Here is a 127,855-nt window from a genome sequence, read left to right as displayed (position 1 = left end):
AGGCAACAGTAACTCAAATAACCACTTGTTAAACTCGAGGTATGCAGAAGAGCATCTCTGAACGCACAACATGTCAGCTAAGAACAGGAAACTGAGGGTACTGTTCGCACAAGCTCACCCAAATTGGACAATAGAAGATTGGAAAAATGTTGCCTGGTCTGATGAGTCTCAATTTCTGCTGCAACATTCGGAGGGTAGGGTCAGAATTTGGCGTCAACAACATGAAAGCATGGATCCATTCTGCCTTGTATAATTTAGGCTGATGGTGTGGGGGATATGTTTATGGCACACTTTGGGCTCATTAGTACCAATCTGGTATCACTCTTAAGTATTTTAAAACCTGTGTCTATAGGCTGATACGATCTGTGGCAGATCAGTCTGACCATTCCTAACTTTCATTATATTTTTTCTTATAGAAGTTAATGGGAACCAACAATACATGATTGTTCCACAGTCTTCAAACTATCTTAGTTTATATTCAACATAAGAGAGTAAATAATGATAGAATTTACATTTTTGGCTAAACCATCTCTTTAACACAAACCAAGAAATGTATATATGTTGAAAATTAAAGGCTGTGTAGGATAGACTTTTATAAAATATATGTCCATGCTGTAGATTTTTTCAGCTTTATTAAATGGGCGGCACATCTTACCCCACTCTCCCCATCAAAACCAATGGTGATTCACAGGGGAGTTTATAACCAGGGTAGTTTTGAAGCACATTGTAATTATCATTCAAAGAAAACAGCAGTAAACAACTGTTTTCCGCACTGACAGCTTCAGGAAAAAAAAAACCTCCTTAAACAAAGCATCGTTGAGCACACAGTTCAGATGGTGTTGCCTGTAATTACAAGTAATGATATCCCACAATATGTAGGCACGTTAAGCATGCGCAGATCAGGATCAGTGTGCTGAAAGCATTACTGCCTGGCCATTGAAAATGTATTACAGCGTCTTCCCTACAAGCTCGAAATACCCAGAGAGACTCCAAGTGGAGAAACCAAGTCTCTTAAATTCTTCATTATATGCATGAACCCCGATGTAATCATTTGCATGCTTACACACGTGCATAAACAATACGCATTGCATTGCTTTGCAGCTGGCCTAAATACAGCTGTTTACAAAGTCTGCATATTTCACGTGGATGTTTCTTCATCAGATTTTCTAATGTGTGGCCTTTTATTTTTTTTTTCAATGCCTGATTAATTTCATGTTGGATTGAGAAATCCAGAGTACTTTTTGCACATGCTTATAGCACATCTCAAAGGAAGCCAGGTTTCACCGCACGATTAAAAAATTGTAATAATAAATAAAAAAGGGTAATTGTGACTTTTTATCGCACAATTGAGTTATTCGATAGTGAGATTTCAATTCTAAGAAAAAGTCTAAGAAAAAAGTCAGAATTAGAAGAAAATCTGAGTTTCTGTCTTGTAATTGTCAGTTTGTCTACTTTTTCTGAGAATTACTTCCTTTCTCACATTTGCAAATTTATCAAAAATTGTTCCCTTTTTTCTTCGAAACATTTAGAAATTGTTGTTGCCATTAATTTTTAAGTTGGATCAAGTTAACTTTACAAGTCATATCAACTTACATTAATTAAGCTGACTTGAAACATCAAGGTTAAAATTTGAATAACTTAAAAAGTTCAAACCTGATGCTCTCATAAGGTTGCTTTCACACCTGGGGATCGATTCTTTTGTTCCGAAACAGGGATTAAAATTGTTACAATGTTGCTTGGTGTGGTTCGCTTTCACACGGCAAAGTTTCTAAATGGACCAAAAGAGCTAAAACACGTCACGTGCGAATAAACTCTCCTCACATTTCATGGTTTATTTTGCAGAGTCCTGCCCAGCTCTCATGCGTCTTTATTTTAATTTATGACGATGAGCAATAAGACATTATAAGTGAAAAGCTGCGCCTTTATTTTGAATGGTGACACCTACAGACATCATCACAAGATATAATCAGAAGTAAGACTTTCTCATACATAGCAGTTGGCTTATGCATTATAGGCTTTACATTATAGAGAGAAATAACAGATAAACCGAGACTGCTGTTTGGTCAATTTTGCTAATGGATAAACATCTCTCGTTAATAATTAATTTAAGCTGCGGTCACACTGGGCTTTTCCTCCCATAGACTTCCATTCATACGCATGTGAATGCGTCAGACCGGAAACGCAAGGTCATGCATCAAGTTTCGCAGGTTGCTGCGGTGCAAAGTTCAAGCTTGGTGAACGCTGACCTGCGAAATCGCATCACTTGACTGCGTGAGACCAATCGAGGATCAAAACGTGACTTCTCTAGACAGAAATTTAAAACATGGAGCAATCACTCGCTTTTTTAAATGTTTAATCGTCTTGTTTAATCCCGCCCCTTTTCGCAGCGCAGTACGACAGAATTTCCCGCCCTACTCATAATTCTCTCTTCATATAGCCATACATTACATATCCATAATAGACTGTGATATAGCCTGGTTCGGATCATTTTGCTTTCTCACTACAATCATTCCGCTCCAGAGTTCGTTTTAATCGAGCCGAGACCACCTCATTCAGGCAATCTCGGACTGATTGTTTTGGCGTGGACCCGAGCACGATTGCTGGATTCATATATGCCAAACGAACTGCTCTTACTGGGGAAATGCACCAGGTTTACAAAATAAAAGTCAACGTGTGAAAGCACCCTAAAATAAGTGACATAAGTATGTTGTGAGTTTTTAATTATAAAAATTTCCATTGAAAGCAAATTTTATTCTAAGAATTGTTATTGTATTTTTTAAAGAATTTATAGACTTTTAGACATTTTTCCAATTTTTTATCAGATAGTCTTTATTTCAGTCTTTATTTCTTACAATTCTGATTCTACATCCTGCAAGTTTGATTCAGGAATTTCAAAACGGCATGAATAAAGTTTAGATTTTAATTTATAAACTTACTAAAGATATAAATATCTGAGAAATCTGAGAATCCAAGTATCAATTTTATCTCAAAGTTTAGAGTAACAGTTTATATCACAGCTTTTTTTTTTCTTGGATTTGCAACTTTTTACTTATTTTTACCCATATTATAGGCTTGAAATTCTGAGCTTAACATGCTTTTCTTGGTGTATAACTAGAAATTAAAAGATGTTTTGCAATTCTGAGAAGGAAAAAAAGTCAAAATTGCAATATAGTCACAACTGTATTCAGAAGTAAGAATTGAGAGTTTTTAACCTTTGCAATTGTGATGATTTCTCTGTGATCTTCTTGTTTACGTCTCACAATTTTTACTTTTTTCCTCAGAATTGTGACCTTTATTTTTACTTATTCATGAATCTATAGACTTTCTCACAATTTTAGTTTCATGTCTCACAATTCTCAATTTATAAATTAAAGGTGCATTAGGTGATCTGCCTAAATGCTAACCGGTTAGCATAATATGTTTGAAACACATTTTCTCCCCTGCTATCCAAAGCTACATCTCCTGAAATCATGAACGCACTCATTAAAGATGACAGAGACCCACTAGATCATGTCATTCGCCAGTTATAAAACTTTATAGTAGTTTATGATACTACAATTCTGAACGAAAAAGTGTATGATATCTAGCACATTTTCAGTTGTGAAGTAAGCAAAACCTGTCACAATGTGCAATATATTTCATGCATGCAAGGACTACTGGTCTCACTCTTTCACGCGCTTTGTCCTAAAGCAACTGCTGTATGCTCAGTGGTTGGCCCGCGGGGTGCAGAAATTACTCTTATTACTAAGCCATACTTAGTTACATGCTATTTCAGAGCGAATATTCAAAGTAGCATGGTAAACAATATAGGGAGCACGTCACAGGTTGTCATTGTTCAAAAATGAACCATTGTGAATATAGAACCAACTTCACCTCAGTAAAGCAGGCTAGGTGGAATAGCGATATTTAATTATGTTTTGTTGTTAAACTAAACAAAAATCTACATTATTGATGCTGTGAAAGGTACCTTATGAAAGTGAAAATAGTGACAATAATCTTTCGGCGGAAGATTTCAGTAGCTGAACAACACTTCTGTGCATATAGCACATGCGGATCTGCGTGAGCAGGGGTGCGCAGATGTACAAATCTACATTTGCTGACAGACAGTTTGGGCTACTTATCAGAATTATGGGAATTGTCGGCCCGACAATATTTAATTGGATGAACAAATTTTTAGTTTTAAGCCTTACCCAGAATATATAAATACATTTAGATCATTTATTTAATCATTACTCTTGGAATGTGAAGAGACTTTCAACCAGCACAACAAAAAAATGTTTCTGAAGACAATCACCTACTGCACCTACAATTGTGAGAAACAAATGTTGATTCCTAAGAAAACGACTGAATAATGCTAAATAAACTCTGATAAAAAGTCACTTACCTTAATTTTATATTCCATGTCTTAAACCAGCTTCCATTCGCCACAGATTAAGATGCCAGTGTAGATTAGGTGCTAAAGAACCAGCCTTTGTATAAATACCATTGCAGGGAGTTTGCGGTCACTGTGCAGATCTCATCAAACCATTAAAAAAATGTATCTCATTAACACAATGGATATTATATGTACCTTTATTCACATGGCATCTGAATTGTTTCAAAGCATGTGCTTTGTTACATTTGATTTTGAGCTGACTGTGCAATATTGTTGTATTAGAAAAACTGCTTGCAAAATAAGGTTCTTTTACAGGACACTGACTCTACTTTCAACAGTGCATCTTATTTTATTATTATTATTTTCAACAATAATGCACATCATGATTAGGACGTGAAACAAATGCCTTCAGACTTCACTGTCACATCCTGTACATCAACTGTGGAGTTTCACTAGATGTCAGCCTCAGAATGATGTAATGTTTTAACGTTGTGTTTGCATCAGAAACAGTGGCTGAACGACGCTATGCAGTATTATGGTCAAGAACAGCACAACTACCCCCAAAAAACAGCCTAGAGCAGAGCTAAACGGGAACCCTTAGGTTTCTTTCTCTTTTTTTTTTTTTTTTTTTTTTGCGCACTGCAGAAATGCGGGGCTGCGGGTTTGATTTAAACGGATCTCAAAGCAAGTGGACCAAAATCATAACCATGAAACGAACTTGTTGACACAAGAAACGCCTGCTGCGGCTTCATTCACCCGGCTGTTTTATTAACGTTTGCCATCAAAAGCCAATCCTGACGTGGGACAGGAATAGCTTAAGCTAATACGGATCTTTAGATAGCCTATGTTGTGTCATGTTTTGTCTCTGTTTGCCGCTAATTGTGCAGTTTAAGTCAAGCCCACGGCGTGTGTAAAGTGTCTGCTAGTATGCCGCACATTCAGTGTAGAGTTAAGCAATAAGTCTGCTCCCATATCCGTGAATGGTTTTTTATATATAAATCATTTGCTTGTACAGAATACAGGGTAAAACGCGGTATGTATATGAACTCTTCTCACATACCCTGTACATATATAGAAATAAGCATATTGAATCCGCTGTTAACCATTATTTTTCAAAAAAAAACATGGAATTGTTTTTGTACATCAGTAAATATTAAATTTCAACTTTAAAGCTTTCTGCCTTTTGGAAGTCGTTTATTTTTGGGGAACTTTATTACATTCATTCATTTTCATCCCTTTATTAATCTGGGGTTGCCACAGCGGAATGAACTGCCAACTTATCCAGCATATGTTTTACTCCCCTTCCAGCTGCAACCCATCACTGGGAAACACCCATCACTTTTATTTACACACATACACTATGGACAACATAGCTTATACCCAATTCACCTATAGCGCACGTATTTGGACTTGTGGGGGAAACATGGAGCACCGGGAGGAAACCCACACGAACACATGGAGAACATGCAAACTCCACATAGTTTACCGTTTAAATTATTACATATGGTAACACTTTACATTAAGGTGTTCATAAGACATGACACATGCCAGGAATATAAATAAGATTTTATACATACTTAAGACAAGTCATTAATTGTCATTCGCTCAGTTATGACATTTTAAATGCAACGGTGACGTCTTGACATTACCAAGATAACTTGAAATAAATCTGTAATAGACATGATATGTTTAGGCCATGTTGCAACATAGGCTCGTTTTGAAAAAGTAACCCTATATACATTTCTGGAGATCATGAATTATGTAGACAGAAGTACGCTACGGGGCGGTATGACACCGATCATTTTGGGCTCTGGTGGATTAACGTGAGAACAGCAGGCGCGAATAACACTCACGAGAGAAATTTGAGATCTTAAAAAGTATACACGGCGGCATTTAATGAAATTCATGAAAACAAAAACTGCAAAAAAAAACACAACTTCTAGGATATATTTGAAGGTCTCCAGATATGTATAAAGAGGTACATTTTCAGAATGAGCCTGGGTTGCTGTAATGTGTCATGAATTTTATGACAGCACCGGATGTCAATAAATATTAATGACGCTTTTAAAATGATTTGACTGACTATTGACACTTTAATGACAAATTCAGTTTGTTCCACTGAAAAAGGGATCAAAAAAAATTCATGACACAATTATAATGGCCTCATCCTGACAATCATGTTTATGACAGATTTCAAGTAAAGTGTTACTGTTTATACCACACTCTGCTGGGTTGAATCACTATATAGTAGGCCTGCACTTTGCTCTACTGTTTGTCCATATTTGACCCAACTTTGGATTACGACAAACCCAGGATTTCTTTGGTGTAATATTGTTTTTTGGCATAAAATAATCTATAGAAAAAAATTAAGAAGCTTGAAATTCGACAGTTTCTCTAGATGTACTGGAGCAAGTAAAATGTAATGTTTTATTATCTAATAAAGTGCACTGACATTTCTTTCAACCTTTAAAAATATTGTTATTTAGCTTTTTTTTCAGAAAATGACATTTAATTTTTCATTTGTTGTGATTGAAAATCAGGGGGCGATGCGGTGGCGCAGTAGGTAGTGCTGTCGCCTCACAGCAAGAAGGTCGCTAATTCTAGCCTCGGCTGGGTCAGTTGGTGTTTCTGTGTGGAGTTTGCATGTTCTCCCCACGTTCGTGTAGGTTTCCTCTGGGTGCTCCAGAACAAGTCCAAAAACATGCTGTACAGGTGAATTGGGTAGACTAAATTGTCTGTAGGGTATGAGTGTGAATGGGTGTTTATGGATGTTTCCCAGAGATGGGTTGCAGCTGGAAGAGCATCCGCTGAGTAAAACATATGCTGGATAAGTTCATTCCACTGTGGTGACCCCAGATTAATAAAGGGACTAAGCTGAAAAGAAAATGAATGAATAAATGAAAATCAGAGTTTTCCACACAATAATGAATTAATTACTCTCAATCATTTTCTTTTGGCTTAGTCCCTTTATTAATCAGGAGTCGCCACAGTGGAATGAACTTATCCAGCATATGTTTTAAGCAGCGGATGCCCATCCAGCTGGGAAACTTAATTACTCTCTTAAACTGAAATTTTCACCTTTTAATGTATGCAACAAAAATGCCCTGATTTTTTCTTTTTAAATAAATGAAGAAAGAAATGTCATTCTTAGTTTAAACAATACAGAAAAAAATTGTGCTACTTAAATGTACAACTGTAAATTTGATCCTGGACCACAAAACCAGTCATAAGGGTATATTTTTGAACATTTATACATCAGCTGTAATTTTAATAAACAAGCTTGCTATTGACGTTTGATGTGCTGATACAGTGTAAAAAAAAGATTTGGAAATTAATTAAAAGTTTTTGCGATTCATGTTTTTTAAAATGTATTTTTAATGCTTTTGAATTTCATTATTTGATCTTGATATTTCCTCCAACAACTTTTGATGTTGAAAAGTTTGAAATCGTGATTTTTCTTGACATTTTCAACAGTTTAAAGTGATAAATCGTCTGCATTGTTGTAAGTTACGATGAAAAGACCTAAAAATAATCTACCAGTACTTTTTTCTGTTGTTTTATGAACTTAATTTGCTATATATTATTTCTTACAATTGTTCCACACTACTAAAATGTCAATAAAAGTCACTTTGAGTTGAATTTTCATTATCAAAAGTTCACAGAGCAGAGATCAAGGTCCCATAATTTAATTTATAACCGTAAATAAATGAAAAAAAAATCACAAAATATGTAGAGTGTTAATTAACTGATTTCTTTTTACAGCTTATGAATGTACGGCTGTTTTGGCTGAGACACAAAATATATCAAAATAAATTGAGTTTTGATATTTACAGTAAGAAACATACAATATATCCTCATGGAACTTGATCTTTACTTATTATCCTAATGATTGTTTTGGCATACAAGAAAAACTAATCATTTTGACCCATACAATGTATTTTTGGCTAATATAGCCATGCAACATGAGACTGTTATGACCTGTTTTTTATGGTCCACAAATGCTAAATGTGAAAAAGCTGAATTTTCAAGTGGCCTCTAATTCTTTTCGTGAGCTGTATAATTTATTTACTGATGTCTGAAGTGCAGTGATTCATCACCGAAACATTTGAATATACACATAACTTTAATGCAATCATAATTTTCACATTTGAACTCTGTACAAACAATAATAAAAAAAACCTTTGGAGGGAAAATCACACATTCACATCAATGAACATCGTGACATTACTGGTCCATATTGAAGATGATGACAAAAACATGATTGGTTATGACTTTACACTGGCCTTCCTCATGCTTCTGCAATGAATGAGTACAGTTTGGAAAGGCAAAATATTCATCCCGTTTACTGGAGCTGCATGTCGAGGTCATATAAACTAGTAGCTTCAAAAAAAAACCTTTTCATTCAGCAGCCAATCACAAAATCAACATCTACTGGAGTGCAGAGAGATGACAGAAACATGGAAAATAAAGAAACATGTAGAGGATTCTCACTCGGTTTGGTATGGAAGCCCATTTCTGCCACATAAGGAAAGGAAATCATGCTTTTTGGACAGCAATCATACATGAAAAGTAGAAATTAAGAGACAAAAAGTAAAAATATGAGATAGATTTATGAGATAATGTTGAAATTGTAAGATATTGTGTCATATTTAAGAGGTAATAAGTATATTCATTTATAAAAATGTAAAAATAAGTTTTTAATAAAAAAATGCCACGATGAGATCAAAAGTGAACTGTCAGTTGACAAAATTCAATTGACTCAAAATAGACAGTCGTTATGAAAAGATAATTGATGAGTCATAAACGACAAAAATTCAAAAATGTCAAACATTCTGAGATACGTTGACATCAATCATACTTTTTTTATCGTACGAGAAAAATGTAAACATTTCTTACAATAATAAGATGTAATTATAATATTTTAATTATGAGATAAAAAGTATTAATATGGTGTCAGGTATAATTGAGTAATAAATAAGAGTTTTTAAATAAGAGAATTTGTCATGAAAATGAGATATAAAGTCATAATTATGAGACAAAAAGAAAATTATGATTTGAATGTTTTAAACATGAGATGCTATTTTGATACAAAAAGTAAGTTAGTAAATTGTTTTATTTATGATACAAATATATTATGATAAAATATTGGCAAAAAGTAAAAAATATGACAAGAATTTGACTTCTAATTATCACTTTTGTTAATATTAGTCATCAAAATCATGTGAAGTTTGTCATAATTTTGACTTGTGACATCATAATCGTGGCATTATGACTTTTTAATATATATATTCAAAAAAGCGACAACATCAAAACTGGCAATTTATTAAATTAAAAAGGTTGATACAAGGTGTATAACATTTCGAAAGACTGTCTGATGAAGATCCGGTGTGCTCAAAACATTACACGTTTTTTTAATTGAATAAATTGGCATTTTTGGAGCTTTGGTGTTGCCGCCTTTTTTAATATACAGTTGAAGAATTATTAGCCCCCCTGTTTATTTTTCCCCAATTTCTGTTTAAAGGAGAGAATTTATTTTCAACACATTTCTAAACATAATAGCTTTAATAACTAATTTCTAATAACTGATTTATTTTATCTTTACCATGATGACAGTAAATAATATTTTACTAGAAATTTTTCAAGACACTTCTATAGAGCTTAAAGTGACATTTAAAGGCTTAAATAGTTTAATTAGGTTAACTAGGCAGGTTAGGGTAATTAGGCAAGTTATTGTTTAATGATGATTTCTTCTGTAGGCTATCGAAAAATATATAGCTAAAAGGGGCTAATAATTTTGACCCTAAAATGTTTTTTAAAAAATTAAAAACTGCTTTTATTCTAGCCAAAATAAAACAAATAAGACTTTCTCCAGAACAAAAAAAATTATCAGACATACTATGAAAATTTCATTGCTCTGTTAAACATCATTTGGGAAATATTGAAAAAAGAAAAAAATTCAAAGGGGGTTTAATAATTCTGACTCCAACTGTATATATTTGTACTTTTTGCTGTTTGGCTGAGCACCCATTTGAAGTGATGTGCGTGTGTTTGTACATATTTTCAGTAGGACTTTTTAATAACTTACTTTGTGAATTAAAACTGGATGTCAATCTTGAGATATTTATTTGATTCCTAAGAATGGTCATAACTTTATTGAATCATTTCGGCATTTTAATTCAAGCTAATGTCACTCAGTGCATTTGCTTATACTGTGTAAAAAAATATTTGTAAATGAATTAAAGTTTTACATGTTTTGCGATTCATGTTTTTAAAATGTATTTATTGATGCTTTTGAATTTCAGTATGGGACCTTGATATTTCCTCCAACAACTTTTAATGTTGAAAAGTTTGAAATAGTGACTTTTATTGACATTTTCAATAGTTTGAAGTGCACATTGTCCGCATGGTTGTAAATTACGATGAAAAGACCTGGTAATAATCTGGCAGTACTTTTTTCTGTTGTTTTATAGACTTAATTCGCTATATATTACTTCTTATACACTGTAAAGCCAAAAAAGTTAATGTAACTCAAACAGTTTGAGGAAACCGATTACAACAAACCATTTGAGTTAAAAAGCTAATCTATATGAGTACTGTGAACTTAATCCATTTAAGTTGAAGTAAAGAGGTATTTAATTAACTTCAACACTGAGTTCAAAACTCTTTTCAAATGATTAGAATTAACTTTACAGTGATAAATAAATAAAATTACAGTGTACAATAAATTGTTTCAGTGAATGTTTAAGATGTTTAAAATGTCAGTAAAAGTCACTTTGAGTTGAATTTTCAAAATCAAAAGTTGACAAAGCAGAGATCAAGGTCCCATAATTCAAATTATAACCATAATTAAATGGAAAAAAATCACAAAAATATATAAACTGTTAATTAACAGATTTCATCTTACTTCATAATTACTATCCAATAACAGACTTTTCATCTTAAAAAGTAATAACTTTTTATCTCACAAGTTTAATTTTTAACCATAATTATGTCTCCATCTCATAAGAACGACTGACTTTTCATCTAAAAATCTTCACTTTTTATCTGATAATTGACATAAAACATGATGATTATTTGTAAAATTCAAATGCATGCAGGAATTGAATTCATATTTAAGATAAAGGTTATGTCACACACAGTAAAAAAGTAGTTCCACACAAATCCTTCATGTTGTCCCAACACAAATCGATTAAGTTAACTTATTCGTTTTTACAAATTGAAGTGGATTCAACTTAAAACAACTGTACTGTCTTAAAAACAACTTAAGAATTGTGTTGTTTCAACTTATTTTATATGGTCACTTTTTTTGATGGTCCATTTGTTGAATTTAAGTTACATTGCATCTACATGCCAACTAATTCTCATTAGATTATAAGTAGACTGTTAGGTTGGGGTTATGGTTAGTTGACATATGCTTGCAAAGTTTCATATAGTCAGTTATATGTCCGTTTGAAGAGCAGCATTAGTAGATATTAAGCTGACAGTCTACTAATACTCAAATAGACCATCAAAATAAAGCGTTACCTTTTAAATAAATGCTTTAAACAAGCAGAAAAAAGTATTTTTGAGTAATATTTCATGACCAAGCATAACTTTTTCCCCCCTCACGCAATAGAAATGGGCTTCCACAGTTTGGTAATATACATCACACAGTGATCATATAAGAACAGGCACATTCTATTCATAGTCACGACGCTCCATCAAAGCAGAAACCTTCCTGCACCTCAAAAGCAGAGACACACAAGCACTTGCAGAGCCACATCTAAACCCAAAACAAAGAAGAAAAAAAACAAAACAACTGGGCTTTTTCCGTCCCTCAGGAAACCCGCAGTCCTGAAGTATTGACGACATTTTACTATGAGCATCACGTCACTTTTGAACGGTCACAAAACGTCTGAAACCATGATCCTCACAGAGATGCTGCTGTTGAAAACACCGAGAGCGCAGGTAATGAGCATCACGTCTGCGTTTCACTGCAAACTGATAGCGTAATGTCACTGTCGTCCTACTCGCCGCAGGAATGAGGAAACAGTATTGTGGTTTTCTTCAGCGCTCCATTCAAATCGATGACATGGGGATCAGGAGGAAGCTGGTAAACAGAGGAAAGGTTTGAAGGGGTAGAGCTCTCAGAAATACTCATCTTCTGTTATCACTTAACTGTCCTTTGTGTTGTCGTTGGAACAAAAGAAGATTTTTTGATGAACAATTGGGCTGCTCATTTCCATTCAATGAAAGCAAATGGTGCCCTTGAATAAAGCACCATTAAAGTATAAGTGGTCCACGGGGGTTGTTCACTATGTTCTTCATTTTCTGAAGCCGGAGGGGCAAACAGACTAAAGTAAAAAATTTTTGCTTGAAAGCCGTGGTCACCATTCACTATCATTGTATGAGAAAGAGCAGCTTGCACCCATCATGCTAATTTATTTACTGTATATAATTGTGTATGCATGTGTGTCTATGACATTTTGTTTATTTATGTTTCAATTTCAGTTCATTCATTCATTTTCCTTTTGCTTGGTCCCTGATTATCAGGGGTCGCCACAGTGGTATGAACCGCCAACTATCGCATATGTTTTACACAGCAGATGCCCTTCCAGCTGCAACCCAGTACTGGGAAACATCCATACACACTCATTCACACACATACACTACAGACAATTTAGTTTATTCAATTCACCTATAGCGCATGTCTTTGGACTTTGGGGGAAACTGGAGCATCTGGAGGACACCCTTGGTAACACGGGGAGAACATACAAACTCCACACAGAAATGCCGACTGACCCAGCTGGGGCTCGAACCAGCGACCTTCTTGCTGCTAACCACTGAGCCACCATTCACCCTAAGATATAAACAAATATATGTAATGCATTATATAAAAGAAAAGAAAAAAAATTTGACCAACACCATGGTGAGTAAATGATAGCAGAATTGTCCTTTCTGAAAGAACTACCCCTTAAACAAATCGTAGGAGAAGAAAAAAAGCGAGTCCTGGTCTCTGAATGCATAACAGACTGGACAAACACTTCACAGAAGGGTCACTACAGAGGGAGAGAGACGAAGGGGCGAGCGAGAGCACAGCGTCACTGCTTGTCCTGTTCTTCTTCCTCCTCCTCTTCCTCTTCCTCATCAAAAGAAAGGGCTCCAGAAGTGTCGGAGATGCTCCGGCAGTGTCTGTACCAGCGGATGACTTCCTGAAACACGTTGTCCTCTCCTTCCTCTCTGTCGTCCTGGTCTTCCTCCTCGGGCGACAGGCCGGACTCCGAGTAGGATGTGGAGTAGTAGCAGGAGTCTCCTTTGCTCCACAGAGGCCTGCGCTCTGCTTTGTGAAGCGCACACATGGCCTGTTCACCGTCTGCTTCTGAAAGCTGGAGCTCCTGGGCCACCGCTGGCTCTTCGTCTGGGTTGAGCAGGTCTTCGGGGTCCGTCTGAGTGAGAGGGAGTTCAGACGTGTGCGATTCGGTCTGATTTGACTGCGAGCACCTCTGATTGGATAATACAGCGTCTGAGGGAGGAGCAAAGTGTGAGAATACCTATAGATGTGGATCAGAAGATGGAGACAGACAGAAAGATGGCATGAAGGACAGATGGTAACAAAAAAAAGGAGAAATTGACAAGATGGTTCACGCAGTAATGGAATTTGAAGGCGATTTAATCACCCTCAGGCCATCCTAAATGTTTACATTTTTACTTCAGTAGAACATCGAAGTCTGCAAAATTAAAATTAAACATATTTATTTTGTTAGTTCACATTGTCAGGGGAATAACTAATCTGTGCAAGTTAATCAACTGAAAAAAAAGGTTGTTTTGGTAATCTTTAATCAAAGTCTGACCATTTGCTTCTGCATTTATAGTGCTGGTCCTTCTGTTAATATCTATCTAATGGCTTCCATAACTACTGTATATCAATATTGATTTAATAACAATGCCACTCTTAGAGAATGAAGCACAATAGAAAGCTGCACCATACTGCTACTTCCAATTTATACAGAATGTATGTGATGTTTTGAGTAGTTTAGTAGATCCTATACAGAGACTGAAATGGTGTATTAAATGTAGTAATTAGGGCTGCAGAATATTAGAAAAAGCTGACATTGCAATATTGTATTTTACATATATCATAATATACATTACCGGTAAAAAGTTTGGGCTCAGTTTTACATTTTTTTTACTATTGATTTTATTTAATAATTTAAATAAAATTAATCTGTTCGTCAAGCCGGCATTCATAAAAAGTAAAAAAAAAATGTAATTGTTAAATATTTATTTATTAAATATATATTTGTTACTTATAATATGTAATTTCAAATTTATTTATTACTCCAGTTATTATTGCTTTTATTACTATTACCATTAATAATAATAATAATAATAATAATAATAATAATAATAATAATAATAATAATAATTTTGAACAGATATTTTATAGTTCAATAACATTTAACAATTTTACAATTTGTACTGTATTTTTGATGAAATAAATGCAGCCTTGGTGAGCAGGAGAAGCTTATTTTAAAACATTTAAAAATCCCACGGACCCCAAACTTTTGACCGGTAGTGTGTGTTGCGATACTGATATTGATACTGATACTGTATAATTTGACCAGATAAAATGAATAGCTCTATTTGAAAAGAATTCATGATTTTTATATATATTTGGATCATTTTGGATCAGTTCATCTACATAATATCTAATAAACCAATCACAAAAAAACTGAGAAATACAGTAGAGCAACGATACTGTACAAATAAAATATACAGCGCTTTAGGATTTTCTGGAACTCTAGCAATATTCAGATATATAATAACACACTGTGCCACCGCGTCACCAAAAAACATAACTACACAAGCTATTCTTGTCATGAGCATCAAGATGTGGGGGTGCTGAGGAGCAAAGTCCAGTCATGTCAAAGACTGACAGCCAGATGCATTCATGTGGACTTTGAGACACTTCTTATACATTTTCCGAAACAAATAATGTGACGTTTGGTTTCGTTTTATTTGCTTCATACACAAGGCCAATACAATGTTCTTTTTTTTAAACACTGTGACATTGCTGTAAACATGTTAGACAATTAAGCTGAAAGCAGGGTAAACTTAACAAAACAGAACACCTTTCAATGGTACTGTGTTTCTTTCATTTTCTAACTCGCGATTATGTTTTACCGGAGTGATCCTGTGTGTTTTATAGCTTACATCATTGTGGCAAGGGACTCTCAAGATCAAAGCGACAAACCCCACCACCCCCGTTACAAAAAAAAATAGTGGGCTCCCCCAAAGGCCACGGTATTGTTCGAACACTGTAATAAATGTTTTGTAATTTCATGATTATACATTGCAATCCACGACTCCACAAACCTTAAGTGTTTTCAAATGTGGCTCCTGGTCAATTATAATACTGGCTCGACATTGCAGATCCTGCGATGTGACTATTGCAGATGTGTTTACTGTGATACCGACACTGAAACAATATATTGTGCAGCCCTAGTGGTAATGTTGTATATAATGTTTAGTTTCTTGCACAGACCAATTGCTTCATTTAACATTGTTTGCAGACATTTTTTGCCAGTAGTTGCCAGTAGTTGTTGGTTTGCCTTTTACGAATCAGCTAAAATCTTCTTTATTGTTCTACTAAAGAAACATAGTTCGCTAGATTGTGGATGGCCTGAGGAAGAGTCAATTAACAACGAATTGTCATTTCTGGGTGAACTCTCTTTTTAAGACTAGCAGAAACACAATAACAAAAGTGTGGAAGAGATGAATAGAGACAAAACTGCTGATGTTCAACAGAAATACACACACACATAAAAAAAAAACATTTGTTGTGACATCTGAGGAAAAGACAAACACACAAAGTCTGCAAAATGTATCTGGACATAAAATGTCAAAAGATCAAACCCAGAGGCATTTGATAAAATAAATGTCAAGTATTTCTCAGAACCAACTTCACTTTTTCAGGGACACTTTAAACAAGTATAAAATGGAAATACGTAGCTGTTAAAATAAAACATAAATATTTTGTAACATTATAAATATCTTTACCATCTTTGCCTAATTTAATAAATCCATGCTTATGAAAAAAATTTATTTCACATTAGAGTAAATTTGAGAAATATTCTGTAATTATGTATGCAGCTCTCTATGATATTTGGGTCACACTTTAATTTAATTTTAGGATACAATTCTTGATTTTAACAAACCATTGACTAAGACTTTTAAAATAATAAATACTTGTAAAAATACTAATAAATAGTTGCTGCTTATTAATATGTATTAAGGTAGTAGTTGAGTTTAGGTATTGAGTAGGATTAGGGATGCAGAATAAATGCTAATAAACAGCCAAAATATTTATAATAAGCATGTTTGTTATAAGCTTGTTATAAACTGTTACCCAACCTAAAGTGTTAGCGATATTTACTTAGACAAAACATCCGTATCTGTTATGTTTAATCATTAAGGAAGTTTCTAGGCTCTTCCCACGCTCACCTGAGCTCAGAGTAGTCGTGATGGGTTCATGATTTAGAGGAGGATCTTCTTCATAAGACTCTTCCTCCATCTCCTCCTCATCTACTGAAGTCCACGCACGGAGCTTCGCCTCAGCAATAGCAAACTGCTCCGCCACACCTAAAAAAAGTGGAACGCTATTGAATGACACTGGACTTTACAAAGACACTAATTACAAAGACAGCAGTGCAACAAAATCTCTTTTTAATCAGCGTTGGCGTTAACGTTTTCTGATGAGGCTTTTGTCCTCATTGAACAAAAGGGTGCTGCTGAGAGGTTTGGCTGTGTAGCACTTAAGTATAGTTCCATGCACTAATATTGGCCCTCTTGGAAAAGATGAGCAAAGGAGTATGGGGAAAATGTCTTTATTGTTTAACTTATTGACCCTCTGCTTTAGGCTGGGTGATTTGACCGAAAATCTAAATCTCAATTAATTGAACATTTTAACTCGATTACAATTAATGAATGATTATTTTACTCAATTATTATTTTTTTTTTTGCCCTTATAGCTCATTGATGTAAATGTGCTCACATTTTACAAGTCAGAGTTTTCTCTGCCGCAGATTCCAATCATTGTCAATGTAGTGCAAAGTAATTGAAAAAAATTGTCCTGGAAAAATTTGACCTATTATAGGTTCTGAATGTCGATTTTGGTTACTTTTCGATTAATCAAACAGCCCTTCTCTGCTCAAAATATTAACATAAGTTTGTTTTGGATGAGAGTACAGGCATTTTTTTCTTGAAACCCGGTATAGTAGGTGATCTCGGATTGTAGTTATGGAGAATTTCTGATTGCAGTTCTCCAGATTTGATTTTTGGAGTTTTTTCTGGCAACTTGCACCATCATCCTAACAATGCAATGGGATGAGACAATCCCACATCCTCTTCCAGGCTGATTCATGAGACGTCCAGTTGACTAGAATTTCTTAATTAATGACCTGATGGTGGAAGTAGTCATTTTATTGTTTTTGCTTTTTCTTATAGCTGCTACGCATTTTTGTAAATCTTAACTACATTTTGTCACCCATTAAGTTCTTCAACCTCTTAAAATAAAGCAATAGGCCCCAAGATGCTGTGGGTTACAGTGAATTTATATGGTGTCGATTAAGGAGCACCAAAAACCCGCTTTGCTGTTTTAAAGTCAGGTTTTGTTCAGAGTGTTTTACAACAGAACACGGCTAATCAGAATCAAGAACCGGAACAATTGATTTCATGAAATGTTAAATATGATTGGGAATCTACTTCAAAAATATTTTGCTTCTATGAATTTATAGCCAATATTGATGACACATGTAACCAGTGGTGGAAAAAATACTGAAAATCAAACTCAAGTAATGTTGTGTAATGTTAAGTAAGTACCATTACAGCAGGCACCCAACGTCATAAGACGTTAATATTAGGCTAGATTTAGGTTGTGATGCCATGTGACCTAAATTCTATGTCTAGTCAGCGTCTAAGGACAACTTTATTTTGATTTCCAAGAGCAATATTTAATATTTCGTTGATTTTAGGTTGTGTTGGAAAGTCCCCAAAATCCAACGTCGAACCAACATCTTAAACCAACGTCATATTGATGTCCAATACTGACATATATTCATCAGGTATGGCAACCAAAATCCAACGTCTGCTAGACGTCATAGTGGTAACAGCCTCACAACGTCAAGCTGTAGCATCATTAGATGTTGATATTTAGCTGATTTTAGGTTGGACGTTGAGATTTGGCTGATTTTAAGTTGGACGTTGGACATTGACGTTGACTTGACGTTGGGTTCTGACATCAACCAGATTTGCATTTCCAAGCAAAAAAAAACGTCCCCTGACATTGGGGTATGTTGGAATATTTCATCAATTCCATGCATGTTCAATAAAAAAGGTCAGCAGAGGGTTTTTCTTCAATGTCAAAAGCATTAGTAATTTATTGGATACAAATGAATAATTTGATTCACAGAATTCTGGTATCCTCAATGCAATAGTTACATTAAGGAGATGCACAACAATTTACATTTCCTGATTCGCGCTTTTAATACGCAGCTGATATTAACAGGTGGAGTTGAGTAAAATTCGTCACTTGTCAATCATTCTCCAGTCCCCTCCATTGGCCGCACCCATACATACGTCCTCTTTTTCTTTTTTTTTTTACAAATTTTCGGCACAACATTAAAAGCATAAGACTTTCTCAACTGCGCATATTCTGTGTTCATTTCTGCTGACAGGACGTTTAGCTGCAGAGTTCAAGTAAAATTGACAATCAGGCCTTTGCCTTTCTATCAGCTTCATCTACTTCTGCAAAAATGCTTCATTATTATGCAAAGCATTTCACACAGTATAAGTAAAAAGCAGCCATTCTAAAAGTACTCAAGACTACTGAGTATTACGCGATTTCAACCTTATACCCCGAAAATTAAAAATGTAGCTTACATTAGTGCCGTTTTCGTTTAAAGGTGTTTCTTAGAGTACCTTAGATAATTTGCTATTCATGGATTATAAATTTAAAATGTGAGAATCATTTAATCTGAGAACACATTACATTAATATATGCACCTAAAGTAAGCTGACAGAAAGCAGGTTGATGCGTTTACATGTGGAGTGAGATCTGTGTGACCTAAGTGGCAAAAATCTAGCTGTGATGATGTGAATGCTCGAGTTCTGCACTTTGAACCCTGACTAACAAACTAAGAGTGTTCAACAGATACCATGTTGTTGGAAACCAAGCTCCTGCAGCACTGATAGAATACATGCAATTTGTGCATGTATTTGAAAGCGTAACATTCTGTAGTGCATGTTGTTGTTATTTTGCGATTTCAGTCATCATACAGTAAGCATTCTTCCTCTTCTCATTAGTCACTTGCAATCTAAACAGTCTCTGGGTGTCTGGGTGTTCTTCTTGAACACCTTTAATGCTTACACACTCTTGCTGAATTTACAAAGCATTTTGGGGTTGAACAGCATTGATTTTTTGATGCACAATTTAGCTGGGCAGGAATCACAGGACTACTAAAAATAAACATATAAAGACTAAAGGAAAATAATACAGTAAAAGTACAGATAAATAAGTAAAAATGTACTCAAGTAAAAGTACACATTTGTTAAACTGCTTAGTAAAGTAGCATTCCTTAGAAAAAAACACTCAATTACAGTAATTTGAGTATTTGTAATTTTTTACTTTATACACTGTGTTATATACTGTACTGTGTGTGAGTGTGTTTGCGCACGGCTATGTGTTTGTTGAGAATTTTCTTTTACATATTTTGAGCAAAAGGCTAAATAATAAAGTAGTTTTTTTTTTCCCACTAGTCGCTTTGCTTTGCTGGTGGAGGGCACAGTACACCCTAAACTCAGCAGCCAAATGCACGGCAGTCAGGAAAGTGATGACAGCCAAACATGCGGCAGAGTATAAAAGTGAAGTAAAAGGAGGAGAGCTGGAAGACAGGATGAAGTGAAGTGACATGCAGGATCAGCAGGTGTAGCTGTGTGACTGTGTAATCTCATTTAACACCATCTGCTGACTCTGAAAGCCTTCAGCTGCATCAAGATGCTGACTGACAACTGCAACAACTGTTGCATATATTACTGCAATACTAACACTACTCCTAATGTTAATACGACTACTATTACTAATACTACTACTACTACAACTACTCCTATTACTACTAATTATAATAATAATAATACTTATACTTATTAGTAGTAGTATAAACTTATAGTAGTAAAATTATAACTTGTATACCTACCATAAAAACTATTATATTATTACATAATTATGATTTATTCTGATTACCTCAGATTAACATATGTATTCATGTGAATGCATTACAAACAGTATATAATTGTGTGTGTGAGTGTGTATTACAATTGTTATATTAAAATAATGTAATAATACAATTATTTTTAAAAATAATTACATGAACTGACTGTTAAAATCATATGTAATACGTGCATATAGACTGACAGATAGATGCACTGTTTTATTAACATCATTATTATTATTATTATTATTATTATTATTATTAATAATAATAATAACAACAATAATAAATGTTCAAAATAAATCAATTACAATTAATTGCAAATTGTGGTAACTCTATATTATAATATACGTGAGGTCTAAAATTGAATTTTATATATATATTGTAATATATAAATAGGTAGACGAATAAGAGGCTGTTTACATTTTCTTATTTTACTCTGTTATTTCCCATGGGGGCAGCATAACAAGCTCATGTTTTCTAGGTGCACCTAGTTGAAAACATCTCAACTTTCCAGAATGTCGCAAGTGCACTGCGAGTCATGTGACTAGAACTAACCAATCAGCTTCATACTTCGTATGGAATATACACATTTCAGTATTAACGCTAGACTAATTACCTCAGACAAACGCAGAGCACCCAAACACTGCAGTGCTTTTTAATTTTCTCCAAAAATACAACTTGTATCAGAGCTTCAGCAATCGTTTGTCAGTTTGTCATCCTCTGAGAGAATGGTTAATGGTTGCCTAGCAATAACAGATGCCACAAGCTCATTGGAAATGGCCACATATGCGATATGTGAACATCCCCTAACAATGTTGAATTTAAAATTTAACATACATTCTTTCCTAATAACATACATTCTAATCCTAATCAAAATTTTCTTCTTTAAGTTAAAGATTAGTTTTGTGAGCAAAACTTTGCAAGTTCACCCAAAATATCTTCTGCCAACTTGTTATTTTGAGTTGAGTTGAGACCTGCTTACTTGAAAAAATAAAGGTTGCAGTATTTCTAACCCTAACAACAAAGACAAAAATAACACCAATAATAGTATTAAAGTCATTATTAATAACAACAACAACAACAACAAAACACTACTGCAATAATGCTGATGTAATTTAAAACTATTATTCATTTGTAATTTATGTTTTAGGGTGGGGGGATGTGAGGAACAGCTGCAGAAAGACTTTTTAAAGTGAATTTAAATCTCACAATTACCTAGTTCACACATGTGGACTGTTAATTTGTATTTAACTGTTATGTATATACAGGGCCGGCGCGTCCATAGAGGCGACCTAGGCTGCTGCCTAGGGCGGCCAAATAGAGAGGGCGGCGTCCGCAACACCACCCTCACCACCCGCGTCCTCAGCAGTTATATCCTCCATATTCTAATTCTGTGTCAAAATCCTTTTAGTTGTTTTTTTTTTTTTCAATTGATCTATGTTTGTTTGTTCTGATAATGTATTCTTTCTTAGTATCATTTTTCAAACAAGTTTTTTTTTGTTCATTCAACTTTTTAGGTTAGGTTCAACATTTTAGGTTAGTGCAGCTGATGTTTTCAAAAGTTGAGTGAACAAGAAAAAGAGAAAGGAAATTTGGATTTTTTTTTGTACTGGCTTAAAATCTTTTACAGTGTGGTGTTCAGTTCTGCTCCTGGAAGACCACTGTATGAACAGTTTAGCTCCTGGTACCCTAATTTAACACAGTTGATCCAGCTAATCAAGGTCTTACTTGACATGCTAGAAACGTCCCTCCAGGACAGAGGTTTACACTGTAAAAAGCAATTAGTTGACATTACTTAAAAAAAGAGAGCAAACTCATTGGTATTTAATTATTAAGTAAACAAACTATGTGCATAATTAAAAAGTAAAGTAAAGTAAAATCAGCTTGTTTGTTTTAAGGCAGGTTTACTCACTTTTTTTAAAGTAAAGTAACTAATGGCTTTTTACAGTGTATCCAGAGTTATGCAGTACAGACTCACCGGCAGCAAATCGAGCCTCCTGTTCTCCTTCACTCAGATGACTGTACGAGTTGAAGTGGGACTGCAGTGTTGCAGACGGAGGGTCTAAAGGCTTGGACCAGCCCTTCCACTCGATCAGATGAGCCACACGACCCTGAGCCATGGCTGTGGGTTTAGTCACGTGGTCCTTCACCACCTGAGAGATTCCTGACAGACAAAACCCAAGAGATCAGCTCCGTCTGTCACCAGCACACACTTATACACACACTGAACACACAGGTGATTCACACGCTACCATTAAACGAAGATCTGGCCAGAGCTGCAATTTCCTGGATGCTGAGGGCTTTTCTTGACTTGGGGAGCATATCAATAGGGTCATCAACCTGCAGAAAAGACCAAATACAAAACGATGATGAAAGTTAAACACAAATGTAGAAATTCAGCATATTATGCAAGCTCAGACATGAAACTATAATGTGTTATATAAAAATAAATAGAAACTAACTTGAATGATGTTACTTTAAATATATATTATTTCATTTAGGTGGAATCAAAATCCTTTATATCTGTATATTTGTTATTTTTAAACTGTATTCAAACAGTATGTAAATACAGCTAAAACAAAACAATAGTAGTACATAATCAATTATAATATCATTATATGAAGACCTTTATTCCATGTTATTATTGTTCAGATCCTAAATCTAAACTTCGAAACTTAACTAATGATGTTCTTTAGAATTTTCTGTTCTTCAAGGATATATATATATATATATATATATATATATATATATATATATATATATATATATATATATATATATATATATATATATGATATATATATCACAAGTTCGGAACACACGCGACCCAGAGATTAATAACTTTTTTAAACATGTAGATTAATTTTGGCTTCCCTGTAAATTATAATGATGATGGAAGAAGTCGTGGTGGGACCTATACATAAATGCTTTTTTAGGTTATTAATTAAAGGTGTTTTCTGTCACTGTTTGTTGAGCCTGCATTAATGTATTCAGTATAAAGCTGTACAATTAAACATTAAAAGATCGTGATCTCAATTCAAACCTGCGCAACATGAATGGTAAATGATAATGATCAGCATATGTTTATTAATCCTTCGAATTGCTGCATTCAAATCTGTGTTTGTTCGAGAGAGATTCAGTTTTTTACACTTTTTCAGTTAAATAACAATTAAATAACACAGGTACAGGGATAACAGTTTGTAGTTCAGATAAAAACATTGATGTTTATGGTAAAGATTAAAATCACTGTTTAATGGAACTTGATGCTGGCAAATGTTGTGTAACCAATGGGTTACATTGGGTACATTTTGGGTTTTCCAAAATGATCCACCTATAATGAAACATGAAGTTTTATGCGTGAATTGTTGAATCATTCATTGAAAAAAATATTAGATTTTGTACAAGATGCTAGACTTCTATATTTAGCATATATCAGCAACAGTAGCAAAGATCATTTTCGTATATTGAATATTTTCCTTTTTATTCAGCTGGTTCTTGTTAAAATGGCAGGTTCTAAGTTTTGTTTGCTAAAACCAATGGTTTTTGCAGTAATGTTTTTGTTTGAATGGAAAGCAATTGACATTTGTCTTCTCCCTTTTTTCCATCATCAAAGCGCCAGAACAGACAATAATTGAGCAATTGCAATTATTTTTAGACAATTATTCATTAGTCAAACTTCATAATCGTGATATCTCAGGAATATATTACATTTTGGACATGCTTTACAATAAGGTTTCATTAGTGAATATTTGTCAATATATTAACTAACATGAACAAGCAATGAAGAATATTGAACAGAATTTAATAATCATTTACTAATTAGTAACATTAGTTAGTGTAGCATAAGTTAACATGAACTGACAGTGAACAAATGTCTTGCCACTAACTAACCTTAACAAAGATGAATAAATACTGTAATACTGTAATAGTATAGTTCTTATCATATAATATAAAATACACTGACCAACAGTGGCTAACGAAAGTGTCACCTACATCTTAATAGTGACATTAGTCTCTCAAGCAAAAGATATCTTACTTATTTAACAACTGAAAACATAAAAATGTGTGCATAAATCAATAAACGTTGTAAAGTACCGTTACAAAAATAAAAAAACACCACAACCACAAACACATTTCCTCCAAAAACCTGTCTCACACACAATCACTTTGCTAGTATCCTACTTAAACACCCGCTGGGGAACAATATTGGACCCCATCAATAAATCACCACCCAAACCTCCTACCTTTTGACATGTCCTCACGTGTTTCTCTCTCTCAGTGTACGGACGCATCGCAGAAAGCTGCCGTTTCCACTCAACACACAAATACAGAACAAGAGAACAAGAGCTCAACATAAAAGCAAACGCTCTAGCCAGAGCAAACTCAATCTCCACCTCAGAAACAGATGCCAAATCCACAATTAACCCTTTGACAATTCACTCGCGCTCATCCAAGCTGAAGCATATGTTAGTCACATGAGCTGCGAGAGATCAGCCGCACATAATCAAAGCAGCTTATGTCTCAGACATATTTGGCCAATCAAAACTCTTCCAGTGGCTTGTTCATTTGCAAACGGCACTCGCTGGCATGTCAGATAATATTAGCCCACAGGTTGATAATAAAAAAAAGTCTGGCCACAGCTAGGGGCTAATAACCCCTGGCATTTAACATTAATGGCTTACATGATAGAAATGCGAATTGACAAGTGACATTCATCAGTTTAAATAAAAAATAGACGTGTTTGATGAGTTACAAGGCGGCTGTTTGCAGTCCTTTCAAGGTTATTCTCATAAACAAAAACTGAAACTAAGATTAAAACTAAAGGCCAAACCAAAAATGTAAAATACAAAAAAATGTTATAATGAATGATAAACTAAAACAAGATGAAACAATTAATGAGAAACAAGCTGATATATAATACAAAATAAATAATAGTTTAAAAGTTAATAACAGGGTTCCCAATGTCAAATTTGCTAACCTTTTCTTGACATTCACTGACTAAAAAAATGTCATGACTTGGGAGAAGCGGCACTAAGTGGACAAAAATAAAAAGTATCTTTTATCAATGTCACGCTGCATCTGTTTAGGTTACAGGACTAAATCCCAAAACAAAGCTGTATTGGAAGTTAGACTGAATTGCTTAATTAAATCCAAGGGCCTTGACAATCTTTTTAATTAGCCAAGAACCGAATACATCACTAATTAAAACATTAAATAATGGTTCATTCATACAGATCTAAGACTTTAAATACATGATTACATACTGGTTGCAGAGGCTAAACAATTGTCAAAACAAGAGTAATTATCTCACAAGCTAATTAGCTACGTCTAATTCTGTCAGTGACCACTTGTTCTATCTAACATAGGTTACATTTTTATGAATAATTTAGAATATTAACTAGCTAGCTATCATTATAGCTACATAACACTTTCTGTTCGGATACAAACAGCCTGCGTGACTGCGTTGGATTTAAATGACTGCCAATTGACAAGCGGTTAAGGAATAAAGTGGCACCTAAAAAATCAGCTTAACCATAACAATAGGCAAAACATGTCAAAAAATGTCGTATCTAAAAATAGCATTTTGAGAAATAGGGGATAAGATTATAAATGATAAACAAAAATCCCATTCTATGACTTGGCCAAAAAATATTAAGTTCCCTGACTCTCAATGTCTGGCAAACACCTTTTAAAATACCATGACATTCCAGAAATTGCATGACTCCTTAGAACCCATAATAATCACTTGTCTGGTGGTGGAAACTTTTAATATCACATTAGTCAAACTAAAAAAAAATTCTGTGGATGAACTTTTTTTCATTTGCCAAGAAAATGTAAACTACGTATGTTTAATGATATGTCTTTTCATCTTTAATATGAATAAGTCTGTTGAACTTTTTTCTTCTAAAATATTTACTTTTCTAATATTTACTTTTACTAATTCTGGATCTTTTAGAATGGGAAAACTTTACTTTACAATCTTCAATCCACTTAAATTTGTTATATTAACTTAATTGATTTGTGTTGGGACAACATGAATGAATTATGTATCACCCTGCATTTTTTACAATGTGCAATATTTCTGTTCAAGCTATTATTTATTCTTATTACTAAGAGGTTTACACAAGAAGTACACTATTCAAAAATGCTGGGTTCCAAAAAATCTATTTGTGTTGGATAAACATAAAGGAACTGAGTTAATTTATTCATTTTAATTTAATTGGATTGAACATAAAACAATTAAGTCGTCACAAAAAAAACTCCAGAATAGTGTTGTTTCAGCTCATTTAAAAATAAATAGCTTTAAAAAACAGCAAACGTCATGTTTTGAGTGATCTGTTACATCTTCTAAGCTTTAATTACACTGTAAAACAGTGAAAATCACTCAATTAAATAATACAGTTTAACTTAAAAAAGTCACTTGGACTTATTAAAAAAAGAGTTATGATAACTTAAAATTGTTATATTAAGCAGAACTCAAACCTAAAGAGTTATGAATTAATAAATTATATTTTTTGAACTAACTTAACTCTAATTCTAGAAGCAATATCATATCATTTGAGTAGCTGTATAGTTGTTTGGACTTCATTTGTTCTATTAACTGAACTCATACCGATGTGATAACTGAACCTAAAATGAATAAATCTCAACTACTCTTAATATTTGACAATATCAGCACAAATATATATTCATATATATATATATATATATATATATATATATATATATATATATATATATATATATATATATATATATATATATATATATATATATATATATATATATATATATATATATTCATGTTGTATTTAAGTTTTGCAAAATGGTGCAAAATGGTTTGAGTACTGTAAACTTGTATATATGTGTATGCATATTTATATATATATATATATATATATATATATATATATATATAAATATATATATATATATATATATATATATATATATATATATATATATATATATATATATATATATATATATATATATATATATATATATATGCATACACATATATACAAGTTTACAGTACTCAAACCATTTTGTTGCAAAACTTAAATGGTTTGTCGCAATCGGTTTTCTCAAACAGTTTGAGGTAACTCAACTTAATGGGTTTTACAGTGTACTAAAACTAAAAATTGAGACTAAAAAGATAACAATGTTATCAAAATGTTTACAAAACAAAAAATAAACTATCAAAACCATCGACAAAACCACCTAAATCTCAACTGAAATGTATAGCAAATGAAAAAAAGAATACTGAAATTAAAAACAAATTTGAGAATCAAAACAATAAATAAGACTCGATAAGTAAGTCCTCATGCTGCAGGCATTTCATAAACACATATCAAGTTTCTATTTTCAAACAATCAGGAGAGGCGAAGCATTCACGAGCCTCCAAAACAAAAGTAGGCCACTGTGTCATGCATATCATGGCACGTTTAATCTAAATCCACCCTCGCAAAGTAAATCGCACAGGTGGTTATGACTCGCACGTGCCTGACGTCAAAGTCTCGAATGCAGGTAGATGTGCTTAAGTCAGATTGGCCTCTAAAGCCCATAAGAAAAGCCGCTATAGAGAAGAAGACTGCAGAGGCACCAGATGCCTGCCATGCATCAGCGCTGTATGTGGGTCAAATATTTCTTGCGTGATTTGGGGTTAGTCGTCATAGCAAAGAGAGACAGACATGGGCCACGGTGATCGTAATGAGGTCAATTAAACCTAAAGCAAAAGAGCAGGGCTTATTTTACTCTATTAACCTGGTCTTGTATAATAATACCATTTGCTTCTTTGATATGGTAATGATTCGGTGCGACGCTAGTGAACAACACACTCTGCTCATCAGGTCATTCAGAATGAAACATTTTCACACACTCTTCCAAAATGTTTTTTTTTTGTCCTTCTTCCTCCACAGACATTAGTGTTTAATGTCTGAATCATAAAACACTGTAATACTGTGGTATAATGTGAAAACACCAATACTGCTATGCTGCTGTATAAAATGCTATTATTATGATACTATGATGAACAAATGTATCAAAAACATTCTCTTGATTTGGCCGAAGAATATAACTATAATAGTATGTCCAAACAAAACTACATGGGATTACCATGGTACAACATCGAAAAAAAGACTGCCTTCTTTATTTTACAATGTCCTTCTAAGTACTAATACTTATTAATTCATATTAACTAGTTTAGTTATCAATTAATTGCTACTATTAATTAAAAACATTTACTAAATAAATATTTAGGACTTTGGTTCCACAAATTTTGCGTTTATTACATGCACTCATGCAAAATGGACTGCTTTTAGTATAGTAAGTACATGCAACAAGTAACAAGAACACTGTAAAAATAACGCAATTATACTATGTCTATGTTTATACTATGATTATACTACATGATTATACTATGGTAATATGCATAGAGACGAAGTATTAGTATGCATGCCCCCAAAAATTATGCTACAGTAGTACATTTTTTAAAAAAAACATGGTATCATAATAGCACTGGCATGAGTCCATTTGTCTAAAACATAAAACAAACTATAACCATGATTTATTGTGTAATGACAATAAACATAACATTATTAAGAAGTACAATATAAAACACATTATTATCAACACGTTATGTCCAAAAAGTAGTATTAGCAAGATCAGTTTATTACTATTTAATATTAGCAAGGTTTAAAATGATACATATGCCAAATGCCAAAAACGAAAGGAAGATTCCACTGTGTTTTGATGTGTTATTGTTAATTGTACATTTAGCTATATATGTGTATTATTTACTACCAATGCATTTTCTCTTCTGAATAAAATTAGGGTTTGCTTTGGGTTAACTAAATGTACAAAAAAATCATAAAATATATTATTACATACTATGTTCAAAAATGTAATTCAGCAGATATTTCGGTTCAAAGACATTTTTAAAAAGGTGCAGTACATGACCAAAAACAAACATTCATTAATTCATTCATTCATTCATTTTCCTTCGGCTTAGTCTCTATTTCAGACATTGCCACAGTGGAATGAACCGCCAACTATTTCACACATGTTTTACACAGCAGATGCCCTTCCAGCTGCAACCCAGTACCGGTAAATACCCATACACACTCATTCACACACTCATTCACACACACACACACACACACACACACACACACACACACACACACACACACACACACACTCATAAACTAAAGCCAATTTAGTTTATTCAATTCAACTATAGCGCATGTCTTTGGACTCTGGGGGGAAACCAGAGCATCCAGAGGAAACCCATGGGAACACGGGGAGAACATGCAAACTACAAACAGAAATGCCAACTGGTCCAGCCGGGACTCGACCCAGTGACCTTCTTGCTGTGAAGCAACAGCCATCGTGCCGCCCCAAAAATAAACAAACAAACAAAATAACAACAACATGGAATCATGGAATTACTATGGCATTATGTCCAGAAACATAGCATTAGCATGGTACTTTCCAAATATTTCAATAGAGCTTTTAGAAATAGCCATTTACTATGGAACAAAAATATTGACATAGTGCATACACACACTAAATAATTGAATATATAAATAAATAAATATTATTACAATATGTCTTAAAACTAACATTGTAATGCTTTAAGCAATATACATGATATATGAAAAACACATTTAATGATGCATTATCCAAAAACATAGTATTTTCAAGATACACATTGAGTGCAAACAAACAAACGTGGTATTGCCATGGTACAACTTCTAAAAGCACAATATTAGCAAAATATCCCTTAAAAATGTAATATTATTTCCATGGTGAAAAATTATAAAAATACATGGTATTGTATTAGCACTTTGTATACAACATGTATTATTAGCAAAAAATAAATGCAAAAACAAACAACCGTGGTATTCCTATGGCACTGTCAAAAAAATGGGGATAAATATGAGCAAAAAAGGTAAACACCAGCAATATATGACATTACTATGGGGCTTTGTTTTCACAGTATTAAATTTACAAATATTTATGCAGATCAGGCCCCTTACAAAAAAAAAATATATATATATATATATATATATATATATATATATATATATATATATATATATATATATATATATATATATATTTATACATATATGGTTTAATTATTGAGCAATTCCATTGTTATGGATGTGACATTTCCAGTAAAAACTCAAAACATATTCACAGAGAAAGTATATGTTAAAATTATTTTAAACATCTGTATATATTTCCAAAACAACAAATTCATAGGATCAAAAAAATATCAATCTGTATACATTTTTTATATTTTAAATGAGGAAAATAAACATGCGTTATGGATGTGACCAAAAAAGTATGCACATTTACAATACACAATTTACTTTGTAGAAATTCTGTGAATCAAACCGCACAGCCCAGAAAAATAATGCTAATCAAAATGATAAAAGTTGGCTCTCTTTAGAACAAAAATGTTTTGTTTTTATGTCAACCATTTTTGCATTTAAGAGAAAAAAGCTTGATTATGGATGTGACATCTCTCCATTATGGATGTGACAGATGTGAAATTGTCACTTGTGTGACATTGGTAAATCAAATATAATAGTTTGAAAATATTGACAGAGACATTTTTGAGTATTTTTAAAGCACTGTAAAATACAAGCCTACACAAAAAAAAACATACAAAGGGTTTTAATATTTTGATGAAAGCTTAATTTTTTTTTGGCAAGGTTGACATTTGCATGGAATTGCTCTGTTGTAAAAGTGAAGTAACCATGCTTTTGTAGTTTTGTATGGGTTATTTGGTTTACAGTACTGGCTAGCATTTAATCACTGTTTTACTATAAATTGTTAAACATGGTCTCTCCAAAGAACACGGTATTTGTAAAAATGTGTACTTTGTTTTAAACATCACTGGGTACATTTTTAATTAAGAGATAAACAAACATGGTACTTCTACACAAAAAGGAAAGCAAAAAATACAGAAGAAAAAACAAACATGATTTTACTACAAATAAAAAACATGGTTATTGTAGTTAAACCACAAATGGACCATGGCTGTGCTACACTGGCCAAAGCATAAAGGGATTTGTGACAATTCTGTCATCATGTACTCATCCTTCTAATGTTTAAAACCTATTTGACTTTCTTTCTACTGTTAAACACAAAAGAAGATATGTTGGAAAGCTGGAAACCTGTAACCACTGATCTTCATAGAATTTGTTTTTCCTAAAAGGATGTCAATGGTTACAGGTTTTTATCATTCTCCAAAATATCTTCTTTTGTGTTCAACAAAAAACGAGGGTTTAAAAGCACACGAGGGTGAGTAAATATTGAGTAAATTTTGGGTGAACAATCCTTTTAACCATGGTATTTATAACTGGTTATACAAACAGTAATAACAAACCATGGTTAATTCACACAGGGGGGTATAAGATTAAAGGAATCAAATGAAATGCACAATTAGAGGTCATGCGTTGAGATTTGCTTGAGAAACGAGCTGCAGCGTCTAGAGCGGCGTGTGTGTGCCAAACAAACATACATAAACACAATTAGCCTCGTAAGGTCAAATATATTACAGCAACCGCAACAGCAAATGTAGTTGCGGCGACTAAAATAGGCCACCTGAGCTCAGTTCATGGAAAGCAACACAATGCAGTTAACGCAATATAAGGGCCGGTCGTTATAGCAACAGGTAACCGTGAAGCATCATCTGTCCCTGAGCATCATTAATTCCCATTGACCATGAACAACACACGCAGACACTGCGCTCGGTGAAATAAATCTCACCTACCGGGGTTTGTTTTTCCTCCATCTGTTTGTCTCCAAATCAACTGTTAGATTGGCACAGCCAGCATCGTTCCATACAGCATCAATCGGCTCGGCTGTTTCAATGCAGCGCGACAGTGATGCCACAAATAATTGCGAATAATTGAGCGCTTTGCAATGATGAATCGGGCCCTGATATACGAATCCCATCACAGAAGTGAGGGTGACACGACAGGACACAAGCGCCCGAAGTGCAACAGCGGCCCCGAGACTGTCCGATTGATTGACGAGCAGATCATTTTCATAAACAACAGTGTGACAGCAACAGCGCGTTTGTTTCCTGGCAACAGGCTGATAATATTCGCGCATTGTACCTACGTGACGGCCTATTGCGATTCGAACAACACCAGAACAACAAGCACATGCGTTATTACAGCCGCCAAAATCACAACCACCGATGAAGTCGATGCGCATTTGGCCACTGAAGCCTCACGTACCTTTAGATTTAGTTGGGGTAAAGCTGTCAAAAGCATTGCACATGGATACAGCATTAGCGTCGGGTCTGAGGAGAAGAATCGCGTCGCCGTCTTCGGCCGTGAATAACAGACACCAGCTTTTCTTCAGCATCAGAGACAGGGGCAGAAATGAGTGCTGTTAACCCACCAAACGCATCGTCCCCACCACACCGAGCCTCTCCGACAGCGTCATCCCACCTGTAATGCGGCTCTCTTAAAGACACACGAGTCTCTTTCACACGTACAGAGTCGACGAGCGGTGAGTGCTACTTACTATGGCAGGCCGTTTTAACATTTATAGCCATAGGCTACTAAAGGGGAAAGGGGAGGCGTTTGGGTATGCAGTTTTCATAATCCGTATCCTAGCATTCAGAGATCAAATGATCATGATAATGCTTGTTAACAATAATTCAAATAACTTTAAATGAACATTAATAACATTCTAGCAGCGTTTATAGACTAAATATGTAGGAAACATTTTACAAACCCAAATCAGAAAAAGTAGGAAAACGCAAATAAAAAAATTAAGTAGTGATTATTTATTGACAATACAACAACGATTATTTAATGTGTCACATGATTTTCATTTATTTATTTATTTATTTATTTATTTTTCAAAATAAACACATATTCCAATTTTGGTTCCTGCCACTCATTTCAAAAAAAGTTGGATCAGTAAAGCCTTTACCACTTTGTAATGTTGCCTTTCCTTTTCACAACACTTAAAAGAATTTTGTCTCATTCTTCCTGCAAATAAGTTTTAAGGTGGGCAACAGCACGGGATCTTCCTTGCCACACATTCTCTATTGGAGACAGATCGGGACAGCAGACAGGCCAGTCAAGTACCTGCATCTTCTTCCTCCACAGCCAGGACTTTGTAATGTGTGCTGAATGTGGTTTTGCATTGTCTTGTTGAAATATGCATGAGTGTCCCTGGAAGGCAGCATATTGTGCTCCGAAATATCTGTTTTTTCAGCATTATTGGTGCCATCACAGAAGTGCAAGTTACCTTTGCCAAGGGCACTGACACAACCCAATACCATGACAGACTCTGGCTTTTGGACGTGTTGCTTTTAACAGCCTGGATAATCCTTTTCTTCTTTCATTTCCCCCACAAAAAAATATCTGAAATACTGATTCATCTGGCCACAGTACATGTTTCCACTGTGTGATGGTCCATCTCTGAGCCCAGAGAAGTCGACCGCGCTTCTGGACACTGGACACCCAGGGCTACTATTTTGTGTGGATGTAACTTTATATTGTGGTACTTGACAAAAATTTACCAAAGTAGTCCTGAGCCCATGTGATGATACTGCTTATAGATGAATGACGATTCTTGATGCAGTGGCGCCTGAGGGATGGGAGATCACGGTTGTTCAGCTTAAGCTTGTTCCCTGGTATGTACTGTTGAAGGTGAAATATCCAAATGTCTTCCTATCTTTCTTTGAGAAACATTGTTTTTAAACATTTCAATTATTTTCTAGGGTATTTGTTGGCAGGACTAGACCTTTCTTGGATGTTTTTAATTACATAATTATTTAACCTAATTACCAGATTACTTGTCCTAAATTGCTCCTGTCCCAACTTTTTTTTAAAAATGTGTTGCAAAACCGAAATTGGAATGTTTATTTTGAAAAATAAATAAAACAAAAAGCATGAGGAACACATTAAGTAATGTGCTTTTTTATTGTCTGCAATGAAATACAAGTCAAAGTACATTTAGAAATCACTACTTTCTTTTTTATTTACATTTTCCATACTGTCCCAACTTTTTATGATTTGAGGTTGTAAATACATTTAGATCACTTACATTAAACATTACTTCTAGAATGTGAAGAGACTTAACCATGATTAAGTTTGGTTATTGTTTGCTGCAGCACAACAAAATGTTTCTGAAGAAAATCACCTAATGCACATTTTAAGGCTGTTGGTGGTTCTAGTGTTAAAGACCTGGTGTGGCACAATGTGATTTGGTATAATGCTTCTGCCCAATTGTATAATTCTCTCTTAAGTGTGTCTCAATCAAGCAGAGTAGATCAAAGCAGATCTTCAAAGCAGAAAGTTTAGAATGACATGACAGTTCAGCAAAAATGCACAGGCTGGCTTATCAAAATCCACAATAACTGTGCTTATGCAGTTATGGAACCTGCTTCAGGATTGTGGTTAGCATTTTTTTTCATGTGATGTGTTCATTAAAAATAATTGTTCAAAAATATTATTGAAGCTCATTACAGTAACATCTTGGAAATCATTATTTTTTTACAGGGTAACAGGCCTGGCAAGACTTCCTGGATCATTTTAATGAAAAGAAAAAGAAATAAGCAGTCCAAATCTGTAGAATGAAGCAAATAAAAATGTACATTTATGCAATTTTGTTAAATAATTGCAAATAGTTTTCATTGGACTATATATATATATATATATATATATATATATATATATATATATATATATATATATATATATATATATATATATATATATATATATATATATATATATATCATTTAGTTAAATAAATTTTAATTAAAATTAATAGAACAGTGTCTAATTGATCTTACTATTCAGGTAATAAAAATATAATTGAAACAGATGCTAGTAACAATCTGCATTTGTATTTAAAAAATAAGCATGACTTCTAAATAAATGATGAAACAAATGAAATGTTCCCAAATAGGAACATAAGACAGAAATGACAATACATGCAAAAATGCATGAATAATTGATATCTGAACTAAAAACAAACCCGTGGCTCTCTTTATAGACAATACAACAGTTAATAGTGAGACAATAGATGTTTTCATAAGATATTTTAAAATTTGTCTTAATGATAATTTAAATTATCTGCAAATTACATTTTTCTTAATGATACTTGCCAGTTGATCAGAAAGTGGCCATTTTGTTCAGTTTGACTTTGGCCGGTTCGATACCAGCTCGGGGTTACCAGTGGGGTTACATCTGCTAAAGTTTTTTCCTGATATTCCATAAGTCTTCACAAGTCATTACACAAAAATTCACATCTTTGAAAGGAAACAGCTAATAAAATATAAACCACGACTGGATAACCAAGTAATTAAAAAAATAATAAAGCAATACATGTTGAAACCGCTTGCCATACTTTACAGCGCGCCAATCTTTCCTCGATACATTTTTATTCTGTTGCGGACGTCATCTGCTCTCTTATAATGCCATAAGTAGCACCTGATGACAATGTAAAACATGTCATTCACTCTGTGAAAACTGCTGCTTAACAGTAAGCTCATTAGGCTTCTTAAACCTATAAACACTCGGAATTTACGGTTACTTTCATATGTAGCTCATTACTGTGCCTGCATTTGCTGTTTCAGACAATGATGCATCAATTTCCCCTGTGATGTAAGGCCATTAAAACCTCAGCATCTCAAGGTCGAGAAGCTACAGCCACAGTGTTGCTTCTTTATCCAAAACACATTCAGAGAAAATGAAATGATCTCCATTTCAGCAGCAGTCAGGCGCCAGAACTGCAGCTGTGTTTGCGGTACATGGAAAAAGCGTAATAAACTAATCTGGTCTCAAGGGTGGGCCGGGGTTTAAAATAACTAGGATCTCTGTCTACCTTCAGAGTCCAGGTTGTATCTGTTGGCTATCTGTCTTTAAGAACAATTACGCTCAAACATTTCTCGAATAAGTTTTCAAACATAGGCCTACATTTACTTCAGATGAGTGAAGAAATCAGCATTTTATTTATTTCGACCATAATATTTAAAAAGACATAATAAATGCAGTACAATAAAATTAACGTATGACATTTTTTGGATAGGCAGTGTGTGTGTACTTGTTTCTATAACCCAGTGGGCACTTAAACCTAAACGCACATTGGCTAACTAGGGAATTGTTTGCACCCTGGTAAACATTAAAATATCTTATAATGAATGAAGTATTTCGAAAAGGTAAAAATACAGATTTGCTTCCTGCAAGATTTTGGTTCAGGGTTAGGAGGACAGAACATTAATAGAAACAAGTATGCCCGTCTGTTATTGTGGAATCAGTTTTTGTGACTTTTGTACACACTTTTATTACTGCTGCTTGTGCAAACCACTTGTTTAAAACAACACAGCTTTTGTAAATCTTTGGCCAATTTATTTATTTTATGTTCAGTCCAGTTAAATTTGTAAACCATTAAGTTAACAAGTGTTTTGTGTTGGGACAACATGAAGGAATTGTGTTGGTCCAACTACCTGGTTAGGGGATTTGTAGGTCCCAGCATGCTTTGCATGGGATTGAATTAAGATGTTGACAATAAAAGTAATGTTAGGTGTTTAAAGTTAATAGAAAGATTTGTTAGAGTTTAATCTTCACTTCAGTTTGAAGATTTTCATGTAATGCTTTGAGATTACCACCATGCAGAAGCACCAATGCTTATAAATGTCTCTTAGTTAATTTAGGATAACTTCAAATAAAACTAAGAAACTTAGATATACAGTTGAAGTCAGAATTATTAGTTTTAATAACTCATTTCTAAGAACTGAATTATTTTATCTTTGTCATGATGACAGTAAATAATATTTGACTAGATATTTTAAGACACTTCTATAGAGCTTAAAGTGACATTTAAAGGCTTAACTAGGTTAATTAGGTTAACTAGGCAGGTTAGGGTAATTAGGCAAGTTATTGTATAATGATGGTTTGTTCTGAAGACTTTAAAAAAATAGCTTAAAGGGGCTAATAATTTTGACCTTAAAATGGTTTTTAAAATATTAAAAACTGCTTTTATTCTAGCCAAAATAAAACAAACAAGACTTTCTCCAGAACAAAAAAAAAAATGTTATCAGACATACTGTGAAAATGTCCTTGCTCTGTTAAACATCATTTGGGAAATATTAAAAAAGAGAAAAAAAATTCAACGGGGGGCTAATAATTCTGACTTCAACTGTACATGATATTATCAGACCTCTGAGTTTAAATTAAATAAAAATATAAATGTATTTAAACTTTAATTTGATTAAATCATGTTGGACCAACTCAATTGCATTTAATTGTGTAAATCGTGCTAAAAAAATTTATTGGATGGAAATCCTGCCCTCAATTAAACTGAGTTCATCTAATGAGTTATTTTTTTGAGTGCACTAGACTTCAATACCAAAAAGCTAAAGTCCGCAATATAGTATAGACTGTATACATGAACACAAAAATGGTTTTTAGGGGTTATAAACTAGTTTCATCAGTAGGAGACAATTCTGTTCTTTAATGAAAAGCTCTGATAACACTACAGTCAGGAACTAATAAAAACTGAAACGGCAGCAATAATTTCTCTAATAAACCTGTGTCACGACCTTGAGAGGAAAAAGACTTGGAATGAAATAAGTGCCAGCACCGCTAAGCATATTTATCTTGAAAAATTAAATTTGGTCCCAAGGTCTCAACACAATTAACGCTTTCATTGTCTGACAGAATTCTTCAAATCGTCATATAAAAGCAGCACTTTTCAAAAGACACTTGTATAGAATGACTCCGCCGTTTTTTCCAGTATAAACCTAGTTGATGGAAAAATGAAGTCGGCAAGACATGTTCAGGCCCGTAGCCAGGGGGGTTTGGGTGGTTCTGACAAAGTCCAGAATTTGGCCCCATATGATCTCATTTGTCCCATTTTTGATCATAAATTGTGAAAATAACCAATAGAAGAAGGTTTTAGAACAATTTTTAATTTTAATTATTTGAATTTACAAATTCAGACTGAGGAAATGAGCTAGTTAGTGTGTTAATTACCTACAGGCTACCGTTTTTAATGTTTTTAGTTGGCTTTTAATAAGTTTTATCAGATTTCTAATTGCTTTTTTTTTTTTTTAAAGGCATGATAATGTTGTTTAAGAATTTTTTCATATTTCTTTATTCAAAATGTTTCATTTGAAAGGTCGTCTCATAACATTTATACAACAGTAATAACTCAGTTTAAACGTGCATTTCCAAATAAACACTTTGTGGTAAAATAGTATGTTGTTAAGTTCTTTGACAGAATAGTAGGAAATATTTTTGTTGCATCAAAAAGTGTGGCTATGATCACAATCCGACAAGCTAATGCAGCTTAAAATGTCACTAAAATGCCATATTTGAACCTCATAATTTAATAGAAATTTGGAAGAGAAACTGCAATAAAGATCCACTTCAAGAAAAAAAAGAACCACCCTTTTCAATAGGCTGGCTACAGGCCTGATGTCTCTGGAAATTTTTGGAAAACATTACAACATAAAAGCCAAGGATTCAATATATATGCACACGCATACATAGTGAAGCCTGAAATAGTTAATACCGCTAGCAAATTCTGACTTAAATTTTTTTTTTTTTTTTTACTGGAAATGACACATGCTTCTCCCAAAGTACAAGATGATGTACAAGAGCCATCATTGTGGAAAAATATTTCCAGTTTTATTTACATTTGAACAAAAATCAGGGTTCCCTCTCTCATGAACAGCAGATTCAAGGACTTTCAAGAACTCATTTAAGTTCCATTCACACCTCTACTTTGGAAAAAGTCAGGAAAGTGGAGGTTAAATCAAGCAGCTTTGTAATACACAATGCCAGCATATGTAGCGACATGAAATCCTTACTTCACTTACACTTAATATTGACATTAAAATACCAGAATAATGATGATGTTTTCAATGCGTCATTATCTAAAATTGTCATTTTAAAATAATTTATAAAATTTGTTGAATCCAATAGTGGTAATATTTCAATGTGGTTTCTGAAATATTGATAAAATGTGCATTAGCATAGTTCTACAAGATTTTTTTTTTTGCTGCAAAATTGTTGAAATGACACCCTAAAAAATTAGATTCAAGCACTTTTTAAAGACCTTTGTTTGTTTTTAAGTATTTCCCAGGTCTTGAATCCATATGAAATACACGTGCTTTCAAGAAGCTTGGGAACCCTGAAAAACTAAGTCAGAATTTACCAGGAGCACAACACATTTCAGGCTTGATTGTTGATCCATTTATTTTAGTGACTTAAATGTTTAATGTTGAACAAATTTTAGCAGGGTTACCAAAATATTCCAACATTTTTAACTTAATTGCTTACTTTAATTTCTCTACACATCAAATTAAGTTTAATGTTTACAGTCCAGGTCAAAACTGCACACCCCAAGCCTGGTCTTAAAAAGTATTAAAAGCTGATTATGAAAAAATTAAGGCCCTTAAAAGAAATTAAAGTCTTATTCGCGTTTTTACAAGGTCTTAAATTTTATTCAAGCCTTGTCCAAAGTGTTTGACTCCAAAAAAAATCATTAATATTTTTATTTTCCTCCTATTAACAATGGTGTGCTCGATCCATGCGATTGGTTTGGGCAGGGGCGTGTCCGGCCAAGCTTCTCCGTCAGGGTGATGTCACGTAATTTGCGGCAAAACACGGAAAGGTGATGTGACGCTCTCCACCTGTACATTTTGCCAGTTAGCCATCTGTTTTGCTATGTTTGCATACTCCTGATTGGATAAAGACAAATTTAAAGGTTTAAACAGTGGCTGAAGCATGTCGCTGAAAACAACCGCGTAATTATTTCAAGCTGTTTCTTCCGAGCTTATCGGACTTCTGTTGCATGGCCGTGCTCCACTGATTTAACAACAACTGTTTATTAAAGTTAAAGATTGATACTGATTAGAACTTGAAGTGGCGATGAGATCTTAAATTATTCTGAGGGCCTTTAAAAAAAAGTCTTAAAAAGCTAATGAAATTAGCTTTAGGATTCCTGCATATACCCTTATATTTGTACACTACAGTAGCCCCTGACACGTGAGCTGCTCCTCAGTCAAACATAAAAATGATTTAAAAGAAAATGGATAAAAAGATATACACATTGGAAATCAAGCATGGAGAATTATCCTGTCACATAAGCAAAAATCACTCCCTCTCCTGGAAATACGGCTGACTGCAGCATGAAAGCACCAGCTGCATTTCAACAAAACCAAAGAAAATAAAATATACTCCATCCAAAACCCACATTCCCAAAACACACTCTACTTAGCAACTTGATAATCTTTTATTTGCAATGTGTCATCTCTCCAATGTTTCCAGTTTGATGCGAAAGCATTTAATTCCTTAAATAATAAAGAGAGCAAAAAAGAAAAAAAAGAAAAACATATTTACACAATTTCTTTCAATAAAACTAAATCAACGGATCACTGTAAGCACCTCTTACCATCTGGAAGAAAACAAATCTTAAATACAGGGAAACTGCCATTTCTGTTGGGGGAAAAATAAATGGCATTACATCAGATTCTTAACTTTTAATCATCTGAAAATAAAGCAAAAAAAGAAAACAAAAGACATCTCCGTGTGTATGTACAGAACGCTCCTGAAATGTGTTTCCACTCTACAAGTAGAAAAGGCTTTAGGATCATTACTGTCATTTCATCAAGTTGATTTTTCTATATGCTTCAAGTTTTAATGATTTCTCTTTAAAATTCCACCGCAGGCTTGCTCAAGTGGGGCTGAAGTCGCCCATCAGTTCTTCAACAGAGAGGTAAGACGCAAAAGTGTGGGGTAGGAAGCGGGACATGGATGGCTTATTAGGAAGCATGTTGGACCCTTGTCATCCAGCAGCACTAAGGTCAAAAAATTCAAAGTCCATCCGAGACCGTCATCCTGAAGTTCGACACAAGTTCACCCCCGTAACTAAAGGATACAGGAAGCATTAAAAGCGCAAAATACAAACGCTACTCAAATCTCATCCGTCACTTTGAGAATTCATCAGATGCTACGCTCGTATACCTTTATCATTGCGGCTTTAAAAACATCAGTCCTCTCGCACGCACACATTAAAGAGAAACGTCTGTAGGAGGTCCGCGTTTGATCGGACGTTACAAACCTAGAGGACATGATCCCCATCACGCCTTCTCCACATGATACAGGACGTCCTGTTAGATCCCACGTTGCATATAAATCTATATTAACATGTAAGAGCAGCGTTGGTTTGTACTTTTCCCCCAAGGTTTTTTCTCTCATAAAAATAAAAATGAATTGTTAACACGTTTAAGCAGTCCTGAAGATCTTTTTTTTTTAATTATTATTATTATTTATTGTTTTAGGTGGACATTTGCCACAAGAGATATAGAGAGCAAAAGAAATGACTGAGAAATGATTGTAGTTTATATCTGTCAAGAGCCACCCTGAACAGATAAGATTGGCTTGGTGAGGATCCAGTTCAACTTGGTTGTCAGAAATCCTCGCCTTTTAGTTCCCGGCAGCGCTTTTTCTTTTTCTTTCTTTTTTTATTTTCACCCTCCCTCACTGCGCTGCTACCTGGGTGAGCAAAGTTCAGGATTAGCTGTTGTCGGATTCGGACTCGGCCTCCCGTAACCATGTGAAGAAGGCAGTGACGGACTTGAGAGCAACGCCTTTGCCCTGCTGCTCCGCTGGGTCTTTGCTGGATTCCCATTTGTAGAAGGCTTCCTCTTTGATCACGTCCTCGTCGTACAGCGCATCGAAAAACATGCGCAGTAAATCTGGGGGACACAGAAATGAGGCTGTTCAGCTACACTTTCAATAGTTATTTAAAACAAAAACAAATTCAGTCATGCTACTGGTTTAAATGTTTTCGTTCAGTACGGGCTCATCATTTTACTTTACATGTATAATAGGGACGTCATTAACACCAACTTCTGTACTCTGCAAGCATTTCCATGAGCAATTTCAGCACTGTTGAGTGAAATGTAACACTTTGGCCATTGTGTTAAAGTGCTCCTCAAATTACAGTGATTGTCTCCAATGATCATGGCTTCACACAGCGATTACACAAATACACAAAAACAGGAGTGTTTGAAAGCCACATCTATGGGTCCACTAATACTATGCTATCTGAACCATGCCCAGGCGTGTTTTCCGGTTCGTTTGACAAGTGTGAGTGCTCTGAATCGGGCCCTTGGATGAGGTGTGCCAGAGTGCAGTTCGGTTGGGAACAGTTGCATCACCGATGACAATCGCGCTCATGTTCAGAAGGTAAAGATGCAACGCAAGTGCGAGCCATCGGGGAGGGGACAAGTGCACTTCGACACGGATCAAGGCAACCATGCCTAGTGAGAGTATGCCCTATAAGCTGATTCATCAGCAGATTGCTCGTATATCTGCTCAGACCAGAGATAGAGAAACCCGGTCCTGAAGGGCCAATGTCCCAGCAGAGTTTAGCTCAAACCATAATCAAACACCCCTGCCTATAGCTTTCTAGTGATTTTGAAGACACTGATTAGCATATTCATGCATGTTTGATTAGTGTTGGAGCAAAACTCTTCTGGACACTGGCAATCCATAACAGAGTATGGATAGCCATTCAAATGCTCCAGCGTCTGTGTATCCGTGCAAACACTCTGAAGGGTCTGAAGCGGTGATCACTGAAGCCAATCAGTCATTAGTGTTGAGCATGTGAACAATAGCCAATCTAAAAGCTCAAATATTATGTGGAAATAGATGTTTTGAAATTATAATACTAATCAGTCCCAAAGTCTGTACTTTTGACATCTCTAATTTAGAAGTTACAAAAGATGTCAAATTAATGCAGAGGTTTCTTGAAAATCCTACACAGCAATGTTTCATAAGGATAATATCAGCATATTAGGCTGGAGCACAATGCTGACATGTTAAAATATATTTATATTTTTTAAAGTATCTAAAAATATATAGCGTTTATACATGGTTTTCAACAAAAAAACAAGATGCTTTATTTTAGAGTCTGCATCAAACTAAAATTTCTAAAAGTTAAATATTAGTTTCAAATAACTACGGACAAAAAAACTAAAAGTTACAGTGCAACAACCTTATTCAAAATAAATTTAAAACAAATATCAATTAAAAAAACATGAAACATATTCTAAACCTATATTTATAACAAAATAAGTGATCGTATTAAATTTCATTATTTTAAATTACTAAAAAATATATAGTAGGGCCTAGTGCTGCATTGTGCTCCTTAAAAAGCCTATGTCTCTTAAATGTCATCAATGTCTTCCTTAAATCACGATAGAAACGCTTGGTAGAAAAAAAATAAACTGAGCAACATTCTAATGTACATTAAAAACAAAGCTCTAAACTTCCTTTAATTTCACCATTTTAAATCTTGTAAATTAACAACTGGTTAAAATCCAAAATAAAAAAAAATATGACCGTTATTCCAAAACCAGTCTAGTGCAATATCATCTGTTCATGTGATTTCAAAGGAAGACTATAAAAACAAAAGCGCCACTCACTGGCCGGCTGCTCCATCTGCACCATGAGAGCCTGGAGAGCGTAGAGTGCCTGCAGCTCCTTCTGTTCATCAGAAAGGTACTTCTGCAGTAGCTTTGCCCTCTGGTTAATCTGCTCCACATCCACACGGTAAGGGTTCTCACCTATAATGGTTCATTAATGCGCACAATTAACATCAAGCACAGGCCAGAGAAAGATCAGGTCTGAAGTCAAACTAAAGTCCACAGCATGTAATGGATTCACTCACATATAATGGCAGACTGGCACACTGACATCATCAGTGCCCGCACAAACTGACTGGAGCCCATCTTCTGTTCATCCAGATTGGCCTTTAAAAGGAGAAAAACGGCAGTCAGTGCAAGTCCTATGCGTATACTACTATACCCATAATGCAGATTACTGCGATGCCTTAATGTCTGATTGAAGAGCCTTGAATTTCAGCCAAAGCACAAGCGCTCACCTCTACCCAGTCATAGATCCTTTGGTTGTTGGCTTTTTCTTGTAACAACCTGTCCAAATGTTTACTCAGCTCCTCAGCAGTCAGCTCTTTCTTGCTGGGCTTCTCAGACTCCTCGCCCAGTGTGAACTCCATTTTCTGAAAATACATCATCTTTATGACCTTCAGGCTGAGGAAGATATTTATACATTGCCGTGTTTGTATTATGCTTGAACATATATACTCAATGTGCATACGTATGCACAAAAATGTTTTTGCAAAGTATAATTAATTGTAATTAATCAATTTTTAATATATTTCTAGCAAGTACAAATGATTAACAGATGATTATTGGGGAGACATGTTAGCAAAACATTAAAAATGAACAGGTTTAAGCATATTAAATGTTCAATACTATTATTTTGAAGACAAAATTAAAGGCATAGTTCACCACAAAATTAAAATTCTGCCACCCTTCACTGGTTTCAAATCTTGTTTTTTCCTATTAAATATTTCAATGAAAAAACCCTGAAAACCAGTAACTATTGACTTCCATAATATTTGTTTTTCCTACTATGGAAGTCAATGGTTACAGGTTTTCAAATTATCTTTTGTTTTCAAACAAAGAAAGAAACTAAGGTTTGCAACCACTTTTTCAACACATTTTCATTTTTGATTGCAATCTCAATATAAATGCCTACATCATTGTAATCCTAAATGATTGAACAATTTCTCTCGATGAACAATTAGCATTATACTTCTGATGATGACAGTAGTACATTTAAATCTGCCAATGACCAGAGAGAACAGTTATTGTGTATTATGAAACAGCTTCAGTCGTTTCAGAAAAAACTCTTGTTTCTTTGTTAGAAATATTCAAATTGTCACAGAAGTACTCAATTTAACAATTGAAATCACCATTTAAAACTTTAAAAAAAGGTTGTAGCATTACATTGTTGCACAAATAGTGACTAGCAACCATTAAAAATGTATTTGGTCACTGAATAATTTGATCAAAATTCAAAAATGCTGATTTATCCAGTAAATAAAACGTAGTCTGTGCAAGTGATATATCAAATCATTCAATCAAGTTATATAATTTACTACTATATTATTTTGACAATGTTCAGCTTTAAGCACCTGTTCAGTAACAAACTTATTGACATCCTCATCTTCAGGCAGAAAGTCTTTCCAGCTGAGTCCAGCCTCCAGCCACATGGCTCCAGCTTTTTTGTGACTCTGGAATATAATAAAAAGACATGCATATAATTCCTAAACCGCAGTGATCGTGAGTAACTCAGCCTTTGCCATAGTGTGATTCGCACCAGTCCTTTGCAGAGAAGGTTAAGAACGTCAACAAGCAGGATGGCAGCTTTGCCCATAGGCAGAAGAGGTTTGGACACTTCCCTGTCAACCAAAACATTTGAAAAGGTCAAACGGGGTTTAGGTGTGTTCAGTTAACTTGCCCTGATGGTTTAGTCTTTGTAAAACTCCAGATTCAGAGAGTTTCTAACCTGAAGAGCTGGCCCATGGGGATGCCACCGTCCTGCAGCATGGGGGTGATGATTTCAGCCAAATAAAGCCAAATGTGGGGAATGTCAATGGCCATGTCATCTGCAATCTCCAGAATCTCCTGCAGTCTGGGAGGGAGGGAAATTCAACATCCGAACATGAATATAGAGCCACATGCAAAAGATTTCAATTTTGTTAAAATCATTAACATTTCTTGTTGGCTTGAGTTATGCTGAGACAAAAAATTGAATATAAATACTAAAATGATGTTTACATGAAAACAAAAATCAGTTAAGTCTAGTTCAACCTCAAACATTGTTCAAAACCTCAAACAAATGCTGGATCATTTATGTAAAATGCATATTAAAGATTTAATGTAAGAAACTGCAGCAAATTCTCTTTAGAAATCGGTCATTGCTGTACCTTTAACAGCTATTTTTAATGGAGCACCTGTGTATTATTCCCTTATCAATCTCCATCTGCATTTAATTGTACATAACTCTAGAAAAAGAGTAAAGTTGTCACATTATGCTGTTAAAATAATTCCATATACTTTTCTTGTTTAAAAAACAAAAAACAAATATATAAATAAAAACAAAATGCATGTCAAAACTGTAAAAAAAATTTTTTTTAAATAAATAACGGCAAAAGAACTTGAGAACAATTCCCATAATTTCCAAACAAAAACACAAATTCGCCAATAATGTAAAATTAAGATGTTTATATCTGCCCCAGTTGTAACCCACAAAACGAGTGCAACTTCCAATTCAAAGATCGTAACAGGATCAACAACAAATCATGTTTGCAAAAAATAAAAATAAACATGCATGAAAAACTCAGTATAGGTCAGTGGTCCAGACACAAAACAAAGCTCATCAGTGGAACTGGTGTTCCTTATGCGCATCCTAGTCATATATTATTTCAGAGAATTAGGGCTGCACAATATACTCATCACAAAATATGCAAGCTGAGCACCTGCAAAAGTCATATTTCAAGTTAGAATTGTAATTAACCAGGCTCCACAGTTATGAAGACATGCGGTTTGTGGAGTCAATACAAAGTTAACTATAATAGAGTGCAAGTTCATCATTTGCATCCATTTTGTGACCATAAACATTTGAAACTAATTTAAAGCATTCATACACAAGAAAATAATACCTTGGATGCTCTCACCGCTTTCGACGTGAACGCACAGTTAGACTTTCCAGAAAACACTGGTTTATTATTTTATTATATTTGTATCTTCACTTTGTTGTATTTACCTATGCTTGTAATTTATAATATTTTATGTACTACCCTACAAAATCATCCTAATCACTAAAATCTAAAATGTTAAATTCTTTCAAAATAGAGCTTTTCTATATGATGAAATCAATTCCATATCGCGATTCATAAAAACAAACAAAAAATAATTTCAATAACAGTTTTCCTACAATATTGGGCAGTCCTACTCAGAATAATAAGCAATAATCGGGTATGAACTCACCCCTTGTAGTACTGCTCAGGAAGCAGTATTTTAGCGCTAACAAGCTTCTGAAACAGCAGGCCAATGTGCTCTCTAGCGATGGTGCTGCGCTCCAGCGTGGCCTCCACACCGTTCCGTACAAACACAAACAGCAGAGAAACACTGTTTAACTCCTGCACACACTGCACGGCCTCCTGCAAACACAGCAATGAGAACAGGGTTAGTGGAAGAAATCTGCACAGAATTTAGAAAGGGAGCAAAACTGGATATTTGTATTTAACGGCTCCTCAGTTCCTCAATCCCATCAGTGTAGATCAGTGGCCCAGACACGTGGCTCTTAATGAAGGTCATCAGTGGAGCTGACTTTCACAGCAGAGCGAAACAAGTGGACATACAAACCTTCAAGTCATTGATGTGGAGATACTCTTCAATGATAGATTTGGACTTCTTGTCTAGGTCTTCTTCGCTCATGGCTGGTTTGACTGGAGCAGGTGGCGGAGCAGGAGCCGCCATAGGCTTCACTGAAAAAGTGAAGCAATAGTGAGGTGATCAATTAGTGAATCTTCAGTTCAAAGATCTGTGCTGCTATAGCAGATTTCAACATGCGGTCGAGTCTCACCAGTTTCTTTACTTCTATCACGGCCTCGACTTCCTCTGTCACGGTTGTCAGTCATGCTGGACACACGGCGTACAGAATCTGGTGGCCCGCGGTTATCACCTCCTCTGCGCTCTTCGCTTTCTCGGCTGAAGCTGCGTTTGGTGATGGCCTGAAGTGGTCTGTCTAGGCCTCTATCCCGGTCATCTCGTCGATCAAATCGGTCAAAGCGATCTCGGTCGCCACGATCTCTATCACTACGGTCCCTGCTAGAGCTGTTTCTGCACAGAGGACGACCATGATTAGATTACATTCAAATTATTACGATGCATCGTTGATTTGGGAGTGCTCATTTACGTTAAACACAAAAAAAAAAAAAAAAAAAAAAAGACATGATATACCTTTGAGGCACCCTACGATCAGAGTCAAGTGAGGATGAGGATGATGAAGGTGGTCCAGACTGCTGCAGTGCAGAGAATCGGTTGAGTGTGCTCGTGGCAGGTCGTCCCTGGTCTGCATCAGATAAGAGCACAGCATTAGACTTGTATTTACTATAAGATTCACTGAAAACTAGATGTTTACATGAAAGTAATGATTGCCCATGGGGAAACTTTTACTATAGCATTGTGGGTGGGTGGCTGCTAGACTGCAGTCAAGGTTGCTTAAGGTCATTTCTACAACTCTGTGTTTGTGTGGTAGATAGGTCAAAACAGCAATTTAAATAATTCTGGTTTCTAGCAGAGATTAATGCTCCTCAGCCACAGTATATTCTACTAACTCATTGATACTAGGTGGACATGGTCACAAAATTACGTTAGAATTTTTTTAAATACATATTTGATTTTGCATACAAATTTTATTATTATTTTATTAGTGGAAAAATATTTTTAAACTTATTTAATAGTATACTTTATTTCATAAAATGCAAATAATGCCAATTGACCACATTTAAAATCAAGTTGAGTGAGAGGGTTATGTGAGGTCATTTCTAACATAGCAGTAATTTAGCTTTCTTTTAATCTAAAGTGATGTACACAGTTTTGGAGAGCAGCAAAAAAAATAATAATAATAATTCTAGCATGAATAAAGATCTGAGCTTCTCTCAGTTGTGCAGGTCTAAGTTAAATAAACCTTGGGCGAAAGCTTACCTTGTTCTCCAGTGGACTTGGCTCCTGTGCCTCCACTGCTCCCTTTACCCCAGCTACCCCATGAGCCCTTGCCTCCTGGGGCCAGCAACTGGTTGTTGAAATCACCAGGCTGCAGACAAGACAGCGCAAGTGTGAATAGGGGGCATCTAATTATAACTGAAAACCAAATCTCTAAAGACCAATATATACTTCTGCATCAAGTACACACAGTAGGTGCGGCATCTCATTTCGCATACCCATGTCGTATACCCTCAGGAGCAGCACAAAATATAAGAAATGCAACTTCATGTTGCAGTGAGTCATGTGAGAGCAGTTTAACAATCGTCAACTCTCATGGAGATGACAGATATTTTTGTTTTGGGTTTACTTTATGGCGAAGAACAATGTAGGGTAACTGTATTGACATTGATTTCAATATAATGTTCATTAATTCATAATGCCAAAAGTCTTGTAATAATCTCCAGTAACACTCATCATGTTTTTCCCGAAGTATTTCAAAGAGTGCCCTATAAAGAGTTACAGCTGTTGAACGTTCGGTGGTTCCTGCCTCTTTCTTTGAGCTGCTCCTACCATAGCGTCGCACACATTTCCAGCATAAAACCCAAAACACTGGCAAAGACACTTGACACAGTGGAATATGGAATCCCGACTGCCTACTAGTGTTTTGAAAGGGTCATTCCCAGAGCAGTACAGACAGAAGGCAGAAGTATAATTGTCCACAATGACATCGGCTACATGCAAGGTATAAACGGTGGATTCTACTAATCACTTGATGCAGAAGTATAAATCAGACTTAAGAAATATCAGATATTACAGTAAGCCGCTAATGTTTACCTTAGTAATTTTGCTGAGGCGACTGGTGTCAATCGGTCTGCTCTTAGTGGTAATAGGCACTATGTTCCATCCCTCATCCTGGTTCTGGCTCCCGCGGCCCCCAGAAGAGTGTGGCCCACCACGGCCCCCTCGACCCTGACTAGAGTCTTTCTTAGACAGCAGCTGCTGCTGGACTTTGATTTGCTCTCTGTGTTCCTCCAACTCTGCTTCTTTATGAATCTGGTCAATGGTCTTAGGACCCTGTTCTCCTCTCCTAGGCACCCAGTTGTTCTGTGACACCGAGAACATTTGAATACAGTTAAAAGTTAAAGTGTAAAGAATGACATACTGCACACGAGACTAAATTAAACTAAGCAGATTGTTACCTTTCGCAAGTCCAAAACATCCTGAAGCATGAAACGGATTCTAGATGATGTCTTTCTCTCTTTAATGATCTTCTCCATCTGGTGGAAGTACTGATCCATTCGAGGCTGCAATCAAGAAGCCAATGTTAAATCTGATTGCAACAAAGCAAAAACAGAGGCAAAGCAAACAAATCAAAAACAGAAGGCGCTAAGCTAAATGATGGTCAGAAATGTTATACACAGAGCAAAAGGGAAACTGGATTATAACCGAATGAAGCTCGTATATTGTGAAAGTTTAGGAGTTAAAATTGAGCTGTACCTTGGCCTTCTCAAAGTCTAAGTCTTTGCCTATGGTGGACAGCAGCCGGCAAAGGCACTCTAAGCTGTCCTCATCGTGGTTCTTCAAGAGTTTGACAATGCAGTCGTGCATAATGGGCTCTGTCAGCATTTTCAGCTTGAACAGCTCGCCGATGAACTTGATGTTTCCCAGCGACCGTTTGCGTGCTTTATCCTTGGCATCTTGAAGCTCATCATTCAGACGCTGACGCTCCTCTTCCTATGGGTAAAAAAATACATTTTAAAACATTGTTGAATTCATTTCAGCAAACCCATTTCATTCACTACAGAATGAAAATGTGGCAAGGCTTCACCTCAGTGGCAGCATCCAGCTCCTTCTGTTTCTGCTCAAAGATCTCATCATCATCCTTGTCCTTTTCGAACTCCTTCTGACAGCGATTCAGTAGCAGTTTGCGGAAATTCACAGTGACTCCCGGTTTGTCTGAAGTGGGGACTTTAAGCTGAAACAAAAAATTTTTCAACTATTATTAACAAGCAAGGTCACATTTTTTAAAACAGTAATTGTATTTAATAGTGATGTAACAGATCACAAATCTTGGTTCGGATCACACTATGGCTTAGTCACTGATTGGACTACTTTTCGGAACAGCCAAAAAGGGGAAGAAACAAATGTAATTTGCTTTCCATTTATTACAAAAATAGTACTGCAAGACACTTTTGGTTAACAAACAGAACTTGGAGTATGTGCTTTTATTGAAAGAAAATGAAAAAAAAAAAATAGACAGATGAATAAATATAAATAGTAAAATATTCAGTACTGTGAAAAATTCACCATCACTACTACTGTTGCTGATAATGCTATTTTTAGTGTCATTTTCAATAAATATTTCAGTTTTTCACGCAAAACTTTGTTTCATTGCTAGATGTGTCATTTTTAAAGAATTATTCAGTGGCATATTTTTCATGGCTGGTTGTCACCACCTCTTGTTTAAATAATGTAATTGTTGCCTACAACTTTCATTTAAGTGCCAAGTTAAATGCATGACAGTGATTTTAAACTTTACCTTAAACATCAGTGGGTTTTATCTAAACTATAAACTGTTATCCCCTAGTACTTCTGTTATTTGACTGTTTGTAACTTTATAAAACTCAAAAGACAAAGACAAATCTCTTAATTTTTTGCGTTTTCAGATTTGAATGCAGCAATTGGAAGGATTAATAAACATATGCAAATCACCATCATTTTATAATTTGTTGCGTGGTTGTTCAGATCCTGATTTCACCTTCAATGAAAAACCAAACCACCACATCCCAACCACAACTTCCGTCATCATTACATTTTACAGGAAAGACTAAATACTTTCATACATGTGATCTGACAGATGTGAGAGACGATCTCTCGGAGATGGTTACAAATTTAAGATTAATCTACCAGTAAAAAAAAATTTATTAATCTGCAGGTCACACGTGTTCCAAACCGCGAGTTGCTGCAACCGTGATCCATTACTCCAGCTCAAATGTGAACCAGTGAGGTTTACTCCTAATTCCTGAAGTACAGTTAAACTTTAATTGATGAAATTTGATGAGCTTTGTGTGAGTGCACTGAAATAAATCTACTCCCAAAAGACCGCTTGATCCATTTGTTTCTTTTAAAAACTTCTTGGAAGTGTACATTTTGGCTGCATTTACACTGCAGATCTTGATGGTCAAATCCGATTTTGTGACTGTATCAGATTTTTTTGATGACCTGCTAACGTCATCTTTTAAAAGTGACTCGTATCCGATCGTCTGCACAGCACACGGCAAAGATGCAATGACAAGAAAAAAAAAAACAAAAGCGGGCGCTGACTAACAGCTGATAAATAAAGAGCGCTCTTTTTCTCAATTCCTGTGTGTAATCTGTTCGCAGTTTTTGACTAGCAGTTTTACTATAGTTTATGACAGAAAGGTTCTCATTTGTCCGTCTTCTTTTGATATATAGGCTTTTTTAACCTTTAGACATCTTAATGTAATGTGCATGGCAAAATTTATGCACGTGATGTATGCACTAGTTTTATATTAATTTATATTGGTTATGTGGCTCTTTCGCTCTCGTTAACATGCTTAAATGCCTGTGCTATTTGACAATATAGAAGCTGTTTAGTCCTCGTGTATGAGATTTAAGGTTTGCCACTCTGCTGAAGTCTGTTCTGAAAAGAAAGTGTCAGGTTTGAAGTCATTCGCCATGGGTTTTAATGACGCGCGACTCGCATTGACAGGTGAAAATCTGATCTACCTGCTTACACTGCAGACACTAGAACATAGATCTGATTCATATCGGATAAGTTTCCACATATGAACAAGGCCTGAATCTGATCTGAGTAAATCGGAAATGTGATTTGTTCCTGCTTACACGTACATGGGCCATATCCGATCTGTGCCACATGGGGGAAAAAAAAATAATAATTAATTAAAAAATTCGGAATTGAGTCACTTGAACAGTGCAGTGTAAATGCAGCCTTTAGTGATTTAGAGAAACCAAAACACTCCCAGAAATTATTAATATAATTTTAAAAAAAGAACATTATGGCTTTCTATTTGATTGAGTGCATTATCCTATTAAGTCTTTACATCCTTACATCTTTACATACAAGTCTACATTCACCACTATTTATGAAACAAGTCCATTAATGACAACCAAAGAAAGCTCTTTAGATCCTCAATACCATCACAATACATTAGTGGCACAAAACAGGTCATCAACAGGGCAACAGACACAAGCAAACATGCAAAAAAAAGAAAAAAGTTACCTACCCCCATAAGGCAGCGGCACATGTTGGCATAAGCTACAGAGAAGTTGGGTTCAGAGATGGCTTTCTCGAAGATGAGGTCAATGACACCCTTAAGCCTCTCTTCGGTGTCTATGGCGAGCTCGGTCACCTGTTTCATCAGCTGCTGGAACATCTGTGGTGTGAGCTTGTTCAGGACACTGCGCACACGGCGAAACAGCTCCTGTGTTTTAGCAGCTTCCGCATCATCCTCCTTCTCCTCCTCTTCTCCACGACTTCGTACTTGCTTCTTGACCGAGGGTGTCCAAGCGTTCTCAGCCTGGTTGAGCTCAATGTTGTCTTTGAGAGAAACGCTGGTGATGATCTTGGGGTTGCGACTGATCTGGTCTTTGCCTCGACCCGGCTGAGGGCGCCGTGTAGACTGAAAGAAATGCAACTTTTAAATATAAATGACTGCCCTTAACGCAGATTAATTATTTTAACTATTGAAATCCTAAGACTGAAGTAAGTGAACTGACCGGTCCTCGCCCTCCTCCTCCGGATGACTGCCGACCCAAGTTAGCATATGAAGGTGTGAAATCAGGCCCACAGTTCATCAGACTCCTGGGGTCCAATGGCCGCAAGGGGGTTTTATTTGCCTGTTATGCAAAAACAAGTGAGTGAATGTTTTTTTAGGAATTAAACTGCACAGGATAAATATGATGGGTCCAGATGCAAGGTTCACCTTGTCCAAGACAACATCACTGATGTGTGGCAAACCCTCTGGCTTGTGCATGCTTGCACTAATGAACTGAAAGCCAAGCAGGAACTCTCGATCATATCGTTTCTTCTCCTCTGGGTTGATTGGTTTCCATTGTTCTGTGAGGGAAAAAAAAAAGTTGCAAGATAGACCGAAATGAGACATTTAGACAATGTGACTGCCTTGCACAAGACAAGTTATACACCATGGTCAACAAAACACCGTCTTCAGCTAAAACAGAAAACTTTCTGCACATTTCAGCTGTTCACTTAAACCACAACTTTGAGGTTGTGGGAATGGTGGCTAAGTGCCTCTTTTGAACATGATACCATTTTACTGAAAATATGTGATTTCGTGAATATTGTGATGTTACACTTAAGCATTTAACAGGTTAAGTATTGGCACACAAGAGTACTTGACATCCAAAACTATGAATGTGTGTAGGCGTAGTGCATCTCTTTACAAATGACATCATCGGCAAGCACACAATGCATAATTTGTAGAAATTCTTAAATTAGTGTTAACGGGAACCTTTTTGACAGCAGTTGATTGTTATAGGAATTTAACAAAAACTAAAATGACAAGGCATGTAAATGTATTTTAAAGTAAAGTCTTGATACATAAAATATCAGGTTCCAAGTTTAGGTAGGTTAGTGGTCATTTTTCACCCCCATTCTCACCAAATTATTCCAAACTTTGTAATTACAATTTGCTTGATTCAAATAATAAAGGTTTCGTCAGCTCCAAATCTACATATTATAATCAATTCTGAAGGATCATATTATTGTGAAGAATAGAGAAATGAAGCTGAAAATTTAGATTTAAATCAATTTAAAACATTAAAATAAATTAATTAAAAAATATATAAAACTTGACAGGTTTTACTGATCAGATAAATAGACTTCATCAGCACAAAGCAATGCTTTAAAATTGCCCTCTGAATTAAAGCGCTCATATAAGAGAATGAGTGATCTTAAATGACGTTTAACTTAGCTTCTAACCTTCTTTATATTGATATTTCTGTTCCACCGGTTTAGATGCATCGGGCTCAATATTTTCTGTGTCAAGCTTGTCCTCTTTTTCCTCCCATGTTTCCTCTGTCTCTTCCACTGGTGGGGCTGGGGGCTCTTTCTGAACCACCTCGGGCTCAGGAGCTGGCTTCTCCTCTGGCTGAAATGGGTACACAAGATTCTTAAATCAAGATGCACACACAAAAAAAAAAAAAAAAAAAAAAAAAAAAAAAAATCACAAAAGGTGCTACTGTATAAATAAATGCATAATGACACCACAAACCTCTTTGAAGGCATCTAGAACATCTCCAACATCCTTCTTATTCAGATCCTTGATCTTCTTTTTCTTCTTTAGCACTATTGTCGGGGCAGCTAGGGAGACCGAAACTAGAGTTAAACTTGGAAAGGAGACAAACCAATAATATTCTTTATAATCCAAATTTAAGAATTTCCCAACCTTGCATAGTTGTTTCTTCAACAGGGCAGACTGGTGCAGGGGCGGGAGCCTCTTCTGCTTTCTCCTTTTCGGTTTCCTCCACAGGCGCTTTAACAGCTGTAAGGCAGCTCTGCTGGTCCTGAGGAACGACTTGTTCAGCAACTGGATTAGCGGAGCTCTCTGGCTTTACATCTGGAACCTCTGCAGAGTCCTGAGGCAAACCGTTAAACAAAGGCTGTTCCTTTGGCTCATCGGCAGCCAGTTCTGGAACGGGCATCTCTGTGATCACAGGGGCACCATCACCATCTTCAGCTACATCAGGAGAAGGCTCCACCGGACTAGAGGCGACAACAGCTGGACTTGAGGCTGCTGTAACTTCAGTTTCAGCCACAGGTTCATACTCTTTCTCCTCGGTTTCCTCTGGCTCCAAAGGAGCACAGGGCTCCTCTGGTTCCTTCTGAGCAGAAGCTTCAGGGAGCACTGGAGCATCCACACTGTCTGCAACTTGAGGCTCTGAAAGTTGGGGATTGTTTGCGGGAGGAGGAGAAGGTGAGGGTACCACAATATCCTCTTCTGGAGAACTGGGAATCTTGCTCTCTGGGGAAGCAGGTCTGACTTCTGACTCGGGTTTAGAGTCGATGGATGAAGGTGCTGGGGGCTCTGGCGTCTTGCATGAAGGAGGGGTGGATGCAGCTGCAGGATTAACCATAGACTTCACTTCATCATCTGAAAATCAAGCGGAGTAATCATTATTAAAAATAAAAATAAATTCTCTACCTAAATGGATGGTTGAAAATTATAAAAATGACAAGCTGCATGAGTTTCTTAAATTATTGCACAGATGTCTGGAATACTCGATTCTGATTGGTCAGTTGTGACATTCGAAGGTATATTTTTCCCAGTTAACAACCGCTGAATAACAGATGCTCCTTCGGTAAACTTCAAATCACCTTGGCCTGTGTTTACATCCATATATCAAAGAGCCCCTATTTTAGGTTTTTGAAAATGACCTTACATGTAGTTCATAACACAGCTCAAGTGAAATATCCAGCTAAGGCTTAAATCTGAAAGTGGACAGTTTTTAAAATTATTGACCTATTAAAAAAAAAAAAAGTAAACTCATAGTGGTTAGAATGAATCGTCTTGAAACATAACCCCCCCAATTGTTGCATGCGCAAACCCGGGAAAATTTAAACCTGCGGCCCCGCCCACTAACACAGCAGCAAATACAAACAGATCCTAAAGTCATCATGAGTCATGAAGACGCTGTGCTTACCTGGATATTATTGGAAGTGTGAGGGAAAGGAGTGCTTCAACAATCTACACACACTGGGCGATTCGTTGATTTGTTAAATGAAGGATCAAAAAAAGACTACTGATGTATGAGACTTGTGAGACGAATGGACAGACAATACCCCAGGGGTGCGTGCAAAATAAGGCCAATTTATTAGGCACAAAAGGCAGGCTGCTGCACGCTGAGGAGTGAGCGCTACAACCCCAAGCTGGGGATGTGATGGTTGGGCAGAGTACAGGTAAGCCCTCAGAACATGTGACACTTCACGCAAGATGTGCCATAGCAATCATTGCAAATAGAAATGATCTAAGTTACAGCTGAGAAGGGAGAAAAGCTTCAAAATGAAAGATAATTAAATGAAATCAGACTTGGCCCATGACACATTTCATAAGTGTAAGTAAATGGCTGTCTCCTTGCTTACTCTAGCTTTTATACATTTTTTACTCTTTATATTCTCATATCTCATCTAATGCCACGTTAAACGTGATGCTTTGTTTACGGAATTAAATGCGTTTGTTCGCCTTCCTCTGCCATTTGTCGTTGCTATGGCCACCGTTAGTTGTTCCTACACACGTGCGGCGGTAAAGGTTCAGAATAGCGCTGGGCATTTTACGATCTCGCGGCGAACGCTGTTATCCAAACGCAACAGGCTGTCATCGATCCAATCAGCGCAGATTAGCTTCGCGCTAAGGAGGGGTTTGGGAACAAATTAAATCGCAGAACGATTCATAAGAGTCGCTGGGATAATTAGGTAAAAATAAATTCATATTATAAGACCATGAAAGTGTTTTTTGACCTTGCATGCATATTAGTATCTTATTGGAGACCCATATAACCGAAATATGTCCCTTTTTAATGTATAATAGGGGCTCTTTAATATCCACGCTAAAGTGTTACATTCTGTCACACTGCTGTTTTTGACTGTTTGGCGCCATCTTAAGAATGAATAAAACATAGGTTGATCTATGCTCTATTTAACCAGTTTCATTACTGTCTGTTTAGTGTTTGGTGCCATCTTGTGACTGAATAATGTGCAAGTTGGTGAATGTTCCATCAGCTCTAGTCAGCTGTTTTAGTTTCTGTCAGCTTTGCTTTAGTTAAATTAATAAACTATTATGACTCAGAACAATGTTTTGTATCAATTTTTTGGGGGGGGGGGGCAATAAGTGATATAAAGTACATGTAGGACTGTCGTTTTTGTCAAATTAAGCTCTTCAGTCTTATACAATTAGTATTATTTACTGTATCAGGCTGCTGCTAAGCCTGTTGGTAAAACTGCAGATTGATGGTAATAACTAAGCTCCACAGAAGCGACAATACACCACTGAAGTAAACTGAAATTTTGTCTTAAACTGATCAATGAGAGTAAAAGTGGGAAACTTAAATTAAACATTTCTGAAAATTGAGTTAGTTACATGCATTCTTGTTTTGTCAAATTTGTTGTCAAAACCATGCAGTAGCCCATTTTAAATAATTTAATGCAATTACATCTGAAATTACTTCAAAAATATGGCCAATTTCCCACTTTTTTAAGTGAAAAGTCTATAAACGTCACATTACATTACTTATTTTTTATTATACTTAACTATTTAAATACTTTACATGTAAACTTGCGCATTAACTTAAACAGCTATGTTTTCCCACGCTAACTGTATCTGTTTCACTGATGCAGTGGTGTTGCTTTTTTTTTTAAATATATGGTTGTATTTGCTGCATGAGCACATCAAGTTCAGCTGGAGAAAAAAATGCTGATCTCCTTTTTTCAGATGTTGCCATGGTTACTCATAATATCTACGCTCCATTGATAATGCCTTTTTATAGTTGCAGTGTGCACACTTAACTCAGAATCAGTCTACTTAGACTTGATTGACCTAACTCAGATCCGCTTTTCTGAAACTGAAAACTCTTAAGTTTTTAATCTCTCAGTAAGTCAACTCAGAGTACAGGTATAAACTTTGAGTTGGTTGAACCTCCTGACTGAAACAGGCCCAGGTGATATTATTCATTTATAACCATAGATAACTTAAAGGAAATATTAAGAATGGTGTAACAATAGAAAATACAACATTTTCCTAGAGATATTTTGAGGTTATTGGAGCTTATGCAATTGTATAAATACAATCTATCAGATATGGAAGTCACATTTGAAACTTGTCACTTTTCCAGGATGACAATATTTTATTTTGCTTATTATTATTTCTGTTATAAATGCATCCTCACCAGTGCTGATCTCAGCAGCAAAAGTTGGAACGCTTTCACCATTGGTCTGAACTGGACTTCCCACATCTGGACCAGCAGTCTGGAAAAACAAAACAATAAACTCATTGTAATATAAATAAGCAAGGCATAAAGCACAAATGCATGAGGGTGTCAAACCTGTGGAGGAGTTGGTGTGGAAGTCGTTCTTCCACCAGACATGATCTCCTCTGTAATGTCACGTCCACCCTGGTTGGGGTCACGTATCCTTATCTGTTAAGCGCCATCAGGTAAGTGACTAATAAAAATACGGAATCAAAAAACACAGCAAATGTTGTTTCCACCCACCTGTTTGCGTTCTCTGGGTTTGACTGGTCCTGGCGGCTGAGAAGGAGCTTGCTGTGGAAGTGGAGCCTGTTGCTGCTGAGCAGGGTTCATAATCACAGGCGTAGCAGGCACTGGCGTTTGGTACTGCGGTGTCGCAGGGTAGTAGGCAGCTGTTAGACCACAAATAAGGTTAAAAAAAAGACAAGATTAGACACCAATATAAGACTTTTTGCTGTAATGGGAGGGGGACCCACATGCAAAGTATCCCCCTACCCGGTAAAATCACTTCCAGACTCCCTGAGGAAAACAAAGACAAATCAATATTTCATTAACATAACTTCTTCCTAATCATCATAAAAGGCTAGTTCACCCAAAAACTGTATTAAATCACCCTCAGGTCATTTTATACACCCAAGACTCTCATTCATCCTCAATGCCACTTCATTGATGGGCACTCCGAAGGTCCAGAAAGGTAGTAAAAATGGTGTTAAACAAAATGCAGGATCACAAGAGCATTTCTTGTACTGCTTCCTCGATACAGGACAGCACCACCATGCATTTGTGCTTTGTTTACACAGGAGCTGACGTACTGGTAGGGATGCAATGATTATAGATTTTGGTTGTACGATTATAGTCTGAGAAATAATCACGGTTATCATGATTATGCATTCATCAATTTCAAAAATTAAAAAAAAAATTTACATGAAAACTCCTTACATTTGAAGGTGTTATTTATTGCTGCTCAGTAACTAAATAATACAGTACAAAATAATAATAAAAAACAATTCCATTTCTTATTTGACTTAAAAATAAGTGAAAACTAGTTTTTGGCATTTAATAATAAGTAATAATTTTACACTGAAAATAAATGACAAAACAATTAATAAATAAATAAAAATGAGAATAAAAAAATAAATAAATTCTAATGCAGGGGTGTCCAAACTCGGTGCTAGTTTAGTTACAGCAGTTTGTTCCATGAAACGTGATGTTGAGAAGCCTTTACGATTATTAACCATGAAAAATTAAAGCATGGTTAATAGCAAAATCGGTTAATCGTTGCATCTCTACATAGAGGAAGTGACGTATTGTGTAACATGCATAATTTGTGGCACTGTTGTGCACCAAGTAGAAATAAGTTGTAAACATCAATAAACAGTTGCTTTTTTTCACCCCATTGCTTCAGAAAATTATTGGAACTCTCCACTGTTTTGTGAAATAGGCTCATTTTACAACTCCCCTAGAGCTAAATAGGTGATTTTTACCATTTTTGCTACCAGTCAGTCAATCTCTGAGTCTGGAGCTGCGTAATATTATTAATATGATGAAAAGTGGAGTGCTCCTTTAAGGCTGAGGTACTGAAGTCACAAGAACGTGATGCTTTCACTTCCTTTCAGGAACACTGAAGTGGCAGTGTCATAGGCTGTCAATGGAGAGGAAGAAACCTCACAGAATTAAATTAAAATATCTTCAAATGTGCAAGGAACAACATGAGGGCAAGTAAGTAAAGACAGATTTGACATTTTGGGTGAACTAACCCTTCAATAACCATCATAACCAGATAACCCGGAAAGTTTGCACTCAAAGGATGAAGTAGCATTACGTCACAGGTTACATGCGTCTGGTGGTGTTAAACATAACCAGCCAAAGCTGAGATACAGACAAGAGGTGCAACACAAACAGCCCTGAGCTTCCGACTCACCAGGATAGCGCTGGGAGGTGAGAGGAGCTCCGTGCAGTGAGAGACGTCCGTTCTCCCTGCTCGCACCTCTCCCCCCACCCCCCCGCCTCTCCCTCCCTGCCAGAGAGGGGTCTGAACTCAGCCAAAGGAGAAGGGAAGAGAGAATGAAAGAGTGAGAGAGAGTGAAAAAGAGAGAGAGAGAGACAAAGATCGAGAGTAAGTAAGAGGAAACAACAAGCAGCACCGAACGGGGTTAGTGAGCCAATAATCTAAGCAGACAAAGTGCAGAACTAAGCATTTGGTGGTGACTAATAACAGTGATTTTATACAATGCTGATGACAAAAACTTTTAAATTCCCCCCAAAAAACCTCTCCATTTCTTGGTTGAACTAGGATGTTCACAAAATACTTTTCTGAACATCTACAGGTCAAATTATATTTCAAAATTCACCAAAAAGCAATAAGAATCATCAGGTTTTTTTTTATCATTGTTAGAACTGAACACATTTATCTGTACTCTGGACACAACCCATGTAGCTTACATGGCAACAGCAATAGACTGGTCACACCAGACGCCTCAAAGTATTTGTCCCATTTAAAGTATGTCAAATTAAACAAGACATCGGTTTACTGTGAGATGTCACTTACATTGTGCTGTATAGGAACCCGTGATTATAATGTGTTTTTTGTCTTTAGTTGCATAATGTCAATGGTGTTTAGTGGTTATTATTGCTTATTGTGAATCTACATAATAGCAAAGACTATAGAATACACAAGATATGTCACTTGTATAGTTTTGAATGGGGAAAAGTGTAACTGTCAATGTGGCTAATGAAGCCCCGCCTACTAGTAAAACAATCATTGATTGCTATAGACTAAAGTTTCTCCGGGGGAAAAACTCAGACCAGATGTATGCTTTTATGACAGTTGGGTGATCAAAAAAAACCACTGGAATCTCAAAGAACACTTGCTTTACAGACATGAGAAATATAACGAAATAAAAGCTTGACATCTGTGCTTTAAAATAAACCATTTAAAACTAAAAACAAACGTTTTTGGTTTTGTAATCTATATAGAACTGTGTAGAACGGCCATAAATGAGGTTGGTGTCATGATCTCCTTCCTTTCGAGTGTGTATGCGCTCAGGCAACTTGAAAATATGCTGATTTCATTTGATTTGAACGTTCAGAAACTAAACTTTTGAGACCGTTATTGATTCATTTTATTGGTGATTCCAAATATGTAATGTAATCATAAGCTTGGAAAACAGTTTTGAAGAATTTGATGTTTCCCCATTCAGACAGAATGCCCGAGCACACTACCCAAGAGGTGTTTCAAAGATGGCCACCAAGTGAAATGACTTGCCTTAAAGGTAGGGGTGTGACAATAACCGCATCACCGCCATAATGAGATGTCAACCGCGGTGATGTGGCTATTACCGTCATCACCGCCCATTTTAGTTTAGTATTTATTTTTGCTTGTGAATCTTTCAGGATTGTATAGAAAAACAGAATAAACTAAATAAAAGGAATAAAAGGCCTGACCTAAGTATTTTCCGCCTAAATTACAATTTTAGATTACAAAACGAAAACACTGAATCCTTTTTAATAACCAGCATAGGCTGTTTTTATTTTAAGCTTATTTTAATAAAGCATGCCTACTAACTCAAATCAATCGCTCCACAGAAAATAAGCATTTTTAACGCACAGCTGTAATTTCTATATCCCAGTCCCTTTATCAACATTTAAATACAAGTCATTATTTTAAAGATTATGATTGAGAATATGATTTTACATCAGCGCTGCACTTTTCTCCTTCGCCCTCGCGCTGAGTTCAAGTGACGGAGTGTTGTGAAGTAGTTAAACTCTCCTCAATTTAATTTAGTGTCAAACTGGCACAGGAATATCAGTATATTAATATAGGCTTTGCTAAAAAGCTGGTTAAATGTAGGTCTTTTTTTTTACAGAAGCACGAGCTGCGACCACGGTGATGAGGCAACAATCGCATATATTTTGACTTAAAGTAGGCTATAGCATATAATAATTTTGTGTAAAGACATTTATAAAAACATGTAGCTAATATATCACAGGGGTTTGTGTAGCAGCAATTACAGTGGCATTAATTAAATCCTTTTTCCGCATGGAGCGAAACAAACACTGCACAGTTGTGTAGCGGATGGGGACGCACAAAAATGTACAATTCAGATATTTTCGTCTGAAGAAAAATATTCTTTGAACGAATTTTGTTTTGTACAATTTTTATCTTAGTTTTTGTCGGTCAGTTTACAAAATAAACAAGAATAACTAATAAACTTTGAGGTGAAGCGATGTGCCTCAGGGTCCGCTTATGGTGCGGCCAAAACACAAACTGGTCTGTTAAATACAATCGTAATATAAATAAAATAAAAGTGAAATATTCAGTTTCGAATATTGAATCTTTGTTAACTGTATGATCAAATTTAAAAGAGCAGCCTATATTATCACTCTTTATGACAAACATCCATTGATCGGTCAGTTTCGCTTTAGTTTAATCAAAGCGTTTGAACTTTGATATTTTAGGCAAAGTGGTCTGCATAACCAATGATTGAACTTATCCACCTGCGACCCACCCTTAATTAAACATCATGTAGGCGAGCTGGCTTTTTGATTACCTGAACCGTGTATTAACGGCTGCACCAGCATAACCATCTGCGTATTAATAGCAGCACCAGCAGATATAAGAGAGTTTATTAAAAAGCCTATATTAATATACTGATATTCCTGTGCCAGTTTGATAGTTTAACTACTTCACAACACTCCGTCACCTGAACTCAGCACGAGGGAGGAGAAAAGTGCAGCGCTGAGGTAAAATTATATTCTCAACCATAATCTTTAAAATAATGACTTGCATTCAAAATGTTGATAAAGGAATTGGGATATAGAAATTACAGCGGTGCGTTAAAAATGCTTATTTTCTGTTGAGCGATTTTATATTTATATTTATATGAAATACATGGTTTCCGCTACATTCATTCTTCCATGGCGGGGCGCCACGCCAGGATTCATCCCGCCACGGCTACATTACAGCTGCTCATTCAAAACATTTTATTATTTTAATAGCGGGTGATAATTGCACCAAAGCGTATTAAAAGGTAAGTGAATTATAACAGCGCAAACTTTTCTGTAACTGTAGTAGTGCTGTGCGTCATTTGTTTAACCCTTTAAGGTTACGTGCTGACTGACTGACTGACTGACTGTGACAGGTGCGTGATGCGTGAGTCTAGCAAACATGACGTATAGCCGTTTTATTTATTTCAGGACGCATTAATACCAGAGGCATTCATAAATATTTCTAGAAAATCTAATAAATGCTGGAGACATACTAGTTACATTAACGCACTAAATCGCACTTCAGCAGCGTTTATTTGAGAGCGCACAAGAAGATCTGCGCGCTCTTAAAGCAGCTTATATTTGAGGGGGAGGCAAGAAGTTGTGCACGAGCAGAAAAAAAATCGGCGCGCAAGCAAAGAGATTCGCATGCTGTAGGCTATTATATAAATGCAATCTCGACTTCTAATACTGCGCTCACGACATTTGTCATTGAAATAACGCCACAGGTAGTTAGTAGATCTGTGTAAAAAAGGCCTGCCGCCACAACTGGAAAAAATCCTAGAGGGAAACATATGTGTGCGGTTAACCGACATAGCGCATGATTTCTTGCTTCATCACCGCGGTAACAGAAAATCCGTTACCGTCACAGCCCTACTTAAAGGGACTTTGATATTAGTCATCCAAATAGGCTTGACTGACTGAAAGAATCTTGATTTGAAAGTGACTTTTGTGTGAGTAGTGCTTTATATATAGTTACACTACTGATAAATATGTTGATATCTGCAAAATTGTCCCAAATTTTTTTATATTGTAACCACACCTTTAAACACAATTTCCATTCTTATAGAAAAATATATATTATATGGGGAAAATACACATTAAAACTGTTGATGAGTCAAAGTGTGGTAAAAAAAAATTGGTTATCATGCACTTCAACTGTATGGATAAAAACAGCAGCATCTTAATGTCTTTAACATCTTTTATGTGGTTGAAGAAAGTCAGTCAAACTTTCATGACAGGCAATTTTAGGTGAACTATCCAACTATCAAATTGAAACCAATGTAGTTTAACTCGTTTATTTACATGTTAAATAAATCAATTTCCTTTGTTTGCATGCAGGACACTAGTATTAGCATGTTTCCTTCTAGGGTACACTGTTAACATAACATGCGTTTTTGAGGTTTACGTAACACAAATGTTTCTGAAAACCACGAAAAGGCAAAACTAATGCACATGTTCTACAGACTGGTGAAAATGGCATTTGACCAAAAGGAGCAAGATAAGCAAGACAGAACACATGGCACAGTAAAAACAAAGAGGGTTGGGTGGTCAAACAAGCAGGGGAGGCCCAGAGAAGAGCCTCTTACCATATGTACCGTATTCAGCTGGACTGCTTCCACCATAGAAGCCTGCAGTTCCACTGGACACAGGGAACTGTTGAGTTGGGGGCATGTAGGGGGAGCGGAACTGCGATAGAAAACAAATCGGTATTAGACACATGAACCGCTTTATAAAAACAGCACAGAGAAGGAATTGGAACTACCTGTCCATGTAGATATATGGGATGGCCCTGAGAGTTAGCGGCGAACTGCAACTGTTGCTGGGGAATCATCATAACCTGTGAGGTAGGTTGGTAGACATGAGCAGGTGCAACAGGCCGGGTGGTGTTGCTGGGTGGGACCCGAGGGGCACTGCCTTGCATGTTGGGTCGGTTGGGGTAGTATGGCTTTTGAGAGGAAAAAAAAAAAGACAAAGTCAGAAAACAAGCTGCACATGAGCAAACGTTTTCTGTTACTTCAAACATCACTGACTTTCACACTACATTTTAAGCTGTTTTATACACTACATACAAACAGGGACGAATGTAGTTATGCTTATACATTGAAACATAGCATCTTGGATGCTTTAAGCCTAGCAATAAACCTCTCTTAAGAAAATGCTAATGTAAATTTCAAACAGCTTTTAAAACACAAGCAGCCTCTGGCCATTAGGGCTGAAAATCTTGAGAATTTGATAGACATTTTTTGGAAATAGTTTATGAAGCTCAGTTCCTCTTTGTGTCTGCGTTCTTTCACACTACATTTATAAGTAGGCAAATACATGGCCAAATGCAGTTATTTTTATACATTGAAATGCAGCATCTTAAATGCTAAAAGCCTAGCAATTATGGACCTTTTCTTAACACAGAATGGGGTTTATGCACACAGACTTCTCATTTCAGTCTTCCGGTTAATTGTCATCCCATACAAAAATCGGCATGTTTAAGATCTGATTTCTTTAAGAAACATTAAGAAACAGTGATCTTCACTGCCTGGCTGCAATATACGATATAAAGTGGCTATCAGACCAAAGAAGCAGCACTGCATTACATTTTATTTTTCTGCGCCATGTCTTTAAAATATGGAAATTAATTTTACCCCAGTGTTGCCTGCTGCTAATGGTGGCGCCTGCATTTAAATGTTTTTTTTTACTTTTTTTAAGGTTTAACAACCAAATGGATGCTTAAGTCTATTTAAATGGCTATATTTGAATTACATTACAACATCAATGCTGTAAAAGAAACTTTTTGAAATTGAAAATACAGTTACATAAAGCTTTCACCAGAAGTTCGTCATTGGCTGAAAAACACTAGCTGTGCAGATAGTCCATTCAATTGCTGACATGAGCTAATACATTAAACTGCTCAATTTACTTAAATTGGTAGTAAAGGTTTAACCAAGCTTCCAGAATGCTTTTTTTTTTTGTTCTTGGATTTCATTTACACTTGATGAATGAAACAAAAATGCCAAAATGACCAACTATTGGCCAGACATGCAAAAAAATAAATAAATAAATAATAAAGTTTTGTGAATTCATGTAAACAGGAATAATTTTGATGCATTTAAAGAAGAATTTAGCCAAATTTAGTACATTAGTCATGCAACCACACACTTGACATTTGCAATGCATCAGTATAACTCGCTCTTCCTTTGAGCATTTTATGTACACGTACATACAACAAATACTCTGCAGAGTCCAATTACACGAGCTGTGGACAAAGGGAAAGGAGTAAGGGCCGGTTACCTGCAGTGACCTGAATCCACCCTTCAGCCACACAAAATAGCAGAAGAAATAGAGTGGAGAGAAGGCGTGAGAGAGAAACAGACAAGCAGCAGCAGTAAACATTAGCCATCAGCAGTAAAAGCAAGCTTTCCACATGCACTGTTAAAGAGAGTCTCAGATATAGTGCAAAAGAGGTCAATAGCACAGAGAACAAGATGTCAATGGGGAAAGGTTGAGATTTCAAACAGCTAATAAAACACATGCAGCCTCTGACAATTTGGCCTAGGATTTAAAAATCTTCAGAATTTAGGACATATTTTGGAAACTAGTTTATAAACTCAGTTCCTCTAACAGCTATAACGTCTGCGTTCTTAAGCAGAAGCAAGATTGCATTCACAGTACTAAAGATTTTGAGACCACATTTACATTCTGCTCACTGGTTAGACAACAACTTTGGTTAGTGAAATTTATTTTAATCTAAAATCTGATTTATAAGAACAATGTATCAATGTCTTGTATGTGTATACAAACATGACTCAGATTGCATGTACTGGGAACAAAACGTCCAATAGACTCACGCCAAGTGCCATAATCATAATTGAAAACCACTGCACTGTAACTTCTAATGCTTCAAAGTAGTTCCAGTCATTTTCTTTATATGAGCTAGTTTAATAAACTATTATAAAACTCACAGGAGACTAAATTGAGTGGTTTGTGGCTGGTTTATAGTTTAGTTCCATGTAATAAGAAAATGTATGTAATAGGAACTTATTAATTTGCTTTATCTTTGAGGCAGATTTGGGTGCTTCTTCAAAATTATTGAAAGACCACCTAAATCGGAAACAAAAAACCTGTTATACCAAACCCCATTGACAATGGACAAATACACAAAGGTTGACAAGAGAAGGATCTAGATGCAAGAAAACACAAAGCTAATCAAACAGACTTCGTTTTAGTACAGAAACAGAATTGTAATCTCAAGCAGGCATCGGTTTATGAAAATTGGTAGTACCTGTTGGTGTAAAGCGCGAGGCCCTGGCGCAAACTGCGAGGAAAGTAAAGAGTCAAAAAGGTCAAAGTTGAGATGCAAAAAGATGAGAGTCAGCCAAACGTGCATAATTCTTCCTCAAACACGAGCAGGAATTAGAAGAGCCAGCTAGGCCACAAAAAAAGCACTAAGCACTGTGTCTGTGTTGAAGAGTATCAGGGTTTTAAAGATAGTGTACCTGTCTGGGTTGTGGTGCAGTGTTCATTTGTGGAGATGGCCCGGGAAAGACAACCGAGGAAGGCTGGCCTGGGGGATAGGCAGCCTGTAGAACAAATAGAAGCACGGGCAATGTTAATGGCAATGCAAATCATCCTGATCACAACTATAAGCTTCACCATTATGGCTTTCACCTGTGTCAGTCCTGGAGATTGGGCAGGGTGGGGAACAGCAGGGGGTCCTGTTATAGGCTGAGGTGGTTTATTCATTTCCTGTGGTTCTGCATGAGGGGGCCTCACACTTACCTGCCAAACTAGAGAGTAAACAAAACACAACGAATAATAGGAATGAGGAATAACGCAATACAATCACATTTTTTAATGAAAATTAGACTGCTGTTGGCCACTTATAAAAAAAACATTGTTATCTGTCCATGTAAGTGAAACATCCAGCCAATAAATAGTGCGATAAATAAAAACTATACCTATAAATTAGTATACTGGATGTCTGGGGTTGTTGAACCTCAGGGACTCGTGTAGTGTTCTTCAGCAAATCACACCTGGACAAAAACAACAGGTGATTAGTGTTTTGTTCAAGTTTTACATAGTGCATACTGAACACAAACCGTAATTTACACTTTGATAGTTTGACTAGTGCCTGGTGATAAACTTCTTTAGCATTTATCAATGACAACTGTCTAAACCAAAAATAATAATAATAGTAAATGATCTAGGGCTGGATGGTTTGATGGTTAAGAGTAGTCAACATTTGAAAAGGGTCAAAAAATGTTTTTCAAAATTGTAATAAGTGTTGTTCAAACATTTTAGGACAACTGATGAAAAGGTTTGATCCACAAATGTTGACTACTAGATATCATTACATCAGAATAAATTGTCAACCACATTCAGTCTTTTATTCCATGTTTAGCGTAACAATGAGACTGAGGGAAGCGCTGACTGTAGCATCAGGTCAGCAATCTGAGGTGAACCACTAAGGGCGATTTAGATTAAATGTTTTAGATTACCGACTTGAAACTGAGAATATGAGGGAGTTCGGAAAAACTTGGTGTCCAATATGCCAAATTAAACAGTTATTTGTGTTGTGCTACAGCCTCTGCCAACTAACAGCACCCCAGGTCCTAACGCTTACACGGTAAGCTTATTGACATGCATGCACAGTAAACCAAAGACTAGGTATCATACAGTCTCCGCTCTATTAATCATTTTTCTTTACAATAATTGCCCCCAAGCAGCTTCCAACTGGGTCTTACTGCCTGCCCCATGAGAAATCTAATCAAAAAGGTTAGTTGTTTCTAGGAACAAATCTTCAATTGGAGTCATAAAAATCACAAGTCTGATTTTAATTTTCTGCCAGAAGCTAACACTTGGGGAACACATGGGGAGTTAAGAACTTTTGAAAATACACAAAACTATACAAGCATCAGCTCAGCTAAGAGTTTGGAAACATTTGGAAAAATCTAATATTGTGCACCCATACTAAATTAAACAAAGTCAAAAAAAAGTTTTCCTTTCTGGAGTATTTGTATTTATTAGGGCTGGGCAGTAGATTCATTATAGTTACAGGAGTTTTCCGGGAGAAATAACAAAACGGCAGGGCAGCGGGAGATGAGTGTGAAATACGGGAGACTCCTGGGAAAAAAGAAGTTGTCAGGTATGGTGTGATAGGCTGATAACTGCAAACAGGTTAGCAAACATTTGAACAAGTACAAAGTGTTCAATTTTCAAATTGTGCAGAATTTCTAAGATGTGGAAAAAGATAACGTTGGAAGACTAATATCTCATGTGGGCTAGAATTAATAATTGTTAGACCAAAAAAAGACTATTTGATTATTTCGTCTGTACATCGGTCTCTCCACCAAATACACATCAAGCACAATGTAGTCAATAACAATAAAGTCTGCTGTCTCAGCATATATGAACAACCATCATCCCCAAAGCAGCTAAAACTATTGTAATTGCCATATAAAACGGTATTTACAAACTTCTTTATACGATAAACATAAATTGTAGATTTAACTACTAATGTTAAACTGTCCAGTTTTATTCAAGACTAAAAAAACTGGAAAGCAGAAAGATAAGAGGAAAATTTGAAAGGAGAATTTTGGTAAAAAATAAATTGAATTCATAGAATCTTATGTGTACCTGATTATACACTTAAACGCCTGAATGAATGTTCTCTGTGAGCAAGTAAAGAACGGGTGGGGGTCTACAAATGTAAATTCAGATAAGACCACACCACACCCATAAGATCTCAAAAACAGAGGCAGACTGGGCATTTAATACAATTTCAATGCTCAACTTAAAAAAGGGAGGGGGGGAAGGAGAGCAGCTGGAGAGCTCAAGCCAGGGGTTATAGAGATGTAGGCTCTTCATTCTGGGAGTGTCTGTCTGCCCTCTGTGACCCTCGCACAATAGAGCAGGACTTACCATCCAGCTCGGTGTTTTTTTTGATCCCGACAGATGGCAACCAATAAACACCCTCAGAGGTTCTCAAAAAGACCTGACTTTCTGGGAGAGGGCAGACGGGGGAGGACGAGTGATGCTGGGGAACTGAAGCACGTGGAGAATGTACTTCCTATAGAGAGGACATGAGAGCCTCTCACAGGCCACCAATGATCAACTACACTTGTCAAATACCTACTGAAAAAAAACGGAAATCAGTCAGAGGCAAAGAGCCACTGGTGACATGGATAAAGCCAAAATGGGATGGAGGGCAGCTAGAGATGAATCAGCTAAACATAGGATGTTTATGGCACATGGGGGGAGGGTACGCCACGCGCATGTTCAATATAGCCCAGCCATTCGTAACATCCAGATGAAGTGTTTTGCCAGGCTCGTAGAGTTATGATCAATGTGTTTGGGAGAACTGGCAAGATGGCAGTCACAAACTCTAACGAATGTATGAACAATTGTTTAAAAAATTGGTATGAACTTGAGCAGATATAAAAAACATAGTTGAACAGTCTTTCAAAATGCACTCCATTTGATAGCATGAAAAAAAAACATCACTTTACACACAAAAGTGAAAATCTTGCTGCAATCACAAGCATATGTTTAACAAACAATGACTAGTGATGTGCGCTATGACTAATTTGGTAATGTAAATGCAACCTGACCTACAAGTCTTCATTTTTAAGCCAACATTGAACAATCCCAAAAACAATAGGAACATCTATCCAGAAATATAATTAAAACGGCCTTAAAAATTAAAATTGAACTTGTGCAGATGTTTTTGTGCAGAACTTGTACAGATGTTTTTGTTCGGTGAAACTAACATGCCAATGTGGCCTGGTGAACCTGAGGTAATTTCTTCACTTTAAATGCACTCGGTCAACAGGACAGCACCTGGACAGGCACCCTTCATGACAACTGTAAGGGGGTGAATTTTTTTATAACTCATCAGTTTCCTTTATATTAGGTTATATTAAGTTTGCATAATTAAGGGCGTGGTGACTTGAGTGAAAGCTAGGTCTCGCTGTTCGCCATCACGTCATCTCAGGTGATTCCAGCTGATTAGCCGCTGAACTCGGCCCTTCATCACATTTTTGTGTTGTTTTATGTGGCTTTACACAATCAGATGCATTTTGGAATTATTTTTTTACAATTACCAGATGATATGGCATGCTGTGTGCACTTAATTGTGCTCGCAAACCATTCAAGTGGCCTCCATTTCCCAGGTGAGTGAAATATTGTACTTATACCATCTCTATAAATGTATTTGTTTAAGATCATTTATAATGCTCTTTAGACCAGTAATGCACTCCAGAATCTGACAGACTGATTAGCTGTAGGCTCTAGAACGGTCATCTGAAGCGTTGTCATACAGTTTTATGCCTGGATTTCATAAATAGCCTTGCATTTACTAACACAGATTATATCTGAAGTGTTTGGAAGTAATTCACACTTTCTTCCTGTTGAAAAACGTCGTAAGAACAATGTTTAGTGGCTCAATGTATTACAACGGTGTTTTTAAGAGACTAAACACTTTATTGATATAGTGTACAACCAAGCACATGTGGTCAGAACACAAACTAGTCACAGGTAATCAAGTATTCAGCATTTCTCCCATAGGAAAGCCCGTCTAATGCCAAGTTCAGACTGCATGATTTTAGCCCCGAGTTTGACTTTCCGACAAATTTTGAGAAATCGCTGACAAATGCCTGAAATCACAGGCAAATCTGTGCACGTGAGTGACAATCACACAGTATGAACTATCAAAGACGCGATCTGAGAGAATCGCCGATGAGTCGCCGATGACCGTGAGATAATTGGCATGCTAAATATCTGGAGCTGTCGGCGATTCATATCATGCCGTGTGAAATGAGTTTTGACTGAAAATAACATCGACGATCGCCTACAGCCAATGAGAGAGCAGCATTCACTTGTGTGCGTATACCTGCAGGACAGCGGGAGAAGTTAAAAGCGCTCATTTTCAGTTTAATTGGACCCAAGAATAGACGGGAAAACTAGTGGAGGTTTGACAGGAGCACCTGTGTCTGTTTGACGTTTCATACAGAAAGTTAAAAAACAAAGTTGAGGAGAAATTGCTAATTCCCTTTATACCCAGGTGAGCAAATATGAACATTTTCTATCCCATTAAAGGCTTCTTTCTCGTTATGTAGTTAATAACAAAAGATGTACTACGTGTTTTTGACTGTGAGACGTAGTTTGGACGAAGTTGTCAGCGATTCTTCCTATTGTAAAGTCATACAGTGTGAAACCCCCTGTCGCCGATTCATCTTGCAGCATAAACAAAGCAGCGACAAAACGCTAGCCCAGATAGTCATGCAGTGTGAAAACATCTGTGACACGACTACTTTGAAAATCAAGAAGTTTGAACTCGGCATAAGCAAAATGCCAGCAGGCATCTGTAGCTCCGCTCACGTTCCGCCTCTTTGCCCTTATTTGGTATCCACCGGTTGGTGCAATGACGCGCGAACAAAATGGCAACGGTTGGCCATTATTACGTCCATATCTTTTACAGTCTATGGTCTGAACCAGCGAGGGCACTGCAGCGCTGCCATCCAGGGCTTGTGCCACCTATGAGACTACAGAATAGACGGCTCTTTCCAGCAGAGATCACCTCATCGTCATTTATGGACCATCCACAGTCATCTGTGAAGAAAGCTGAGACTAAATATTTCCGTTTCAGTCTAATTCAGAATATTTGCAACTGACATGAAAATGCATTCAAGATCAGAGGAAAAAGGTAGTTTTACACTCAGATACTGTGGATTATGCAGTACTTTTCAAGCATAACTCGTTTATGTTAAATTTAACCTCAATTTGATGGGGATTTGAATAATTTTATCTTGTATTGTCAACTACTTGTAGTCAACTTGTCCGGCACATCCCTAAACATGTTTTTTTTTTTCACCTGGTTGTACCTAGTGGGTATTGTTAAGTATCAAACTTTAGTATCACTTCTCTATCGCGAATATTTTCAAGACAATTTTAAAAGTAATTGGTGCATTTCAAAATTAACATATTTGTTTTATTTCTCTTTAGAGGTGAAGGGTAGATATCACTGCTTCGATTCCACCAGAGGGCAACATGTATGTTTCCTGTAATAACTTCATTCTTTCATTTTCTTATGATGAATGGGGGTGCCCCACGCCAAACAAAGATGCATATGCTCCGATTCATTATTATTATAGGCTAGTTGATGCATCAGACTTTTAATGGCTTTGTAGGGAGAATACAGGACAATGCGGCTCAGTTTTACTTCAATAGAAACTTGGTGCATGCCAACAAATGTATATGGCTTTTACAGAATATTAGAAAGCATATACATATACAATTTATTGCTTTAAGTCATTAAATAAATAGCATTAAAATTCTTAGCTTTATAAAGAAAGCTTTGTGTACAATCCTCAAATAAAAGTTCAGAAAGATATTATGCACTATTTTTTACTCATCAAACAGTCTCTTTAACGGTATGAAGTATTTTCCATACTTTAACATGCAAAGCAAAATCACAATAAATTGAAATATCAAAATCACAATAGTTATAGATTCTCGAATACCCAATTAGTCACAATATATAATGAATTGAGACACAAGTATAAAAGATAGTATTGAATCTGTAAATTACTGTATCGTCCCAGCCCTAGTCATCAGTGTAAAAACACAATCTTCAGCATGTATAAACTAATAAGTCTTAACATTAACTAACTGGCGAGAAGAAAAACAGCAGTGGTACAATGTCATCTGCCATCTTGCTCTGGATTGAATGGGTCATAACTAAAAAAAAATGAGTGATTGTTTTTGAAAGTTTCAATTTCCAGAAATCACACTACAAAAGAAAAATTGCATTTTCAAATTTATAAAACTGCACAGCATAAATTCATAAACAATTTAAAGCAATCCATAGGTGGTGATAGCCTAGTAGGCAGTGCTCTGACATAAAGCGCTTCTGAGCTGCATCCAACTCAAGTTTGAGTCCCCGCTTGTGGACCTTTTCCAATCTCATCCACATCTTTCAACAACTTCACTGCGTGCTTAAATAATAAACTGTTATAAGAGGCAAAAATCCCCAAAATACACCTTAAGTAAAAGAAAAAAAAAGCATTTTTTCATAAAAATGCTGTCAGAGTGGGTAAAAGACAAACTTAAAGGATTATTTACATTTCTATAATACATCTGCATGAATGCAAAATGAAAATTAACAAACGTTTCTGCTACTTTAATAAGTGCAAAACTACACAATTTAAATTTGTGTAAGAATCAAGACTGTCAAGTACCTCCTGCTTTTTACATTTTATTCTGTCAATCGACTGAATTTCAGAAGACAGCAGTTTAAAGCACATTAAAGCCTATCCTGTAACATTAAAAAAAACAGTCAATAGTCGAAAAGTAGGCTGTGCTTTGTGGATTTCTGAATGCTTTTGGCCACATGAGTATTTACACTACAAAAGCGACACTACAAATCCGTAATCAAATGCATCTGACAACCTCTGGAGGTGGTCAAAGGTAGATGATACCACACCATTCAAAGCCCATTTACACCAGTATTTAGTGTTATGCACAAAAAGTGCAAGCTTAAAACTAGCCAAAAGCTCTGTTACCACTATTACACTGTCTGTCGTAAAGAGACATTATTGCAGAGGTCACTAAAATGGGTTGTCATTTATTCATGTTCACAGATTTAATATTTTCTTCAGCATTACTCTAACGATGATGCGTTGCACGTTCATTCACTTCCATCACATTTTTACCCACACCATTAAAGTAAATGTTAACTGAGGTCGTTATTCCACAGAATCGGGTGTACAATAAACTTCATATCTGTGGTTTCCATTTAACTATTCAACACAGTAGGGTGATTCACATACCAAATACGTTAATAAAAGAGAACAAATCCTCAATGTACTGAAACGCTGCAAGCCAAACTCAAACATAAACGTACTAAAAATAATATTAAAAACAAAACAAAAAAATATTTAATTAGGTTATCCACATAACCACTACAGTACATGCAGGTAAAATTCAAGGAAAAAACACTTTGGTAATATTCCCAAATGGTAAAGTTCCCAGCACGCTGTGCTCCCGAAAGTGCGGTGAAGCAGCGCGCTTCTCCTACAGACGTGTCACACCGCAGCCATGATGCTCTGCCGGCGCGGCTAACAGCGCTAGCCTCCTCCATATGGCACTGACACGTTCACATACACTCCGCTGTCCACACAAGAACAAGCTTTTCGTTTTAAAACAAAGTTAACCACATCAACAACACGCTACACACAGAAACCCACGTTGTAAATTATATGTAAAATCAATAAAAACAAACCGGGCCCTTAATAAACGTGTGGGGAAGTGTGCACTCGCCCGCACTAGCTTATTAGCTTCCCTCTCCAAATCAATGACACACTGGAATCTGACGGGCATGTCGTTTCTGTTCACTGTATCGTTATATACACATAACTTATTGTAAAGTTTGGCTTTTTGATGGAGGAAAAAACGTCAAATTACGCACCGGACAAACTTATTCTATCGTCCTCGTGCTGGCATTCCCACAATTCATCACGAGATGATGAGACGTTTAACGGTAACAAATGCGTTTAAATACAACAGAACAACCGACCCATCAACAGCCCAGATGTCATTTTAACCTAAACGGGACATGGTCGAACTGTTCCGAGTCTTTATATTCCCGAAATGTCCGCAGATTGACACCCAGAAACACGAGAGACACGAACGCGTGAACATGGAATAGCGAAAAACCGGGGAAATAACACCAAATATTGAGAAAATGCTGTAAAGATATTAGTGGCAACTTAAAGGGAGAGCGTTTAACGGATAAATAGTTTGATAGGCGAACACAACTCAGCACTAAACCCGTCGAGAGGATCTATCTGGGCCCGCTTGGCCCCTGCGATTATCGGTTTAAACGCGGCTATCAAAGTTAGCATTGGCAGTAGGATTACTCACCGGCTCCGCAGACAAACGGGGAAACTTGAGGGCGAGACGTCGTCAACGTGTTTCTTGAAAGTTTCTTTTTGCTATTATTCGTTGTTTACCGGAGGGCGTCTTGGTTTCCTAGGGGATATCTAGGTTAACAGAGGGAAAAGTGTTGGCTAGCGGCTGACACTTTAGGTTTAAATCCCATGTAGCGTGCAAAGGCGAGAAAAAGTGACAGTATGGGGAAAAAGAGAATAAATACAGTTTTCAGATGTTACTGCCGACAGAGCTGATGGCCCCAGGACGAGCCTCTTGACTGGAGGTCCATATTTAAGGCGCGGATGGTGACGGATTGCCGGTAAGTTGATCACACTTGTCTTAATAAACACGATTAGAGCAGAGCCATGGTGCTTCAGCGCTTCTCCCCTTGAGCCCGCAGAACCGGACGGAGTGCTCGGTGAGCCGCGTGGGTACTTCCGGGTTAATCAACCTGAGCGCTGCGGGGTCATTCGCCAAGGGTAGAAATCATACGGCGCGATAATAAAAGTCTCCATTGCGTTATCTTAATGTGTTTATTATAGCCACGCATACGGAAAATAAAAACATATTCCAAGCCTGTAGCCAGCCTGGTGAAAGAGGTGTTTCTTTTTTCTCAAAAAGTAGCCCTTTTTGCAGTTATTCGTCTCATTTTGTATTTAATTATGAGGTGTAAATACAGCATTTTAAGCACTTTTTTCTGGATCAGCTTGTCGCATGGTCACACTTTTTGATGTTCCAAAACATTTATATAACAAAAAAAGATTTTAAATAAAGAAATAATACAATAATATATACAAAAAAATATACAATACTTATTTTAAAAATACAAATTTAATACAGGCGACGTGGTGGCACAGTAGGTAGTGTTGTCGCCTCACAGGAAGAAGGTCGCTGGTTCGAGCCTCGGCTGGGAGTTTCTGTCTGGAGTTTGCATGTACTCCCCGCGGTTTCCTCCGGGTGCTCTGGTTTCCCCCACTGTCCAAAGACAGGCGGTACAGGTGAATTAGGCAAGCTAAATTGTCCGTAGTGTATGAGTGTGAATGAGTGTGTATGGATGTTTCCCAGAGATGGGCAGCTGGAAGGGCATCCGCTGCGTGGAACATGTGCTGGATAAGGTGGCAGTTCATTCCACTGTGGCGACCCTGGATTAATAAAGGGACTAAGCCGACAAGAAAAAGAATGAATGAATGAAATTTATAACATCATATATCAGAAAAAAATGGGAATCTGTTTAAAAAAAGTGTAGCCCATTATCATTTATTATACAAATAACAAACTGGCCTGCACATTCAACTTTCCTCAGTCAGAATTTGGGACACCAAATCTGGCATCAAAATTGCCAAATTCGGTATCCCAAATTCTGTACCGACAGCCAACAGAGGATTCGGCTTGGGCTTTTTCAATGTGTTATTTTCACAATTCATTATGGCATAGCAGTCAAAATGGGATAAATGAGCTTAGGTATGGGACAAATTCTGGACATTTGTCAGTGAGGGGTGGGTCTTCCGAACCACTCGAACCTCCTCTGGCTGCGGGCCTGTATTCACGTATGTAATGTAATGTTGTAAATAACGGAACACCTCAGGGTTGTGTGTTTAGGTCTCCTTTATTTTTCTATAAATAAGTTGTTCCGAACCTTTTGAGTTTCTTTATTTCTGTAATATAATATAATATAATATAATATAATATAATATAATATAATATAATATAATATAATATAATATAATATAATATAATATAAACAAAGATAATATTTGGATGAATGTAGGAAATCCATAGTAAGAAAGACAAATACTCTGTAAGTTCCAACATTCTTCCAAATCGTATTGGCTTTCCTCTCCAAATCAATAAGATACTAAAATTTGAAGGGCCTGTCATTTCTTTTGACTGTATCTTTATATTTACGTAACTTATTAAGTTTGGCTTTATGATGAGGAAAAAATCGTCAAATCAGGCACCGGACCAACTTATTGCTAGTGGTGGAAAGAGTACTGAAAAATCATACTCAAGTAAAAGTACCATTATTTGCGCAATAATGTAGTGCAAGTAGAGTAAAGTTATCTGTTGTAAATATTACTCAAATTATAAGTAAAAAGTAACCCTTTTAAAAGTACTTGACTAGGTAGTATTACGCTGGAAAAAATTAATCCGTTTACATGTAATTTGTGCGTGTGTGTGTAAACGTAACATTCTGTAGTGCATTCAGTTATTGTTTAAGGCTATTTCGGTCATCAGAGAGTAAACATCCAACATCTTCTCATCAGTGACATTCAGACGAAATAGTCTCTGGGTCATTGCATGTAAAGTATCTTCTTGGACACTTTTAATGCTTCCAAACAGTTTGCTGCATGTCTTAAGGTAGTTCAGTATGACGCAATTTACTTTCTATGTGCGATTTGATTGGACAGGAATCACAGGACTGATTCTAATCCATAATGAGAGGAAATAATAAAGTAGGCTAGTGACTGTAGGGGGAAGGAAAGTAGTGGAGTAAAAGTACCGATACCGCAAAAATGTACTTAAGGGAAAGTAAAAGTACACATTTTTAAGACTGTAGTAAATTACAATTCCTGAGAAAAACTACTCAATTACAGTAATTTGTGTATTTGTAATTTGCTACTTTACACCACTGCTTATTGCTAACTTGTTCTGGCATTCCCACAATTCGTGAGATGATGAGATGTTTAACGGTAACAAATGCGTTTAAAATACAACAGAACTACCGACCCATCAACAGTCCATATGTCAGTTTAACCCAAACGGGACAGGGTCAAACTGTCCCGAGTCTTTATATTCCCGAAATGTCAGCAGATTGATACCCAGAAGCACAAGTGAAACGAACGCGTGAAACTGGAATAGCGAAAACTTTTTGTTCAACAGAAGAAACGCAAATGGGTTTGAAAAAAATGTGCAAGTAATTATGACAGAATTTTGAATTTTAGGGTGAACTATCTTTTTAATTTGAAGAATGGGGCAAATACAAATTAAAGTCGCAATGAAATCAAAATGTACTCATACTCTTATTTGTGTATATAGTAGGGCTTGTTTTAAACGATGTATGTGTGCACTTCATTATTTAGTAAAAAAATTATTTGCACTCCTTCCCTCCTCCCTCGAAATGACTTTTTTTTGCTTCTGGTCACATGGAACTGTTTTAGGGTGGGGCTATAAGGGTCTCCTTTCTGCTCTCCCTTCAACCATTCGTCAATCTTTTTTCATTTTGTTTGCAACACCCATCTTCCGACAATCCAATCGGGTTTGAAAGGATGGTACCATATGCACCTCCCTACCTTTTTCTAATTTCAGGACCATTTCAGGTCAATGTACGTTATGATAAAGAAAGCAAATGACAGTCTTAACTTCCATTTCATAGTGACTTAAAGTCTGCATGAATTTTGTTTTTGTATTCTGATGCAGTTCCTAGAGAAACAGAATATTATATGAGAAAACAGTGGGCATGGCTTGTTTTTGCTGCTGTGATCTGAATGGATGTGTAAAGTATAGGCATTTCATTCAGAAAGCTCAGGAAAGGGGTTTCAGAAGAGAACTGACACCTTCTCCTCATCGTTTCTGTTTGTTTTCAACGCTGACAGTTGGTGGGACGTGATTAAAGTCTGTTAGTCATGCCCAATATTTCAAAATCATGTAATCTTACAAAAAAACAGGAAGTGCATTTTCAGATTTTAATTTAAAATTAGAAGTGCAAACAATTATTATTTTCTTAATGACATAAACAGATGAATTGTTCACCACAAAACAATGTGAGCTAACAAAATCCATATGGTTCAATTAATTTCATGGTAACTTTAAGAATGTAAGTGAAAAAACTAATAAACAAACAAAAAGAAAATAAATAAATACTCTATTAAATTGATATATAATCAGCAATTATGTGGTGTAAAAATGTGATTTATTTCTTGGGTTTGATTATGGATTCATGTGAAGCTTGGGGGTCTAAAACAACAGGCTGATATGCATGCATGGTCAAAAAACACTTTCATTGTTTTATATTATGCATTTATTTTTACTTAATTATCCCAACAACTCCCATATGATTTGTTCAGCGATTGATTTGTTCCCAAACTCCTCCTTTGTGTGAAGCTAATCTGCTGTGATTGGTCCAATGGCTGTCTGTTGTGAATGGTCAACTGCATTCAGCATGAGATGAAAAGACACGCCCACCATGGTCATAAAGTATAGCACAAAGTATATGTGCAAGCCCAATGCAGGAATGCATTAAAGCAATGCAGTTAAACACCAGCATATTCCTCTACAATGACACACATTTGGTATCAGTCCATCATTGACCACGTCATGCGTGTGAGGAACAGCTGATTAACAAACACCAGGGAATTGTAAGCTCAGAAATACATTTAAATCGGTAAAGGAAGAAGCATGTGTCACATTTTCAACTTTGTTTTGGAGGCGATATGTGAAATAGCCCATAAAGATTTAACCTGAGAGATACATTACAAGCCACATGGAGTGATAAGTTACAACACACAATTAAACATATTTTGCAAACTACAGAAAACAAGAAGGCAACCATTTCAATCGCACTTACAGGTTGTGATACAGAGGAAGAAGAAACTGGTCCATATTATGAACTATGTACTGCAAAGTTCCTGTCAAAGTCTGACAGTCCTATGCATTAGTAGTCTTTGCTGATCCTTCCTTTAATAGCAAATGGCCAGCAAATCCCTTGTTGCAGTGTAGGTTATTGTCTCAATCATCAGAAATATGACAAGAACAAACATGGTTGGCTAATACTGTGGTATTGTTGTGAAAATGAACTTCAACTGTTTATTCCCCACAGCCGAATCTCCATCTCTCAGTGATCATAATCTTCAAGTCATGATCAATGCCATTATCACCTTGTCTGCTATTGTCTGAAAGGAAGCGTCTTTTACCAGATTCAGCACATCATATTTGGCAGCAGTTAAAGCAATCACGTGCTTCATATCACCTGTGTCTCATCGTGCGCCTAATCATCCTCTCATTTGGTATTCACCTGCTTTCTTTTGCTCGCGCAAACAGTTATCAATCGTACTGCTTCTCCATTCTAAGATCACATTTGTACAGTCTTAAACTAAAATTCGTATTCTTAGTGACAAGCCAGTGTAGCAGTTTTACTCTGGTTGTGTGTTTTTCAATAAGACGACAGTGACGTTGGAGGTCTCAGGTTTGAATTATTCTGCAAAAACACAAGAGCACAATTAATTTGCTGAAAAACGTGTCTCTCTCTTTTCTCACTCAGGCTCGCGTTAGCAGAGCAAGAGAGCATACATCTACTTGTATAATCACAGATTTCAAACATCACTTAACAAAACATAGTAAACATACCTGCAAAAACACAGAGCACAATTAATATGCTGAAAACGTGTCTCTCTCTTTTCCCACTCTGCCAATTAGAAAGGAAAGTCAGTTTAAGCACTCCAAATGTGATTATTAACATTCATTTTCGATACATCATAGCTTTATATCACATTCATATATGCACTGTCACATGATTTAACACAGTGAACTCATTCAATACGCTTGAAAATCCTTACCAGGCTCGCGTTAGCAGAGCGAAAGGGCATACATCTAACTCCGCCAACGGCAGATTCAATACTGAAGATGGATGGCGCAGCGCTGCCTGGCGTCTAGATTAGATATGCGGCCGGCCGGAAGTGCGATATGTACAATAATAAAGCAGCATTTTTTGACACTGTATAACCATAATTAATATTTTTACAGTACTGTGACGGTTGGGTTTAGGGTTGGGGTGGGAGTAGGTGGTAAAAATACAATTGATTGGGTAATTTAATATATAACATAAATAATACTCGCTACAACTACTATTTTTATGTTACTGTGACGGTTGGGTTTAGGGTTGGGGTGGGAGTAGACCTTTAATAAAATACAATAAATGTGAAATTTAATAAATAATATAAATAATTCTCATTACTTTCGGCCACAAACAGCAGCGCCCAGCAACAGCCCCGGATTCCGCCATTTTCCGACAAAGCGGTCGGCTGTCCATTGGATCTTATTGCTGTCGCGGTGGCAAGCAGCTGCTTTGTTTTTTATTTATTTATTTAAAAAGCACATTAAAGCTGAGATACAACCTGAAAGACAACAATACAACACTTACTATGACAATCATCAGCACTTTTAATAGTTTATTTTACAGACTTATACTGTTGCTCTATTGGAATTTTCATTCCAAAATGGCCGCCGCGCCATCTAGTGGCTGTTTCACAAATTGCAAGTGAGTGTCGTCTCTTGTGCTGCGTCCCAATTCGCATACTATCTGCCCTTAATAGTATTTGAAAGTAGAATTAGTATCTCCCAAATCGTAGTATGTTGAAAAGAGTATGCCAAAGGTTCCCGTATGGTTTACTATTTCCGGTAAAAACTCGAAGTGTAGAAGCGTCCATACTCTAACCGCTGATATTGCCCACAATACATTGCGTGTAGGACGTGAATTCGATTTAGAACCACAAACTCGGGTGAAAAGTGTAAACAAACTACAAATATGATGGACGCGCGAGACCAATCGTCAAGTAGAGAGGCTTCAGTAAAGATGTTTGTATGACTGTTAATTAATATCTAGCCCACTGGAACATATTTTAATCGCGTTTTCTGTGTTACATTTCATCTGCAACAACAATACTTATATAAAGATGTGTTTGGACATTAACGTCAGAATGCAGAATTATCCAAAGACCTGAGGAGATTTCGCTGCATAAAAAGCTGCGTCCCAAATCGCATACTTATGCACTATTCTACGCCATTTTGTAGTATAAATAGTGTAAGTAGTGCGTTTACACTGAAAACTCTAAAAATAATAAGTGCACTTTAATTACCCGGATGATGCACTTATTCAACCGGTAATATGAAGTGTGTAATGATGGACACTTATCGCACTCAACGACCGCAGGTTTGCTCAGGTAGCGGAAGGGGCGGAGCTATCGGGCGCACATGTTGGATAACTTTATTTATTTTGGATGGTGAAAGCAAAATTCTCCTACGAGAGTGATTATAGTGCCTCCCAATGATGAATGCGGTTATACTCATGGCAAGTATTGTTTGATAGTTTGGTCATTATTTTACTGATTTGGCAACCGCCAAACGTCATCAAGGAAACTTGAATTTCCGTTTAGTAAAAAAACATTATGGCTCGTTTCCACTGACTGGTACGGTACGGTTCAGGTCGGTATGGGTCACCTTTATCAGGCTTGCGTTTCCACTACCAAGGGTACCCTTTTGGTGGGCGTGGTGTATGACAGAAAGTTTCAGTCGACGTCATTTTCGTTTGAGGAAATGTCTACAATAAAGCTGTATGGGTCACTTACATATCATATGAGAAGCTCTTCTCACAAAACAGATGCTTTACACACATAAATACTTGTGCAGAAATGTTTATTACTAACTTTTCTATGAACATGAGTTGATTATAACTGATTATAAACATTGCGAAACAGCCTACTGTAACCTCTGTAATTATATTAAAAAAATAAATAAATGAACATAAATAAACACATACAGCCCCTTACAGTCTCCAATATGTTACCAACTACAGAAGAACTACACACAGCAGACATTTAGTCCGTATTTAGGTTCAAAAACAACACAAAATACAGCCTACATTCAGCGAAAACCTCTCATCTGTGTCTGTAATCTTCAGCAGCACATGTAGCCTCTGTTAGACAGTAATTCCATTAATCCCAGTTCAAATTAGTCCAAAAGGTGAAGATAATAAATTAGTTATACATGGCATTTTGTTCATGTTTGATGAAAAATAATGTGCTCATTTTTTTCGGCTTCTCCTTTGCTTTTTCGCTGTTCACTCTTGCGTTTGTCAGTTTCTGACAGGATCGGGTTTCAAAAGCACGTCAATAATCAAGTACAGGTTATTATCATCAGCTCAAGAAGTTTGTTATTTCAGATATAGACGCATGGCGAACTCAAAGAAGAAAGCGAAATGGCTTGCGCTTCAGACTGCCTCGTAAAAAACTACGAGGCACAGGGTAGGTTCTGCTCTACTCCACGGCTTTGTGGCTGTTCATCAAGACGACGACTAGGTTTGTTTGAGCCGGATCAACCATGGCTCGTTATTATGTGTATATATAATTCCGCTGTAATATCTCGGCTCGTTGGCTGTATTTTAAACATGATGGGTTTTTTGTTTTTGATTCTGGCTTGTTGCGTAAGCGAATGACGTATCTCTGTAAACCAATAGCGTTCAGCTGCGCGTCTAGCTCCGCCTTTTAGTACGCTTTCTCGTGTTTGGTACCCTTTCGAAAGGGTGCCGAAAAAGTGGTACGGTACGGTACGGTATACGGTTTGGTTTGGTACGCCTTTTAACAGTGGAAACGGCCATAAAAGCATACCAAACCGAACCGTACCATACCACTCAGTGGAAACGAGCCACTAGTGTTCCATTTGGGACGACACTACATATACTATGCTGTTGAGTGTATAAGTGCAAAGTGTATAGTGTGCCATTTGAGACGCAGCTCATGACTCGTGAATGGGAGATTAACCTGCTGCTGCTGCTTCTCCAATAAGGTAACGTAGGAAATTACCTATGACAGAAGTGTGGATAATGTGTGGAGGATTGACAGGGCTCGTAACTAAGCAACACAACGATCTGTTAACGAGGAAGTAGTATGTCCCAAAAACTTGCACACTCAAAAGTGTGTACTTTTCCTTCACAAAAATAAGTACATACTTTTATGGTGTAGTATAAGTATGCGAATAGGGAAGCAGCATAGGCCTTTTTCACACTTCCTGGTTCCGGTAAGCGAAATAGCGTATCACAACATCCGGTTCCAATGCAACGGAGTAAGATAGAATGGCAGAGTCGTCTCATCGCTGTTATTGCAGCGTTCCCGGCTGCTCCAGCTTAAAAAAAACGACATCCTTACCTCAATTTCCATGAAAAGACAAAGGACAGAGGAAATCATGGGTGAAATTAATTAGACAGAATGAATGTCCTTTGTTTCAAGTTATATGCCAGAGTACGCTCATGTGCAGTATGCACTTCAAAGCAGAGATTATGTTTTATCAAATATTGGTGGTCTTAGTTTTATTCTGATGTGAAATTATAATATAGACAAAATTCCAGTTAAGTTATTTGCCTTCCACAAACAAGTGCTCCTATCAAGGTCATTAATATATATGCACAATTTTTCCCCACATTGGAATAATAGACAACTAATACAAATGCAATTTTTTTACAAGAAAATTAATTTGGTTAGTCAGTTTTATAATAAAGATGGTATACTTTTCTGTATACAATGAATTCCTTTCTCATTACAATATCTCAAAACCCTGCAAGTTTTCAACTGTTAATGGTTCAATTTTTAGAGATTGTCTGATTGTCTGTCTGTGTGTGTGTGTGTGTGTGTGTGTGTGTGTGTGTGTGTGTGTGTGTGTGTGTGTGTGTGTGTGAGAGACTTTTTTTCTGTTAGTGGGCGGGGCCGCAGGTTTCAAATCTCCTGGGTTTGCGCACGCAACTACTTGTGTTTCGTAGCCGCGTCATCACGAAACACTGAATGACTCGTTATCAAGATGACTCATTTGAAGCACTATGAGTCAACTCTTTTATAGATGAATCAATAAGTTTTAAACACTGTACACTTACAGATTTAAGCCTTAGCTGGATATTTTACTTCACTTAGAGCTGTGTTACACACTACATGGAAGGGCATTTTCAAAAACCCATAATATGGGCTCTTTAAAAACTCCTTATATTCAGATGTGGGAGATGTAAAATGGCCCAAACCGGAGATGCAACACACTGAAATGTAAAAAAAAAAAAGAAGGAAAAAAAAGAAAACATTGGCTAACCACTGGTAGCCTATAGGCAGCAGTGCAACAGAAAAAAACAGGTTGAAGAGAAAACATTGCCTGAAAAAAGACTTAAGAATTGAGATGAAGTTTTATGTGGAAAAAAACCATCGAGAACCCTTTTTTCTCGAGTACCACAATTTTTTAAAGAATCTCGAAACATTATCCCCACTTAATAAGAATTATATTATCCTGATCATTTAAAAATCCATATAACCTTTCATGGTAAGAGATCGGGAAACCAGCATTAATTTCTCTTGTACAACCATTTAAGGATTTTCCATTTAAGATCTGGCAGTATGTTTTGAGTTTAGTTTAAGTCCAGACAGTCCCTGAAAGTTCAGTCTTAATCATTGTTAGTATGAGAATCACACCATGATTTCCTCACAATTTGCTGTTGTCTCAATTTAGCCTATAGTGGTTCATTAAGCTTTTAGAATCAGTCTTTATCCATTTCACGACTAGTCTCTATGAACCTGACAACTCGTATTTCTAAGGATTCTAGTTAGGCTCTCTGCCATTCTCACTAAAGATGAAAGAGCACCTGGTGGTTTAATTATTGGTTTAATGCTTAATTTTTTTTTTATTTTAATTCTTAAAACAATTTCTTTTATCCTATTATTTGCCCTGTTGTTTCAGTGAGCATTTCTTGTCCAGTTGTTACACCTTAATTTAGCAGTTTCTATAGTATTACATCCTTCATATAAGTAATAGATGTGAACTTTTCAGTGTGAGTTACATGAACTTTTGAGGCCATTTTACCTGTAAAATGAAATCTGCTTATTAACTGTATTAAATTAATGTATAGGGCATTTTTTACTTCCAGCCCTTGTTCAAAGTTATACATTCACAAATTGTATAGTAGTTATTAAAATAATGTCATTTGAAATTGGTAAAATGTGCCTGGAAAAACAAATATGAAAAGAATACGCTATAGTTATAGATTCTCTCCCCGTTTTTTTACATCGCTAATCGCTGATCTAAGCATCTAAACAGGAGTAATTATCATTCTAGCTGCATGTTATATTTACAGACAAAATGTAGCTTTGAAAAATTTGTACTGGGAGTAGGCTATATATTTGATTCATTTTTTTAGAAGCGAGGTGTACCGTGCTTTGTATGCTTTTCAGTTATTATTAACTTATAAGATTTCAGCTTTCTTATTTATCACAGTCGTTTGCCAAGGCAATTGTGTATTTTAGCTCTATCTTTTGTGCCCTGGACTTCTGAAAAAAAGACTTATCACCTGTAATTTACTTTTGCCTAAAAATTTGTTATAGGGCACTCGTGCGCAGATCATGGAGTAGTCGCTTTTTGTTTTGAGCTCTTCTCTTGTCATGCTATTGTGGAAATATATATTTATATAATCTAATTTCAAATGAACAATAATCTACATATAACTGAAAAGTTATATTCTTTGGTTTTTTTGATTATATAATTTCATTAACAGCCCAGCCACGAGAGACATTAACCTTTGTCTTTCTGACTACAGGCTAAGACAAAGTGATGCAAATGCTTTAAACGACTCTGCCTTTGTCTTTGGGTGACATTTTCAGGCTACAGAAACCCTTCTGTTGATTAACTTTTGTGGTCAGTAGCTGGGCCGGTTTCTAACACCTATAAGCCAATTTACCCTGCTGACTCCAAAACTGAATTTGCATGCTTTGTTTAGCCATCTCCCCTCCTCCTAAGAACGCATTATAGACAGAACAGCTTTGTCTCAAATCAGACTTGTGATAAAACTTGCAGACTGCAGACCTCCAATAGGCTCTGCAGACACATGGACTTCTTTAAGACGCTGTATGACTGCAGATTAACCAACACGTCTCAATAAAGAAGATTCTGCTTGTTTTAAGTCTCCTGGACTGGGTTCTCTTCTATCTTCACTCATAAATTTTTTTACAACACTATATTTGGAATGTTTTTGTGAGTAATGTACCGTTAAGCCCCTTCATAACAGATAGTGGCTTCTTTGTAAGGTATTTAATGCTAGGTATTCTGAGCTCACTGTGATAATGAAAATTAATGTTACTTTGTGGATTCTTTCATCAGCTGAAAATGACGTCTAGAAATGGTGCCTTTTGCCCAGTTCACAAAGTCTGAAAATCTCCTTGGGGCGTGATGCTCTCTTACAGGGTACCTCCTAGAATGAGGGGACTTTGACATGCTCTCAGCCTCTGCAATTTCCTTCTCATGATTTTCCATCTCCATTGCTGGGGGCTGTAACTCAGACATTTCAGTCCCAGAGAGTTGTGGTAAAGAGAAGGTGTAGGCCCAGTTTGGCTCCATGACGGTGTCACCCTATCTAACAGCTGATCAACTTGCCGACTGTGCACTTGCCCGTCATTGGTTCTCACTTTGTATGACAAGCAGTGTTGCCATATTGGGCGGTTTTGAATTGATTTTTTGCGGGTAAAAAAGGACATAGACAGGTAGTGAAAATTTGGGCGGTTTTGCAACCCGCACTGAGCATGATTCTCGCGACCGTCACAACCCATCTCTCCCACCCCAACGAAAGTTACAGATGAGTGGGCCATTTTGCATTTCGACGGTTTTTGGATAGCTTTTGGGCTGGAATCAATCAGCTACATCTGGCAACACTGATGGGGCCAAGGGGCCTGTGACATCAGTAATAACCCCCAGCTTCCCTTATTAGAACCCTTGGTGTAACTTCTTATGTACACCAAGTCATGTGGCCTAAACTCTCCAACAGTGCCACGGCCCCTTTTAGCATTCAGCTCCAGTTTGCGAAGCATATCTTCTCCATGGTCAGGGTGTAAGCGATCCAGCGCAGTGGTAAGTCGCCGATTCATGAGCAACTCAGCAGGACTTTTTCCAGTTGATAAATTTGGTGTGATATGTTGTGAGAGCAAGAAACGAGCCAGATGGGTTTGCCAGTCACCCTTGGTGATGCGAGAAAGGGTCTCCTTGGTTGTTTGCACCATACGTTCAGCTTGGCCATTCAAACTTGGATGATAAGGTGCTGTAGTGACGTGACGAATGCCATTGCGGTTCGCAAACTCTTTGAACTCTGAGGATGTGAAGGCAGTGCCATTGTCTGAAACAATTACATCGGGCAATCCATGTGTTGCAAAAAGCAGCCTCAATGTGTTGATAACTGCTGACGATTACATAGAACTAATCAGGGATACCTCCAGCCATTTGCTGTGGTCATCCACCACTATGAGGAATACTTTGCCTTGAAAAGGACCCATAAAATCAGTATGCAGCCGTAACCATCTTTTCGTTGTCCACTCCCAAGGATGTACTTTTGCTTTAGTGGGTGCATGACGTGACATCTGACAGGTTCTGCATGCCTTGACAATTTCCTCTATTTCTCCATCCATGCCTGGCCACCACACATAGCTCTTCGCAAGTCCCTTCATGTGTACAATGACCGGGTGTGCATCATGTAGCATTGCCAATACCTCCCTTCATGCTGAGCTGGGAACCACCACGTGACTTCCCCAAAGCACACAGTTATTTTGCGAGGAGAGCTCATGGCAGTGCGAGATGATGCATGGCATCCACTTTTTCACATGTTGGTTAATTGCTATCTTTATCCACATGAAATCCTAAGAATTCCACTTGGTTTTTTAGTCACAAACCCGCTTCTGCGAAACACTTTAATACAGCCCTTAGCTGAGCATTATGTTCCTCCTTAGTCCTGCCTGAAATAGGGATGTCGTCCAGGTACGGTTGAACACTTGGGATGCCTGCGAGCAAGGTATCCATAAATCTTTGAAAAAAAGAAACAGCTGTTGACACTCCAAACTGTAAAGCCCGTGGTGAATGTTAATAGTCAGTAAGTCGACTGCTTCATCATCCAATGGGAGCTGTTAATAAGCTTGTTTCAAATCAAGTTTTGTAAAAATTATTCCTCCTGCCAGTTTTGAGAACAGTTCAGATGCTGTGGAAATAGGGTACACATCAGGCTTTACAGTTGTGTTGACAGTACAGCTATAATCTCCACAAATCCTCAGAACCCCATCTTTTGCTACAGCCACTATGTGTGTGGCTCACTTAGCATGTCGCAAAGGTTCAAAAATCCCTTAAGCCACCAATTTATCCAGCTCTTCATCAAGCTGTGGCCGTAAAGCAAAAGGAACTGGATGGGCTTTGAAAAAACGTGGCATCACCGTGGCATCAATATCAATTGAGATAGGGGGCATTCTGCACACCACAATGTCCTGATACCTCCGCATATTCAGTCAGAATTTATTCCATTGTCTCAAGCTGCACTCTATGCACCCCTTCAACTGACATCCCAAGGGCCTCAAACCAGTCTCATCCCAGCAGACTAGTGCCTTGGCCTCGAATAACGAACAAAGGCAGTGTGTTTTGTGTCCCTTTGTACAGCACTTCCACAAATATCCTCCCTTTTACTTCGAAAGATGCTTGTGACCACTGATTTAACACTTCGCTGTCTGCATGCATTTCAGGAGCCTGAGAGGGCCACAGTGAGTAATAAGTATGCTCACTAATCAAGGAGCATGCTGCTCCTGAATCTACTTCTATTGTGTGTGCTTGTTTTTTTAGTATCACAGTGGCCAAATATGGTTTATGCCTTACTTTTTGTGATTTGGCAGTTGCACTGAAAACAGGGTACTCATTTTGCTGGTCATGAGTTACAGTGTGTGTAGGTCGTTCTTCTGTGATACCGGCTGCCGCGTTGTTGTTATCATGCCTTGTCTTGGTCAAACACACTCGAGCAATGTGTCCTCTTTTACTACAATAATGGCATACAGCAAGGGAAAATTTACAGGTTTGTGGAAAAGGCTGGCCGCCACACCTGTAGCATGGTTTGTCATGGTTTTGGTTTTTACTTGTAGTTGTCAGTTTGTGTGCTGTTGCATGTGTGCGTGTTGCATAAAGAACATCATCTTGAGGCAGTGATTCATGTTGTTGCTTAAGAAGTAGGCGAGCATTTAACAATGCAGTTTCTGCAGCTAATGCCCTTTCTTCTGCCTCTTTATATGTGAGAGTAGGTTCCGGCAGTAGGCATCGTTGCAGCGCTTCATCCAAAACCCTGCATACAGTTCTATCATGCAGCATAGCATCTAACTGATCCCCAAAAGAGCAATAGATAGAGTGACGTGGAAGTAGTTAGAAATGCTTTGATTAGGCTTCTGCTTACAGGAATGAAAGTGAAACCTCTGGACGATCTCTGACTGCGCTGGGCTGTAATAACGATTTAATGCGGCCACAATGTTTGCATAAGTCACTGTAGAGGGATGCGTTGGGGTGAAAACAGAACGTAGTGTGGAATATATCTTTGCGCCACACACACTAAGCAGCACAGAGCATTTCTTTGTGTAGTCCTCCATATCATTTGCATGAAAAAAACATTCGTCTTTCTATACTCTTCAAAAGAATTGCTTGAGCATTCAAACGCATCAAACTCTTCAATACGGCCGAGCATCGACATGGCTTCAGCATTTACTTTCTGAGCTGCGCTTTAACTTATCTGCACACAATCTGTCCGAATCCGCTCGTCGCCAGGGTGAGATAATAAATCTCTCTGGGCCAAATTGAATGACCTGGAAAGATGTTCCCGTAGACTGAACCTCAAATTCGTCGGAATAAAGGTGAAGAGTGGGGACGCCACTCTGTGTTTATTTCAGACTTGATTACGGGGCTCTTCGGTAGAGACAACTGTCCAAAACCTGTGAAAATTGATCGAGCACACCAGGCTTTACCACCCAAGCCATCTGAAGGACTATGGAGTCAATCTAGGGCCATATACAGTATACTTGTTTTGCAAGTTTTACAAGCAAAAAATAAATGCAAATATCCAAAACTAGCAAAGCAAAAATGTATTTTTGAGAAACAAAAATTAATTTAGCAAACAAAAATAAAGATATGCAAATGGAAAATTAAGTTTTGAGAAATAAAAATGAAATTTGCAAACAAAAAAAGAACTGCAAATAAAAATTTAGCAGCGCACTCTTTAATTTAGTTGCAATTAAAAAAAAAAAATATATATATATATATATATATATATATATATATATATATATATATATATATATATATATATATATATATATATATATATATATTTGCAAAACATTTTTATTGCATTGCCTTTACAAAACCTGTCCAGTCAGTTGCAATGCTCATTTTGATTTGCTTTTTAGTCGACCATGAGTTTGCAATGCTGTTTTTTTTCCCAGTACTCGTGTGAGATTAAACTGTTTGCTGGGGGATCGCACATGTTCAAAAGCTTATACTCCTCTACATGCAATTAGTACTATAGCTAATGTATAAAATGCGTGTGATGAACAGTATAACGAAATGATAATAAAACATATTGTTGTTTTACGTTATTATACAAAAAGTCAATCGGTTTCGGGTGGGATCTTACTCCTACAATTCACTTAAGAGAGCCGATTCCTAGAACCAAGTGACTCGACTCGCAAACAACACTTACTCCCCCTTCACCACACAACGTGGAACGCCCGCATTTGAGTCCAAACTTGTCGAAGTCTCATCCAAACGGATTTATCGGTAAGTGTTGAAATGTCCAATTTTGTCAATTAAGTGATTGTTATATGGATATGTTTCTGTAAATTGCCTGCAATTCACCAAATAATTTTAGTTGTGGGTTCTTATGTAACGTTGTTCATTAACAGGTTTAAGCGTGACATTTTGTAAATTAAATGAACATGTTTTTGTAAAGTTAATGCTAATTTTGAGGTATTAGAGACTGAGTTTTTAAAAAGGTAATTTTCTGTTAACTTATTGTTAACTATGTTCTATTTCAGCGCAGCATTGAAGTAAAGTGACCACAGACGTAGTGAGCACCGAGAAATAAAGTAAGATACACTGTTAAAAAAAAGTCGGAATAAAAACATTTACGGAAAAATACCGGCAGCTGTGGTTGCCAGGATTTTTCCATAAAAATACGGAAGTTTTATAGAGCTGTTTAAATTTACGGAAAATAACTGTATTTCATGAACTGATACAATGTTTAGTTCACAAAAACGTAGCTTAGTACACGAAAAACGTAAAGCCATTAAATACATTAATGTGTTCATGTGTGATTTCAATTAGCAAACAGATTTATACTGCATAAATCTATAATTATACTAATTATAGAGATATATTAGTAACTACACAGTTACATTTAAACAAAAAAAATGCAGCATAACATCAAATACTCCCAATTCATCTTGGACTTGCACACAGTTTACAGAATGTTTCGCTTAAAAATACATTCCATAGTCTGTATTTTTCATCAAACACATTTAACCCCTCAAATCCCAGATCAAAATCCTCACTAGTGTCCTCACTACAGAGGGTTGAACACTCAGGCAGTGATGAAGTTAATGAGATAATTAAGTGTCTAAATAAAGGATTGAAAATTATTGATGAACAACTGTTAAAAAGTAGAATCACTGAAGGAAAATAAAACAAATCACAATAAAAATGTTATTTCTCAAGATCTCAGCAGAGATCATTAAACAACTCCACAAACATCAGGAGCTTCACTTATTATTGACCTTTGACTTTATTTCTGTCATGTGAACAAAAGCTAATAATAAAATTGTGGTTGTTTATTTGAAGTCACCATGATGGAGGACATAGTCTGCTTTAGTTGGGTTCTTCAGCTTTTTGTTTTAATGTTAGTTTTTATTTTGGCTGCCATAATTAATTGTGTTAATTGCACTATTTCTATGGCATCAAAAGCCAAAAGAATATTTAAGAACAAGTTTGCTGAGATTAACTATGATATCAAAGCCACCCTCACCTGTTTGTGTACTCAAGATCTTGGTAACTCGGTGTGAAAAATTAGTAGATAAATGAAACCACTGGAGCTTCAGCAATCAATGACTGTTTAATAGATTAAAATACACCATTCATAATGAGAATGTTTGAACTAGGATGTAAAAACACACAGACATCAACTATTAGTCTTTGAATCTCAATAATGGTGACAAAAAAATAATAAATTAAATAAAAAACAACAAACCAGAACAACAGAAAACACTCTACTTAAATATTACACCCCAAAAACAAAATAAAATAAAGGCAAAGAAAGAAAGTTTAAAAACACAAAGCTACATAATTTATTCATGCTGCAATGCATGCTGGGAGTTTTGCACTATGCTGGTGCCCAGCATGCTTTCCAGCATGAATGAATTATGCAGCTTTTTTTCTCTTTAGCAACCATGGATGCGTTTATATCCTGATTCTTGATGTCTGTGTGTCTTAAATGTGCTGCTGGAGCTCTCAAGGTTATGTGCATAATACTCTAATTATTAATTTTGTATTATTTCCTTCCTAATTGTTTGTTGACCCTCCGTTTAAAGCTCCCCCCATTAATATGAATATATTTGCAATTCCTTTTTATGAATGAACTTATAAAATACCAGAAATTATATCTGTAACAATTAATTACATACAGTATAGTTTCTCATAACTTTTCTTGCTTTAACTGATGAGTTTTAGAAACTGTTATAACAACCAGAGAAACATTAAAGGGCACCTATGGTGAAAAATCTGGGGAAGCTGTTTGGACAGACATGTTTGTAGGTATATAGTATAGACCGTCATATTGCGGTGATATAAACACACCCAGTCTTTTTTTTTTCAATTTAACAACATAAAAACGGTGGACCAATTGGAGTGGTTTTCAGATCGACGTAAACTTGATGTAGGAGTGCGGTTCTCCCGCCCACCAATGATGATTGACAGGCGCGCGTCACCATATCCTCAGTTTGTTGTTTCACGTCTGCCATTTTCAGCGTGTGAGTCAAAGTGATGTCACTAAAGGAACACCCTTGCTCTATTTTTAGATGTAAGGCTCATTAGGCTCAACACAAGATCAACATTCACCACATGATCGCTTAACGTTAGGTAGGTCTGCAAACGTGTACTTTTCATTGCGTCTACTTTAAACTTCAGCTGTTTGCATTTCTCACGGTCACAGAAGCTCACAGAAGCTTAACTAGGCCTCACATGCGCGTCTCTCCATTGGAAATAAAATAACAAACTGGCCTGCAGGTCGCACACCAGAAGCGCCGCTCTGCGTGGCGAGACGGTCAGCGTCGTGCCATGCAGCACCATGCATTTTAGAATTTTAAACATAGGTTTCTATCAGGGTACACACAGCGGTGCTTCAAGTTGGCGGCTGTCCACGGCGCCCAGCCAGCATTTGGGACACTTCATGATTCTGCCACGCCAGAGAGTGCCATCTGAATAGTTTTATTTTAAATAACATGCGAATGTGCTTTTCTGGTGTGCCGTGTCGCAGCTCTGAGCGGCGCATCCGGTGCCACAGTCAAAGTTAATTCAGTGTGTGGGGTTATTAGTCTCTGTGTACAAGCTCGGCACTTTAAACTATACAAAGTTGGCTGTAAACTATACAAAGACACAAATGATTTTGTACTCTCTGCTTGGTCTGTGTCCAAGTCGTACATGTTCGGCTGAATGCTGGTCCTCTCACTCATGTTACTCCTTTCTGTCTTCCTGTCTGTTGCCAAACACAGTGCGGGGGATCTCTTGGCTCCATCCCCTTGTTACGTTGGGCGGGAAGTTGAAACTAATTTTCATATGAAGCAACACACCCCTAAAACAGCGAGCTGAGTACACGCCCCCAAAATAACACTTTTTAACACATTATAATTAAAAAAGTGTGTTTTGAACTGAACCTAAACTGGCACACTCAGAAGAACCATAATATTAATATTGAAGGGCACCTATGGTGAAAAATCTACTTTTCAAGCTGTTTGGACAGAAATGTGTGTAAGTATAGTGTATAAATATATCATATTGGGGTGAAATAAACACACCCAGTCCTTTTTTTTCAAATGTAACAACATAAAAACGGTGGACCAATTGGAGCGGTTTTCAGATCAACCGCAACTTTACGTAGGAGTGCGGTCCCCCCCGCCCACCAATATTGATTGACAGCTGTGCGCATTAACATGTCCGGTAGTCACGTGTATAATCATATCAACAAGAGAGGACGAGCGCAAAGCAGCCGGGAATAAAAGGTCTGTTCAGTTCGCTAGGATCATCAATCATCATCAAACGTGATCAAGAGTGAGTTTTACAAGTTTAACATGTTTTAAAACAGAGCATGTGTGTAATGAATTACAGCGATTCACTTCATCAGCACAGCCGCGTGTCAGAACAATTATAAAGGAAGATGCTTCAATCGTGGTTTGTGGACGTTAAATCGGGTTTATTTTGTACATTAACATAACAGATATCCATACAGCAGTGGATATTACCAGTATCATGTCACATATGCGTGCAAAACGAGTGCAAAGCTTAACGCACTCTCTCTCTCTCTCTCTCTCTCTCTCTGTGTGTGTGTGTCTGCTGCGCTGTGTGTGTGTTTGTGTGTGTGTGTGTGTGTGTGTGTGTGTGTGTATGTGTCTGCGCTATGTGTTTGTGTCCTCGCTGAGTGTGTGCCTGAACTTTGTAATGACATTGTGTGTGACTCATTGTTGCAACGCCACAAAAATGCATCAAATACTGATTGTTAAAGTTCTTACTGTAGTATTTCTCACACACGTTACGTGAGATCTGCTTCCTGAGGCAGCCGAGGGCAGCGATTGCTGACAGGCACGTGGGAACAGTGGGCGGGGAGGACTAGCCTTAAAGGGCCAGTACAAAAAAACAGCCAAAACATTTTCCAGCTATAATATAGACACTTCAGACAGCTATAATAAATAATCTGATGCATGTTTTGAGCTGAAACTTTACAGACACATTCTGGGGACACAAAAGACTTATATTAAATATGAAAAAAGGGGTAACCTATGTGCCCTTTAAATCATAAAAAAGGGGTAAACTATGTGCCCTTTAAGATAAATAAAAGTTCAAGAGCTCAACTAAAGTAGCCTCTGATCTCCATAATGATGAGGTCAAATGAAAAATTATATTTTCAATAAAAAAAAACTGTTAATTATCAAATATTCTTGCAGATATGACAGAAATGTCAAAAGAAAAGTCAAACTGTAATCAGTGAAGCTGGTAATGCTGTTATTTATTTGAGTTGTTTAATACTTAGTTTTAATTCAGTTGGTTTGGTGTGAGGCTGTGTCTGTAGTTTTATTTCTTTCTTCAATGTCTTATTCCTTCAGTGATTGTGCTTGTTCACAGCAGGTGTTCATCAGTATCTGAATTCACTCATTTGTGGTCATTCACTCTGTCTATTGAACTAAACTAATTGACTAATTTAGGGACTAGTGAATGAGGGTGTGTGGTGAGATTTCAAACACTCTGATTAGTTTCTCGAAAACAAAGGTTAGATCTGTTAGAGTTATTTTCTGTATTTTGTACAGAAATGAGCCGTTAATCATTTAACAGATTTTCACTGTAGATTTTACAGACTTTTACTGTTAAAATCATGGACATTTTTTTACAGTGTAAGCTCTGGCCTTCACTTTATAATGACCATCATTATCAAACCAAAACAAAAATGATATTGTCTAACATTCACTAATTAGAACTTATTGTATAGTGTCAAAGGGGCAGAGGAGACGCATTAACCAGCAAGTGTGTATCAGGAAAATGACTGACTATGAATAAATGTTTGCAAGCAGGATATACACGTTACAATAAGTATTTAAGCTGCAACCTACTGCTAAATCACAGTAACCATATTGCCATTAATTTTAACTTCATAGTAAAATATAGTCAATTCTACAAGACAATACTGTGAAATCACAGTAATGGGCTTTACTGTCTAACGTTAGCTTAAAGTCACATATGGCTGTAATTTCACAGAATTTAGTGTAAAACAAATCACAGTGGCTTACTGTGAAAGTTAATGCAATTTTTAGTCAGTCATTTAATGTGAAGGTAGGGATAAATATTTTACAGTGTCAAAAAAACTAATTTGTAAAAAAAAAATTCTGTCGTTCCATTTTTTTAAGCTGAGTGCTGAATTTGAAAGCAAAGTCACTGTGCAGCGTGGATCTTTACAGCTGTTGAAGAGCTCTTGGATTAAGACAGAGAACTGAGACTACAGGTAGAGATTATGACGTATCATTTTGGACTATATCATAACATGGTAACAGACTGTTAACAGATTTTCTCTTTTATAAATTTTTTTCGTACTGTTGCTCAATGGCGTTGGACAATGAAGAACCGACAGGAACTTAACGGCTTCTGATGGCAGTAACGTTGACCAGAACAGGTGCCTTCTACAAGTGACTGCCTAAAGACACTAGCATCATCATCATCGACAGTGTTAAAGTTCTTACAGACCTTATCTTGTGTCCCTGGGTTTGATCTAAGAATTTTAACTGTGACAAAGATTGGTGTTTTTACAAGTGACTGTTTAGTGAACACTGGAAGATATTCGAGGGGTAGTATTCCCAGGAACTGTGTCCTCTTTGGTTCAATGAATCTGCACTATTCTGGAAAGTAATATCTTTAATGTATTAACAAAGGAATAAATTGCTTTGGATCTGGATACTTAAACTGTCAAACAAAATTTAATCACATAAAATTCACTTTAATTTGACGTTTTTTAAACATTATTATTTAATGTCCAGTTGTTTGAAACTATGATGTTTAAAAAAAGATGATCAAAGTCCTTGGTGAAATTATTAATTTGTTTGAATGTACACTTTTTATTGTGTACTATACTGTATGACGTACTGTATATTATGAGATTGTTGATAATCTGTTTTGTGGCTCCACTAATTTAAACTAAATTTTATTAATTGTTACTCAATCCATACTTGTTGATACTTAATAATATTGCGTGTAATCTGTTACCTCAATTTTATTGTGTAGATAAAGGGTTATTTTTAGAGCTGATGAACAGGCTCCACAAAGTTTGTGTTAAATCTAAATAAATATTATATCTCAATCTAAATATTATTTTTTACAGTGCACCACGCACCCTGTGTCCTATATTGTATTATGCGATCTATGTATTGAAGTTCACACTAGATTGTAATGCAATTTAATTCCATCATAAATGGTAAAAATAAAAAATAAATAGACCAACTGCACAAATTACAGCCCAAGAGAATGCAGACATGCAGCAAGGTTTAATCCTTTTATTACTTTACAGTTTGTATTTAGAAAACAATCTCATAGACATCTTTGTGAGATTTTGTAAAAATTTCATTTCATCCCGGTATGATAAACAGAAACCTGATCACATCTATGACTGTTTGGCGACAACACAGTTGTCCAAAGTGCATGCCTTCAGCAGATCTGTCAAGAAAAACATTAGAAGAATGAATCATTACAATCAATCATCATAAGTGGTCACACTTTTGTAAGTCAAAAGCAGCAAGAAAAGGCTAAAACTTTTATAACACAATTATAACAAAATGTGTTTTGACCTAGAAATTTGAACCATACATTGAAGTAAATTATAGGCACATTTTATACCTGGTACAAGCTGACTAGTCTTGTAGGTCCTCTCAATCAAATCTATGTACTCTTTGGTCAGGAACTCATCCGCAGATTTTGTTATCTCTTGAAGGCATTTAGTGGTGTCAGTGAAAAGGAGATTTTTTCCATCTTTGGAGATGAAAATGTCATTATTTTGACTCTGAAACATATGATAGGAGATGGAATTTACAACTGAAATGTAAGACATATTACAAGGGAAAATATAAGAATCAACTTGAACTACCAACAATGAGAGAATGAGCTAAAGATGACTGGAGAGTTGCTGAAATCTAAAATATTAAAACACCAGGAAAATACACAGAACTCTAACACAAAACTCACTTGAGCATCAGTTAAAAGGGACACCACAGCACTGCGCGCATCTTCCCGGGTGATCACAGCATGAACTGGCACTTTGGCAAGGTTACAGTTTTCATATTCAGTGTATTCTGCTGTTTTGTCTCCTAATTTTGGACAAATGAGTTCAAAATCGTTTGACTTTAAATCCTTTGCCCATTCCTTTCCTTTACCTAAACAGACAGAAACATACAGACAAAATAAGACCATTGAAACATCTCGCAGTATAAAAAGTGTCAATTACCAATTGATGTAAAACACACTAACCATCTGTGTAATCCCCAACCACAGTGTGCTTGATAAAAGCGACATCACCGGCTTTTTCTGCAAGACACCTATGAGAAAAGTGAGGTTATTTTCTGCTTTACATTATGTTCACATCTAAAAAGCACATTCCCTTTTAATTGAGTCCAGTCCAGTACCTGAAAGCCCCATCATAGCCATAATACTGCTCATCAGCAGTGGGTTTGCATTTGCTTTCATCTCCCACAGTCTTCGTACTGCCTTTACACAGTTTACACATGTTTGATGCAGGATCAGCACCAGGAGCGCAGCCTTCACTGAAGAACTTGTCTGAGAAATGAAGAGAAAATGTGCATCATCAACCAGACATGAAGCGCTGTAGATTTTGATTATTTTTCAAAATACTGTGCAATCTAAAATTGTAATAAAATCCACAACACAACCAAGATGTGTTCTAAATTTAAACTTGATTTCTCCCAAATGTGTTTAGGTTTGATCCATTTCCCTGTGAATCAATTGGATCTAAAGAAACTAATGTAATCAATTCTGTAAAAATATTACTTTGATCACAAAATAGTCACATAATATTATATTATGCTTTATAAATAGAACAGTGAGTCTCAGAAATATCTAATGATTTGCCTTTGTCAAGATTATAAAAAAGTAGTGCTGGGCAAAAATTAATAGCAATTAATTGCATCCAAAATAAAGTTTGTTTTGACATAATATATGTGTGTGCTGTGTATTTGTCAATCCAAACTTTTATTTTAATGCGATTAAACATTGCCCAGTACTAAAAAAGCTATATTGAAAAAGTGGTGGACATTTTGTAATATAAAACTTGACCACCCAAGGTGGGTATAGGGCAATAAAAGAGAGCAAAGTATCCTGATAGTAGACAGCTTTGTTAATTTTGTGAATAGATGAGAAAAAAAAATTGTAAAAACCCTACTAACTGCAGTTAGACTTCATAATCAGTGAGGATCCAACAACTCCAGCCTGAGCTCATTATAAATACCTGCCTCAGCCTACATTTTTCAGTGTAACATATGTAGTGCATGGGTACGTTTTGTTGCATGCAGAGGTGGGTAGAGTATCCAAAAGTACTTGCGGAAATTTTTACTCAAGTAAAAGTAACAATCTGTTTGCTATGGAATACTTTGAAGCTCAATGGGCCCTATCATACACCTGGCGCAATGTGGCGCAAGGTGCGACGCAATTGTTGTTTGTTAGTTTCAGCTTGGCGCAAGAGTCGTTTTGACGTTTTGCACCACGCTGTTTAAATAGCAAATGCATTTGCACTCATGTGCGCCCATAGGCGTTCTGATCTAAAAATCGAGGCGCATTGCTGGCACGTTGCTATTTTAAGAAACTTTAATAGACTGTTCTATAGACCAGAAAAAAGCCAGTCTATTGTCTAGCGCAGAGCACGTTGTTATGCGCCTTACTTACACATTGCTTAATACAAACAGGATGTACAGCAATACGCAAATATCTTTACATATGAAAAAGAATAAAAATATTAAGGATATATATAGGATATAATAAGGATGTACATAGGATATAAATATAAAGGATTAAAATATTACAAAACATTATTTTCTAGCCTATATAAATATAAACACCATACTTTCATGCCTTCTTCATCTCGGGGGGCTTTTTCAGTTTATTCATAACAATTTGCTTTTGTATAATATTATCATTATTAGCAGTATTATTCATTATATGCATATTTATATATATATATATATATATATATATATATATATATATATATATATATATATATATATATATATATATATATTATTTATTTTATTTTTTTTTTTATAATTCACCGTCCAACTGTGTTTCTAGAAAGACTTATGTTTTTATAAATCTTTTATAAATCACTGTTGATTTTACTTTTTTTGGTTGTGCCACAGCTCGCCAAAACGTGATTATCAATTATGTTTCCTTCAGTTTGTTCGGTTCGTTTTACTTCAGAACAGGAACTGCTGCCTATTTGAAGGCATGTCATAGCGACACCTGGTGGTTATTTACTGAATTACGTTCCATTTTGTATAGCGGGCCAGATTCTATTATTCATATAGAAAAAAAAAAAAAAAAATTAAATAAAGAATATATATATATATGTGTGTATATATATGTGTGTGTAAATATATATACATATAGTTGAAGTCAAAATTACACGGCCTCCTGTGAACAGAGCAGGGAATGTTTCTACAGTATTTCCTATATTTTTTTCTTCTGGAGAAAGTCTTATTTGTTTTATTTTGGCTAAAATAATAGCAGTTTTTAATGTTTTTAAAACCATTTTAGAGTCAATAATGTCAGCCCCCTTTAGCCATTTTTCAACATTGTTAAGCCTCTAAATGTCACCTTAAGCTGAATACTAGTATCTTGAAAAATATATACTAAAATATTATTTACTGTCATGATGGCAAAGATAAAATAAATCAGTTATTAAAAAATAGTTATTAAAACTATTAGGTTTAGAAATGTATTGAAAAAATGTTTCTGTTAAACAGAAATTAGGAAAAAATATAAGGGGGCTAATAATTCTGTCTTCAAATATATACACACAATTTTTTTATGTTAAAAATAATGTTTGAATGGAATTTTTAATAGTTAACAGTGTGAATGACTAATATGTGCAGGGCTAATCAGTTATTTCATTAAACAGCAGTTCCTTTAGTTATCCATTCATTTAGTTACCATTAATAAGGTTCAAATTGGGATCATTTTGACACTTACCACTACATGTTTTTTTTTTTTCAGGTTAGAGCTGTCATTCATGTGTTGCGAAGCCAGTTCGACAGCATGCATCGCAATGTCAAACTGAAAAAAGTGTTGCATGCAAAAGTGTTGCAAACAATTTATTTGTGTTGAATTTAAACAAACAAATTAAATTGAGCAATGTTCAACTTAATTTATTTGTTTAAATTCAGCCTAAATATATTGTTTACAACCACTCAACGTAAAAAGAATTGCGTAAATCCAAGGAATCATCTTTGAATAATTTTTTTCAGTGTATTCTTGTTGATAACTTGGAGTGAAAACAGACTGAACTTGAGGCCATGGGTGACCTTGTCCGATAAACTTACTGCACAGACAGCGTGACCGTCCTCTCGGAACCGCAGATGGCCATTGCTTGACCTCAGTATAAACTCGTACGTATTCCTCGACTTTAGCTATCATTCCAACACAAGCGCGCGCTCATAACCAAAAGTGGGAGATGCGTTTCTATAGCAACCTCCTGCGACACAATCTCCAATGCGGCACCTCATGATATTTGCAAACAAGTCATATGAATCACACTTATTATCATTTAACAGTAACGGAGGAATGCCACCAAATGTAGCAAAGTAAGAGTAATGATTTTTTTTACTAATAATTTACTTGAGTAAAAGCACATATCTTTAAATGTACTCAAAACGTACATGTTACCCAACAATTTTACTCAAGTAAACGTAACAAAGTAAATGTAATTCGTTACTACACACCTCTGGTTGCATCTTTTAGCTGACAAATCCACTAGAGGGCATTGTCTACATTTTTGTGAATCTGAAATATGTTACTAAGAGTGCGTTTTTTTGTTTGTATGTTTAAGATACATGTCCTTATGTACACATCCACGACAATGCAAGGCCTGTCGTTTAAAAGCAAACAAGAGAAAGGTGCATTTGCACATAGTTTGACCTCTTTTCTGGATCCATAATTCACCAGACTCGAACTTAAGTGCTCTGCTTCACAAGTACAACACCATACAATGTGAGCTATCAAGCAATGTAACCATGCTGTAATGTATTGGTCATGAACATTTGTACCGTGTATTATGGTACTTTGTTGTATGTTGACTGCCAGTTGGCGCGAGTGAGAATATGGTAACAGGAAGTGTATTTCAGCAGCATGTCACAGTAAACAAGGCTCCCTACTAAATGGTTGTCTGCATCGTTCCTTAAGCACAAAAACATAACACATGCCAGAAAAGTTGTTCATATGGAGATAGACAGCTGAGGCAAACGTATTCGATGACAAATCATAGACACTGTTAAGATGTTATGCTGTATTTATATGGTGTCTTGAAAAAAAAAAGCTGCATGAAAATAATCCTTTAATTGTGAAAATATGTCCCTGTAAATTTCATTCATTCATTCATTTTCTTTTCTGCTTAGTTTCTTTAATAATCTGGGGTCGCCGCAGTGGAATGAACCATCAACTTATCCAGCATGTGTTTTAGGCAGCTGATGCCCTTCCTACTGCAACCCATCACTGGGAAACACTCATTCACACACATACACTATGGACAATTTAGCCTATAGTTCAGGAATTCAATCCCCCCATTCCAAAGATGAAGGCTGAATCACATATTTCAGATGATATTTCCTATAGTCTGGTTTAACAGTTTAAAACACAAGTCATCATACACTTGCCAACTTTGTAAATGGGTTAAGCTGCTTTAATAAAATACAACAGCTTGTGCAGACGTGCGACAAAAGAATATCAGATTATCAAACAAACTTGACATTCACCAATTGGATGAAATCAAAGTCTAACTAGAAAAAACTCTCTGTATAGCAGTCATAATTTTCTGTGAAATCTGTCAACTCCAAGTGTCTCACATTGGTAGATTAGCTCTGACTATCAAATCGTTAATAAGTCATGCAGTGTATTTCAGCCTTTAAAAATACTCACCAAGGGTACATCCATTTGTTTGGCCACATATCCTGGACTCTGGGATATTCCAACCAGCATTGCGGTTCAGGCCAGTGTGGCAGGACTTCTTCCCTTGTAGGTTACTCCAAGTTACACCTGAGCCCTTACGCACCACAGCCACAGCGTAGTAACTTGCAGTATCTGTGCACATCAAAGAAATGAATCTTAAATGTCTACTCACACCAAAAACTATGAATTATGTGATTATAAGTTTATTGTATTAACTGTATTATATTAGCTGATTTATACACTGTATTAGCATCAACAGCAATGGTGATTTGATCTTTTTTCATCGTTCATCAGCTAAAAAAAAGATTTGAAAAAGAAATTCCAACAATAGAATTTCTTCATCTCTCTCTCCATTGACTTTTGATTTTGAAAATTCCACTTTGCACTTTAACAAAGAGAGTTTTATAAACATTTTAGTAGCTTGAAATAATGTAATGCACATGAAATATATATAGAGAAATAAATCTGTAAAATAACAGAAAATGTGCTGGCAGTTTATTATAAGGTTTTTGTACCATAATATAAAACCCCAACCTAGACAATATATTACTATTAAAAATGTTACTAAAAGTCTTGTTCTAACTTTTCAAGGCTAGAAGTTGTTGGCAGAAAGATCAAGGTCCCATATTGCAATTCAAAAGCATAAATAAACGGAAAAATAAAAACAAAATACGAAAAACTGCTAATTTCAAATATATTTTTTACAGTGTATATTATTATTGTTATGGCTGTAAAGTGGACACTGCTATTCCTTCACATTTAAAACAGTCTGGGTCTGAGTCTCTAGAGCAAGTGCTTTAAAATAATTACCTCCTGAACCATCAGAGCAGCTGTCTGCAAAAAAGCAATGAAAAAATTGTTAGATTTCATCAAAAATATCAATTCTGTACAAATGTGACACTGAACAACAAAACCATGAGTCTGTTTTTGAAAATTGGGATTCACACAGCTGATTTATACACCTGCAAGCTGAATAAATAAGATTTGCATTGATGTATGGTGTGCTGTGATTGGGATCATATTTGGCTGAGATAAAACCATTTGAATATCTGGAATCTGAAAAATAATTTAATAAAAAAATTATTAAATCTAAGAATTGAAAAAACAGACTTAAAGTTTTCCAAATTAAATAATAAACAATACTCATTACTAATCAATAAATAAATCTTGACTGATTTACGCAAGGAAAATCTGAAAATTTCTTGATGGAAGATGATATTTATTCAATAGTCAAATGATATAATTTTGACTCGTACTATGTATTTTCTACCCATGCAACATAAGGTTTTGTGGTCCAAGGTCAGAAATAGAAGTCTTATGAACTGTGATGTTCATTCTTACCTTTATTAGACTGTTCAGCCATGACTGGAACTAGACCACACTTTCCAGCAATATACGCCTGGCCAGCATCAACGGCTAAGAAATCTGCTTCTTTGCGCTGTTAAAGTCAGGGTGAAAAAAAATAGAACACACTCAAAAAAAAAATTAATCATGAAAAAGTTTTTCATTAACTGTAACCAGGGCTTAATTTGTCCGGGAATACACTGGATCCAGCACCTCATTTTACAGATCCCCGTCCTCAACCGCCCTCCTCCCCCATCCGCTGTTCACTTTCACTTTCGTCCGCAACAACCAAACCAAAGCAAAGCCACCACATGCAATTTGATCTTCCATGACTTTCATAAGAAGTGCGCAACATTTTCACGCTAGAAAGCACGTTTTATGCAGGAATGTAACTGATATGCTGCAATGGCCCCTTTAAATATGAGATCAATGTAGCGAACTTTACCGCTCTCGCTGGAGCTGAAGGCAGACAGCGCTGTCGCCAGGGCAGCCAGAGCAACCTTTGACTCTCTCGCTGCCTTTGGTGTGAATGCACAGTTAGAATCAACCTAAATCTGCTAAAATCGAATACTATTAGATTTAATCTGTTAAAAAATAAGGATATGATATAAATATATCAATCTAAAAAGCCAGACCCAATTAGTTAAATTCTTTATAGTTGGGGCAAAATTGATACAGCTCCTGAGAGACTTTGACAGAGAAACTGTGATTAAACTGATATTATTCAGAGGCACCTAGACCATATGGCATCCGCAGCTGCTGTCTCGCCACTTGGGTGCTCAATATGAGACCGCTTCAGCATAAGTTTTACGATCGCGTCCCAAGCATGCGAGCGCGTACCAGGGGACTGTCAGTCCACTGTGTCATCGCGCCCTCAGCCTCTGGACGGACACTGTGTTTCTACAGTGTGCATTTAGAACAAGTGTCCAAGCATGTCATGGTCTTCCAGTTGCGCTAGGGGGCCATGTGGTGCGAGCATGCAGCTGTGGGTCCGTAGTAGGAACCTGGTTGCATTGGCATTCTAATTGCCTGGAGCTGTTAGCAGTGTATCTCGCGCTGCACTGTTTTTAACCGATGCTAAAGGGGAACAGGTGCTGGTCAGGACAGACAGCACAGTGGCAGTAGCGTATCAACAGTATGTGGGGTATCCGCTCTCGCCGTATGTCTCAGCTCGCTGGCCGTCTGCTCCCCCGGACTCATACGCAGTGCAATCGCTGTATTCCAAATCTTCCCCGAGCTCTCAGCCTATGCGCTCTCGCGACAGTTTCGCCTGGGAAAATGGAGACTCCACCCCCGTCTGTACCAGCTGTTATGAGCTGCGCCTTCTTCTCTATCAAAGAGATACGTGCGCTCTCTCGCTTGAGTTCCAAACTTGGCAAACCCTGCAGAGTTCCACTAGCTACACAGTTGGCCCCGGGGCATGCGTAATACGCAATTCTCCAGTGAACCTACTCGGACAGGTACTGTGTAAAATCAGGGAGGACAAGAAACAACTCTTGTATTGCACCTCTCTGGCCCAATCGAACCTTTATTTCAGCTCAACTCCTCATGATGACCCCTCCCTGGCACATCCCCTGGAAGCAGGGGACAGGCACCGTTTGGCACCCACGCCCAGATCTATGCCTCATGTATGGTCCATAGATGGAGCTACCGTTTAATTGGTTAACACCGCTACTCTACGAGGCATGTCTACGCCCTGAAGTGGAGTCTATTTGCTGTGTGGTTACTTTAGAACTCCGATCAGAGTGGTGCTATCCTCCTTCAGTTGGCTGGAGCTAAGGCTGTCCCCTCCCACTGAGGGGTTGGTGTTATGAACACCCCCGCTCTGAGGATGCGGCGATGGCAGCGCACTAGAAAGCATCGCCTCATCATCCAGTTCCCAGAGACACGAGACGTGGATTTTAATTCTACCTGTTCCCCTCTCATACCCACTTGGAGATCTCTCTTAGGAGAGGTCTGCTCGATCACTCGACTCAGTATCTTTAAGATTTCTGTCCAGGTAGACAGCTTTGCTGGTAGCGTTCGCATCGGTTAAATGGGTGGGTATCTAGAGGCATTTTCTGGTCAGCAAAATGTGCCAGCGTTTTGGGCTGGCCCACTCTCACGTTTACCTGAGACCCCGGCCCACCTTGGTGCCCTAGGTTCCCACAGCGTTCTTTTAGCTACGTAGTGAACCTGCAAGCGCTGCCTACAGAGGAGGCAGACCCAGGCCCTTTAATGCTGTGTCCTTTTTGAGCTTTGCGTATTATATGGACCGTACTCAGCTTTTAGATTTTCTGAGCAGCTCTTATCTGTTACCGTGATCGGCAGAAGGGAAGTGTCGTATTCAAACAGAGGTTGGAACATACCCACTGAACAGTGGATGCCATCTCCCTCACTTATCTGAGCCAGGGCAAGCCATGTCCCCCAGGAGTGAGAGCGCACTCCACTCGGAGCACGCATCCTTTTGGGCGTTAGCACCTGGCGCCTCTCTAACAGACATTGTAGAGCTGCGGGCTGGGCGACACCTAATATACCTAATATATACGATTTTTTAATCTTGAGGGGAGCCGATTTCCTCACGTGTGCTGGGAAACCCAGTGAATGAGAAATTCAGTTAGGTGTTGTAAAACGCTTGCTGCGCCATTCTCTCTAACGCAGAGATACGTTCACTTTTTCGCTCTGTCAGTAAAGTTCCCCACTTGGCGAACCCTGCAGAGATTCCTTCGAGGCCCCTAGCATCTGACTCAGTGGAGCAGTCAGGCGCTGGCCCGTTAAGTTGTAGGTCTGCCCGCTGGTCTGCCTGCGTTCTGGGTATAGGTGCCCGCTATGTGCGATCTTCGCTGGCAATCCCCTATGCTTATTCAGCCACCTCAAAGGCAGACCCGTGTCTTGCCTCACCGCTAACCAACTTATATTCATATGTGTACTCCCCCTTCTCAGGGGGCATTGAAGTTCCCCTCCCGAAGAAGAGCACTATGGTTTCTAAAGTAACCCTCGTTCCCGGAGGGGGGAACAGAAATGCTATGTTCCTTCGCCACAATGATTGCCCCTTAGCTGTTGGGGTGAAAGCCTCTTCAGCTAGAAAAGGATGCTCAGCTTAGCATGCGCTGCTCTTTTATTGTCAAACTGATTGCAACGAGCATCAGCTGTGCAAGTTGACGCTGACAACTCATTGGCATTTCATTGGCCCGTTTGCATACTCTTACAGATGATTGGCTTTCTGAATGAAATCCCTCCCCTGAATGAAATCTCCCCCCCCCCCCCCCCCCCCAAACAAATATCAATCACGTAAAGTTTATTACCTCAATTATGTTAAAAGTATGTAATCCAAAGGGGTGTAAATGTTGCAAGCAATCAGAATACATACGTCTTACTTGTTAGGCCTACATATTTTTGGAGTGCACTAACCCACAGAGTAAATGCACATACAGTAAAGCCTCAACATTCATTCATGAGAGCCAACAATACCTTGATTTTTTCGATGCAGTCATCCACAGATGCTTCCACAAGGCACACTTTACGATCTTTAGGATCGTTAGGATCTTTAGAATCAACCTTCAAAGTGTCACACTTATTTTTCTCTGGATGGCCAATGGTACACCATCGAACTGTAGTGTCAGGCACTTTCGGGTTTCCATCTGAGAAGAAATACATGCAGCAGTTATCAGTGGTGTAAAGTAACAAACTGCAAATACTCAATTAGTATAACGGAGTAGGTTTTCTTAGGAATTGTACTGTACGCTGTAGTTTGTAAAATGTGTACTTTTACTTGAACACATTTTAGTTCTGTATCAGCACTTTTTCTGCAATATTTTTCTTCAAACTGCAGTCATTTCTTTATCTGTTTATTATGTATCGTCCACTTTGACTGGCAAAGCAGAATAATCAGTCCTGTGATTGCCATTTTTTACAGAAATGTTTTTAATGCTTTTTTCCCTTTTTTACAGTGTACTACTCTGCAAAATAACTAGAAAATATTATGTACTGTCATCAAGGCAAAGACAAAAGAAATAAGTTATTAAAATTAGTTTAAAAATGTGTTTAAAAAAACATGTGTCCATTAGACAACACTTGGGAAATATATCCGCAGTTGATCAGCTGTTTTCTCACTGCTCTCGCTTTTCTTATGTTTACTTTGTTAGAGAGAGTGAAGCATGCAGCACATATTCATCTATTGTAAATGTTGCCCTCAGCGGTGGGGATGACATCTGGGTTACTTAACAATACATCATTGCAAAAGTATTCCCAACTTCTTTTTACTTCTAATCCAAAAGTAAAAATTTGGCCATGAGTACATCATGGACTGAAGTTTCTGCGCTAGCCTGTTGCTACTGACGGCGCTTGCATTTAAACAGACTTTCATCTTGTTATACACTTGAACAACTAAATGAATGCTGAAGTCTAATTAACTGATTATATTTTGATTATATTATAAAATCGCTTTTTTTTGGAACCTTTACAGGAAGTTTATCGGTGGCTGAAAAACACTAGCTGTGCATATAGACCATTTTAGTTTCTTTATCACCAAATTGGCTACTTATAATGATTTCTGAATTACAGTTTTTCTCAGTCACTTTGGTGCATTTCTCACACTATTTACATTTACACAGTTCATGCATTTCTCAAAACTAGTCACTAGTCATTTGTGCACATCATAGTAGCAGTTTCTCATTCCTTCCAACAAATTGCAAATGCTTTTGGACATGCATCATCCAACTTTCTGCTGTTTTATAACATTATCATTTGCTTATGTCAGTCAAAATTAACTGAACTTGTGAATGCTGAATAGTCATTACAAATAAAACTAATAGTCCTCATTTCATTACTAGAGTCATTACATACAAAAATGTTAAACTAGGTATTGAAAATTTATCAAATATAAATTTTATAAAAATGTTTAAATCTTATTTGTCCTGAAGATGTCTTTTAAATTGAACAATTTCATGAATGATTTACAGACCTACTGTATGTATGTTGTAGGTTCAGTTCCAACATATACTGCAATATTGTTTACAGTTGTGCACAGCTCTACCTAAAGGAAGCTTATGTTTGTTGTAAATAAGGGTGTATTTATTCTTTTACACAATACTTTGAATAAATTAGAATTGCAAAGAGCATATGCAGTAAATATGTGAAACATACATATTCAGACATATTCAGTGTCTTGTACTCAGATACCTCACTACAGTTTTTCACATTGGCTTTGGTGCATTTCTCACAACACTATTTAAGTTTGCACAACAGTTAATGCATTTCTCAAAACAATTAGTACAAACTGCAAAACCTAGTTAATAACCTGCAAAAGCGTGTCATCTGCTCAAAATGGATAGCTCATTCCTTCATGTCAATGAAAGTGTCAGTGTCTTCAAGGTGAAAAGTCCTGACACCATTGTTAATGAACAAGATAGTCAAATGTCTTTGTCCTGTTTTCATTATGACAGTTTACTCTGTACATTTTATCTCATGCAAAAAATGCTGAAAATGCTCAAGACAGCACAATGTACTATTTGCAGATTTGAAAGACTTGACAGATTTTGACAACTAGTTCAACATTTGTGTATGTAATGACTCAAGTAATGAAATTAGGATTATATAGTTTTATACGGAATTACTATTCAGCATTCACAAGTTCAGTTAATTTTGACTGACATAATGACTATTGACTACAAATGACTATTAGTTTTGAGAAATGCATGAACTGTTGTGCAAATGTAAATAGTGTTGTGAGAAAAAGTAAATACAGTGATGTCTAACTTTACTGTAGTTTTCAAATGGTTGTGCAAATAGTATATAGTGCTGTCTTGAGCATTTTCAGGAAATCTCACCAAAATCTGACTTCATTGCTTTGGATGTACAGAGTAAACTGTCATAATGAAAACATGACAAAGCTATTTGACTATCTTGTTCATAAACAATGGTGTCAGGACTTTTCATCTTGATTACACTGACACTTTTAACTTTCAAAAAAATATTTGCAGTAAATAAAACAACAAGAAATGCTACTCCTGAATGCAGTTATCTGCACAAATAAGTCAATTCTAGTCACCTTTAAGGGCTTGCATGGCCTCATAATAATCTTCTTTCAGGTAGAGGAAGGAGTCTGTTCTCTTAGGAAGCAACATCAGATCAACCGCAGAGTCTGAGAAAATCAGGTCTTTACCATCAAAAGCTTGAGAAGAGAAAAGATCTGAGACCTGTTGAACACAACATTTGAACATTCAGTAGGATTTCATTGATCTAGAACTGGACTCCTTTTTGTTTCTAACATAAATATTGGTTATCCCTGAAATAGTAGTCTAGTTAAGTTACTTCTAAACTATTTATAAAATGAATCCATTAATAATCCATTTATAAAAGCCACTGTAAGGGCATACCTGAATCTTCGTAATGACATTATAAATGTATTGTGAATCAGCCTCCAGGCGAGCGATGATAGCACGGGCAGGCTCTCTGGCAAAGTTGCATGTCTTATAATCCTCCACATTTATCCTGCTGCCGTTCATGCACAACAGCTGGTAGTTCTGCCTCTCACTCTCTTTAAAATTAACAACAGACAAAACGCTTGTAACCAGAAGCCTTGGAATATTAACCTGCAGTTTTGTGACATAGACAATGAAAACATTTGAGATTTTGAGTAAAGATATTGACTGACCTGGGATTGCATTGTGGCAAACAAATGCAACTTGTCCATTATCATCTTTCAAGCACCTGAAAAAGATTCATGTAATATTGATGTTTATATAGATCGAGTTTTTTTATATAACACCTTACTACAACCAGGGGGGCTGCCCACAGTGCTTTACAGCATTAAAACAAAATTACACATTAAAGAACAAAAAAAATGGTAAGAACACAATCTAAACAAGAATCTCAATAAAACTCAGCCTTTTGTACTACTGAATATTAAAAGCAATTCTAAAAAAAAAAGGTTTTAATTTTTTCTTTAAACTGTGCCACATTTGTGATGATATGACGTTCTATAGGGAGGGTATTCCACAGTTTTGTACACTGCAAAAAAACGATCTCCCCATTGTTTATACCTGGATCTGGGGACCTCCAGCAACAACTGGCCTGCCAATCATAGAGCCCTCACTTATCTCGCATAAATTTGAAGGCACAAGACCATTAACTGCATTGCAATATTCCAGACGAGAGCTGTCAAAGGCATGAATGCCTTTCTCTAAATCACGCTGGCTTAGAAATGGCTTAACTTTAGCAAGAAGGTGAAGCTGGAAACAGCCTGCCTTGATCACTGAATTGATCTGTTTATCAAACTTTACACTACTGTCCCCAATTCATTCCCAAATGTTTAACTACATGGCTAAAAGGTGGGGAGAAAATAAGATGATTTGGGGGTAACTCATTAGACAGATTTGAATTGCCAATCAATACATTCTTTTTTGTCTTCATTTGGAGAGAGAAAATTCTGTAACAGCTAAAGTTTGATATCCGCTAAACATCTGTGTAGAGAATACATTGATATTATGTATACTACTAAACTGATTATTTCCTAGGTTTTACTTTAAATTGAACTTGACGTATACTTATACATAAGAGATTGTATTAGTGTGGTTCGTACTGCAAGGCTCCGTTGTCACCAGAGTACTTCTCTTTGTTTGAGCAGGTGTAGTCATCATGACAGGTTTTGTGGAGGTTTGGGTATTTGGTTACTCCAGGAACACAACTGCCTGAGAAGAACTCTGACACAGCTGGAAAACACAAAAAACATGACTAAAACCAAATGCATAATAATCCTTTTAGCATATAAAAAATGTATTGTATAGCTGCTCAACAATCAATCAATCAATCAATACATGAATATAAAGATTTTGAGACAGATTTACTAACAGCTTGTGCCAGCAAAAATCCCACTTTGGTATTAAAAAATACAATCAAGATTTGCTAAATATGTACAGTGAAATATCAGCAATGAAAAGACTCGGGCATAGGTATAACTGAGATAAGAAGTAAGAAACGATACAGAAAAACGCAACAGTTAAATGTCGCTAACATCTCCTTTCTGAATGTGTGTTATTTGAAAAACATTAAAATACTGTGCCAGTGTTTCATATGCTTTCAGTGTTTCCGCATGCATCCTCCAATAGTATTGCACTATCAAAGTATAGGTGCCAATTTTGTACCACCAAATAGTGTTCCTAGAACTAAATATAGTTCCTGCAGTGACACATATTTACCATAACCAGTTTCTTACACTTCTCTTCAAATTCTTTCCATACTTAAAGTTATTTGTTTTGTTAGTTCTAGCTTAAACATTAAGAAGCATATTCAGTAACACTTTGGAATAATGGTCCATTAGTTAATGTTATTTAATGTATTTACTAACATTTACTAAGTATAAATATTCTTCTTAAGCATTTATTAATCATACTTCAACAATAGTGAATGTATTATTAAAATCCAAAGTTGTGCTTGATAACATTAATGCACCATGAGTTAAGATGAACTAACATGAACTAACCTTATTTAACTTAAATAACATTAACTAACGTTAACAAAGATGAATAAATACCATAATAAATGTATTACTAATAGTTTGTTCATGTTAGTAAACACAGTAACATTATTGGACCATTATTTTAAAGTGTTACCGCATATTCGAGAAAAATCACTCAAATTTGACTCATCATTTCTGAAAACCTGTCTAGAAAATGTTACTTGATTTAGTGTACTAGTACATTAGCATGCGTTGTGTAGCATATTGGCTGTTTATTAATAGTTATAAAGCATATATGCATAACTGCATTCTAGTTCCCTTAAACCTATACCCTATATTTAAAATAATTACTACAACTAACTTAGTTTGTACTGTCTTAGAAATAAACATACAGGAACAGTCACTGAGCTGCTTCTTTTTCAATACATATACATTTGTACCAAAATGCTCTATATTAGTATCTTAAAGGGATCTATTAGTACCTAAAAATAACAAAAGTCCATCATTTGAAAAGGTACAGCTCTTGTGCTTTTATTTCTGAGAGTGTATCAATAAGCGGTAACTCGTTGTTATCCACTAATATAAAGTGTTAGCAATTTAGTGTACACATACTACTTCAACTTAAAAATAGCCATGGCTACTCCTGTTATAAATATTGTGTTACACTAGACAATATTATAAATAACAGATCACTGAATTCAAGTATTACAAAGTGTCATGCATTAACGATCTACCCAAAACGAATAGAGCCACACTAACCCCTCTCAACAGGCATCTCACTAGAACCCTCCCATGTAATCTTCTTGGTTGCAATCAGTTTTCCAACAGGAATATTCCAGCCTCCAGACCACCGATAACAGCTGTGACAGGAGGTCTTTCCTTTGAGCTCATTGATATTGAAGTTAGAGCTAGTTTTTACTACAGCCACAGCGTAACAGCACTCTGGAGAAGGAGAGGAAAAGTCAGGAACAGTTCATGCAAAACTGAAACATTACTAGATTTTTAAATGTGCAGGAAAAAGTTGCATCTTAAACAATAAAAAAATAATAAAATAAACAAACAAATAAATAAATAAATAAATAAATAAATAAATAAATAAATAAATAAATAAACATTTGCTAGTTGAATTAACTTGAATTCCAAACTAGAAATCTTATGATGTAAACACAAAGCTTTATATGAGTAAACTGAATCTGATTGGATTTGAATCTAAATTGATCAAATGATTATGGTTTTGATAATATGTTTTTCAAATTTCTTCATTAATAGTCATTAATAGCATTTAATTTTTTTTTTTTTATTGAAATATTTAACTGTTTTATTTATTTATTTTTAACTGTTCTTTAGTAAATAAATCTAATACAGTTGAAGACAAATTATTATAAATATATTTTTAAAAATATATTTCTCAGTTATGTTTAACAGATCAAAAGAAATTGTCACAGTATTTCCTATTATATTATTTCTTCTGAAAAAAAAAGGAATATTTCTTTTAGTTTGGCTTGAATAAAAGCAGTATTAACAAGTTTTGCAAATAAATTTTAAGGTCAATAAGAACTTTTTATCATAAGGGATTTTTGAGTGTTGTCCAGTGTGTATGAGTGTGTATGGATGTTTTCCAGTGATAGGTTGCGGCTTGAAGTGCATCCACTGTGTAAAACATGTGCTGGATAAGTTGGCAGTTCATTCCGCTGTGGAAACCCCGGATTAATAAAGGGACAAAGCGGAAAAAAAAAATCAATAAAACAAAGTATAAATAGCAGAAGTGAACAAACTGTTACAATTTCATGGAGGGCTAATAATTAAATCTCTCAAAACAATTTTTTGAATAAATATCAGCTATTTACAAAATATTATGCTATTATATAATATAATTTTTCAAAAAGTCTATTAATTTTTCCCATATATAACTGTATAGTGTGTGTGTGTGTGTGTGTGTGTGTGTGTGTGTGTGTGTGTGTGTGTTCTACTCATACAGTAATCACCTTTTTTATATTTTTCTGCAATGATTGGATGGAGTTCATAATTCTTTAGTCCACCAGTGTAAACATTTTCTCCATCTACAGTAACAATATCTGTACCGCCAGCCTGTGAATCATAGACAAATCATTAAATCATCATAATTTACACTAAACAGTTCATCTGAGGCTGAGTGAGGTCAAATAACAAGCATGTCTTCTTACCTTGATGCTCTTTATGCAGTCAATGACAGTAGGTTGGAGATGACACTCAAGGGCTGCTGCTTTGGTGGCGAGATGTTTGCATTTGTTCAGCTCATTTTGCGTTGTCACACACCATTTGATTGTCTTTTGAGCGCTGGCTGATGGCAGTGCCACAACTGATTGAAGCAAAATCACAACGTTAGACACAATAATTTAATTAGAACTGAAGAAGAGCAAGTCACAGCAATGTTGAAGAAGGCAATTACCCAGACACCCCAGCAAGGAGACGAGCAGGACCTTCATACTGGGCTTCACCAGTGATTTCTGGCAGAAGGAGAAAAGAGAGACGGGGCTTTTTTATAGGAGGTCTGGAAGCACTGGTGGGCTGGATCAGGCAAACACAACACATGATCATTTTAATTATTTGCTCAGGATTTCTCAATCTCTGCTTGTGCAGGCTGGACACCAGCTTACAATCTGCACAGTTTCTGTAGAAATTTCTGTTGTGGAAATTCCCAAATGTCAGCTATTTAACATTTTTTATTTATTTCAAATTTTTTTATACATTAAAAAAAATTAATTAACAACACAATTCTTAAAATGTTTTGGGACAATCTAATTGTTTTACATTGAATTACTTAAATTTGTAAAAACGATTATGTTAACTTAATCGATTTGTGTTGGGACAACATGAAGGAATTAAATTAGGACTCGAAGGTTACAATTTTACACACTGAAAAGATTATATGGCAACAAATGTTTTTTTAATGTTACTTTAACTTATTAAGTTAAAAAAGTTTTAAAAAACTTTTAGTTAAAAAAGTTAACCTAATATTTATAGTCTGATGTGAGTTTAGATAACTAGAAAAGTTTATTTGGCTTAGCTGAAAAGTAAGAACACTTATAATGCAGTATTTTAATTTTTTTTTTTTTTGTATTGTATTTTAATGTATTTTAGAATTCGTTTTTCAGTACGTATCTGTTTGATAATGTTAGGTCATGCATTTGTTTCAATTTTTCTTAATCACTGTAATATTATTTAACAAAAATAATTGTTAATCGTTAATGCATTTTAGCTCAGGTCTATAAAATATGATTTTTAATAATGCATTAGTAAAATATAAGTTAACATAGCATATCAAACTTTGTAAATATAAAAAATTAAATGCTACCAAAAATTATAGTAAAGCAAGTCACAAAATTTATTTGTATACATTGAAAAATACATTTCAACCTTTAAACAGCTGAAATCCAAATGTTTAGCCAGCACTTGCCTAAATGTCACTGTGATTTCATTTAATTTAATATTTGGTTTGAATTATTTATTTATTTTATTGCACACATCATATTTAAGCAGCTGGTCAATCAACTGATATCTCTTTACTGCTATTGCTTCACCATTATTTTTCAGTTAATTATCAGTCAAGCCAAACACAGCCTGAATAAAACAAGAATCTTTGATTACCTCATTTTGCAGTGGGAGATTTCATTTAAAAAGATTTTTGCTCAAAGTTTCTCTGTGTGTGCACTTTAACAGTGGATTGGTCTGTATTTGACTTGTGTACACTGTAAATATTACTCAATGCAAGAGCGTAAAGTACAAACTGATGGTGCTTGAGCAAAGTAACCAAAATCCTTTTTAGGAGTATATCAGAAGTGTGATGACGTCCAGATTAAACAACTACTAAATCACAAAAATCAATTTTTTACCAGTGTGTGTCTTGTGCAACTCTGGGATGTCCAGAAAAAAAGAGAGGGTAAAAATAAAACAATTACCACATCAGAACAGTTATTTTAACGGAGTCAGAGTCATTTAACTGATTAAATGTATTATTTAGCATGTCATTTGCACTAAACGCAACACAAAGAGAGAAGTGCTTACAATATATTTTTAATTATGTTCCATAGAATTATAATAAAGATATAGCTAGTATTTGACAAAGGACAGCTTCCAGAATCTCTCTCAGTTCAGTGCTAATTCAATTCGGCTAAAACTCCTCAAAGAAGGAGCAGGTCCAACCATAATAGTTGTACTCTGTGTCAATTTCTGTCTGATTCAGGCACAAACTGATATGGCTAACAGCTACACTGACTGACAGTATTAACACAGCAAAGCATGTGCTAGTAGAGGCGTGGCGGTTCCTGAGGCGTGGCTCTTTCCCGATCCGAGAATCACAGCACATTATGTTAGCTGACAAATCAAAGCCTCCTGAGGGGGGCCTTTCAGAGGAACTAGGAAATGTGACAGTTGTTTTCAAGTTAGCTGAGTATCTGTATATAATCAAAGTAAGATATATGAAGCAAATATATATACAAATGAAGCAAGAGCACACTGGTGCTCCAGTTTCCCCCACAGTTCAAAGACATGGCAAGACATGCGCTATAGGTGAACTGAATAAACTAAATTGGCTGTAGTGTATATGTGTGCATGTGAGAGTATATAGATGTTTCCCAGTACTGGGTTGCAGCTGGAAGGGCATCTGCTGTGTAAAACATAAGTTGGCGGTTCATCCCGCTGTGGTATGAACATAAGTTGGCGGTTCATTCTGCTGTGGTTACTCCTGATGAATAAAGGGACTAAGCCGAAGGAAATTGAACATATGAATGAATAAATGAATAAATAAATAATTGAATGAATGAATGAATGAAAATGTTTGAATCCTGGTCTTAAAACTTGTGCCAAGTTATTTGAAATGCACTCTTTGTTGGTTTTATATAGTGTTTGTAAAGTAATCAGTTTTCAGTTTAAATCAAATTAAATGACTATGAAAGAAAAAGTAAAAAAAAAATAAAAATTAAACTAACTAGGTGTAGTATATGGATCGGAAATTGCCACAAATTACAGTTTGTGATCACATGTCTGTTTTGTTCTGCTGATGTGATACCAATATTCTTAGTTGTAAAACAGATGGAAAGTGAGTGGATTGTGCTGCATTTCTATGGAGATCTCTTTGTAGCTGACATTACAACTCATTGTTTTTTCCCCGCCAGGTCTCCGCACGGGTCATCTGACTGAAAGCTATCAATATAAAGATTTTCATTCTAATTTCTAGAATTTTAAATGAGCATACTTCTGGATAATTTTTGAACTTACATAAGCCCCCTACTATTTAGATATCAGAGATCATTTTAACTTATTGAATCCTTATTGAAACCTTAAAAGTGTCCTTACATTTTCAATAAACTTTGCCTTTACCAGGTGCAGCTCTCTATCTCATGCACTCTAACCTCGTACACTCCACTATCTCCATGAGATAACAGACAGGCTTCAAGCTGATGCCCAGTAAAACATTGTCCAGGGATTCTAGAAGAGATCATCTGTAACTTTTCCATTCAGGGGCAATATTTGACCAATATTTGGGCATTTTTTTTTATCTTTGTCCTTTTACCATTTTGACTTGTGCAGCATTATACTGTAACTACATTAGAACTACTTCATCTTCATCTGTGTAATATTCTGTCATATGACAACTGTCAGACCAATAACAACAAACTTTTTAAAACTGTGCATTAAACATATATTTAAAAAGCATTCATTCATTAATTTTCCTTTAGCTTAGCCCCTGATTTATTTTCAAAAGGGTACCAAACACGAGGAAGGGTACCAAAAGGCGGAGCTAGACACGCAGCTGAACGCTATTGGTTTACAGAGATACGTCATTCGCTTACGAAACAAGCCAGAATGAAAACAAAAAACCCGCCATGTTTAAAATACACACACAGCCGACGAGCCAAGACAATACAGCGGCATTATATATACATATAATAACGAGCCATGGTCGATCCGGCTCAAACAAACCTTGTCGTCTTCCTGATGAACAGCCACAAAGCCATGGAGTAGAGCAGAATCTACCCTGTGCCCCATAGTTTTTTACGAGGCAGTCTGAAGTGCGAGCTGTTTTGCTTTCTTCCTTGCCTTCGCTATGCGTCTATATCTGAAATAACAAACTTCTTGAGCTGATGATAATAGCCTGCGCTTGATTATTGACGTGCTTTTGAAACCCGATCCTGTCAGACACTTACAAACACGAGAGTGAAGCGCGAAAAAAAAGCAAAGGAGAAGCCGGAAAAAAGGAGCACATTTTTTTTCAGCAAACATGAACAAAATGCCATGTTTAACTAACTTATTATCTTCACCTTTTGGACTAATATGAACTGGGAATGATGGAATTACTGTCTAACAGAGGCTACATGTGCTGCTGAAGATTACAGACACAGATGAGAGGTTTTCACTTACTGTAGGCTATATTTTGTGTTGTTTTTGAACCTAAATACGGGCGAAATGTCTGCTATAAGTAGTTCTTCTGTAGTTGGTAACATATCGGAGACTGTAAGGGGCTGTATGTGTTTATATATGTTCATTTATTTATTTATTTAATATAATTACAGAGGTTACAGTAGGCTGTTTCGCACTGTCATTGATCTGCAGTTATAATCAACTCATGTTCATAGAAAAGTTAGTAATAAACATTTCTACACAAGTATTTATGTGTGTAAAGCATCTGTTTTGTGAGAAGTGCTTCTCATATGATATGTGAGCGACCTGTACAGCTTTATTGTAGACATTTCCTCGAGCGAGAATGACGTCGACTGAAACTTTCTGTCATACACCACGCCCACCAAAAGGGTACCCTTGGTAGTGAAAACGCAAGTCTGATAAAGGTGACCCGTACCGACCTGAACCGTACCATACTGTACCAGTCAGTGGAAACGAGCCATAAGGGCCCATACATTTAGGGGGCCCCCAGAGACATTATCAAGGGCCCGCCCCTCAACCCATACCCCCTACCCTTCTCTTTCATCCGCAATCACCTCCACCCCCCCCCCCCCCTCTTTACTATCATCCACGATCTTCCCCCATAATCACCCTCCCCCATCCCGCTCTTCAGTTTCATCCATGATCATACCAACCCCTCCCCACACCCCCGGCTCTTCACTTTCATCAGCGATCACTTGTCAGAGGGCCTGTGGCGGTCAACTACTCTGGCATATGTTTTATGCAGTGGATGCCCTTCCAGCCGCATAAAAACCCCATTAAAAAAAGCAAAGACTCATTAATATTATTACATAAATTATTAATGTTTAATGTGGTTGACAAGGGACTTTGTGACTTTGGTTTAAAAAATGGGAAACTAAATAATGGAAATATTTTATATTTGATAGTTCCTGAAAAAATAACTATTGTTTTTAATATCAATTGCAAATAGACAGCAACAAAATTAATATGTAGGTGTAGTGGTTTAAAGATTAATATGATCATTAAAATATACTACTAAATAAATTGGATTCATTAAAAAAAATAAATACAAAGAAGAGGTAAAATCGATATGATTTATACAGCAATGTGTTGCTTTTTGTATTAAATAGCTGCCTGAGAAAACATGTCATTCATGGTTCACGCGTGCTGGCGGAGACAGAGGGGCGGTTGGTAAGAGAAGCTGGATTGTGACTGGTGCGATAATGGCGGAAGGAAGTGTGGATTCCGGAAGTGATCCGGAAATGGAGGATGAGATGGTGGATGTAGATAGTGGAGGCAATGAATGGAAAGTAGTAGAAAATCATAAAAGAAAGAAAAGTTGGGCACAAATATCTGAAACGGACAGCGAAAAGGGAAATCACCAGGCGAGAAGGAGAAGAGAAGAGTATAAGTTAATGTTGAAGTTTGCGAATGATTCTGTGAATGCCATCAATCCTTTGAAGCTTACAAAAACTCTCAAAGAAATGTTAGGAACGATTGAGAGTGTTAAGACCTTAAGAGATGGGGAAATGATACTGTACTGTAAAGAACATAAGCAACAGAAGATTGCCCTGGCTATGAAGACATTATTAGAACATAAAGTAATGTGTTCAATCCCAGAAGAAAAAAAAATGGATTAGAGGAGTTATAACAGGAATCCCAACTGATGTTACAGTTGAGAAAATCAAACGAAATATCACTGGGGCAGCAGTAAAAGAGGTCAAACGACTAAAATGTGTTAGAAATAACGAAAAAGTAGACAGCCTTTCAGTAATGATCCATTTTGATGAAAACAAACTACCGGAGAGGGTGTATTTAGGTTATTTGAGCTACAACATAAGACTATATGTCCCACCACCAGTACGGTGTTACAAATGCCAAAAGTTTGGACACGTAGCGGCAGTTTGTAGAGGGAAACAGAGATGTGCGAGATGTGGGGAAGAACATGAATATGGTAAGTGTGGGCAGGATGTAAAGCCAAGGTGTTGTAATTGCGGAGGAGAACACAGTGCGGGCTATGGAGGATCTCAAGTTAGGAAAAATGCAGTACAAGTCCAAAATGTATGATTGACCGAGGGAATTTCGTATGCTGAAGCTCTAAAGAAAGTAAAACAGACACCAATAGAAACAGAAACCAGAGGAACAGAATCACAACAAAAAGCAATAACGAAAGATCAAAATAAAGACAATGAAGTATGTATTGACAATGTTTCGTTCATTACATTTATAGCAGAAGTGGTAAATTGCTCTGCGCAGACTGAAAGCAGGACAGAGAGAATTAAAATTATTATCAGAGCTGCTGCAAAATACTTGGAATTAGAGGATGTTACGATGGAAATGATAAATGATAGACTCAAGATGCAACCAGGAACCAGTCAGACAGTATACAGTCAACCATGTGGAAGTATATAATGTTATTAATAATACTTCAGTGGAATGCTAGAAGCTTAATTACTAATGGACAAGAATTAAAAAAAATTCATAGTAGATCAAGAAAATAGTCCTGACGTTATTTGATCACATTTAGATTTTGTAATAAATGGATACACCTCTGTCAGAAAAACTAGAGACAAATGTAATGGTGGTGGGGTAGCTACATTTATTAAACAAAGTATTGGGTATAGAGCAGTTGAGGTCACTGGGGAACAAGAGGTTGTGGTAGTCGAAGTATGGGAAGGAACTCAGAAAGTTAGAATAATTAATTATTATAATCCATGTGATAAATTAAGTAAGGATAATCTAGAACATATTCTAGGGAATGGAGATCAAAAAAATGTGTGGTGTGGGGATTTTAATGCTCATAACACGTTATGGGGGAGTAATAAAACAGATCATAATGGAATAATTATAGAAGATATGCTGGATTGGGGAGGACTAGTATGTATTAATAATGGAGGTTACACTAGAGTGGAGTTAATAAATGGAAAATACTCAAATTTAGATTTAACACTAGTTTCTGAAAGCCTAGCTGGAAGATGTGATTGGAAAGTATTAAAGCAAAACACGATTGGTAGTGACCATGTTCCAATAATAAGTACAATAGGATTAGAGGTAGTCCGAACTGTGGGGAAAAGAATGCCAAGATGGAAATTTAGAACAGCCGACTGGGAAAATTTTAAGGAAATATGTAATAATAGAATGTCTGAATTAGATAGATGTGAGGATGAGGTGGAAGTTATTAATTCTAAACTTTGTGAAATTCTTCAGAGCACTGCTGAAGAAGTAATAGGAAAAAAGAAAGTCAATGGTAAGAAGAAAGCAGTTCCTTGGTGGAACGATGAATGTAGCGAAGCAGTAAGTAAAAGGAATAAAGCTCTCAAAAGAGTAAGAAGGACATTAAATTACAATGACTTTATCAGTTATAAAAGAGCTCAGGCAATAGTGAGAAAAATAATTAGAATGGCTAAAAAGAAATATTGGAGAGAATATTGCGACAGTATTGGTGAGGATATTAATGTATCTGACATATGGAGTATGATAAGGAAAACGGCAGGAAAGCAAAGATATAATAATATACCTACACTGACAGAAAATAATAGATTAGTAATTTCTGATGTGGAGAAAGCTGAAATTTTTGCAAAAAACAGACTTCATAGTAATGCTAACCTATCTGAAGAAATAAGAGAAAATAGGGAACAGATCTTGATCAGGAATCCGCGGCTGTTGGATGACAAAGGACCATCTGAAATACATTAGATAGGGAGTTTACATTATTTGAGTTAAAAAAAAGCTATGAAATGATTAAACCTTTATCAGATTATTCATAATGTATAATACTAAAACTATTTAATAAAGTATGGGAATCAGGGATTTTACCAGCAGAATGGAAACATGGTGTCATAGTACTAATTGCAAAACCCGGTAAGGATCATTCTCAACCTAATAACTACAGGCCTATAGCGCTAACCTCAAATATATGTAAATTAATTGAGCGTATGGTAATGAACAGATTGGTTTATGTCATTGAGAAGGAAAACCTCTTCTCCGCTTATCAAAGTGGTTTCCGGAAAGGGCGAAATACAATGGATTCTGTGATTTGTTTGGAAGCAGAAATTAGAAAGGCACAAGTTAATAAGGAAGTGTTGATTGGAGTATTTTTAGATGTGGAAAAAGCCTATGACATGATGTGGAGAGAAGGACTTTTAATCAAATTAGAAAAAATGCTAATTAAAGGGAAAATGTATAATTGGATCAAGAATTTTTTGATCAAGAGGATAATACAAGTTAGAGTTAGTGTAGTGTAGTACAAGATTGGGCAGATGAGTGGGGGGTTAGATTTTCTATTGATAAAACTCAAGTTATTTGCTTTTCAAAAAAGAAAATGAACCCAAGTAAAAATATTAAATTATATGGACAGAAAATAGAGCAGGTATCGGTAATCAGATTTCTAGGAATGTGGATGGATGTAAAATTGAATTTTAATGTACATATTCAGAAAATAATAGATAAATGTAAAAAAGGAATAAATGTAATGAGATGTTTGGCAGGAGCTGAATGGGGAGCATGTCGTTTCTCTCTTAAAAGAATATATAATGCATTGGTAAGATCAACTATCGATTATGGATGTATGGTATATAGTTCAGCAGCTAAAACTCAATTATTGAGAATTGAAGCAATTCAGTCTCAGGCATTAAGAATATGTTGCGGAGCATTAAGAACAACACCAATTACAGCAATACAAGTAGAGATGGGTGAAATGCCTCTAAAATTAAGAAGGCTTAAAATAAAGATGAGATATTGGGTCAGCATAAAAAGCCAAATAGAGAGTCTTCCAGTAAAGGCAGTATTGAAAGAATTCTGGGAATATGGACAAAAAAAGATGCATAGTTTTGGATGGACAGCAAATGAGGCGGCTCAAAATATGGGCATAAGTGACATCAATATAGCCCTAGCCTTGCCAACTCCTGCAATTACTCCTTGGCTTTTTAATATACCAGTAGTTGATTTATATTTATATGAGGAAAACACCACATGGAATTAAATATGTTAAATGAAAAAGCATTGCAACAGTACATAAATCAATCATACTGCAACTATGTACAGATCTATACGGAGGGTTCAAAAGATCCTAAATAAGAGAAAACCGCAGTAGCAGTATATATCCCAAAATTCCAAGTTAAAACATCAAAAAGAATTTCATACTGTCTTTCTGTCTTTACTACAGAAATAGTAGCTATGCTTCTCGCTCTTCAGTGGATAGAGGAAGTGCAACCTTTAAGATCAGTAATATGCACAGACTCTATGTCAGTATTAAACAGCTTAACTACTGGAACATCTAATGCAAGACAAGACATGGTGAATGAGGTGATGCAAAATTTATTTAGAATCAGACAGTGTGGACTTTTTGTGAGCTTCTTGTTGATTCCTGGCCACATGGTAGGAAATGAAGAGGCAGATCAACTTGCAAAGAAAGCACTGCAACACACTCAAATAGAAATAAAAATAAAAATAAGTAAGTCAAAGATGAAAAGCATGATTCAATTCATTTTTTGTCATTAGAGGCTGTCTATATTAACACACTGTTGCCACACATCACCCTTATAAATGTGATTGAAGTGTTAATCGATACATTCCTTAACAAACATGTACTAACAAGTAATTAAAGTAGCCATTATTCACACATGAACTCATGTTGCAGTTAGCGTATACAGTAACTCATCATTAAACGTACAGTACATCGTTAAACGTTGCTGAAATATTTGTCATTGTAAGATCATGAAACTAGTGCAGTTACCTACTATTAATGAATGGGACCTTACTGAAAAAAGTTTAAATTACTTGCTTTTTGGGGTTTTTTTTAGTTTGTCAAAAATCTGGAAAAATGACTGTACAACTACAATAAATATGTTTACTTTACCTAAAGCAATTTTCTTCATTAAGTGAACACAACTTTGCAAGTTCATCCAAAAAAGCTTCTGCCAACTTTAAGCTGAGTTAATCTCAGACCTCCTCACTTGAAAAAAAAAAGGTTGCAGCTAAATATTACCAGTTCGATAAGGAGAAAAGGTGGAGGACTGAATTATTGGAGCCCACTCTGGAGCAGCACTTTGACTTGTTTATGAGAATAAACAGAGGTGATTGAGGTCCAGCTTTCTTATGTAACTTCACATAAGAGCACTTCATAGAATCTGAGAACGCAGCTTGCAGTG

General features: G+C 36.3%; 3 protein-coding genes, 2 non-coding genes and 1 pseudogene across 6 annotated transcripts; all 6 read right to left on the bottom strand.

The window, feature by feature from the left end:
* Positions 1-11,292: 11,292 nt before the first annotated feature.
* Positions 11,293-33,092, bottom strand: fam131aa (family with sequence similarity 131 member Aa). The gene is made up of 5 exons (XM_056466241.1): positions 32,889-33,092; positions 22,878-22,965; positions 22,604-22,789; positions 16,859-16,996; positions 11,293-13,877 (listed from the first exon to the last, which is right to left on the bottom strand). The coding sequence occupies exons 1-5, from the start codon at positions 32,940-32,942 to the stop codon at positions 13,456-13,458; spliced, it is 888 nt and encodes a 295-aa protein (XP_056322216.1). The 5' UTR covers positions 32,943-33,092; the 3' UTR covers positions 11,293-13,455.
* A 7,806-nt stretch (positions 33,093-40,898) lies between these two features.
* Positions 40,899-77,399, bottom strand: eif4g1a (eukaryotic translation initiation factor 4 gamma, 1a). 2 transcript variants are annotated; one of them, XM_056474516.1, is made up of 33 exons: positions 77,208-77,399; positions 76,976-77,094; positions 69,013-69,087; positions 68,723-68,841; positions 68,551-68,634; positions 68,337-68,369; positions 65,826-66,008; positions 65,650-65,749; positions 59,537-59,685; positions 59,369-59,461; positions 59,213-59,291; positions 55,720-56,424; positions 55,546-55,634; positions 55,254-55,422; positions 54,238-54,371; positions 54,032-54,151; positions 53,539-53,934; positions 51,099-51,245; positions 50,768-51,004; positions 50,470-50,574; positions 50,105-50,374; positions 49,271-49,379; positions 48,524-48,635; positions 48,147-48,403; positions 47,927-48,048; positions 47,549-47,721; positions 46,065-46,190; positions 45,876-45,957; positions 45,691-45,789; positions 44,575-44,709; positions 44,362-44,443; positions 44,117-44,257; positions 40,899-42,382 (listed from the first exon to the last, which is right to left on the bottom strand). In XM_056474516.1, exons 4-33 carry the CDS (start codon positions 68,795-68,797, stop codon positions 42,201-42,203), a joined length of 4,788 nt encoding a protein of 1,595 aa, XP_056330491.1. In that variant the 5' UTR covers positions 68,798-68,841; positions 69,013-69,087; positions 76,976-77,094; positions 77,208-77,399; the 3' UTR covers positions 40,899-42,200. The 2 variants fall into 2 exon arrangements, with proteins under 2 accessions (XP_056330491.1, XP_056330500.1); XM_056474525.1 differs by lacking the exon at positions 68,337-68,369.
* LOC130215114 (small nucleolar RNA SNORD66) lies at positions 47,811-47,886 on the bottom strand. The gene has a single exon (XR_008835662.1). It is a non-coding gene; the product is annotated as a small nucleolar RNA SNORD66 (small nucleolar RNA).
* On the bottom strand, positions 53,432-53,492 carry LOC130215121 (small nucleolar RNA SNORD66). The gene has a single exon (XR_008835663.1). It is a non-coding gene; the product is annotated as a small nucleolar RNA SNORD66 (small nucleolar RNA).
* A 12,010-nt stretch (positions 77,400-89,409) lies between the features above and the next one.
* Positions 89,410-90,351, bottom strand: LOC130234749 (uncharacterized protein K02A2.6-like; annotated as a pseudogene).
* Positions 90,352-99,835: 9,484 nt separating this feature from the next.
* On the bottom strand, positions 99,836-117,846 carry tfa (transferrin-a). The gene is made up of 17 exons (XM_056474505.1): positions 117,736-117,846; positions 117,491-117,645; positions 117,293-117,395; positions 116,067-116,249; positions 114,432-114,561; positions 113,505-113,560; positions 113,227-113,387; positions 112,899-113,046; positions 110,321-110,490; positions 106,868-106,964; positions 106,337-106,360; positions 105,497-105,658; positions 100,978-101,128; positions 100,823-100,890; positions 100,541-100,728; positions 100,196-100,358; positions 99,836-100,015 (listed from the first exon to the last, which is right to left on the bottom strand). The coding sequence occupies exons 1-17, from the start codon at positions 117,770-117,772 to the stop codon at positions 99,963-99,965; spliced, it is 2,049 nt and encodes a 682-aa protein (XP_056330480.1). The 5' UTR covers positions 117,773-117,846; the 3' UTR covers positions 99,836-99,962.
* Positions 117,847-127,855: the final 10,009 nt, after the last annotated feature.

Source organism: Danio aesculapii, chromosome 2 (assembly GCF_903798145.1).
Source record: "Danio aesculapii chromosome 2, fDanAes4.1, whole genome shotgun sequence".
NCBI classification, from domain to species: domain Eukaryota; kingdom Metazoa; phylum Chordata; class Actinopteri; order Cypriniformes; family Danionidae; genus Danio; species Danio aesculapii.
This window is presented reverse-complemented; position numbering and strand designations above follow the sequence as displayed.

Excerpts from the sequence above, each read along its gene's own strand:
- eif4g1a (XM_056474516.1), bottom strand. The coding sequence starts at position 68,797 with ATGAATAAACCACCTCAGCCTATAACAGGACCCCCTGCTGTTCCCCAC. Across the intron at positions 59,292-59,368 it reads CCACACCAACTCCTCCACAG|ACTGCTGGTCCAGATGTGGG; the intron begins GTTTGACACCCT and ends TTGTTTTTCCAG. Across the intron at positions 48,636-49,270 it reads CAAGTCCACTGGAGAACAAG|ACCAGGGACGACCTGCCACG; the intron begins GTAAGCTTTCGC and ends TATCTGATGCAG.
- fam131aa (XM_056466241.1), bottom strand. The coding sequence starts at position 32,942 with ATGCTGTATCCATGTGCAATGCTTTTGACAGCTTTACCCCAACTAAAT. Across the intron at positions 22,966-32,888 it reads TACCCCAACTAAATCTAAAG|GTTGATGACCCTATTGATAT; the intron begins GTACGTGAGGCT and ends TCTTTTCTGCAG. Across the intron at positions 13,878-16,858 it reads CACGACTACTCTGAGCTCAG|ACGCTGTATTATCCAATCAG; the intron begins GTGAGCGTGGGA and ends CTCCTCCCTCAG.
- tfa (XM_056474505.1), bottom strand. The coding sequence starts at position 117,772 with ATGAAGGTCCTGCTCGTCTCCTTGCTGGGGTGTCTGG. Across the intron at positions 117,646-117,735 it reads CTCCTTGCTGGGGTGTCTGG|TTGTGGCACTGCCATCAGCC; the intron begins GTAATTGCCTTC and ends TGCTTCAATCAG. Across the intron at positions 106,965-110,320 it reads ACTGCATCGAAAAAATCAAG|CGCAAAGAAGCAGATTTCTT; the intron begins GTATTGTTGGCT and ends TGACTTTAACAG.